At 36.3% G+C, this 144179-nt stretch overlaps 7 protein-coding genes across 14 annotated transcripts in view; 3 read left to right on the top strand and 4 right to left on the bottom strand.

The window, feature by feature from the left end:
* Positions 1-45138: 45138 nt before the first annotated feature.
* LOC133851431 (myosin-11) lies at positions 45139-70797 on the top strand. The gene is made up of 38 exons (XM_062287859.1): positions 45139-45684; positions 48798-48926; positions 55042-55185; positions 55305-55450; positions 55529-55685; positions 55788-55846; positions 56419-56578; positions 56690-56839; positions 56928-57064; positions 57157-57303; positions 57446-57547; positions 58201-58258; positions 58341-58442; positions 60491-60528; positions 60925-61051; positions 61138-61308; positions 61480-61611; positions 61741-61850; positions 61981-62041; positions 62390-62567; positions 62774-62979; positions 63073-63192; positions 64245-64343; positions 64624-64845; positions 65994-66133; positions 67407-67518; positions 67607-67654; positions 67797-68051; positions 68151-68306; positions 68397-68603; positions 68744-68887; positions 69185-69255; positions 69359-69458; positions 69536-69592; positions 69694-69750; positions 69888-69968; positions 70068-70150; positions 70350-70797. Exons 1-38 carry the CDS (start codon positions 45682-45684, stop codon positions 70471-70473), a joined length of 4593 nt encoding a protein of 1530 aa, XP_062143843.1. The 5' UTR covers positions 45139-45681; the 3' UTR covers positions 70474-70797.
* A 1672-nt stretch (positions 70798-72469) lies between these two features.
* On the bottom strand, positions 72470-79408 carry LOC133851434 (proteasome subunit beta type-4-like). Its single transcript, XM_062287868.1, has 7 exons — positions 79287-79408; positions 79117-79190; positions 78935-79011; positions 77554-77683; positions 77202-77361; positions 76923-77108; positions 72470-72920 (listed from the first exon to the last, which is right to left on the bottom strand). The coding sequence occupies exons 1-7, from the start codon at positions 79290-79292 to the stop codon at positions 72807-72809; spliced, it is 747 nt and encodes a 248-aa protein (XP_062143852.1). The 5' UTR covers positions 79293-79408; the 3' UTR covers positions 72470-72806.
* A 2419-nt stretch (positions 79409-81827) lies between these two features.
* Positions 81828-89392, bottom strand: LOC133851433 (F-box protein At5g03970). Of its 7 annotated transcripts, none has more exons than XM_062287866.1 (4): positions 89207-89392; positions 89023-89094; positions 88733-88786; positions 81828-83249 (listed from the first exon to the last, which is right to left on the bottom strand). In XM_062287866.1, the coding sequence occupies exon 4, from the start codon at positions 83228-83230 to the stop codon at positions 82013-82015; it is 1218 nt and encodes a 405-aa protein (XP_062143850.1). In that variant the 5' UTR covers positions 83231-83249; positions 88733-88786; positions 89023-89094; positions 89207-89392; the 3' UTR covers positions 81828-82012. The 7 variants fall into 7 exon arrangements, with proteins under 7 accessions (XP_062143850.1, XP_062143846.1, XP_062143847.1 ...); XM_062287862.1 differs by having other exon boundaries at positions 81828-83246; XM_062287863.1 differs by lacking the exon at positions 89023-89094 and having other exon boundaries at positions 81828-83265.
* A 3567-nt stretch (positions 89393-92959) lies between these two features.
* On the top strand, positions 92960-102170 carry LOC133852485 (uncharacterized). The gene is made up of 10 exons (XM_062289250.1): positions 92960-93418; positions 94865-94906; positions 95023-95167; positions 96119-96348; positions 96736-96793; positions 99396-99473; positions 99633-99721; positions 100550-100631; positions 101535-101723; positions 101807-102170. Exons 1-10 carry the CDS (start codon positions 93249-93251, stop codon positions 101945-101947), a joined length of 1224 nt encoding a protein of 407 aa, XP_062145234.1. The 5' UTR covers positions 92960-93248; the 3' UTR covers positions 101948-102170.
* A 985-nt stretch (positions 102171-103155) lies between these two features.
* On the bottom strand, positions 103156-103740 carry LOC133852601 (B3 domain-containing protein At2g24670). Its single transcript, XM_062289372.1, has one exon. It carries the CDS (start codon positions 103738-103740, stop codon positions 103156-103158), a length of 585 nt encoding a protein of 194 aa, XP_062145356.1.
* A 1878-nt stretch (positions 103741-105618) lies between these two features.
* On the top strand, positions 105619-116775 carry LOC133851991 (bifunctional TH2 protein, mitochondrial-like). Its single transcript, XM_062288639.1, has 7 exons — positions 105619-106085; positions 107457-107568; positions 112517-112807; positions 112959-113373; positions 113827-114093; positions 115776-116381; positions 116507-116775. The coding sequence occupies exons 1-6, from the start codon at positions 105718-105720 to the stop codon at positions 116186-116188; spliced, it is 1866 nt and encodes a 621-aa protein (XP_062144623.1). The 5' UTR covers positions 105619-105717; the 3' UTR covers positions 116189-116381; positions 116507-116775.
* Positions 116776-138807: 22032 nt separating this feature from the next.
* Positions 138808-144179, bottom strand: part of LOC133852036 (inositol phosphorylceramide glucuronosyltransferase 1) — an 8243-nt gene continuing 2871 nt past the window's right edge. Inside the window, exons 5-10 of one of the 2 annotated variants that reach the window (XM_062288703.1) lie at positions 141378-141485; positions 140881-141018; positions 140635-140772; positions 140165-140432; positions 139919-140042; positions 138808-139142 (exon numbers count right to left, since the gene is read on the bottom strand). In XM_062288703.1, the coding sequence (XP_062144687.1) occupies positions 139001-139142; positions 139919-140042; positions 140165-140432; positions 140635-140772; positions 140881-141018; positions 141378-141485 (918 nt within the window). In that variant the 3' untranslated portion in view covers positions 138808-139000. Of the gene's footprint in view, positions 139143-139918; positions 140043-140164; positions 140451-140634; positions 140773-140880; positions 141019-141377; positions 141486-144179 lie in introns of both variants that reach the window. The other variant, XM_062288702.1, reaches the window with a different exon arrangement.

Raw genomic sequence — 144179 nt, 5'->3', positions numbered from 1 at the left:
AATGCAATATGGTCAATCATATGGTTTATCAATCATATTAATCGATCAAACCTTCATTGTGTGAAGTCTGATCAGTCGAACTCTATCACGATTGATCAAATGATCTATCGATCATATTGGTCTATCAAGATCATTCGATCATGATTGATCGGATGATTTATTGGTCATATTTATTGATTAGGATCGATCGGATGATTTATCGGTCCTATTGATCGATCACGATCGATTGGATGATCTATTGATCCTATTGGTCTATCAAAATCGGTCGAATGATTTATCGATCCTATTGGTCTATAAAGATGGACGCTAATAGCCGGCCAGCCAATGAAGGGTTTGGCTTTTTTGTTTTTTGTTTTGTTTTTTATTAAAAAAAAATGGGTAATTACCTTTTCCCCCCATGAACTACCGGCCTGTATCATTTTGTCCCCACGAACTACCACTTCGAATAAAAAAGAGCATCAAACTACCATCTTTACCAAAAAAGGCCGAAATATGTAAAGATAGTAGTTTGATGCTCTTTTTTGGTCGAAGTGGTAGTTCGTGGGGGCAAAATGACACAGACCGGTAGTTCATGGGGGGAAAAGGTAATTACCCCTAAAAAAAAGAAATATAAAATAAATGGTTTTTTTTAAAAAATATTTCATTTACCCCAATGTATAGCTATTCCTCTTATTTTTTAGAGGATATGCATTCATCTTCGTAAAGGAATAGGTATTCCAATGGGAATAACTATTTCAAGGAATAGACCCATATCAAACAAAAGAATGACTATTCTATAGGAATAGCCATTCCATTCCAGGGGTCTATTCCGCGAACCAAACGATGCCTAAGTCTCCTCCAAGTTTTTCCTATTATGTTTAGCTTGTGTCATGCATTGGAGAATACGGCATGAATTGTAGGCATCTGTTTGTTTCCATGTTTGATGATTTGTCTTGGCATTGAATTGACTTGATTGTTTCCATGTTGAGCATTTTGTTTTCCTTGAGCAGCACACATCACAGCAAGGTATGTGGCTATAGCTGACTAATTCTTCCTTGTATATGATGATACCTTCCTTGTGTGATTCTATCTTCATTGGAAATTATGCTGAGATCAGTTTCTGCAATATCTTCCAGATTGTGGCTGCTTGCTGACTTGTTCTCTTCAAATGTCACTACAAATTGCCACGTGCAGTTTGACACGTGTACAGTGTCGTACACGTGCCAAACAGTTTGACACGTGCATTTTGACACGCGTGAGACGCGTGTCAGATGTGCAAGTCATTAACTGCACAGTTTAACACGTGTATTGGCATACACGTGTCAGATTTGACACGTGTATGAAAATACACGTGTCAAACCGTTTTGACACGAATATTGCAAATACACGTGTCAAAACTGATTGACACGTGTATTCTCAATACACGTGTCAATCAGTTTAACACGTGTATTTGCAATATTCGTGTCAAAACGGTTTGACACGTGTATTTTCATACACGTGTCAAATCTGACACGTGTATCTCAATACACGTGTCAAATGGTTTGACATGTCTATTTGCATACACGTGTCAAACTGACAGGTACGTGTATTGAGATACATGTGTCAAACCGATTTTTTTAAAAAAAAAAAATTCCAAATTGAATTTTTAATTTAAATAAATTTTTTATTTAATTATTTAATTGTATTTTTAAATTAAATTAAAAATACAATTACATAATTAAATAAAGAATTTAATTAAATAAAAAAATTCAATTTGGAATTTTTTTTCAATTTAATTTTGTTATTGTTTTTTTTAAATTTATTTGGGTTAATTAATTTTATTTTATTTTTCAAATTTTATTATTTCCGACCACAAATAACGCAATATTTATTTTACCCAAAAACAGCACAAAATCATATTACACAAACCAATAGTTAATAACGTATTCGTTAACTACGCAAATATTTACGAACAAAAAATAATTACACAGAATATCTACAAATCTGAAGGGCGTCCCTGCGAATCACGAGGTACCGTCCCAGGCGTGTTCTCGCCAACCGGTGATTGCTGCGCAAGGAATGGTGTAGCGGGCGAAGGTGTAGCGACAGTGGAGTGCTGGCTCAGCCGTCGTTCAACAGGCGACAACGTACCAACCGTTGTCGAATTACCTGCAAATAATATAGACAATTAAAGTATATAATATTACTTGCAAAATTAAAGGGGTAATCAAAACAAATTGAAATTAATTTTGTCCTATACACAATATAAATCATACCTGCAGATGCACTACTAACAGACGACGTACTACCTACGTGTGTAGGTGAAGACTGAGTACCAAGACATGGTGCTGATACTCCCATGGATGACATGAAGACCTCAAACTGTCGCATGCGCTGCTCCATAGTGTCGAACTGTTGCATGCGCTGCTCCAACAGGTCATTCCTAACTCGCTCAGCCCGTAGCTCCGCTTGGATCTCTTCCATCTTCCGAGCGTGTTCGACCCAATCCCGAGACGTGCCCTGAGATGGTCCCCCCAGTGAGCGAGGCCTGTATGAGAAACATGTCCCCCGAACAGGTGTAACGTTCGGCCCAACCTGCCGAACCCTTCCCGCGAACTCAGGCCTCCCAACCGCCTGTTCGTAAGCGTCGTTCGGTGCCCAACGCACCGTGTCTGCTGAGACGCTTTGCGTGGCGGTTGGATTACTGGATAAACTCCGCGTCATCCTCTCCTGTACGTTGTCAACATGAAAAACTCATATATTGAATAATGAAATATCACACATAATTTAAAAATATTAGTAAATTAAATCAGTAGCATATGCATAGGACCCGTGTACGTTCGTTCACGTAAGTGCCGTCCTTCCTTGTGTGGGTCTTCACGAACGACGCGGCGCGAGTGGGGGGCGTGCCAGATATACATGTCTGTCGTCATGCAGTTGAAATATATAACAAACAGATAGCGATAAAAATAGTATAAAGAAAAAGAAAAACAATTAGCAACAAATATTAAAAACATAAACATATATTTTTTCATACCTCCTCGTGATTAAATCTGGCATAACTTTTAGATCCCGTACAATAAGAAAGGTCATTCTGCTCCCGCAGCCTCTTCATCCGTTCAGAGGTTGCCTACGCATTGAACATGAAAATAAAAATGTAAGCATTGACACACTTAAATTAAAACTAAAATTAAATGAACTGTTATTAAAAAACCACAACATTTTTTTGTCCTACATACCCTTTTATGCTCAGTGCACCAATCGCTCAGCAAGAACTCTACATCTGCTGCGTCATACTTCGCAAAAAAAATTGTCCGGCATTCTCACACGGATACTCTCGGGCATGTCACCGTCTCCAATACATAGTTTGGTTTTGAACCTCGACTTCCACGAGCGGTGCTTACGGCCAATATCATTGAACGCTTCCTGTTGTGCCTTGTGCTTGTCTACTGATACAGGTAGATAGAACTCCTCCTGCACATTCAATCAAAGCATTATAGGTTTAAAAACTTCAAGAAAAACATTAATCTTAAGTTTAATTCAAATAAATAAATAAATTATATTCATAAACATACCATCAGCGCGTCCCACATAGCCTGCTTAATCTGCTTATTTACCCTCGCCCATTCGTCCCGCATATGTATGTAGGACCCGCTCCTGATAAGCTTGCCCTCAGCCCGCCTAAAACGATTGCAGGCTCGTCCTACAGGTTGTAGAGCAGCATTGTACTGCAATACAACCTTCTTCCCCCTCGGGAGCACCCAGTTTCTCTCTGGGTCCTTAATCACCTCATAATATATGGTTCCGTCTGGGTTGTACCCTAATTAAAAAAAATATTCAACATTTAATTGGTTAACACTAAAAAACATATATATATATATATATAAACAAATTGTAAATTCAAGTTATTTTTCTTTCAAACAAAAAATTAAATTTTATGTAACATAACATGAGTTTTAAGTATGTTTAAATATGTACTTACCCATCAACCGAATATGGTCAATCTCTATGTGCTGAGTCGCTGGGTCGCCTGCAACCTCCTCGCCAACCCCTCCCGCTTGTGGAGGCTGCTGATCATCATCTGAATCCATATCCTGAGAGCTATCGGGGGCCAACTGATCGGTACCCAACATCGCAACGTCCTCCTCATGGGCACTCTGGCTCCCCCCCAAATCTGGCATCTGACTCTCACCGGAAAGTGGCACCTGGCTCTCACCAGATAAAGGCATCTGGCTCTCTACATGCCCCGGGCCCTGACTCGCCCCCTATGCTGGCATCTATCTCGCCCCCAAAATCTGGCCCTGCATCGCCGCCTGTGCCGGTATTTGTCCCAACCCCACAGTCGGCATCTGCATCTCCCCGGTCTGTGACAGTGGAAATCTACCATCCTGCGTCTCATTATCAGGGTTACACGTCATAGGTACACTATATGTATACGGAAAGTACAGCGCATAACCCTGTGACCCCATCCCCTCTCGCACCCACCATCGAGCCACGTTACCCGGTTGGGTGAACCCTATCTGAGATAATGTCGGGAGCTCTGACAATGGAGAACTGCAAGGTTCAGCTGTGTTGGTCTGCCCGTGATCTGACGTGGGCACGGCCACCGTACCCGGCAACAATGGTCTATAAGCCCCGTCTGGGTGGTGTGGCCACGCCGCAGTATATAATGTCGTCGAATCAGTGGGCGTGGTCATGGGGGGCACGGGTGGGCGAGGTGCCCGATATGCATAAGGAGGGGGTCTCTGGTCCATCAATACCTGCAAACAAATGTAGACAAATTAATTAGAATTTGTATTTTATATATTTTTAATGAATATGCAAATTATACAACGAAATTTATGCAAATAATAAATTTTTGTATTGAGTTCAAGCGAATTTTACAAACAATATATACTCACAACAAATATATCAATCATTGTATCACGGGAGCTTCAATCGGATCAATGTCGGGCCTGTCGTACTCGAATTCATCATTCGTATCGGGTAGGTCATCAGTGGCTAGTACGAGCGGCACACACTCATGGTAGGTTGTACCATCCTCATTATTCCCTTCGCCCTGGCCAACGTCGTACACGTTGCGCGGTTTGGTCCTAACCGCACAAACCCAATTGGGTTCTTTTCATCTTCGACATAGAATACTTGATCTACCTGAGATGTAAGCGCGTACGGCTCGTCCTGAACCAGTTCTCCCCTGTGGACGAGGTGATTGAAGTTGACAAACACTAGGCCATACTCGTCTATTGTGAATCCTTTGTCCATTGTTGGGTCTGCCCAATTGCACTTAAATTGGACGTACGTAGTCCTGTCATAGTACTCAACCTCAACTATATCGGTTAACTGCCCGTAGTACGTTTCGCCTTCAACGGTTGGAACACATACGCTGCTGTTTTGAATCCTCCTTCCCACATCATGAGCAAGCGTGCGAAACAATTTCCCATTTACCACGTACCTGTTGTATTTGACCGCTGTCTCCTTTAGCCCTCTACAACGCATAACCAAGTTGTGGCCTAATTCCTCCCTACGTTGATCGTCTAGGCCATCGACCTATGTTATAATTTCAAATATTAAACATCACATTGGTTAATTATATTGAACCCGCATAATTTTTTCCAATTTCAAAATTACCATTATTTCCTTACATATGCACAGTACCATTCGCAGAATTGCTCATGATATTGTGCTTCAATAAGAGCCTGCGACCCGTAGTGCATGATCGCCTAAGCGCGTCTTTGTGTATCCTACATTCAGCGTATACAATTATGTAATAATTGTTATTAATACTTTTATTCGAATTCCGTTAAATATATAAACACTACTTACGTCCGCAAATTGTGAAACTCTTCAGAGTTGAAGACAATATAACGATGAATCTAGTGCATCATCAACCGGTTCAGGGTAACACGCGTGCTTTTCCCCTTGGATCCATCAGTATTTCTCTGAGGTCTGTTGTGGAATGTTGGTGCGTTATTCAGATACCTTGAACAGAACGTTACCAGCTCGGTCGCTATGTACCCCTCCGCAATGCACCCCTCAAAAGCCGCTTTATTGCGCACATTAGACTTGAAATTCCCAAGGCTCCTGGTGTACACACATACATGACATTTGAATTGTCGTCAATTAGGGTTACCATTAAATCAAAAATATATATATATATATATATATATATATATATATATATTACGCCGAATTTTACCTCTCTGTCGGGTACATCCACCTATACTGCACGGGTCCGCCGAGTCTACACTTGCGCACAAGATGCACGACCAAGTGGACCATGCTGGTAAAAAACCCTGGAGGAAATATCTGTTCTAGCTTGCACAAAGTGATACAGACGTCACCCTGCAGTCGGTCCATATCTTCTTGTGATAGCTTGGTTGAGCATATGCCTCTAAAAAATGCTGAAATCTCCACAAGAGGTCTAACAACTTTATCTGGCAGTGACTTACGCAATGCAATTGGGAGAAGCTGTTGCATCAATAGTGGCTATCATGGCTCTTCAACCCGAAAATTGTACGGTCCTTGAGCCGATCACATCGTGAAATGTTCGAGGCGTATCCGTCCGGGACCCTTACATTTCGAAGAACCTTAAGAAAACTTTCTTTGTCCTTTCTAGACATGGTGTGACAGGCAGCGGGAATATACGTCTTACCATTTGTGGCCGTGAACGGATGCAACTTAGGTCTCAACCCCATTTCCTGCAAGTCCAGCCGAGCTGCCAAGTTGTCCTTCGTTTTCCCTTTAATATCCAAAATAGTGTCAAGTATATTGTCCATGACATTTTTCTCTATGTGCATAACATCAAGATTGTACCGAAGCAAATTATCTTTCCAATATGGCAATCCGAAAAATATACTTTTCTTCTTCCATATAACATCGGAACTCCCTGCACCCTTCTTCCGCTTCTTCCGTTTCTTCTTCTTACCCGCGATCTCATCCCCAAACGGGACTCCGTCCAACTGTTGGAGGACCTCGTCTCCGCATGGCACAATCGGCGTGCTGTCAAATTCTTCAGTACCGTCAAATGTTCTCCTGTTCAGCCGCCACAGATGTTCAGTTGGCAAGTATCTCCTGTGCCCCATATAGCAAAATTTACATCCGTTCTTTAAGCGTTTAGAACGTGTCGATTGCATACAGCAAGGACATACCTTCACACCCCTGTTAGGCCAACCAGATAAATCTGCATACGCTGACAAGTCGTTTATTATCCACATCAATTGGGATCGCATAATAAAATTTTCCTTCTTTGAAGCATCGAATGTTCGTACCCCTACATTCCACAGTTCCAGCAACTCATCAATCAATGGCTGAAGGTAAACATCAATATCCATACCTGGTGAGCTCGGTCCAGAAATAACAAGTGACAGGATAAACGACGTCTGTTTCATAGGTGGCAAATTGTACGGCACAAGCATTACGGGCCATGTGCTGTGAGATGTGCTCATGCTCCCAAAAGGATTAAATCCATCTGCTGTCAAACCAAGCCGGACGTTCCTACTTTCTGCCATAAAATCTGTATGTAATATGTCAAACGATCTCCATGCCTCACCGTCGGCCGGGTGCCTCAATACGCCATCCCTAGTGCGGCCTTCTGCATGCCATCTCATATGGGGCGTAGTATGCTCAGACATGAATAACCTATGTAACCGTGGGATGAGCAGAAACCACCTCAAGATCTTCACCGGGCGTTTTTTCCTCGCTGATATGACCTCACCATCCTCATCTATATGTGTATCAGCCCTCCACTTAGACTCTCCACATACGGTACATGAATCTAATTCTTTATTGTCTTTCCAGAATAACATACAGTCATTACGGCACGCCGGAATCTTCTCATACCCTAGACCCATGACACTTAGAAACTTTTTCGCCTCATACGTATTATCTGGCAATGTCTCATCGCAAGGAGGCAACAGCTGATTGATAAATTCCAGAATGTCTGAAAAAATCTTGTTACTAATACCTCCAACGCACTTCAAATTATACATGTGTATAGTAGCACTCAATTTACTATGCTTGGTACCAGGGTGAAGGGGCTTCTCGGCGGTCTTCAACAACTTGTTGCGGATCCGTACTGACAGCTTCATCAACATCGTGCAAGCCGAAGGCGTCACGCAACATGGCGTGCATGTCATCATCCTGTTCCACGGCCACACCCCCCTGTTCTGTGATTTCACCATGTTCAGTGCTACAGGCAGCGGTATCTGTGCCACTGTGATAACTCGAACATTGACCCCGAATAGCGGACCTAGTCGTTGTCTCACCGTGTATATACCACAATTTGTATCCCGGATTCATCCCCCTACCTCCAGTCAGGTGGGCAATAACGTAATCTGGAGTGTGACGCTGGTTATTTCGACAATACTTGCATGGACAGTAAATTTTGCCATCGACGGCCGTATAGTTACTAACGGCAAATGCCACAAATGCCCTACACCCGTCGTTATACCGTGTCGTACCCCTACGTGCTGACATCCAAGACTTGTCCATATTTCTCTGTATAGGGTTAAGAGACTGAGACAAATCATACGTCTTACAATATAAACTTGTAAAAAAATTGTGCATGTCACGCAACATGGCGTGTAGGAATTCATATTTTTTTTAAAGGGTTTAGGGTTTTAGTTTTTTTTTAGAAATTGTAGGAATTTTTTTTTTGTTTTTTTAAAGGGTTTAGGGTTAGGGTTTGTTAGGGTTTAGGGTTAGGGTTTTTTTTTAGAAAGTGTGGGAATTTTTTTTTTTTTTTAAGGGTTTAGGGTTTTATTTTTATTTTTTTTAATAAGGGTGTTAGGGTTTAGGGTTTGTTAGGGTTTAGGGTTAGGGTTTGTTAGGGTTTAGGGTTTAGGGTTAGGGTTTTTTTTTAGAAAGTATAGGATTTTTTTTTTTTTTTTTTTTTTAAGGGTTTAAGGTTTTATTTATTTATTCTTTTATAAGGGTGTTAGGGTTTAGGGTTTAGGGTTAGGGTTTGTTAGGGTTTAGGGTTTAGGGTTAGGGTTTTAGTTTTTCAGAAAGTGTAGGAATTTTTTTTTTTTTTTTTTTTTTTTTTTATTTTTATAAGGGTGTTAGGGTTTAGGGTTTAGGGTTAGGGTTTGTTAGGGTTTAGGGTTAGGGTTTTAGTTTTTTAGAAAGTGTAGGATTTTTATTTTTTTAAGGGTTTAGGGTTTTAGTTTTTTTTTTAAAAAAAAAAGTGTAGGAATTTTTTGTTTTTTTAAGGGTTTAGGGTTAGGGTTTGTTAGGGTTTAGGGTTAGGGTTTTAATTTTTTAGAAAGTGTAGGATTTTTGTTTTTTTAAGGGTTTAGGGTTGGGGTTTAGGGTTTTAGTTTTTTTTTTTTGAAAGTGTAGGAATTTTTTGTTTTTTTAAGGGGTTAGGGTTTAGGGTTTAGGGTTAGGGTTTGTTAAGGTTTAGGATTTAGGGTTAGGGTTTTAGTTTTTTAGAAAGTGTAGGATTTTTGTTTTTTTAAGGGTTTAGGGTTGGGGTTTAGGGTTTTAGTTTTCTTTTTTTTGAAAGTGTAGGAATTTTTTGTTTTTTTAAGGGTTTAGGGTTAGGGTTTGTTAGGGTTTAGGGTTTAGGGTTAGGGTTTTAGTTTTTTAGAAAGTGTAGGATTTTTTTTTTTTTAAGGGTTTAGGTTTGGGGTTTAGGGTTTTAGTTTTTTTTTTTTTTGAAAGTGTAGGAATTTTTTGTTTTTTTAAGGGTTTAGGGTTTAGGGTTTAGGGTTAGGGTTTTAGTTTTTTAGAAAGTGTAGGATTTTTGTTTTTTTAAGGGTTTAGGGTTGGGGTTTAGGGTTTTAGTTTTCTTTTTTTTGAAAGTGTAGGAATTTTTTGTTTTTTTTAAGGGTTTAGGGTTAGGGTTTGTTAGGGTTTAGGGTTTAGGGTTAGGGTTTTAGTTTTTTAGAAAGTGTTGGTTTTGGTTGGGTTAGGGTGGGGTTGTGGGGGTTGGGTGGGGGGGGGTGGGGGTTTTGGTGTTGTTTGTTGGTTGGGTGGTTTTTGGGTTTTTAGGGTTGGGTTAGGGTTGGGTGTTAGGGGTTTTGGGTTTGGGGGGTGGGGTTTTAGTTTGTTAGAAGTGTAGATTTTTGTTTTTTTAAGGGTTTAGGATTTTTTTTTTTTTTTTTTTTTTTTTTTTTTTTTTTTTTTTTTTTTTAAGGGTTTAGGGTTTAGGGTTTGTTAGGGTTTAGGGTTTAGGGTTGGGTTTTTTTTTTAGAAAGTGTAGGATTTTTTTTTAAAAGGGTTTACGTGTTTCCTTTTTTAAGGGTTTAGGGTTAGGGTTAGGGTTTTGGATTGTTGTTTTTTTAGGGTTTAGGGTTAGGGTTTAGGTTTTTTTCTTAAGGATTTAAGTGTTTGATTGTTGTTTTTTAAGGGTTTAGGGTTTAGGGTTTAGGGTTTAGGGTTTAGGGCTTAAGATTTTTTTGTTTTTTTTTAGTGTTTAGGGTTTAGGGTTAGGGTACGATCATTTTATTATTAAATGAGGGAAAGTTTGTTTAAATATCATTTTTGTAAGAATTTGTCAAAAAGGATTATAGCAACACAAATGTATAATTAAACTATGTTATTATTTCTGTAGATAAAAAAAAATGCTGAAATAGAGTATACAGTATGGTTGTTGAAATTTGACTTTAAACAATACCACAATTTATTTTAAGGTGATTTGGTATATGTGAACCATTTTCAACTCATCATTTTTTAATATTTGGATTTTTTATGAATTTGTCTGTGTCGACCATATGTAAAATGCTTATATTTATTTTATGTTGCTTTTTTAAATTTTGTTGTTAAGGCGAATTGTAAAGAATGCTTAGGAAAAATATGTCTTCTCCTCACACCAACGTATAAAGTGGCAAAATGATATTGTAAATTTTATACTACGAGTAATATTGTAAAAAGTGGACAGTCAATTTGTAATCGTTGGTTTCCCATGCAAAACTATAGTCGTAGTACAGTAAAATATATCAAAAAAAAATCTGAAAAAAAAAATGTAACCATATTTCACATGCAAAACCACAAAAAAACTTAAAAAAACAACATAACAATCTATATACAAACCCAACCAAATCAGTAGCATTGCATGGGGAAAAAAAATTGTCCACTATTAAATGCTAAATCCACGTTTATTGTCTGAAAATATTAAAACAAATAGGAATATATTTTAAACAAATACATTTAAATATACCACATTTATTATAGCGAAAAAATAAATGACAAAAATAAGGGAAAATTACTCACAATTTATGCGGTATATATTTGTTGTGGATTTTGTACCTGCATTGTGGGAAAAAAAAAATTAATTAAACACACAAAAAAAAATTGAAACACAAGTCAGAGAGAGAGAGATGTAGAGAGAGAGAGATGCAGAAAGAGAGAGAGATGCAGAGAGATATTTAGAGAGAGAGAGATGCAGAGAGAGAGTGAGATGCAGAGAGATATTTAGAGAGAGAGAGAGAGGTCCGGACCTGAAGCTCACCGGAGTGTTCGGGGCCGGCCGGAGTTCAGAGAGAGAGAGAGAGAGAGAGAGAGAGAGACAGAGAGAGATAGAGAGAGAGAGACAGTGAGCTGGCCGGAGGAACGGCCGGACTCGCGTAGGTCGGTGAGGTGGCCGGTGACGTCGACGGAGAGGGAGAGGGAGAGAGAGAGAGAGAGCGAGCGAGCGTGAGAGAGAGACAATGAAAGTGAGGGTGAGAGAGATCGATGGGTAGCTTCTTCTAGAAGCTACACATTTTAAATTTTTTTTTTTTTTTAAAAAAAAAAAAAATCTTACAGAAATGGCCAGGTGGCGTGCGGGAATTGTCCCACGCTGTGCACCTGGCCAAAATTTGGCCACGAGGCAGGTGGCCACGTGGCCATTTAGGAACGTGTATAATATACACGTTCCTAATTGGAGACGTGTAATTTTATTACACGTTCCTAATTGGAGACGTGTAATTTTATTACACGTCTCCAATTGTAAAACTATTAATAATTTTTTAATAAAAATTAAAAATTATATGTATAAATATATAAACCCTAACCCGACCCTAAGTGTACGTATATACTATACTATATATGTACATAAACCCTAACCCTAGGTATATTTAATATATATGTACGTAAACCCTAACCCTAAGTGTGTGTACTATATATAGCTATAAACCATAACCGTAAGTGTATGTACTATATATGTACATAAACCCTAATCCTAGGTGTATGTATTATATATGTACATAAACCTTAACCCTAAGTGTATGTACTATATATAGCTATAAACTCTAACCGTAAGTGTATGTACTATATATGTACATAAGCCCTAACCCTAGGTGTATGTATTATATATGTACATAAACCCTAACCCTAGGTGTATGCATTATATATAACTATAAACCGTAAGTGTATGTACTATATATAACTATAAACCCTAACCCTAAGTGTATGTACTATAGATAGCTATAAACCATAACCGTTAAGTGTATGTACTATATATGTACATAAACCCTAACCCTAGGTGTATGTGTTATATATGTACATAAACCCTAACCCTAGGTGTATGTATTATATATAGCTATAAACCCTAAGTGTATGTACTATATATAACTATAAACCCTTACCCTAAGTATATATACTATATATAGCTATAAACCCTAACCGTAAGTGTATGTACTATATATGTACATAAACCCTAACCCTAGGTGTATGTATTATATATATGTACATAAACCCTAAATTTAAACCATGACACTAAGTATATATATACCTAAATTAAAATTAAACCCTAACCATAAAATTAAACCCTAAAACCACTAACCCTAAGTGTATATACTATATATAGTCATAAACCCTAATCTTAAGTGTATGTTCTATATATATATATATATATATATATATATATATATATATATATATATATATATAGAGCTAAAAACCCTAACCCTAAATGTATATACTATATATATCTATAAACCCTAACCCTATAATTAAACTCTAACACTAAGTATATATACTATATTAAACCCTTAATAAAAACTAAAACCTAACCAAAAAATTAAACTCTAACCCTAACCCTAAAAGTATATAATATATATATATATAAACTCTAACCCTAAGTATATGTACTATATATAGCTATAAACGCTAATTGTAAGTGTATGTACTATATATGTACATAAACCCTAATACTAGGTGTATGTATTATATATGTACATAAACCGTAAGTGTATGTACTATATATGTACATAAACCCTAAGCCAAAGTGTATGTACTATATATAGCTGTAAACCCTAACCGTAAGTGTATGTACTATATATGTACATAAACCATAACCCTATGTGTATGTATTATATATATGTACATAAACCCTAAGTGTATGTACTATATATAACTATAAACCCTAACCCTAAGTGTATGTACTATACATAGCTATAAACCCTAACTGTAAGTGTATTTAACATATATGTACATAAACCTTAACCCTAGGTGTATGTATTATATATGTACATAAACCCTAAGTGTATGTACTATATATAACTATAAACCCTAACCCTAAGTGTATGTACTATATATAGTTATAAACCCTAACCCAAAGTGTATGTACTATATATATCTATAAACCCTAACCATAAGTGTATGTACTATATATAGTCATAAACCCTAACCCTAACCCTAAGTGCATATACTTGATATAGCCATAAACTCTAATCCTAAGTGTATATATATATATATATATATATATATATATATATATATATATATATATATATATATATATATCGGAACAATTTAATTATAATCAATCTACGATTTAATGTTATATTTAAAAGTGTACAATAATGACACGTGAAAATATATTGACATTATTATTCATAAAATGTAAAATGAATTAAATTATAATCCATAGCCCTAAGTGTAAACATTAGATATACCTATAAACCCTAAAACCCCTAACCATAAGTGTTTATACTATATATAGCGATAAACCCTAACCATAATTATGTATATTATATATAGCTATAAACTCTAACCCTAAGTGTATATATTATATATATCGATAAACTCTAACCCTAAGTATATATATTATATATCTATATAGCTATAAATCATAACCCTAAGTGCATGTATATACTATATATAGCTATAAACCCTATGTGTAAATATTATATATAGTTATAAACCTTAATCCTAAGTGTATATATACTATATATATCGATAAACCATAATCCTAAGTATATATACTATATATAGGTATAAACCCTAGCCCTAAGTGTATATACTATATATAGCTATAAACCCTAATTCTAACCCTAACCCTAACCCTAAGTGTATGTACTATATATAGCCATAAACCCTAAATGTATGTACTATATAAGTGACTAAACCATAAGTATTTAATTCATTATGTAGCGCGGAACCCTTAAAATAATTGCATTTACTATATATAGCCATAAATAGCAAGGTTACTATATATAGTTTCTAAACCGTTTACATGCATGCATATCTATATATGTAGTATTAATTATAGGTTTTTTAACTTTGTTATGTTTTAATTTTTTTTTTTTTTTTTTTTTTTTTTTTTTTTTTTTTTTTTTTTCTAAACGTAGATGGTGTACAAAACTAAACCCTAATTTGAACTATTTGGTTTAATTATATATATAGCACGAAATTTGTTTAATTATGCGTATAGTACAATATGTAAATTAGGTTAGGGTTTACGTACTTATTAATATACCATATATATATATATAAATAAGGAACCTAAAAAGCATAAACTCCAAGTATAGAATTTACGTATAGCATATAGCTTTCAAACGTAATTTTATGTGTATAAGCTATGTACACCGTATTTTCACAGATTTATATGGTTAATAAGATAAGGAGTTTTTTAATTTTTTTTTCAAAAAATTAACACAACACAATTTTTTTTTTTTTAATATATTTTTGGGAAAAAACAACAGTTTGACACGTGTAATAATACACGTGTCCATTTAGACACGAGTATTAAATACACGCGTCCAATTGTGAAGATGGTACAATTAGACACGTGTCTCATAAGACACGTGTCAAATTGGACGCGTGTCTACAGTAACCGGTACTGTAGACACGCGTCCAATTGTAAGAATTTTTGTAGTGTGTTGTGGCTGCTACTTCATGGACATGCAGTGGTGAGGTAGCAACTGTAGGACATGGTTTAACATAAAAAGGTAATTACAAAAGTAACAACAATTCAAAGTGAGTAAGCGCCTACTTATTATCTTTCATTATTTATTTATTTTTTTTTTGTAAATATCTTGCATCTCTTCATTCATGCACTTGAATGTATGTCACTCTCTTTAATTCTCACCGTTGAGTTAAAGTCATTCTACAAAGAACAGCTAGAGTACTAATCCGTACTACGTACCTTTGTTCCTCCAAAAGAACCTTAAGAAGGAGAAAAAAACGTATCAATGTCAACATTAACCAAATCACATTTAAAAAACCTATTCTTAAGAAAAATACTGCCTCGCCAAGAGTTTGATTAGGGTTTAATTGTTTGGTAAACTTTCCTTTTAAAATTTTGTCTTTCAAACGCTGAATATTCTTTTTAAATATCAATTATTCAAATAGAGTTTACACCACCACCACACTTTTCAAAACCAACTTCGCGAAATTAGGAGGTTGAGCCCAAACCCTAAAAAAGGAAAGTACAAATCTTTTTAACACTCGTGTGAAGTGTTGATTTGAAATTATGTAAAACTGTAGATGAATTGAAGATGAGAGCCAAAGCCAATTCATAAATAATCCAAAGAAGGAAATTATAAAGGCACGACCTTCGCTCGAGCGAGATTGCGAGTACTAATTACATGACAAAAACTTTGCGCAATACTCGTACGAAGTTTTCTCGGGCGAGTTTACCATAGTTTTAAGTAAAGGCTATTTTTGTAATTAAACTGTGAGAGTTGAAACCCTAAACCTATTTAAGCATAATAAGAGTGGCTTGGCCAACGAGTTTTGTTTAATTAGTTAATGTTATTCTCTAATTTTATCAATAACAGCGAGAGTTTTCTAGGATTTATAGAAGAGTTTGTGAATTCTCATTTTTATAAATTATGCTTCCCACTACACCAAACTACATTGGGCTTTAGATTTAAAATCTTTATAAACTCGGGTGAGAATTTAATATCACAAACAGGAAAAGTACAAGGAGTTCAATCGATAATTTCCTCAAATTTAATTATGGGCTACATGCAATGGATTGATTCCCTAGATGACTAATACTAACTGGTTTCTGGACCGCATTAGATTCAAAGAAAAATGGAGGTGCATGTTGACTGTTGATCACGTGCATGTTTTGCCTAAGATTAATTTGGATATATATATCTAGCTAGATAGACAAATTAAACAGGTGAAAACAACATTAATAGTCACATGGTCTAAAAAAAGCTAGAATCTTCCTTTTGTTTGGATAGATAAGAAAAAGCTGGACTTTTCTGTACATGCTGCTGGTCGTTGAATATGTCAATATGACCCTTCTTGGCGTGTACACTACTGTACGTACGTAAGAGACCAAGACCATGACCTTTTTACGTGCCCTTCACAATTTCGAACCTTTTTCTTCAACAAATTTAAGGGTAATTGTACCGTTGGTCTCTGTGGTATATCATAATTATTTTTTACTCTTTATGGTTTAAAAAGTTCATGGAAGGTCCTCGTGATATGCAATAATTACAAATCGATCCCTAGCGTCAAATTCTGTTAAAATTTTTAACAGATTCTGTCAAATGCCATGTCAGCGACACGTGTCGCCAATAAGATGGCGACACGTGTCTACCGTAATAAAAATATATAAATTTATTAAAAAATAAATAAAAATACTTATTCTTTAAAAAAAAAAACAAAAAAAAATTCAATTCATCCCCGGCAAGGGTGGCCACCCCCAATGCCCGCAAGGGTGGCCGACCCCTTCAGCTTTTTTTTTTTGGTTTTTTTTTTTTGAATTTTTTTTTTTTTTTTAATAAATTTATATTTTTTTATTACGGTGGACACGTGTCGCCATCTTATTGGCGACACGTGTCGCTGACGTGGCATTTGACGGAATCTGTTAAAAATTTTAACAGAATTTGACGTCAGGGATCGATTTGTAATTATTGCATATCACGAGGACCTCCCATGAACTTTTTAAACCATAGGGAGTGAAAAATAATTATGGTATACCACAGGGACCAACGGTGCAATTATCCCACAAATTTATGCCAATCTCCACTTTTTGTTATAACACTTTTTTAATGACTTTAGGAAAAAAATGTTATGGGATGCTTCAGTACCATGTGGTCTGATCTTTAGATTTGCCTTCAGAGGTGATTTATGGGATGAAGACTAGTTATGTGTAAAGGGTTATCTCTCACGGCAGGTTTAAATAATTTTTTTAAGATATTAGTTACTCTTATCTTAGATCTAGTCTGCTCGAGACAGATCTGTTCTTTAAGAATTATTGTATATGTATTAAAGGAAGATGAAAGTCATAGATAATATTTTATATATTGTAAGAATTTTGTTTGTATCTATGACTATGTAACCTTATAGCATGTGGTTATGATTTTGCAAAACTTTATGCTTTATAATGTAAGAGCTTTATACTCGTGATCTTTGATCAATAAAATACTTAAATTTCTCGTTAAAAATAAAAATAAAAATGTTACTCGTTGAAATATAAAACGTAGGTGTATAGGGATGGGACTTCAAGGAAGGAGGACTTGAGAAAAGACAAAATTGGAAAAACGAGTGGTATTTAGCCACGTGTATAAGGGTCATCCACGTTGCTAACTGCTAGCCACGTGCAGTTAGCCGCATGGGTCCCGCGTGGTTGATCCGGTTGTTACTAAATGTGCAGTTAGCAACGTGTATTTTATACACATGATCACTTAGTAACGTGTATTTTAGCCACGTGGCTAAATGCATTTTATTTTTTTATTTTGTAATTTTTAAAAAGAAACGAAAAATAGGATATTTTAGCCACGCGGAATTAACCCACGTCGCTAACTACTTAATATTTTTTGAAAAAGAAGAAGATTCTGTTCTTCTTCTTCTTCTTCTTTTTCCCCCCAGTTTTTTCTTTCTAGCCCTCGCAGGAAATTTCTTTTTTTTTTTTTTTCCCTCGCCTGAAACTTCTTCAAGGCCGGCGAAATCTTCCCCTTCCTCTCCCCACGAAATCCATTCAAAAAAATCCCCCAAAAATCACCCAAATCCACCTCCGACCGCATTACCAAAAAACACCAACAATCATCAAAAATCACCAACAAAAACCAAGAATCAAAATGAATTCAAAAGTCTTTGAGGTATGCCAAAAGAACAATTTACTCTCTACAGTCAAATTTAGTCCACTGAATTAACATATGTTGTTAGTGTGACACTGACTTAAATAGACCACATGTCATAATTTTATTGGCTCTGACGTACGTGTCTCACTACTGTAATCTGTTAATTCAGTGGACAAAATTTGAGTGTAGGAATAAATTATTCTTTTGGTTTATCTCATAGGTCTTTGAGTTCATTTTGTTAACGTAGAAAGTTAATTGTAAATCAAAGTAAACCACACGGACAGACTGATTTTTAGGCGAATATATAACTACAGAAACACTTGAAAATACATCCATCGAGATCGAGCTGATGATTATTATACAATGACAGTGAGATGAGTATGATCATGATTTGCATACTTCATCAAAAGTGGAGTATAAAAATCCCAACAAGCTATCTGAAAAATCTGTCTGAAAGTGATCACCTTCTTCAAAGATGGAGTTCGAAACCCCAGTATTTTTCAGCTCTTGATGATCAGTAGGCATCGTCGAAGTTGGAGTGTTGTGATCATTAGGGAGAGCTAGGTGGCTTGGTGGTCCTTGTGTGAGCATGCTGTAGGTGCCATCGGCGGGACTAATAACGTTGGAGCTTTTGCCTGTGAGTAGCTGGACGATTCGTCGGAACTCAGCAACATTTCTAGCGTTCACCATTATTGGGCTGGAAATATACTTTATCTTCATTGGCTTTCTCTCTATTTTGATGGGATTTTTTTCTCTCTGATCAGGATGGTGCTGGTAATTGTGATGCCTATGAAGTTTCCCCTTCTCCACTGACATTTGAGAGAGCTATAGAGAGAGAGAGAGAGAGAGAGAGAGAGAGAGAGAGAGAGATTAGGGTTTGGAATGCATGCAGTTTGGCTTCCTTTTGTAGAGGGGCTTTGTAAAAGGGGCGGCGGAGTTTGAGTGAGCTTCCAAGAACAAACCGGATGAAACGTCAAAATTGCTTAGTCCAGGGAAAGGGAAAGAAATTAAAGAAAGAAAGAAAAAGATGTGGGAAAAACCTAAGGTCACCGATCAGGATCTGATAGCTAGCCTCGCCTCCAATCTTGACCAGCAATAAATTGCTTGATTTCCAATTAAGTTGATGCAGAAAGAAGAAAGTTAAATTTGTTAGTATTATTAATTTATATTTTGTAATCATTATTAGTATTTAATTTATGTTTTAAGAGTTTCAATGCAATAATAGGCTTGATCCAAAGCCAGTCAAATTAAGATTATAATTTATTTTCAGTCTCTATATATAAGAATATACAAGATCGAAAAGTTAATAATATGTTTCACGTAGGTTATAAATAAAATCTAGTTAAATTTTATTTATCCATTGTATTATATATTCAGCTGTTTTTCTTTAATTTCCATAACTTTATGTTTTGTTTCCCATTGAATAGAATGGAGTATATATTAATTGCCGACGTAGAATAATCAGCTTAATTTTCTAGGTTGACAGGTTAACTTAATTTCTGAAGGTTGAATAAATTAAATATTGTGGCGGAGTTGGATGCATGTGCCTCCATTAAAGTGCAGCTGTTACCAACCAGCAGATTGACCTCTCTTCTAGCTAGGTTTTTTTATTTAGACACAATTACAAAAGATGTATAGTTTGAAAATACGTTCTTCTTTTGTACAAAATTTTTTTTTTTAAAAAAAAATTAGTCATTAAATTTGTATTATCCATACAATTATTCATGTGATCCTAAAATAATAATAATAATAATAAAATTGAAAGGATTTAGGTGTTGATTAGGATTTAATGGAATTCGCAAAAATATCCACGCTTGAATCTTTATTTTTTTTTTAAAAAAACAAATATAAATATTTTGAAAATTTTGATAAATTTAACAGAAAATCTTAATGGATAAATAAAATTTGAAAAAAAAATTAAATTAAAAGATGAATACATTAAATTAAATTTTTTTGAAGTTTAAAAGAATAATTATAAAAGTAACAACAATTCAAAGTGAGTAAGTGTCTACTTAATAATCTTTCATTTTTTTTTTCTTTGTAAATATCTTGCATATATCTCTTCATTCATGCACTTGATTATATGTCACTCTCTTTAATTCCCACCGTTGAGTTAAAGACATCCAACAAGGAACAGCTAGGGTACTAATCCGTAGTACCTTTAATTTGTTCCTCCAAAAGAACCTATCCTTAAAAGAAAAATAGTACTGCCTCGCCAAGAGTTTGATTAGGGTTTGTTTGGTAAACTATCCTTAAGAAAAATAGTACTTCCTAGATATTTAATTTCTGGACCCCATTAGATTCAAAGAAGAAAAAGGAGGTACTGTTGACTGTTGATCACGTGGTCTAAAAAGGCTACCTTATTTATTGTTTCTAGTGAGGAAACATAGAAAGTATAAGAAAAAGCTGGACTTTTCTGTACATGCTGCTGGTCGTTGAATATGTCAGTCAATAAGACCCTTCTAGGTGTGTACGTACGTACGTAAGAGACCAAGACCATGAAGCCTAATATTTAATAATTTTTAATTAATGACCGGAAAAAATGCTATGTGATGCTTCGGTATATATCATCTGGCATGTTGTTTGCATGTGGTTCTAATATTATTTGTAATTCTTGATGTATTTATTTATTAGCGATTTGAAGCCTAATATTTAATAATTTTTGATAGATGATTCTTTTGACGTTTATCACGTCTATCAATTTAGACTTTCCGTCCAATTAATCCGTCAAAAGTGACGAAAAGGAGGTCATGAGCACTTTTAAAGTCTAACTTTCTAATTTTACCCCACTCCAATTCAACCCAAAAGAAAAGAAAAATCTGTCCACTTCCATCTCACGTGTCATCGTCTTCCTCACATGTTTCTGACCAGTTCACCAGAAATATAGGTGGCCATGACTCTCTCCATCCAGCCGAACAACTTGTAGCCGCCAGAAACTGCACCCGACCGTAGCAGAAAACCTCAAATGCAGCTAGCTGAACCAGTCTCCGCCAGTCCGCCGGACCTCCTGCTTTCCGGTGAATCTTTTCTTCTCCATCGATTCAAGGCACCACTGTCTACTCCAGCAACTACCCTGCGCGTATCACAAATCTAATAAGACACCTATAGAGACCATCAACCGATAGGTGTATGGATTGATTTTCAGTCAGCATCTTCTAGAATCAGCATCTTCTAGAAGGTCTCCAAGACGGTTATGATGAGCTGGATTGTATATTCATATTCTGCATTTTCTTGTTAGAGTGAGCTGTACATTGTAGATTCGTTTTGTTATTCTTCCGATCCGTTAGCCTTTTATTCCTTTGTAAAGTCTTTATATACTGTAAGCAACCTGTGCATGAAATAAATCGAGAATTCTTTTCTCTCCATCTTTTATGCTCTGTTTTTCCTTCTTCTGCAATTCTTGTTACGCGCGCCTCTAAAATGGGATCCTCTCTGTGAGGAACAACGCGTCGTTCTTGTAGATCACTCCCAGCATCCAAAGCAACAAGAAATGAATGGAAATGCTGTTAAAGGAAGAGGACGATGGACATGGCAAAGGCATGTGTCAGGCGACGTGGCAAGTGTACAACGTGGTAAGTGAATGAGGTAGCCATGGACCGCTTGATCGCCCTGCATGATCGATCATTGCCATGTAATTAATTAGAAAGCAGTTTGGATAATACTCACATCATGCTTATATGCTGCTATAGTGTATCCAATTGTGATTACAAAAAAGATTGAGATACTGAATAAACCCACATGCCTTGACCTTAGCTCCACCTGACAAAGATTAATTAAAGCATATATATATATATATATATCACTGGAAGATCCTCTCCACCTGATCGAATATATGTGAAATATATATACCAAGAATGGAGCGGACAGCGTCCATGTAAGTGTAGTTTCTCTTGCCGGAGACGGGGTCACCTGCGCGGTAACAATCTGCGAGCAATGAAGAAGTGTGGTAACTGACAAAGGAGAACATGAACATGACAGCTGGGCCGGCAATCCAACCCAGCTGAGCTATGGCCCAGGCTAAGGATAGCACCCTTGATCCTATCACTGCCGTTATTATGTGCGCACTTGCAGGCCATACACTCCCTGTTCCAAAAATGAATGGCTATGTGTAAGAAGGTTGTGGCAGTGATCCAGACTAGATTGTTCTCCAAGAAGATAAGATACCAAGCTCGAAAACTCAATGACCCATCAAGACAGAATGTGAGCTCTCCAGCCGTGTTGAGAAATGGTCCTCTGTTCACACACTATAAAACAGGGGAGAACAGAGGAAATTATGGGTGGTCTGGTCTCGGAACCAGAAGATTCACGATGGGTGTAAATCGAAACAATGAAACGCTGGCAAGATGTTCCAAGTTAAATATCATTCTAGGCCAAGAAGAAGGAAAAAACAGAAAAACTGTAATCCATATCTTCAAAATGGAAGCTGACCTTTAAAACAGCAACACCACCAGAAAGCTTCGCAAGCAGTTCCTCTAACTTTTCCTTGTCATAATCGGAAGTGCTCAGTTCCACCGATGATCTCAGCTGTCACAAAAATCCGTAGGCCAGGAATCAAGATATATAAAAACAAAATGCAAACCTTGAAAAAAAAAAGAAAAAAAAAAAGAAAGATGAAATTAAGGACTGCAAAAACGGAGCAACATAAACCTGCATGTTCACATCTTTCTACGATGGCTTTTTTGTCACCAGCTCCATCAAGAATGACAGTATCATCCTTTGATACTGTAACCGACAATTGCAACCCACAAAAGTTCACCATATAACAAATGCGAGGCCAATATTTCCCTCTTTCAACATAACATGTTTAAGTATGCAAAAGGAATCAGAAATATCTCTCACCTTTTTGCATGAACCGAACACTTCTGTTCCTTCCTTTTCAAGGTTGAGACCAAGCTCTTCAGTTATTATCTATAATTTAATGCAAAGAACAATGTTACGTGAATCTTAGATAACCTTGCTGGACCAGGTTCGGAACCAGAAGATTCACGATCTTGTTGCGAGGAGGAGACACTGATCTTGTTTCTTGGCTTTGGACGGAAGGTCCGTCATAAACGCTGTAGAATTCTCTGGTTATCGAGTTTTCCATCCCTGGAAGCATTAGCAGTGGGCTGGAAAGGAGGCAACAATGATTTTCAATTGCAAGTGATTGGAAGGATGAGCACGTCCCCGGAAGGCTGGGAACTGGCGGGTCTCCCGGCTGACGAAGTTGCTGCTCAACGTGACCATCGAGAGGAGCTTGGGGCCCGTGCAGGTGTTGATTTCGCCGGAGAAGACGACCGGTGATTTGATAAAGGCCGCGCTAGAAATCTACGCGAGGGAGAAGAGGAGGCCATTGTTGCCGGAGACTGACCCGCACCGTTTTGAGCTCCACTACTCACAGTTCAGCTTGGAGGGTATCTCTAGTATTGCTTTGTAGCCTTGAAACGACGCTGTTTAATGGAGGGCAATTTTGGATGTTAAATGGGTTAAAAGGTCATGTTCCGTCTAAAGTGACAGGCGTGTGGACGAAAGGTCCAAATTGACACACGTGGTAAATGTCAAAGGGGTCATCTACTAAAAATTGAACATTGGGTGTTATCGCCAATAGGTGGGTATATTAGGAGAGTAAAGTGTAATTTCTCCTATTTGTAATGGTTAAAAAAAAAAAAAAAAAAAAAAAAAAAAAAAGTTAGTTATATATGTGCTATTATCTAAAATGATTAGTCAATTTATAGCTTCTTTAAAATCATTTATAAAACTAAGTTTCATATAGTAACTAATCATTACTATTTTTATAAATCATCTAATTTAATTATATGAGCTATTCCTAGTCTTTTCAATGTAAGACAGAAATAATATTGGACATGTGCATGAAGTAATTATATGGAGCAGCTTGATGCAAGTACCATGGAGTACTTGCCAAAAATTGCATGTTGTCATTGGAGAGTAATTAAGATAGCTATTTTACATACCCATGCACAACATTTAAGAATGAATAATTAATTGGAAAAACTTCATTTACCATTCTTGATATTTTATCATTTATATATATATATATATTCTTAATTCAAAAAGTGTTAATTTAGTATATCAATATTTCAATTTTTTTTTTTCAATTTTACCATTTTGTTATGATCTTCGGTTAAATCCTGTCAAAATTCTCAAAATACTCCTTTTTTTTTTTTTTTAAATAATTATAAAAGTTTTCAAAGATTCAAATATGGGTATTTTTGCAAATTTCGTTAAATCATGTCCAACTTGTAATTTTTTTGTTTTTTTTTTTTTTTTTTAAAAAAAAGATGGGTATTTTAAGAATTTTGACACCCCTCCGTTAAGATTTAATGAAAAATTTTAACGGGGTTGAAATTGAAAAACTTGAAAAAATAGATACACTAATTAATTGGCACTTTTTAAAGTTTAAGGTCATGATTGCAAAAGTGACAAAAGATCAGCCGTGGTAAGTGAAGTTTTTATCCTAATTAATAAAGAAAAGAAAAACAAAGCGAAATTATACTTTTGATCCTCGAAAGAATAAGTTTTCCGCTTAATTTGTCCCTATACTTTGGGTTTCAACGAAGGTTCTTCCCTCTTTATGAGGCACCTTAATTAGAGTTCCTATCATATCTTCTAAATTGAAGAAGATCGAAGATTGAAATTAATGCCTTAATTAAGTTGAGAGGGTCACCTCTAGAATTTAGAGCTGGACTTACAATTTCGGATCAGGATCCCTTCAAATTCTTTGTCCGAATTTGATACAATTCGGGCAGGTTGTTGTGAGTAAGCATTTATGAGATTCACCTGACCGGATAAACAGTTGGGCAGCCCAACTTTTATTTGGTCAGTTGGGTCTCATAAATGCTCACTCACAACTACCTGCTCGAATTCTATCAAATTCGGGCAAAGAATTTGAGGGAATCTTAATTGTACAATTTCTCTCCTATGTTTGGAGATCGCTTAATTTGCTGATAAAATCTATCTTATTTGCCATTTAATTAGGTCGTCTATCGACTTTCCCTCTTCATTCTCCCTAAGGGGATCATCAAGAAAATCGAATAAGGCTTGAGAAACCCTTCCGCCCTGTACGCCTAAGAGTGATGGTAAGGTGCATGGCTAGGGATAGTGTTAATATATTACCTCCATTCCAATAAAAAGGGAGGCCTTTTGGGTACCCATGCATGCCTTAAATTCTCAAAGTGGTTGTATATATATGTATATATTAGGGTGACTACCAAAATGATAATTTTTAATTTTATTAGTATTAGTCGTCTTGGTTCACTCATATCTTTATGGGATTGGGTCAGACTATATATGGCTCGGTCAGACTTGCTGCTACAACTGGTCTCTCCCGCTGCCTTTTTAGCATAAAGAAAAAAAAGGAAGTTTTGGTTTCTTAGGACTCTTCGTTTTTGTTCTTGGACAGCGGAAAATCTTGAAACTTGAAAGATTTTGTATTGCAGCAAAGAAATTTCTTGATGCATATATAGCACCAATATATACATTACTAAGCGAAAGCAAACAAACTTGTAAAATGCCTACGTTTAACTTGGTATACAAGTGAGCGATTATTAACGGTCTAACCATACAATCGATTTTGTAAGCGGTTGAAAAAACCGCTAACCATTATATCATGGTGTTAGCCCTTTTTTGAGGGAAATTACGAAACTTTCGAAGGGCTTTAATTTTATTTTATTTTTTGTAAATATCTTGCATCTCTTCATTCATGCACTTGAATATATGTTACTCTCTTTAATTCCCACCGCTGAGTTAAAGACATTCAACAAAGAACAGCTAGAGTACTAATCCGTACTACCTTTGTTCCTCCAAAAGAACATTCAGAAGGAGAAAAAAACGTATAGTATCAATGTCAACATCAACCAAATCACATTTAGAAAACCTATCCTTAAGAAAAATAGTGCCTCACCAAGAGTTTGATTAGGGTTTGTTTGGTAAACTTTTCTTTTAAAATTTGTCTTTGGAACGCTAAATATTCTTTTTAAATATCAATTATCCAAATAGAGTTTACACCACCGCCATACTTTTCAAAACAAACTCCGCTCTTATCGAGCTAGAAGTTAGGAGGTTGAGCCCAAACCTTAAAAAAGAAAAGTACAAATCCATTAACACTCTCGTGGAGTGTTGATGTGACATTATGCAAAACTGTTGATGAATTGAAGATGGGAGCCAGAACCAATCAGAAATAATCCAAAGAAGGAAATTATAAAGGCACGACCTTCACTCGAGCGAGAGTGCGACTAATCGCAGGACAAAAATTTTGCTCAATACTCGCACGAAGTTCTCTCGGGCGAGTTTACCCTAGTTTTAAGTAAATGCTATGTTTGCAATTTAACTAAGAGTTGAAACCCTAAACCTGTTTAAAGCATAATAAGGATGGATTGGCCAACAAGTTTTGCTTAATTAGTTGATATTATTCTTCAATTAACAAACACTCTTGAGAGAGTTTTCTAAGATTTATAGTAGAGTTTGTGAATTCTAGCATTTCCAGATTTTGATTTTCACTGCACAAGGCTTTAGATTTAAAATCTTTATAAACTCGGGTGAGAATTTAATATCAAAAACAGGAAAAGTACAAGGAGTTCGATCGATATTTTCCTCAAATTTAATTATGGGCTACATGCAATGGATTGATTCCCTAGATGACTAATACTAACTAGTTTCTGGACCCCATTAGATTCAAAGAAAAAAGGAGATGCATGTTGACTGTTGATCACCTGCATGTTTTGCCTAAGATTAATTTGGATATATATATCTAGCTAGATAGACAAATTAAACAGGTGAAAACAACATTAATAGTCACATGGTCTAAAAAAGCCACCTTTATTTTTTTTGTTTCTAGTGAGGAAACGTAGAAAGTATAAGGAGCTGGACTTTTCGATCTGTACATACTGGTCGTCTGAACCTTCTAGGTGTGTACACTACGTACTGTACATACGTAAGAGACCAAGACCATGACTTTTCACGTGCCCTTCACAATTTCGAACCTTTTTCTGCAACAAATTTATGCTCGATCTCCGCTTTTTGTTTCAACACTTTCTTAATGTCTTCAAGGAAAAAAAGGTTATGTGATGCTTCAGTACCATTTGGTCTAATAACTAGGTGGTTGGCTTCGATATTATTTGTAATTGTTTAAAAAAAAAAGCGTTAATTACATCTGCGCTATTATCCAAAATGACTAGTCAATTTAGAACTTCTCTAGAATCCTTTATAAAGTCAAGTTTCATATAGTAACTAGCCAATATGAAATTTAGCTAGCTAACTAACATTTATGACTATCTTTATAAATCACTTAATTTATATGAGCTATTCCTCATCTTTTCAATGTGGGACAGAAATATTAGCCTTGTGCATCCAATAATTATATGGAGCTGCTTGATGCAAGTACCATGGAGTACTAGCCAAAAATTGGAGGTTGTTATTGGAGAGTAATTAAGATAGCCATTTTACAGACCCAATTAAGCACAACATGTAGGAATTGATAATTAATTGGAAAAACTTCAATTACTACTCTCGATCTTTTATTACTTTTGCAATCATATATATATTCTTAAACTTAAAAAAATGTCAGTTTATTATATCAATCTTTCATATTTTTTTTTTTTTAAAAAAAAAAAATTATAAAAGTTTTCAAAGATTCAGGCATGAATATTTTTGTAAATTCCATTAAATCATGTCCAACGCCTAATTCCTTGCAATTTTTTTGTTCTTATTTTTTCCTTAAAAAAAGAGAGGGGTATTTTAAGAATTTTGACTCTACTCCGTTAGGATTTAACGGAAAATTCTAACGGGGTTAAAATTTAAAAACTTGAAAAAATGGATACACTAAATTGACACTTTTTAAAGTTTAAGTATCTGATTGCAAAAGTGACAAAAGATCAGGAGTGGTAAATGAAGTTTTTATCCTAATTAATAAATAAAAGAAAAACAAAGCGAAATTATACTTTTGATCCTTGAAAGAATAAGTTTTCTACTTAATTTGTCCTTATACTTCGGGTTTCAACGAAGGTTCCCTCTTTATGAGGCACCTTAATTAATTAGAGTTCCTATCATATCTTCTAAATTGAAGAAGAAAGATTGATATTAATGCCTTAAGTGGAGAGGGTCAACTCTAGAATTAAGAACTGGACTTGCAATTTCTCTCCTATGTTGGGATCGATCGCTTTGCTGATAAAATATATCTTATTTGCCATTTAATTAGGTCGTCTATCCACAATTCCCTCTTCGATCATTCTCCCTAAGGGGATCATAAAGGAAATCGAATAAGGCTTGAGCTAGAACTTCCCTGTACGTCTAAGAGTGATGGTAAGGTGGCTAGGGATGGTGTACGTTTACGTACCTCGATTCCAATAAAAAGGAAGGCCTTTTGGGTAGCCATGGTTAAGCACATGCATAGAAAGTTTGGACCATAAGTGGTGGTATTCCAGCAGCCTTAAAGAAATTTTAAAAGAATCTTTAATTCTATTAATATTAGTCGTTTTGGGTTTCACTAATGTCCTTAATTATAGGGTTGGGTCATGCTATGTATATATGATTTAGTAGGACTTGCTACTACAGCTGGTCTCTCTCACCTGCTTGTTTTTGCATTAAATAAGAAAACAAAAGGAAATTTTGGTTTCTTAGGACTCTTTGTCTTTGTTCTTAGGCAGCGGAAAATCCTGAAACTTCAAAGATTTTGTATTGCAGTAAAGAAATTTCTTGATGCATAGCACTAATATATACAGTACTGAGCAAAAGCAAACAAATTTGTGAAATGCTTATAACGATTAACTTGGCGTACGTACAAGCGAGCGGTTAATAACCGTCTAACCATACAATCATTTTTGTAAGCGGTTGAAAAAACCGCTATATCGTGGTGTTAGGCTTTGTTGGCATAATGCCTTTTTTGAGACATGCATGAATCATAAGCAAATCCTAATTCTGATATATCTTTCTATAACTATATATAAAGACTAAAAGAAAACATCGATCGATCTGTCTGATTTTATAGAGACATGCATGCATGATTTTCCCCAGAAGTAACCTTCGATCTTCACGTACATGGAAGCAAACGGCATAAATATATAGCACTGCATGCATGCTGGATCGAAAGCCTGCCATCTCGATCTCATTGTGGGTTTCCATCTGTGACCGGCTTGGAGTTTTGGCCCGTGAGTTCTTGAACGATTGCTCGAAACTCATTAGCATTGCTAGCATTGACGAACACTGGACTGGAAATATACTTGATCTTTATAGGTTCGGCCGGTTCTCTTTCCACTTTGGTGGGAGTTTGTGTTTTAGATTGCTCGACAGAATGGTCGTAGCTTCCAAGCTGATCCCTCTTTTCCATTGATATGAGAAGCGGAAGGAGGCACAGGGCTTCCTCCTTCCAGGTGCACTTGTTCTTCCTTTTATAGGCTTTTTGGACTTTAGAGAAACAAGGACTGAGGAAAAGGCGAAACTTTGAAAAGCATGAAGATGGCTGAAGAAATTTATAGTTTATATAAAAATTAAACAACGTACGTACACACAACGACGAATGCTACTTAAGAATAAGAGAAATGCTGGACAACTTTTTCTTTAAAACTAATTTTTTTATTATAAAGGAAAAATGATAGGGATGAGGAGTGCATGTGTAGCAAAGTTCTTTACAATCATATTCATAACTTTTAAAAGTGTTAATTTAGTGTATCTATCTTTTAAATTTTTGTCAATTTAATTTCACCCATCTGTTAGAATTTTCCGTTAAATCCTAACAGAGTGATATCAAAATTCTTAAAATACTCGTCATTATTTCAGGAAAGAAAAAGACAAAAATTGTAAGGATTTAAGCATTGATTAGGATTTAATGGAATTTGTAAAAATATTAATGTCTGAATCTTCGAAATATATATATATATATATTAAAAAAAAATCATTAGTATTTTGAAAATTTTGACAATTAACATTTTTTAAAATTTAAAAGTATGATTGTAAAATTAAAAGACGAAAGATTAATTATGGTTGGTGAGTGAAATTTTTTCAATTGCTTTTAAAAGACCTTAACTAGTCAATGTTAAACAAATTAATGACAATGTTTTTCCCATTAATCAACTTCACGTGAATGGTACGCATTGAAGTATTCAAGTCCAACTGTCCAAGCAACCGCGCGCTCTTTTTAGAAAAGGCGTCGAATATATATATATATATGTCCAAATTGTAATTGACAATTTGACGGAAGACAAATCCAGGCAAAGATAAAAGAAGAAGAAAAAAAGGGGTCTAAAAAATCATGGGAGGTAGGTCACAAGGTCAAATTAATTTCAATTCTTTATATATATGTTTAAGTTTCATAAGATTCTTTTCTTCTGCTTTCTAGTGGAAGCTTCTAATACATGTTTATTCCTAAATTAATTACTTGATATAACAAATTTTGTAGTTTTTTTTTTTCCTAATAAAATGGGGAAAAGGTTAAATAGGGGGGGTCATTGCCACTCTAGATCTGTATGAAAGAGAGAATGAGGGAGCCCGTGAGAATGCTACCAAAAACATGATTGGTAATAGCCCATTTTGCTAAAACATGTGCCCTACAAATGGCATTATGAGACACTTTCAAATTAAAGCATTCCAACTTGAGACAACATTACAAAAATACCAAGAAAAGAAAATAGGAGGACTATAAAATATAGTTAAAATCACCAAAAGAGCATCTCCTTAAAGAGTAAATTTGTCAAAACCCACAAGGACAGCTAACCGAGTAGGAAGCAAAACCCAACTTCGCCAAGAAGAACATCTGAGGAAAACGGCTCTTGGGTAGCAACCATAATAATAGAACCTGAAGAATCAGAGATTGAAGGTGCAACAACTGCAAAAGAACTCCTAATAGCAATATCAAAATTTCCTTTAATAGAACCTAGTAAAGGAGGAGTCTAAAGAGAGGGCAACAGGCCAAAATATGTTTATCCATAGTGTACAAAATCTGATGCAAGACATTGGAGGGAGAAGGAACCAAAGCATCATGTATCCACCTATTTTTGAAAACCATATAAGATTCATAGTGAGAGTAGCAAATAATTGAAATCTTCTAACTTCTTTTTTAGGAATGACTAACTTTTCCAATGGAAAAAATATAGCAAACACCCGATCCGAAATAGGTCTAGAAGAAAAACTATTAGTACAATTCGGCCAAGAAGAAAAATTCCCAAAAAAAAACTGCTAAATCACGTTCTAAACAAATATGACTTAAAGTTTCTAACGGACCTTTACAAAAAGGACACCCCAACACTTCCATCTTCCAGAGAAACCACAATATGCCCAATATTAGCCCGAGAAGGAAGCATATTCCATGCAATCTTTCAAAGAAATGCTTTAATCTTGCTTGAAGCTTTAAATCCTAAAGTTTATGTCAAACTTCCGCAAAAAAGGAGAAGCTCGACCCAACGAAGAACTAGCAATTGCCAAAAAACTGATTTAACCGAAAAAATACACGAGGAAGAAGGTGCCCAAAACCAATTATCAAAATACCTAGAAAGAGGTAAATGAATACCGATAATGCATTGAACTGTAAAAGGATCGAAAAGATCCTGCAGAAACAATATGTCCCAAACTTTTTAACTAGGAATAATTAAATCAACAACACAATAGTCAGGCAAGCCAATCAGATTCACATTAGGTCTAGGTTTAAACCACAGCATCAAAGGAATCCAATAGGAGAATCCCATACATCCACATGAGCTCTATTAGAGATAGAAATACATGCGCTTTTGTTAATAATCTCTTTATTTTTCAGCAAACCCTTCCAAAGCCAAGAGGAGGAAGAAGGAGAGGCCTCCAAAAAGGGCACGCTTGCTTAAAATAACACTTCTCCCTTGTGTTCAAAAAGCGCAACTGACTCAACATGCATGGATCAAGAACATGAACGATCGATAAAAAGAAATTTGCGTCTCACCAAACAGAAGAGTTGACGTCACACTAATTAAGGAGAATGGTGTGTCTTACCACAAGAGAAAAGATTAATTACAACTCTTAAAAAAAAAACATTTAAATTGACAAAATCCTAACTCTAATTTAACTAACTTTGGGATGATAATTGGATTACAATATTCACTAACTCTTAAAATATAAAATTAAATACTAATAACCTAAATAAATCTAAAGATTAAATATTATTTTCTAATCCTACATCAGCGAGCAGCAGTTTGTATTATTATTATTATTTTAATGAGCAAAAGCAGCCGTTTATAGATTAAAATACAAGAAACTTTTCATCCCATTCATTAGGATCGTCCCTAAGGTAAGGGACCAACCTGGAAAACTTGCAGCTTATCCATTCTCACCGACAAGCCAGCCACATTGTAGATGTCAATTTTTATTTTTATTTTTTTTTAAATATAAAAAAAAAAAAAAAAAAAAAAAAAAAAAAAAAACAAATAAATAAACAAAACAAAACTTGCATCATATCAACTCAATAGGATAGGACAGAAAGGAGGTAAGGAAAATGGGCACAGGCCTTAAAAGTAACTTAAAAAGATTATTGTGATAAGCTATCTATCTAAAATGTCATTTGTCATAAGTTGTTTGACAAAAACCATTAAATTCACATGTGAACCTACGTTACCACCGATCGTCGATTGACACGTGTAACATAGTTAATAACTTCACCTGTTGTAAAATTATAATTCTACTCTCAAATAAAATAAAATAAATAAAACAGAAGGCCTGGCTGGCCCTCACTAATTGAGGGGCAACCAGATGAGGGGTGACCTTCCCTCGTAGGGGCACATTATGACTATCAAATGGCATTGCTCTTGGGAATCTCAAGTAAGCCAAGGATCTAGATGATTTCAAAACTTTGATCAGTTCTTTTTTCTAATAATTGGTTTTGTACCCATTTTTCCTACCCTTATGAAGAAGAAGAAAATTAATCTACGAATGAAAGTTCCATTACCAAGCCCTAATTCCCATTGTCCAATCAAAGTTTGAACAGCAAGCAAACCTAAGAATATTCGTGGAGCCCTCTCATCTTTCCGTTGAAGGCTTGTTTGAGATTGCATTAGGGAGTTTAAAAAAGTACTTTTAGTACCTAAAAGGCTATGCTAAACAAAAAGTTGGTATGTTTTGATAAAAAATTCCAAAAGTACTTTCTTAACTTTTTTACTCTAAAAATGTCAAAACACACATTTGAGAAAAGCTTAAAAATGAATATTTTTTCTTTTCTTCTCTTTTCTGTCTAAAAGGCTCTTCTAGAATCTCCAAGAGGTAGCTTAATCGGTTGAAGATCACGCCTCATGAAACGAATGTCACTAGTTCGATTCCTCCATTCCCCTTTTGTGTGAACATATTCAAAAAAAAAAAAAAAAAAAAAAAAGCCCTAATAGCTAATTGCCGTGAATATCAATCCTAAACAACTAACACTAGCCAATCCTAAACAACTAACACCAGCTAGTAGGCGCAAAACTCTTACAGTCGAGAAGATGGTAATGAGTCTTCAATTTTGACTGTTGGAATAATGAGGAAGACATGAGACATGGAAGAATGGAATGAAAATTCAAATTTGATAATTGACCAATTAAATAAAACAAATTAAGTATATATATATATATATATATATATATATATATATATATATATATATATATATGACAAATTAAGAATGGAATATTGAAGCTACCCTATGCATTTTCTGTAGGAATCTAGGATAGATTTGTTGTTTTAAGTCTAATGTTCAATAAACAATAAATATCACTTGATGTGTTTTTGACTGTCGACCTTTGAATTGGTCTTTGACTTTGAGGAGGATGATGACCTTTGAAAGTTGAAACTCTACCCGGCCTTTGAGTTTCACGAGCTATTTAATTAATTTAAATGATACATTTTTTCAAACACTCGGGGTGCTAATCTAAATTATCATAAAATATTTTTTTCAAATTAAATTATCATACAAAAGTAATCTGAAATTATAGTTATTGATCAAATTGGTTAGATAATAGGAAATACCAACAAAAATAGAAACACCAGCCTCTAGGATAGAGTATCGATCATTTCTAAAAATATGAGATAAATCTCTAAAATTTCTTGAACCTCTAAGGAGATAGATGTAATTTTATTATTATTATTATTATTATTATTATGTGTAGGGGACAAGTGAGCAAGGTTCCACACCCACCGAGAGTTGAACCCAACACCATCAGTTACTAAGAGAACAAATAATAAATCATCAGTGTATTCATAAAAATAAAAATAAAAATACAAAATTAAATTAAATTAAAAAAATTAAAAAAAAAAAAATCAGTGTAAAAATTAATGTAAAACATAAAATAGGATTAATTACGCTTAACCCTCTTAACTATTACTCATTTATATGTTGCCTCTTGAACTATTACATTTCACACTCAACCTCCTAATTACCGATCGTTGGTCAAAAACTCCCATTTGTTAGTCCATGTATCGTTAACATGTGTCATGCAAATGCATTTTTTAGACCTAATCTCAAACTTTTCACCTCAAATAAAAAAAAAAAAAAAAAACAAAACAAAATAATAATAATAATAAATCATAGAGCAAGTGGTGATCATCAAATTAAACCACTCTTACAGGGTTACAGAGTCATACCAAAGTACTTTAGAGTGGATCAGCCACCCCTAATCACATGGGACTGACTGAGCCACTCCAAAAGTGTTTAGAGGTGGTTTGACCACTCTTGAAACACATGGAAGGTGATTGAGCCATCTAAGTGCGTTTCGCCACCCCCAAATCATGCTTGGTGTCTGAGCCACCCCATGTGAATAGGGCGTGATTCAACCACCGATACCCCACCGGTGACTCTATAAAACTCCAAATTTTCAACTCTTTCTTTTTTTCACATCCATAAATACCATGAGATGCTACCCCTATTTCTTGGCATTAAAACTCTAAGCTGAAAATAACTAAACCATAAACTTTAAAGATAATACCATAGCACTAGCTAACTATAACATAATCACATTTATATTACATACAATTTTGTTCCACACATACAACTTACCATTATATTTACATTGTTCATATCTTATTGAACTATACACGTAATAAAAAAGATATCATTGTCTACTAAACCCAAATGTGATCGGTCTTCAACCAAAAGTCTCATTTGGGTCACTAAAATACTAAGTTTCCACATCTCTTGCCTTTATAGCTATAAACTTTGACAATTTTACGGGTTGAACTGTGAGTTCACAACACAATAAGTAAATACTATTAGTCATACTGGGTGTGTAACGTGAGCCCTCTTTGTATCTTTAAAATTTCTCTCCCTTTTGTTTGACTAAATATATTAAATTCAAGTTTGGCTTACAAAATTCAATGCAATAATATGTTTTTGCGGAAATGTTTGTATTAAAATCTAGTTTTTCCTAGAAATCAAAAGGTGAGAGAGACTTTTCTATCAACTTTAATACTATTATACTCAAAATTTCTAGAACATGTAGATACTATTATTTTCAAATGATTTTTGGGAAAATGCTAATGAAGAAAAATATTAAACAAAACATGCTTTTAAACACAATTCATATACATAATCTGAATATTGGAAAACTATGATGTTATTAAACTAAACTATGATATTATTAAACTAGTCATTTCAATTGGCCTGTGTTTGACTTACTACCATGTTCGACCTAAGGGTGTTGAGCATACCACCCTGCTCAACCAGGGCTCTAATGATTAATTTTATACTGTTTGGGTTTGTCGAGTGTAATACCCTGCTCAACCTAAGGCTCCAATGATTAACTATATACGGATTGGGCTTGTAAAGTGTTTACAATTCGCTCAACCTTGGCCATCAAATGTTTAACCCTATTTGAATTCGGCACGTCGAGCGTAACACCCCACTCGACCTTGGGCTTCAAACATACCTGGTATAGCTCGGGACTCGCCGGCTACACGTGGATTTTAAATTTATAAGTTTACCACTCGCAATAGTACGTATCGATTGTACTATAGTAAGGGTGATCGAACCACAGAGATTATTGGTTGTTTTGCGTAATGGAATATGGAAAGAAACGTATTTAACTTAACTTAAAAACAAAAATAAAAGTAAAGGTTGTAGAATTGAAGCTACAACACGTGAGTAAAGAATGAAAGCGGAAATGAAATTAACTTAAAAGAAAACTTAGGGTGTTGATCTTATCCAATCCTCCACTAATGCAATGCTTAAAGTCTATATGGACCTTCCTAACATGCTTGATATGAGCGCGTAATGGGCGTCAACCATTACGACGACCTCGACACGAAAATACTTTCGTTAAGACGTAGTTATAAAGCACCTAGTTTTACATTAATCTACTCCACGTAAAGATTAAACTATAATTGAAAAATATTTACTCTACCAAAGGTGTGGAGTGACTAATGCTCCCTAGCTTACTACTCTAAAACACATCCCAATAAAGCATACAAGATATATGAAAACTCTAACTAGGCCACAATGATAAGGTATCTAGTTTCACACCAATCTATTCCATGTAAAGATTAAACTACAATGGAAAGACATTCTATACTACCAAAGGTATGAAATGATCGGTGTTCCCTAGCATACCCTATAAGGTGACTCTAATAGGTAGTCATACATCAAGTCATATAGAACCATTGCAAAAGATATCATTCTTGTTTCCAAGAATGTTGGTTTTACTCAAGACTTCAAGAAAAACTCATAGACAAGTTAATCTATTTTTCATGAATAATTGGATTGGAATATTGATATCAAAATCTTTTAGCATGAGTTTTGATATCCTCTAGCCCTCAACAATCATCAAACATCTAAAGAAAATCCTAAGAACCTCAAGAACACTACATGGTTTTGGATAGGATTAGGATCAAACCCTAAGAACTAAATTAGCTAGACATGAATTTAAACTAATCTAGGCATGGAAATAAATGAAAACAGTAAAGAAATCAAGAAGAAAATGAACTAAAACAATAAATTAAAACTTCTACAATTCGGATACAAGAAAAGGAAGAAGAAAACTAACTAGAATATGAAGAACAAAGGAAGAACAACAAGGAAACAAACTCTCTGGATTTCGGTCCAGAGAGTAGCATCTAAGTAAATGAAAATACAAGAAATTGAAGTGATACACCTGAGCAAATCCGAATAAACCCCAAAAGATGCATATTCTAACCTAAAACCCTCATCTCATATATATAGAAAATTGGATTTACAAAAGACCATCAAGAGTTAATTCTAGCCGCACAAACAGAGCTGGTCGGCGTCCATTTCTGTCCACAAAATCCAACTTATGATTTGAATTGTATAAAGAATGCAAAGATCTGGAAATATCTGATTTTCTGGAAGACGGAGAATTCGATCGATCGACTTTTATTTCGATCGATCTAACTTTCGATCGATCCAATTTTCTTTCGATCGATCGAACTGCCTTGGCCAATTCTTCAACTTGCAGGAAAATGACTAAAGTACTCTTGATGTATTTTCAGGTCTAATTCAAGTGTTTTGAATTAGATTTCAACTAAGACCTGAAAATAAGACATAAAATAAAACTACAACAAAACGTTATCTATACAATACGAACTAGGTCTAACAAATGCAATTTAAGGGGTCTTGAATCGAATAATTCAAGACTTATCAATACCATCCCTGTTCGACATGGGCATGCCTTGGGTTAACATTCGTACAAAGAAAAACTTTATATCTTTCCTTACTCATAAAATTGTTCTTTGAAAATTAGCCTTTAAAACTTACTCTATATTACGTATACTTTTCTTAAAAACTTATGGTGAAAACAGTTTTTCTTTGATTCCTTTCACAATAGTCATGTAAATCGCTTTGCAAACATGTATTGATACACTTGAAATACCTAAGTTGTGGGCATATATTCACATATAAACTCATGCATGCATTTCTACTTACTTGTATATATATGATAACTTATGTAAAAATATATTTAACGCATATGTTGGTAAAAAGATTTACTAACATGTAAAAACATATTTAATAATCCCATATGGTAAGAATTTATTTACTTATATGCAAAAACATATTTAATACCATTGCACGTAAAGAGATTTACTTGTTCCACTTCAATCCTTGCTAACAGGTTTAATCCCGTATCACATATATGTTTGCAACATATTATACTTATGAGTTAAGATTTTGCTTCTTTAAAAATAATCCTAGTACACTTATCTAAACCTTAACGGTCTCTCTCTCTCTCTCTCTCTCTTCTTCGAGAAAACCCTACTTCTCATCTCTAGGCTATCTCATTCGAACGACTTGCAACCGTGACTTTGGACGAAACATTCTGTGACTATCTTGTTTGAATTGCCTTCGAACAAGGACAATCTCATTAGAATGAAAACTCTCTATCTCAAACTTTTCAACGTAAAAACTACTCTAAACCCTAAATTTTCTTGTCACCAACCTCTTCCTCCATACAATACAATCTTAATCATCCAAACATGCATTCCAAAATACGAAATGTACTATCAAATTTACTCATTTGAATCAAAATCCTAATTTCTTTTTTTATTCCTTTTTCAATAACCCTAATGTAAATAACCATCATTACTTCCAATGTGCTAACACAACCAACATTCTATCAACAAAACTTAACTATAACCCAAGATAAATGGAGAGATTGAAAGGACTGGAATCCTACCCCCATAAAACACAAGCACAATAAAACAAAAATATAAAAAACAAATTGCTGCAATAAAAAAACCACAAGGATAATCACACCCAACAATTAACATAATGATTTTGGTTATGAAATAGAAACCCTTTGAGCACTTCAAAGGTAAAACCACTCAAGGGCAGCTCAACCCACCTTCGGTCATTACTCAGGTTTGTTTGATCTTTCTCTAGGCATAAATCTAAGACTCCAAAATGGTCCAACCCTTAACCCCATGCATCTAGCACGTTCCAATGCCCAAACATACTTCCTAACACAATTTTATGTATAAACCAGACCTCAAAACGAAAACTTAACACCAAAGTTTAAATCTTTCTCACAAAAAGTCCAAAATTTATTCCAAAACACAAAGCTTCTTAAAAATAAAAAAAAAATAAAAAACTCTAAAACACGAGGATCTATTTGTTAAGACATTAAACAGTAAGATACGAAGCAAGGTACACGAAATGGTCCAAGTCTCCTCAAAGTCTCAAACTTTCTAACCCTATAATCATCATCAAACCATAAAAAAATCACTCTAAGGCACTCTAACAACAACTACGCACACACACTCACACGAAAACACACACTAAATAGAAACTAAATAAAGGTTAAACAATCATAACACACGAAAAGATTTAAGCTTTGGGTGTAGGGTTTACCTTTCTTGAAAGTAGAGACCACAAACCCTCCAAAATCCTTCATTTTCATCTTCTCTCTCTCTCTCTCTCTCTCTCTCTCTCCCTCTGTCTAGGGTTTGATGATTGAAGAGTGACAAAATGGGGTCTAGGGTCCAACTTAGATCATTAAATAGGCTTTCTCTCATTAACTTATGCTGAAATTGTCAACTCATGTAGATTGTCATCGTTCGATCATTTTAAAGCAATGATTGATTGTTTTGCTTAGGGTTGAACGTACTAATCGTTCAAGTTGAGCAGCATAGTTCAATCGTTTTCTGCACAAGAAATTTCCAAAGTGTCCAAAAATCTCATTTTCTCCTCCTTTTGGGACTTGAGAATAACCCAAATATACTCAATCAAGATTAATGCGTCATTAACCTTAATATTTACATAGATGGCCGGATTGAGGGTGACATAACAACCTCTTTTAAAAAAAATTGGCCAAGAGAGTGGTTCAGCGACCTCTAAGGCCTGGTTTGGGGTGTCCAAACTGCTCCCTTGGCCATGTGAGTTGTTTGACCACTCCTAAATGGTGGATTTGGAGGTGGTCGAACTACCCATTTTTTGCCAAGGGGGTGATTCAGTGTTACGCCATTAGATTTAATTAGTTAGAATAATCAATCTAGAGAGCTACTTGCAGTACTTTCCAAATTAATCAACTTGTTATTAACTGGAAAAAAAAAAAACAAAAAACAAAAAAAAAAACCCTACACTAAAAACATATCAAAGTGAATAAAATAGTGAAAAATGGAAAATACGATCTGAATTACAATTAATACCTCAAAAATATATCTTAAATAAATTACAACCCAAAATCAATAAAAGATAACAACTAAATATCACCAAAACATCGTTGGATTTCCTAAATACTGAAACACAATAGAACTACCTACTGTTCTCGCCCCACATCCTAAGCATGACGAAAGACTCTAAGCTCCAACTCGATTTAGTACCTACTAAACTGTGAAATAAATAAATGTTTCACATGTGGAAATGATAGCAACTGCATAAGTCTACGACTTAATAAGTAAGCATCATACGGAAGTAAACCATGAATTAAGTCATTTTGTTAGACTCAAAATGACTTTTCATAATATCATGCCCTTTATAAGGTTTTTCACAAAAAATTTTAAAAAATGTTTGATTGTGAATGACGAGTGTCAATTTTTTAAAACGGGTCATGATTCATAATAATTTCACTTTGAGACATAAAAACATTTGAATTTAAAATATAACATTTTGCACATTTCATTTACATTGCAACCATAACCTCATTTCATCACATCATATCCTTATTCTATAACATCATCATATCCGTATATTAACTCTCATACGGTGAAGATTAACTTATCATATCGAAACTTTATTGCAGGTGATCCGTAACATACCAGTACACAAACCACCGTAATATACCTATACATTAAACCTTGTACAATTGAGGTTAACATAACATACTAGATCCATGTATAGGTAATCTGTAACATATCGATACCCCCACCATAAGATAACATATACATATTGGCATCCCATTACAAGATAACTGTGCTTATATCGAAAACCCGTCATCGAGTAACCGTAATGTATACCGACACCACATTACAAGGTAGCCTTACTCATATTGAAAAACTCATCACCAAGTAATTTGTAACGTATATCGACTCACTTCAGAGTAATCGTAACTCATACCAGAACCCTCATTGGGTAATCGTAAATTTCATACCGACTCCCTATTAAGGGTAATCATAAATCTCTTTCACATACCTTTTAATAATTTCATAACTTCCATCGTCTTTCATTTTTAAATCATGCTTGATAAATAAAACATAATTTAGGTTTAAAAATATAATTATGCAAATGAAATATCGTTAGGGCTCGCATCATATCAAAAAATCATGTCAGTTCATGCTTTAAGAAAAATCTTTAGTTTTCATTTCCAATCTCATGCAGAAATATTTTTATCTACTTCCATAATAAGTTTACTTACCTCAAACACTTAGATACAATCCTTGACATGCTGAAATACATAACTTCATGTTCTGCAAATTCAAACTCTAATATTAGCCAAACAACTAAACACAAACCCTAAAATACGCTTAGAAACATAAAACGTACTTCAAAAACCCTAATTTAGGCATTCTAGTCAATCTGGATCAATCCTGGAGTCAAAGGATTGATCATGGCTAGCTATGATTGATCATGCATGTGCAAGGATCAATCCTAGCCCGATCCAGCTCCTATTTCGAATATTCCAAGCCCCAAGCATGCAATCCAACCAAAACCAAACATCCCTAAGGGTTCTACAACTCACAAAAACATTCAATAATTTATTTAGTTGTTAAGGTTATATACTCTTGATACGAAATCATCAAGAGTTTACCTTGATTACCATAAAGCTTTTAAATCGTAAATAAATGGTATGTGTGCGCATTGTAAAATGATGTTTGAACACGTAATTGAAATACTAGTCTTATAAAATCATACACACGTTCATATAAAACTATAACATTTATTTTGAAAACACATAAAATATAAATATCTTTCTTTGAAAATCATCATATAAAAACGTTTTTCTTTTTAAATATATGACTCATCCCAATCCGAGGACATAACCGAGACAATCAATTGCCATGTTTAGGAATTAATATAAAAGAAATAACAAGGTTACATAATTTGTAGGCTTTAGCTTAAGAAAGAGGGTTGAAGAAACAAGATTCTGCCTTTGGGAATGATAGAAACTACTAGTTTCGGAATCCTCTCTCTTTTATCCTTCACTCTCACACCCTTGGAGACTCGGACATCGTGAAACTGAAGTTCTATATAGCTTTTAGGGTTAAAAGGGTTGGAAGTCGAGTTTTTAGGGTTTTGGGCACTTAAAATTGTGTTTCCGCTGCATCAGGATCGATCCTCTAAATGATAGGATCAATCCTCCTCTCCAAGATCGATCCTCTCCTAAAAAAAAAGTCATTGCTGAAAATATGCTTTGTTTTGAAATCCATGTATTTTTTAAAAAAGCATTTCTATTTTAAAAATGATTTTATTTTTTGGGTGTTACATTCAGCCACCCTAGGACCCGTTTTGGGTGGCCGAACCACTCATTTGGCCAAAAGTATGGTGCAATTGGTTCTTTCTAAAGGCCTAAATCGTGCAAGTAAAACAAAATTAAAAAGTGTGGCTTGGGGTATTGCATAGTGGGACGGTAAAAACGCATTTTAAGGGTGGCCTAACCACCCAAAGGGGTGGCAAATATTTCTTTCTATTTTTGTCTTGCTGGTAAGATCTTGATGGTTAGAAAAAACCTATTACATCCTAAGAAATACCTTAAATATTGCATGAGATCTAAATTCCAAATTGAGACATATTGTGTGAAGTTTGCACATATAAAGTAGTGTCACTCACCTCGAGAGTAATCTTGTGTGCATGAAAGAACCAAATTGCGTTGGAAGTTGAATCCTAAGCTCTAAACATTTCATTCTTTCTCGATCAGGACGGCCAAGTCCCCTCTATACATCCTTTTTAGCTTTTTTTATCTAAGGACCAACCATAAATTTGATTTCTAGAATTATTTAATAGATATTCTTAGCAATTTTGTTGTCTGAATTGTTAGCAATTCGGACAATAAATGTGAGAAAGCTAATATGTGGCCCATCTGTCTAAGCAAATTTTGGATTGTCCATTCACCTGTTTAGGCAGGTGGGTCCAATAAAAACTATCTCACATTTGCTGTCAAGATTGCTAGCAATTTGGACAGTAAATTGCTGAAATTAGGATCCTGATTTTTGTTTTTATTTTTTTGATAGTTTTGTTGTTGAATTTAATATTCAATCATGTCTTTTCTTTTACAATATCTTTCTTTGTTTTTCCCCCCTAAGATTATAAACAGGGAATTGGAGAAGAGACGTAAATTATAGAAAAATGTCTAGGTAACCCAACCAGAATAATGCTACAAAGCATCACTTTTACGAGATGAATTCCAAAAAAAGTGATGGTTGTAATTTCTGATGTAGCATTTACTTCTTTATATATTACAAATGTAGCATCCACATCACTTTTTCCTGAATAAATTCCGAAAAAGTGATGCTTTGTTGCATTATTGACCAACAATAAGCCCCAATATATTAGAGTTGTCAAATTTGTACTTCATTTTGAACTAGAGATGGCACATTGTAAAGAGATCGTCTATCTGTGAGACGAGGGTCCGACCCCTCGTTCGACCCTCGTCCCACGTGGCATTTTTTTACTTAATTTTATTAAAAAAATATTTAAAAAAAATTAATTAGAAACTCGTTTAAACATACCTGCGTAACATTCTTTCCCAAATTTCAAAATTCCCAAAAATCCTTCCCTCCATCTCCACCTTCTCCCTCCCCCACCGACCACCACCCATCGGTGCATCACCGATCGCAGTTTACCGCCAACCGCCGACCAAGAGAGCTAACCACCGTTATTCCCTCTCTAAGGCCAGTTTCTCTCTCTCTCTCTCTCTCTCTCTCTCTCTCTCTCTCTCTAACTTATTATTCATTGGTTTTTGAAGTTATCGATGCTTGGGATTTGGATTTGTTCTTGAAGGTTAGATTTTTTTTATTTTTGGTTTATGGGGTGGTGGGTTTTTTTTTTAAAGAAACAACATATTTTTTTTCCTTTGATTGGTGTTACTTGCTCTAAACATGTGTTATTTTAGTGACCACGATCTAAGAATTACACATATATGTTTATATATTTTTCTTAATTTCTCTCTATGTGATTTATCTATGGGTTGTTCTTGATTTCTCAATATGGGTAGGTGTTAATTTGAGTTTTGAATGAATATTGACAGTAGGTTTTGAAGGAAAATGAGCTAATAAAATTAAATTGAAGATTTTGTTTTGTTATCGGAAGTCTTGGATTTTTCGAGAACCTTCATGATAATCAAGTATATATTTTTGTTGTAGAATATGAATTCTTATATTAATTTTAGATGAATCATGGTGATAGAGTTTGTTTCATTTGAATTTTTTGAACTTTTTCACACTGAAATTATTGTTTTTATACAAAATCATGCAATCTTGATATTATATCCTGTCACATTTCTATTTGTTGATATGACAATGTAATCGGTCTTCGATTCAACCTTCGTTAAGAAAAAAGAAAAGAAAAATACTAGTATTTTATTATGCAGGGGTATGATATTGTCAATTTATTATTGATTTTTTGTTTTTTATTCTTTTAATAAGAATTGATCTAAAAATAAATTGACAATATCATAACAACACAGTAAAATAAATTGGTCGTGTTCTCTTGTATTATATACCATATTACTATCTCATTATATTAATGTGACATTTTAATTTATAATTGAATGTATTTATATATAATAAAAATTGATTTGAGGGCGAATTGACAATAGGATGATGGATGGGATTTGATAAGTACCATCACATCAGCCCACAATAAGATTGGGTGTAGATGTCCGTCCGATGGTAGATCATGATTGCAAAAGGATGGGCAATTGGTGAGGGCGTAGATGTCCGTTAGATGGTAGACCATGATTGTAAAAGGATGGGGAATAGGGTGAGTTGTATAAGTGAAAGGTACAACCCAGTTACACAGCGCTGAGGCATTCAACAGAAACACAACATACACAGAGATGACTTGGTTGGTAGCCACGAATTGGCGCGAAACAAAAGGGAATCAAACCGAAGTTAGAGGTCCGCTTGAAGAATGTCACTCCCAACAAACCTTTTCGGATCCCACCTTTCACTTCCCACGCACGTACACACATTCTTCTTCTTTTTCTCTTTCCTTTTTCGTTCTCTCACTTTCTCGCCAAATTTTCCCAGAAAATGGCATTTTCCGTCGTTCTTTTCGACCGTACTTGACTCCATTTTGGTTTTTCTTGATTATCGGCAAAAGGGTCGTTGTCTTTTTGCAGAGTTTGTGATGAAGAATGTGAAATGTTGAGCTAAAGGGTCACTTCCCCACCAAAATTTCCCAGGAAAAAAAAAACGGCATTTTCCCGGCGATTGCTTTGACAGTGTTTTGACTCCATTGTGGTTTATTTCGGTTTTTGACAAAAAGGTTCGGCCTTTATGATTAAGAAAGTGCAATCTTGAGCTGCAGAGTTGAAGGGTATCAGAGCTTTGAATCCGTCGGATGTAGTTTATGAAGCAAGAGTTTATGCGTAGCTGAGCATTGATCGAAATCTTAAAAATGGTATGTGTCTTTGTATTAATTGGTCGAATTTGTTTTAGTTAATTTGGTGTCGCTTACACTGTTTAATTCTTCCTATTTTTTTAATTTTTTTTTTTTTTTTAAATATAGTTATCTTTTTTTCATTCAAGATTTTGCTATAGGTTGAGAATTGAACATAATGAGAATGCATAGTTAGGAAACTGAGCGACTGCTTAATTTGATTATCAATTATAAAACCCTAGCATGTGGGATTAGAACAAATGTGTGTATTTACTTAAGAATGGTCACAAAAATGAGAGCAGTTACGCGAACTAGCTTAATCAGCCACAAAGCCGGGTCAGATTTAGAAGAACATACCAGATAATAAGTTTCAATGGGTCCATTCTTGTGCCACATATAGAAGATAGGGAAACAATACCAGCGGCTAAAGATATAATGATAAAGAATTTAACATCAGGGAGAACACTAAATGTATGTACCTTGTGGAAAAACATTGTGAATAATCATGCTGATGAGGATGCTATATATTGTGCTTTGTTAGGGAAATCTAATGCTGTATAAAACATTTTCACGATTGGAAGCGGTGACGGAACCAAGATTTTTTTCTTATGAGGGATGGGGTGGGGGGGGTTGGACTAATAATTTTTTTTTTTTTGTCATTAAATTATTTTACCTCATGCAACTGATATAACCTATTCTACAGGTAAGTTGATAGAAGTCTGTACACAAGTTAGGCGAAAATATGCGATCTTACTTAAACATCATAATTTGTTGTTTTAACAAACAACTGAACAAGAAGCTGATTATCTATTTTGTTTTGTCCAAAAATAATTGAACAAGTAACTAGAAATAGGACAGAAAAAGCAACAAAACCATTGCATCAACAATCAACATCATGTTGCCTGCAGACCAAGTCTCCTCTGGGCTTTTTTTTTTTTTCCTAATTAAATATGGGAAAAGAGTTACAATGGTGGATCTTTCCTGCTTATTATCCTAATGGAAGAAAAAATAGGAGACCCTATGGAAATGCTTCCAAAAACATGATAGGAAGCGGCCCACTTAGCTAAACAATGTGCACGAAAGTTGGCGCTACGAGACATTTTCAAAGCATTCTAGCTATGAAAGGAAGATAAAAGTAAACTAACATCTGAAATACAATTAGCAAAAGACCAAGAAGAGAAGAGAGGAGGATTGTTGATGGCAAGAATAACAAGTAGAGCATCCCCCTCCAAAAATAAATTTCCACAACTAGAAGATGTAGCCAACTTAGAAGTCAAAAGAGCAGCAGAAGCTTCTCCAAGAAGTGCATTAGTAGAAGTTAGCTTTTGAGTAATAGATAGAATAATATTACCTTTTTCATCACTAATAACTGCTGCAGCAACAACAAAATCACCATGGATAGCAGCATCAAAGTTTCCTTTGATACATCCAGCAAAAGGTGGAGTCCATAGAGAAGGTAATTAGAATCAGACCAAGCCTCACAATGCAAACCGAAAGTTTATGAAATCTACTTGATTGCTTTCTTAGGAGAAGGTTGAATTCCATCATGAATTAGTTTATTTCTGGCCATCCAGATGAAGTCTAAAGTGAGAGAAGCAAACAATTGGAATTTCCTAACTTCAGATTTAGGAATAGCAAGCATCAACAGAGGAGAAATAATAGCAAGAATCCAATCTGATATGTGTCTAGAGGCGAAATCGAGGGAAGAATAGGCCAACTAGAGCTCCTCAATAAAATTCTAGCTAAATCACATTCCAAGAAAATGTGAGATAAGGTTTCAAGAGAGTTCTTACAAAAGGGACAAACCCAAGTATCCATATCCTCAGGGAGATAAGGTCTCCTCTAGGCTTTAGTCCTCTATAATCTTTATCTTTTGGGTTTTGGTATTCCCTACTTGTCGAGAAGAGAAAGAAAGAAAGAAAGGGAAGAAAGTGGGGGGCACGAGAAGAGAAACTAAAAAGAAAGGGAAGAGCCGAATTGTTGAAGAGGGAAGGAAGATCTGAATATGGTAATGAGAGGGAATAAAAATATTGAAAACTTTTCATGTTTTGAGAGGTCATTCTATACAATTTTTCCTTTTCTTTTTTTTCCTTAATTTTCGGTGGCTAGCCTAGGAGCTTTTGGGTTTGGACTTATAACATCTATAAGCTTTTTTTATTTCAAGAATTATATTGTGAGAGACTTTACATATATATATATATATATATATATATATATATATATATATATATATATATATATATATATATATATATATATATATATATATGTATATATATTTGTGTGTGTGTGTGTCTTTGGGGCAGCCAGCTTGGGTTTGGGCTGAAGAAGTCCATATAAGTATTTTTTTTGGGGGGCTTGGTGGGGCCATGGCCCCCCAGCCCTTGTCTCTGCCACTGATTTTTCAGCCTTGACCTTTGGGGCCATGTGATAAGTAGATTGACCACAGTTATTTCTCAATGAAGATGTGTCTATAATGATTCCCCATGTTTCCAGAACTCTAGATAATCTCACTTACAAATCAATTTATATGATAAGAGGAGGAAAAGAGGTTTAAGAAAAGAAAGAGGTGAGGGGAAACAATGCTGCTCTTTCGGTGTAATAATTCATGATGAAATCAGATAGTGAGGGAAATCGTAATGAACAATGGATTTACTTTCTAATGAGCTGGCTACTTTCTGTACTATTTTGCCTTCTGGTATACTACTGCTTTAGCTATCATGTCCATATAGGCAAGCAGGAAACAAATCAAGTAGAATTTTAATGAAAAATTACGATCTAGATGAAAATGATATACCGTTAAGGTGCTGGTGATACTTGTCCCAAATTTCATAGAGAAATTTGCAGCAATATGAGGGAAGGTGTACAAGAGGTCACATGTTAGGTTTTGAAGAAAATATTGTGTTGGGGTAGTTTGAAAAATTATTTTAAATTTTTTTTTTTATGCATGACTGTAGGGTTGAACTTAAATGTAAAGTTTCTATTAGCTTAAAGTCAGAATACTCATAATTATATTGAGAGCTGTGCATAACACTAATTATGACTGAAAGCAGTATATCTTTTTGTGTCTATAACTAAATTGAAAATAAACTTATCTATGAAATAATTTCATGCTCTGGTATCTGCATCTGTAGGGAACAACAGTGAATATCATTGTAGGTTCTCATGTCTGGGTTGAAGACCCAGAATTAGCTTGGGTTGATGGACAGGTGTCAAAGATTAATGGAGAGGAAGTTGAGATCCAGAGTACTAATGGAAAAAAGGTATTCATTGGTGTACAATTTAAATAAACTGCTTTATCCTTTGGATTAAACTCTGTGTATTCTTTCAATAAAATTTTAAGCAGAAACAAGTTGTCAGTGGTTTTTCTGTCAAATATTATATTTGCGCCTTGATGTTTGGTTTCCCTATGGTGACTAATCACATTTGCACTCAGAACTCACATAATGAGGTGAGATGATCGAACAAGCAGCCTTTGTTGCTACCATTTTGTACACCATTTAAACTTAGTATAAAAAGAACTATCTCCTAGTTCCTTCTACTCATTCGTCTGTTATTCAGTGAGACTTATATTGATGACAACGCAATTTTCTAGTCATATCCATTAGCTTTTCCTAAATATCTTTTTCGGAATGATCATGAATAGATCTCTGTTATAGGCCTGGGTTTGGGATCGTGTGATGGGTTTGTGGATGGGTAAAGCTGCAGGATTTGATTTCCTGAGTTTCCCTATGGTGGAAGGTGAAAGATGGTGAATGGATATGAGGTATTCGAGGTACCTCTGCCTCCTGATTTCAACTACAAGAGTTGTGATTTTTTGATAAATTTCAGCATGTCTTCTTCTTATTCAGAATCAATACTTATAGAATACAATATCAATACTGTTTTGGCTAATGCCTTATTTTTAGGAATCCTTCCCTTATTTCTCTCCCTAAAAATCCTGCTATCAATCCCTTAATTATTGGAATACATAATTCCTTATTTATAGGACTTTCCCTCCCACAAGTCTTGCCCCCCACGCACAGATTGTGCCTTACGTCTTTCCTAAAATACCTCAGCCGCCACTTGGATTAGGTTTAGAGTGTGCAGCAGTTAGGGTTTCATCATGTTGCTGTACTCGTTTGGGCCTCCTAACATAGGTCCGTAACACTCCTCCGCCCTTAGAATGACCCTTGTCCTCAAGGGTAAAGGTGGGAAAACGCAGCTGGAAGTCTGTGAGAGGCTCCCATGTGGCATCTGCAGGTGATAACTCCTTCCAATGCACTAACACTTCAGTACTGCCCTGCTGAACTCGTTGATCGAGAATGGTTTGAGGGGTCAGCCTGCTATCTTGAGAAAGAATGGGAAGATCCTCCTGAACTGGTATGCCAACACCCACCCATTTTTTTAGGACCGATACATGAAAAACGTTATGAATTTTAGCCTTTGGAGGCAAGGCTAGTTGGTACGCCACAGGGCCTATTTTCTTGATGATTCTGTAGGGTCCATAGAACTTAGGAGCTAGTTTCTGGTGCTGCCTCTTCTGTACAGAATGCTGCCGGTACCCTTGGAGCCTCAAGTAAACCCATTCTCCCTCCGAAAAACTGCGTTCCGTATGATCTTTATCATAGACTTGCTTCATTCGATTCTGGGCTGCAAGCAAGTGTTGACGTACCTCCTTAAGAACTTCATCCCGGGTCTTCAGGGTGTCCTCAACAGCGGCGGACTTGGTTGTTCCCGGAACATAAGGTAGCAAGGATGGCGGTGGTCGACCGTAAACGATCTCGAAGGGAGTCCGCTTAGTAGCTGAGTGGAAGCTGGTGTTGTAGCAAAATTCCACCCACGGCAGCCACTTGGCCCATAGTTTAGGTGAAGAACTGGTGAAGCATCGTAAGTACATTTCAATGGTGCGGTTCACAACCTCTGTTTGACCATCCGTTTGGGGGTGATAAGCGGAACTGAAATTGAGTTTGGTCCCATGGAGGCGAAAGAGTTCCTTCCAAAAAATTCCGGTGAATACCGGGTCTCGATCACAAACAATTGAAGAGGGAATGCCATGTAAGCGGAAAATTACCTCAAAGAAGGTTTTCGCTACTTGGGCTGCTGTGTAAGGGTGCTTGAGAGGAGTAAAATGCCCATATTTGGAGAGGCGATCAACAACGACCAGGATAGTAGTTCTACCATACAAAGTGGGCAATCCATCTATGAAATCCATTGATATATCGGTCCAAACTTGCTCTGGAATGGACAGGGGCTGCAGCAGCCCGGCAGGCTTGGTGTTGTCAACCTTGTGGCGTTGGCAAGTATCACAATTTTTAATTAATTCGCGGAGTTGCTGCTTCATTTGCGACCAATAGAAAACTGATTTGAGACGTTTGAGTCCCTTTTGATACCCCTCGTGTGTGCTGTTATGGAATTCAGCAATGATGGTGGCTGTGATAGGTGAGGCAGAGTTGAGGTAGATCCGATTTTTGAAATAGATGAGGCCCCCCTGTAAACTCCAAGGACCTGTGATATTTCCCTGCTTGATCTTCTCTGTTAGGACTATAAGGTCAGGATCTTGTTGGAGTTCCTGCTGAATGGGCATGATCCAGTGAGGAATTGGGGCCGATACAGCCAAAAGAGTGCCCTCCATTTGTCGAGAAAGAGCGTCTGCTGCACGGTTCTCATAACCCTTCTTGTATTCAATGCTGAAGTCGTACCCCATGAGCTTGAGCAGCCACTTCTGATGTGCCTCCGTGGCTATGGTTTGGTCCCATAAGAACTTAAGGCTGCGGTGGTCAGTCCGCACAACAAATCGGTGGCCTAGGAGGTATGGCCGCCACTTACGGACAGCTGTGACCAAGGCAAGCATTTCCTTGTCGTAGGTAGAAAGAGCAAGATTACGACCATGGAGAGCTTGGCTGAAATACGCAATGGGCCGGTGTGATTGCATTAAGACTGCCCCTATGCCGAGGCCGGATGCATCACACTCTATTACAAACTGTTGAGAAAAGTCCGGTAGAGCTAGCACCGGTGCATCAGTCATGGCCTTCTTGAGCCGAAGGAAGGAGTCTTCAGCCTCTTTGTTCCACCCCCAGGCATCTTTTTTTAGGAGCTGCGTCAACGGTCGAGCAATGCTGCCATAATGCTCGATAAATTTACGGTAGTAACCCGTGGGGCCGAGAAAGCCTCGAAGTGCCTTAAGGGAGTGGGGTTTTGGCCATGCCAACATTGCCTGAATTTTATCGGGGTCTACGGCCACACCCTCCCTGTCAATTACATGGCCCAAATACTTCACCCGCTGCTGCCCAAAACTGCATTTTTCCTTCCTTACATACAAGTGGTTAGTTCTCAAAAGCCCAAAAACAGCAGAGAGGTGTTGTAAGTGTTCTGTCCAATTCTTGCTATATATTAGGATGTCATCAAAAAAGACAAGAACAAACTTACGCAAGAGGCTGCTGAAAATATCGTTCATCAACGATTGGAATGTTGAAGGGGCATTCGTGAGGCCAAATGGCATGACTAGAAACTCAAAGTGTCCATGATGCGTTCGAAAAGCCGTCTTCTCTATATCTTGCTGCTGCATTCTTATTTGGTGATACCCGGAACGGAGGTCAAGTTTGGAGAAATACTTGGCCCCTTGTAGCTCATCCAGCAGCTCGTCTACCACAGGAATGGGGAACTTGTCTTTAATTGTAACTCGATTAAGGGCTCGGTAATCTATACACAGTCGCCACGAACCATCGTGCTTCTTGACCAGCAGCACAGGGGAGGAATAAGGGCTGGTACTAGGCCGAATTTCCCCTGTATTGAGTAATCCCACCACGATCTTTTCGATCTCATTCTTTTGGTAATGAGGGTACCTATAGGGTCTCACATTGACAGGAGGAGAACCCTGTATGAGGGGGATTCTGTGGTCATGTGGACGCGCGGGAGGAAGACCATGCGGTTCCTCAAAGAGCCCCTGGAATTCCTGCAACAGCTGCAGCAAGTCCGGGTTGCTAATGCTCGGACAATGTTGCTCCACCCCCAACTCCACCGCCAGTAGTTGTAGTAGAATACCCTCGGAACTACGGCGAAGTTCCCTTTGCATTTTTGACCCGTCCAACACTCTGTTGCTGGGGCCGTTAATACCAGTCAGAGTCACCCTTCTTCCTTGCCACGTGAAACTCATGAGCAGGGAGGCAAAATCCCAAAGAATGGGACCCAATGTCTTGAGCCATTGTGCTCCGAGAACAGAATCATACCCCTGAAGATCAATGAGGAAAAACTCAAGCATAAAACAAGTACCTTCTAGAAAAACGGGTACGGCTGAACACTTCCCCTTGCTCAATAGCCTCTCCCCATTTGCCACAATTACTTCAAAAGCCGTGTGCTTGTCGGGCACCAACCCCAATCTTTCCGCCAACCTTGTATTAAGGAAGTTATGCGTGCTTCCCGTATCTGCTAACAAAATTACCCGCGCCTTCCTGATGGTACCAGAGATACGCATGGTTTGAGGGTTGGGTACTCCGGAAATGGCGTGAAGGGAAATCTCTGGAATTTCAAATTCCTCCTCCTCCCCTGCTTCCTCGTTTTCTGTCGGGTCTGTGCTTTCAGCTTCCTCATAAATACCTTCAATCAGGAATAGCTTCTTACATCTATGGCCGGGTGAGAACTTATCATCGCAATTGAAGCAAAGGCCCCTTTCTCTTCGGTCTTTTAATTCTGCGGGGCTCAATTTCCGGATTACTGGCGCCCGATTCCGCACCAGATTGGCTGATGGTAAGGGTGGTACACTCGGCTGACCAGCACTCCTCCGTGGTTCGAAGAGTTGGGGACCCCTTCGTTGAGACATCAGCCGTCCTTCATACAGCCTGGCAAGCCCAACTGCCGCGGTCAGGCTGGTTGGTCGGGAAGCTTGGACCTCCGGCCTAATGCTCTCCTTGAGGCCGCTTATAAATCCCCCTACTTGTTGTGCGACCGAAAGTCGACCCGCCCTGCTCAACAAGCGTTCATACTGCCCTTGATATTCTCGCACAGTCCCGGTTTGGCGTAGTTTTGTAAGATCCCCAAAGAAATCTTCGAACTGGGTCGGTCCGTACCTCACATGCAGGCCGTCCTTCAAACTTTCCCATGAGGTCGCTTCCTCTGTTTCCTTGAAGAGCTGGTACCAGAGTTGCGCTTCGCCCTCAAGGTGGTAAGCCGCCAGACTTACCCTGTCTTCTTCAGCAGTATTTTGAAATTCAAAAAACTGTTCTGCGCGGCACACCCAACTGGTTGGGTCTTCGGTGCCGTCATATTTGGGGAAATTCAGCTTTGCAACCTTCGGGAAGGAACTTCCTGATTCAGCCCGATTGGAATCCTTGCCTGCTCGGCCCCTGGATGAACTCGCCGCATTGGTCTGCTCTTCCTCTCGAGGACTCTGACTTTTGGAGAGCAATGCACTCAACATCTCCTCCATACGTTTCTGAGTACCGAGCATCATCTCCATCTCCTTCTGCATCCGAACGTCCATGGCTCCTATCTCCTTCTCTACTCGCTCAATCCTTTGCTCCATCTCTTCGGAACTTAGCTCTGATACCAAGTTGTTATAGGCCTGGGTTTGGGATCGTGTGATGGGTTTGTGGATGGGTAAAGCTGCAGGATTTGATTTCCTGAGTTTCCCTATGGTGGAAGGTGAAAGATGGTGAATGGATATGAGGTATTCGAGGTACCTCTGCCTCCTGATTTCAACTACAAGAGTTGTGATTTTTTGATAAATTTCAGCATGTCTTCTTCTTATTCAGAATCAATACTTATAGAATACAATATCAATACTGTTTTGGCTAATGCCTTATTTTTAGGAATCCTTCCCTTATTTCTCTCCCTAAAAATCCTGCTATCAATCCCTTAATTATTGGAATACATAATTCCTTATTTATAGGACTTTCCCTCCCACAAGTCTTGCCCCCCACGCACAGATTGTGCCTTACGTCTTTCCTAAAATACCTCAGCCGCCACTTGGATTAGGTTTAGAGTGTGCAGCAGTTAGGGTTTCATCATGTTGCTGTACTCGTTTGGGCCTCCTAACATAGGTCCGTAACAATCTCTCTGTCTCTCTCTCTCTCACATGTAATTCTGCTTGACTGTGCTTTTAAATAGTTTTTGCAGCTTTAAGAAAATTATAGGCATTCCTTCTTTTTCTTTTTCTTTTTCAACTGCTGAAAGTAAACGTTGGTTGCGATAGTAGTAAATGTTTCTCTTTTTCTACAATTAAAACTGAGAAAACCTCGCAGGTCATAGTTATCCTCTAGTTATGTTTATTGATTATAGTAGTAACTAGAAAACAGAGTGCAGCCTCACAATAATCCTTTTAAACAAAATTATATTACATCTATATTTTATTTTGGGCTGTTTTAAATACTGAAATTCTTGTTTCAATTTGGTACTTCTAAGGCTGTTACAAAGCTATCAAAAATCTATCCAAAAGATATGGAAGCTCCTGCTGGTGGAGTTGATGACATGACAAAGCTGTCCTATTTGCATGAGCCTGGAGTCCTGCAGAACTTAAAAATTAGATACGAACTGAATGAAATCTATGTAAGCTTTCCTTCCCTTCATATTGGTAAATCTAATAAAATTCATTGTTCTAATGGATTATTCTTATTTCTGCAACCATGGTCTCTACAACAATATGTACCTCTCTTATATTGGGGCAGACATATACTGGAAATATTCTAATTGCCATAAATCCATTCCAAAGACTGCCTCATCTTTATGATGCTCACATGATGCAACAATACAAGGGAGCACCATTTGGAGAACTAAGCCCTCATGTTTTTGCAGTTGCTGATGTTGCATACAGGTTATTCATATTCTCCATTTTGCCAGCTATGTATTGCTTTATCAGTGAACCAACTCTCAAAATGCTTATTCTAATCAGGGCAATGATCAATGAGGGGAAAAGCAATGCTATTCTGGTCAGTGGTGAAAGTGGAGCTGGTAAAACTGAGACCACGAAAATGCTTATGCGGTACCTTGCCTTTTTAGGAGGTCGGGTTGCTACAGAAGGACGGACAGTTGAGCAACAAGTTCTTGAAGTATGTTCAATAACCTAGATCTCATTTTACAATTAGATGAAATTCCCATTATATTTTATTGATTACATTCCTTTCATTTTGCTGTAATTGGTCTGAATGCAGTCAAATCCAGTGCTTGAAGCATTTGGCAATGCTAAAACTGTAAGGAATAACAATTCCAGGTAAGACACTCTTCCACCCAGGCAATAAAGTAGGGCATTGACTTTATTCCCCTTCACATCGAATTTGTCAGTTGACTTTGACTTTAGAAGTTTTAACCCAGACATGATTCGTACACTGAATGGAATATAATACTGAGTTGATGTGATGGAAAAAAATATTTTACTAAATAGCTGCATACTGTCAAATTTCACTTATCTCGAAATCTTAAGTTGATAGGAAATAGTAAATTTAATCATTTAATTATATTCTTACACTCCCCCTCATGTGTGGGCTTAAACTTCCCATAAACAAGTGAGGACCTGTATTTAACTGAAATGAGGGTAAGCTGTAGAGTCATGATTTAAACTTAAGATCTCACTCTGATACCATGTTAAATTACCACTTATCCCAAAAGTTTAAACTAATAGAAAATGGTAAATTTAATTATTTAATTATATTTCACTAATGAAGTAATCATTGTGCTGACATGAGCTACCTTTGATTATTTCATATATAACAAATCAAAAGTAGCTGAATTCGTGGAATTTTATGGTGGTTTGACACTAATCTCCTTAAATAAATAATGCTGCAGCCGTTTCGGTAAATTTGTGGTGATCCAGTTCGACAAGCATGGAAGAATCTCAGGAGCAGCCATCAGAACTTACCTTTTAGAGACGTCTCGTGTTTGCCAAATTTCTGATCCTGAACGGAACTACCACTGCTTCTACCTTCTTTGTGCTGCACCACAGGAGGTATCCTGCTGTTGGAATTGCTGCTTTTATCTTTGATCTCCTGATTATTTATCGGATATTCAATTATTTCACTTTAATACAACATTTATCTAAAGTTGTTAATGTTAACAGGAAATTGAGAAGTACAAGTTGGGAAACCCTAAATCATTTCACTATCTTAACCAGTCAAATTGCTATGAACTGGTTGGTGTAAGTGATGCACATGATTATCTTGCCACAAGGAGAGCCATGGACATTGTTGGCATAAGTGAAAAGGAACAGGTTCAGCCTTTTCAAAGGAATGTTTGAACTGCTTTATTACAAAGAAATAACAAACACTATCTTTTGACATTCTCTCTCTCTCTCTCAGGAAGCTATTTTCAGAGTTGTTGCTGCAATACTTCATCTTGGCAATATTGTTTTTGCTAAGGGAAAGGAAATTGATTCGTCGGTTCCAAAAGATGACCAAGCCAAATTCCATCTTAGAATGACCGCAGATCTTCTCATGTATGAATTCTCTACTAATGATACCACCATGATTCATATTCTGATATGTTCCCATTCATTTGGTTGAAATGATTGAATTTTGCTTATTTCAGGTGTGATGCTGAGGCCTTGGAAGATGCATTATGTAAGCGTGTTATGATCACCCCGGAAGAAGTTATAAAACGGAGCCTTGATCCTCAAAGTGCAGCAGTTAGCCGTGATGGTTTAGCTAAGACAATATATTCTCGACTGTTTGACTGGTAGGATGGTATCTATACTAGTAATATGATCAGATTTATCACCTGGTTTCTAATGTTTCCCTAATTACCACGTGAAACATTAAGAAAGCTGGGAACTTAGATGCTCACCTAATCCTAAGTGAGTGTTTCTGATTATATGCAGGTTGGTGGATAAAATTAATGTCTCAATAGGACAAGATCCTAATTCGAAGTCTTTAATTGGGGTTCTTGACATCTATGGTTTTGAAAGCTTTAAGAATAACAGGTAACAATTAATAAGCAGATAAGTACATATTCTACATTTAAATGCATGCATGCATGCATATATATATATATATATATATATATTGTAACATCTCGGTCCCATATTGGGAAGATGATAGCTTATATAGGGAGTGAGTGGTTTATAAAGACACTCATTGGTGCTAAGTCTTACATTGCTTACTTACTAGGTGAAACTGAGCTTTATAAGTGATTATAGGTAAGCTCCAAATTGACGTAGTCATTTTGGGATGATAGCACAGATGCGGCTAGTAATTTTTCCCGAGTCGTTACAAATAATATCAGAACCACCTAGTACTGTCATGTGGTACTATCAGCACCGCATGACGTAGCCCTGACGAGGACGTCAAGGGTTTAAGGGGAGAGTTTGTAATACCCCTGTCCCATATTGGGAAAATGAGTAACCCACATAGAGAGTGGATTGTTTATAAAGACACTCATGGGTAATAAGTCTCACATTGCTTACTTAATAGATGAAACTAAGCTTTATAAGTGATTTCAAATAAGCTCTAAATTGACTAGTCTTTTTGGGGTAATAGCGCATATAAGCACAAAAATTTATTATTAAAGATATTCAAGCAACCAGTTTTAACGTTTTAGGCACATCATTCTGATTTGATTTTAGCATTAATGCAGTTTTGAGCAGTTCTGCATTAATTTCACAAATGAGAAGTTGCAGCAACATTTCAACCAGGTAATGTCTTAGATCATATTGAAATCTTCCGCTTTATTTTAATCAGTCTTATAACGTAAGACTATGTGATGATGACTTTCAGCATGTCTTCAAGATGGAACAAGAAGAATACACAAAAGAGGAGATTGATTGGAGCTACATTGAATTTGTTGATAACCAAGATGTCTTGGATCTTATTGAAAAGGTTATTCCTTTTTCCTTCACGTGAACTGTGATTGTTTGGTTTGTTATCAGATCCAAACTGGACATGATATAATTCTGGGAACCTAGTCTCCCCTTCATTTTTCTAGTCACAATGTTTGTCACACTCCAAACCTAGCAAGGGCATGGTTCGTGCTAAAATACTAACATTAAACATGTTTGAAATTTTTTTCTACAATTCTATTTCTTCAAAGAGTAAACTATTCACACTACTAAAATTCTTCCATAATATCATTTAGAACTCTATAGATAACTCCAACAAAACTTAGTTATGAAGACATATCTCTCCATTAAAATACTCATAAATGTTAAATACAAATTAATCTAAGATTCCAAATTATCTCTAAGATATATTCTCCCAGCAGCATAATTTGGGCCCAACGCACTTAAAAACTACAGACTCCAAATCCCAACTTTCAGCAAAAACAATTACCTAGCATGACGAAATTGAAAAACAAAAATCTCTAATACTAACATATATCTAACCAATCTCCAAAGATTAGCTCCCAACAACCAATTAATTGTATATCTCAACTCGAGGGGTTCACTTGCTAACTCTGAAAAATCATAGTTGAAAATAAGAATAAGCTAATGCCCAATTGGTTGCATAGATAATGGGGTTAAGAAAAATGTATGTTTTATTATTAGAACCATTTAAATTGCATTTTTTATAGTGTAAGAGTTGTCAAGCAGGGAATAGAAAAATCCTTGTTAATGTGATAGCATAACATATAAAATTAAAAAGATGCAATGTCTCTCAAACTATACAACATATACTATTAGTCAATGTCCAACCAAAACTAAAATAGAATCACACCCAAGGCCAACGACAAGCCACACAGGCTAGTACGCCACATAGATGTCAAATGAGCATCACACATACATAAAGTCACATAGATCGGTAACCACCCATGTTGCAAAGACATTAAACAGACATCATACAGACTTTAAGCCACACATCCTAGAAATCACCAAGGTCACATAAACCAAACACCAGGGGCACATGGTTATAATTACAAAAAAAATAAAGCACGAAGGTCGCAAAGGTGGTCAAGCTTAGCCCCATAAAAACCAAAAGTATCATCCGCAAACAACAGGTGTGAAATGTTAACCACACCTGAAAGCCTAGACTCCACAGAAAAGACTGAGAGAACCCCTATTCACAAAGGCAGATAGCACTCTACTTAAGGCCTCCATCACAATAACAAAGAGATAAGGCGAAAGAGGATCACCATGTCTCAAACCATGGGAGCTAATGAAAAAACCAGAAGGGTTGCCATTCACCAAGACTAGAAAGTGCACTGAAGAAATACAATGTGCTATCCAAGAGCACAATTTTTCTCCAAAACCACACCTCCTCAGCAAATAAAGTAAGCAGTCCCAATTGACGTGATCATAAGCCTTCTCAATATCTAGTTTGCATGTCACCCCTGGTTCACCAATTGATGTGTGGAGAAAATTACCAAGGAAAGATTTGCAAGAGACAGATGGTGTGTACCCGATAGGTGTGAGATCGTTATATGACAAACTTGATTCAACTTTCAGTTCTCTTTAATACTTCTTGAGGATCAAAAGGCTTCTATATGACAAACTTTTGATGGTAACAAGGATTTGAGTGTAGAACTGTATTTTGGGTATCATGATTTCAGTGGTGAGCATTTATCAGGTCCCTGTCCCAAAAAAAATAAAAAATAAAAACAGGCAGGTCAAGTGGCAATTTGCAGGGTTGAAGATAAAGCTGTTCTGTGTTTAAACTAAATCACTAGAGAGATGGATGACCGGTGAACCATCATGGCCATGTGTTTATTGTAACAGTGCCTCCTACTCATATCATTTAATCTGTTATGGAAGTGATTCTTTGTTCCCATTTGTACCTTTATTATTAGACATATTTTAAACATGGCAGCTTGTGTTCCCTTCCACTAGTTTTGAGTAGCTTGTTGGGTCCATTTTGTAATTTTATATTTGAATATCTGCTTCAGGGCTAGTATTTCAAGCATGTCTTTCACTTATAGTGTTTATTTTTTGCAGAAACCTGGTGGAATCGTTGCTCTCCTTGATGAAGCTTGGTAAAATATTGTTCTTTCGCTTCTGCTATGAATTTTTGGTTTTTCTTCTGAAAGGAAGATGGTCCTAGTTCAGTTGAACTTTTTATTTATCTTTTTTGGAGGAAAAATCTGAGAAAGTGAAATGATTCTTTTCCTCCCCGGTCCTCCCCCCGTCCAACTCCTTTGCAAATCCACCATTGGATTTGTGGGATCCACATGAACCCACAAATCCATCCAATGATGGATTTGCAAGAGTTGGACAGGGGGAGGACCAGGGGGAAGGACGTGAAGCATGTCTCATCTGAGAAATGCTTAAGTTTTGTCAGATTATGTTGAACTTCCAGATTAAAATCCTTGTTGGACAACAAATAGATCTTTCGTTTCGTTCTTGCTAACTAGTCTCTTTTTCTTTTTCAGCATGTTTCCAAAGTCAACTCATGAAACATTTGCGAACAAGCTCTATCAGACATTTAAAAATCACAAGCGGTTTATAAAACCAAAACTGTCCCGCACAGATTTCGCCATTGCTCATTATGCTGGAGAGGTATGGTTGATTGCTAAAGGATCAATTGCTGAAATTATGGGCTGCTGTTGCATCTTGATTTTTATTCTCATTATACTTCTGTTCAGGTCTTATATCAATCTGCCCAATTTTTGGACAAAAACAAGGATTATGTGGTTCCAGAACATCAAGACTTGTTGGCTGCTTCTAAATGCCCTTTTGTAGCAGGCCTTTTCCCTCCACTTCCGGAAGAGACAACTAAATCATCTAAGTTTGCTTCAATTGGTTCTCGTTTTAAGGTACTTTGCTTCTGTTATCTTGGTGGCTGTAGTTGATTTTACCTGAAAATAAACAACAGTTCATTTTATGCATCTACAAGTATCAGCTCTTCTCACTTCCCTTAAAAACTTCAGAACCTTTTTATGCTGCAAGAACTTGACAACTAAAGTTTTATGATCTCACTGTTGCAGCTACAACTACAGCAATTGATGGAAACATTAAATTCTACAGAACCTCACTACATAAGATGTGTGAAGCCAAACAACTTTCTAAAACCTGCCGTATTTGAGAATGTCAACATCATGCAACAACTTCGCTGTGGTGTGAGTAAAATTGATCTCTCTCTCTCAAGCTGGTTTTTATGAAAATATATACTTCTCATTTATTTTTATTTTTTCATCTTTATTCTTTTCTCTCCTGTATTCTGCTATGACTTAAGTTTGTCCTCGTAGGGTGTTCTAGAGGCAATCAGAATCAGTTGTGCTGGATACCCAACTCGGCGCCCTTTCTTTGAATTCATAAATAGATTTGGTCTTCTTGCCCCCGAGTTATTGGAAAGAATGTAAGTATTCTCTGTTAGCATATATTTCCATTCATGTGGTAAAAATGTTCTGAACTGCAACTGTTGAAAGTTATTTCAAATACCTAAATGAATGAGGGTATTCTAGCTTAATGTGTTTTATTATGAGCAGCAGCGATGAAAAGGTTGCCTGCAAAAAGATTCTGGAAAAGAAGAAGCTTACAGGGTTTCAGGTAATATAAGGAGTTCTTTGCTGCTTTTAGAAATGGCTGATAATCCTTAAATTATTATTTCTGCTTTTTCATTCAATCTCCTACAAGCTTCCATTAATTTCTTAAGCTTTAACCAGCTCTTACATAGACCCATGTGCATTGCAGCATGTGTAGTATATTGTATAGATGTATGCATATATTTATATAAATCTTTCTAGTACAATTATAAGGTTACTAGGCAGTAGATATGGATTAAGTCACGCATGTGTGGATGTTATATCTCTTTTAAGTATAATGAATGTCCATTCATCCAATCCCATATCGTGGTTAAAGGCATTTGCTTGAATGGGGCGCAAAATGGTTTTGCAGATAGGTAAAACGAAAGTGTTCCTAAGAGCTGGTCAGATGGCTGAATTAGATGCGTGGAGAGCTGAGGTACTGAGTAGTGCGGCAAAAACTATTCAGCGGCGCATACGAACCCATATTGCTCGTAAACAGTTTATTGCACTAAGGAAGGCTACCATAATTGTGCAATCTATATGTAGAGGTGGGCCATCTGATATTTATGATAGCATAAATCAGTTCTACAACTACATGCAATGCTGTTCTTGGAGACTCGTGTAGTCCCTTAATGGAATAATATCACTATGGTTTTCGCTACCTTGCATGGCAAAGCTCTTTAGGGCATCAGTTGACTGGTCAATCAATTTCTGTCTGTCATTTATATGCTGATATATTTGGTATGAATTGTAGGAAGACTGGCTTACAAACGTTTTGAGCTCTTGAAAAGGGAGGCAGCTGCTCTGAAAATTCAGAAGAATGTACGCAGACACCAAGCCAGAAAAACCTACCGCAAACTCCATCTATCTGTGCTTGTCTTGCAAACAGGTTTAAGGTCAATGGCTGCTCATAAAGAATTCAGATTTAGGAAACAAACTAAAGCTGCTATCCTCATTCAGGTCATACCCTTTAAAACTTGTATCACCTGGAAAGCTACTTTTCTACTATTGTCAGTTTTCAAAAATGAATACTCACTTTCTACAAAAATGCAGGCAAGATGGCGTTGTCATAAAGCTGCCTCATACTATAAGAAGCTTAAGAGAGGTACAATAGTGACCCAATGCAGATGGAGAGGACGAATTGCGAGGAGAGAACTAAGAAATCTCAAAATGGTTAGTATTGAAGAAGTATTCCCTAAAATATCTTATATAAATGTATATATGGGAAGATTATGCATAGTGTATGCATGGCAATATCCTAGCAAAATAATTAAAAATTATAAAGAAAGAAAGAATACATGGCACTGCACAGATGCTTTGTTAATGATTGAAGGTAATAGTCAGCTTTGTATGTCTGACTCGTTGGGTCGAGGGGACTAGCACCATTTGGTAATGGGATTTAATGCACCAATTGTTGATTGGAATTAACACTGATAAAAGAGGAATATGTTTATAACAAAGTCATGTTATGGTTTAAGCAATTCGGGATTTATCAATGGACAAATCATTAACTTAGTCGATATTCAGAAAAGAAATGAAAATAAAATAAAATAAAGGTATGGGATTTGGAACTAAAGGCTTAGATGCAGAGATTTGCATTAAATCTCTGGGAAATGCCACGAGAGACAACAATGAACAGTTAGCTGTCAAAATACGAGACCTTCAGAAATAATGTCTGTATTTTATTACATCTGAATGTAAGAGATCACTCCGTAAAAAGCATCAAGGATTTGAATAAATAGTGCAGTATATTGAGTGCATTTATAATACCACTATTAAGTAAACATTTTATAGCACGTGTGTATTTGTGCGCATGTAAGACAGGCACACATATCCATTTGCATGGCAGGCACGAATGTGGACCTGGGGAGAGTATGCTATACAGCATAATACATATACTAAGACTCTTTTCTAAAATTGAAATATGTGTAATAAAGATTGTTTAAAAAAGATAATCTTTCTATTTTAGTAGTCATTGAAACAAGTCAAGTAATGTCAAATTTTTAAAGGATATAGTCAAGTAGCGACTTAACATGGGTGATGGAATGGAGACTGGAGAGTCACGTCCTGTTTCTATGTCATTCTATTTTATTCAGTCCATATTGATATAACAGAATATTGAGTCTACTATTAGCATGAATAGTATGTGAAGCAATATGATAAATTTTTAAGTCCTGCTAATTATTTCTTTTTTAATTATGGCATCCATCTACAATCTTTTGAAGGCTGCAAGGGAAACAGGTGCACTTAAAGAAGCAAAGGATAAGCTTGAAAAACGAGTGGAGGAGCTCACTTGGCGTTTACAGCTGGAAAAACGTTTAAGGGTAATACTGATGTTCTGCTGATAGGTAGTCTTAGGTATACAACATATTGCTAAGATCTGATATATGCAGCATACACTATGAAAGAGAAGCTTGCACTATGACACCTTGCAAAGAAGCACTATCCTAATGCACCATTTCCTTTGCTATAAATTAAAATACACTATGAGACTTTGAAATCATTCAGTTATATTTGTTTGATCTTTCACTATCTGAAGAACCAAGAGATTCCCATTTCTGTTTTTTATGTTAATTTTCTCATGCCCTAAAATCACATATGCAGACTGACCTAGAGGAAGCAAAAGCACAGGAGGTAGTAAAATTGCAGAATTCGTTGCAAGAACTGCAGAACAAAGCTGATGAAACAAATGCATTACTTGTCAAGGAACGAGAGTCTGCAAAGAAGGCTATCAAAGAAGCACCTCCTGTTATTAAAGAAACCCAAGTTCTTGTCCAAGATACTCAAAAAATTGACTCTCTAACAGCAGAAGTGACAAGCCTAAAGGTTAGAAGCTTCAACTGATAAACTGCACCTAATGTCTTCTGTTGAATCAAATGTGTTGTATGTAATGTTCATTTTCCCACCAAATAAAAGAGCATTTTTTTTGTTTCATGGTGCTTGGAATAGAAAATAAAACCTTCTTCTATTGTTAGTGCATTTATCAAAAAACAATCTGTATGCCACATAACAGTACTTCGTTTTTTACTTGTCAACTACAACACACTATCAAGCATTAAAGAAGTTTAATTTTCAATTTGGCTTGTAAGTGTTAGGCTCAGAATGCATTGTTCAAAGTGTTTATTTGATAATGTCAGCTATGTTTTTGCATTGACATTTGACAATTTTTAAGTTTCTGCCAATGAAAGACAGACATGGATCAAATATCACTACTGCATGGTGACTGCAGGTGTCTCAAGATAATTGGAACTCTTCTGGGTGACATGGATTGTTGGTTGAATGCTTGGTGTAAAATTACCGTGCATCTGGCAATTAAGTAGAGCAAGCAATTAGACTTCACCCTTTTTTTTTTGTATAATGTAAAGATCAATACTTAAATAGAACCATTTGATATCTTATGAGCCAAATGAAATGAGACTGATAATTTACAAGACTAGGCATAACTTCAGAAACTCTTGCAGGTAGGATAGCTTTAAAACCTTTAACTGGAATAAAGGTAAAAGATTCAAGTACAAGCTTTACACCATTTTCATTGAAATGGATTAGGCAACCAAAGTAACAAGATGTGGTACAAAGGTTGCTAGATTAAATTCAAACCATTGCAGTCAATATATGGCAACATCTTGTCAGATTTATAATCCATCTCCCACTGGACTCGTTTGAGTTTGCAAAATTTTATGTTCCGCAGTTTAGATGGCTTTGTCAATGAAATGGCTTAGCTTAACCTAAGCAACAAGGTGTGGTACAAAATTTTGCGTGTTGCAATTTGATTATTACACTCATTATTTGGCATCACCATGTCAGATGTGTGATCCATCTATGACTGGGTACATTTGACTTTTCCAAAGGTTCAACATGTTCTTTCAGCTTCTTGTATGCATGTATGGAAATATGCAATATGTTATTTTCCTATTTGTAACCTACATCTTGGCCGTTTCAGTAGTTATATCAATGTTGGGTTCATTCTAATGCAGTCATCATTGGAGTCAGAGAGACAAAGAGCCGATGACTCTGAAAGAAAGTACAATGAAACCCAAGAATCTAGTGAAGACCGACGTAAAAAATTAGAAGAAACAGAGAAGAAAGTCCATCAGCTCCAGGAATCTTTGACCAGGTAATATGATCCTTCAAGAATGACATACTCTCATATAGTTAATTTACATGTTAAGCATTTTCACTCGTAAATGTTTTACAAATTGTTTTTGGCTTACTTATCATGACTCTCAAATTAGATGAGGTGTTGCATGATCCTGCTATATAATTGGAAATTAGCTGATTGTCATTTTCATGTGTAGCCCATAGGACTCCTTTTTTCTTTCATTGTAGTCGTCTAAACAAATTTTCCAGATAGGAAGCCCATTGGACTTCTTTTTCAATTTACCAATATTGATAATAACAATAACATGTCCTCCTTGCATTACTCTAGCTTCAACTGACTTATGCATATCATATGTATGACGCTATTGATAAAATATAGAACCTTTGAAGAATTAAATGTAATATGCGCAAAGGAAAGATGATCAAGATTCGAAGATTTAAATATTTAATACAAAGGTAGATGAATAACATGAATATCAGACATCTCAAGCACCATAATGCTTACTTCTTGGCGACTTTATTTGGTGGCAATTAAAATTAGTGTGATCATCTGAGTGTTACTGTTTACTGCTCCATTGGCTTTTCCACATTTGAGTTGAGCAGTTACCGCAATGTCATTTGCGGTTATTCTGATTACTGTTTCTTGAATGTAAGGGTGGTTATTTTTCTTCGTAAGTTATTTTATAGAGTTGCAAACAAATTAACATTGATTGTGTACATTTTCTGTTTAGATTATGCAGACGAAAATTCAAGCACATATTCAATCTTTTTTGCATAATTAAGTATACATCAATTATATATTGTAAAGGCAGATTTCAATATTAGATTAAGTGCCATCCAAGAATAATTTAGGTTTTTACTGATTAAATTATTTTTCTCAAGAGATAAACCAAAAAATTAAATGGAAATGCAGGTTTTTAATTTCTCTCTGTTGCAAACTGATTTCAAGTACAAAGTCAATGGTCATCTTTCTCCTGCTGTTTTCTTTTTATTTTATTTTTTTGTTTCCCCATGTTTAATTTTTTATTTTGATAGGCTTTAATCATCTCTCGTCATTATATCTGTTGGAGTTTCAAAGTATAAATTATCTTCTTGCATGTATGAAAGTATTGGAGCGTATTAAACTGTATAGATTGATTTCTGTCACCAATTCACATGTTTATGATTTTTATCTTATTCATGGCCTGCATATAATGGGAGTTCAACTCACAGAGTTTTATTTAGAGAAACTCATCACTAGTTTTAGTTTTTCTTACCTGGTTACTTGGCATTTGATCTTCTTTGATTAGGCTTGAAGAGAAGCTTACAAATTTAGAATCAGAGAATCAAGTCTTACGTCAACAAGCTGTATCCATGGCACCTAATAAGTTCCTTTCAGGACGGTCCAGATCAATTATGCAGGTAATTTCAGAAATCATCAACATATGAGAATGACAATTGTTTAATGCCCCAAGTAGTTTAGAGATTTTCCTTCTCTGATGAATGGCAGAGAGGTGCTGAAAGCGGTCATACTGTAGTGGATGCAAAGACAGGTTTGGTAAGTAAAGCTCTCCTATTCTTATAGTTCTATTAACACTCTTAAGAGAAAAGAAATATATAGAAGGAAGCTCATAGTATGAGCTACTCGAATGTTCCTTCTTGATTTGTCTCTTTTGTTGATCATCTGGTAAATAAATCAGGATCTGCATATTCCTTCAACAAACCAAAAGGATCTTTCTGAAGTAGAGGAGAAGCCTCAAAAATCCCTAAATGAGAAGCAGCAGGAGAACCAAGAGTTGCTCATACGATGTATTGCACAGCACCTAGGCTTTGCAGGGAATAGGCCTATTGCTGCTTGTGTCATATATAAATGTCTTTTGCAGTGGAGATCATTTGAAGTTGAGCGCACTAGTGTTTTTGATCGGATCATTCAGACCGTTGGCAATGCTATTGAGGTTTTAAATACCCAACTCTATATGCTGCTTAACATTTTTTTTTTCTCTTCCTGTCATCAGAAGCCTGTTTTAACTTGGATAATTCCATTTGGATTTCAGACCCAGGATAACAATGATATCTTGGCCTATTGGTTATCCAATGCCTCAACACTTCTCTTACTACTCCAGCGCACATTGAAAGCAAGTGGTGCTGCTGGAATGGCTCCACAACGCCGTCGTTCATCATCCGCTACTCTGTTTGGGAGGATGACACAAGTAAAAATAAGTTTCTCTTTAATGTCAAATTCTGTTCGGAAGATTTCAATTTTTCAGTTAATTGATGTTTTTTCTGTTATTTTTGTTTAGAGTTTCCGTGGTGCTCCACAAGGAGTCAATCTTTCTTTAATCAATGGTAGCATGAGTGGTGGAGTGGATACATTACGGCAAGTTGAAGCCAAGTACCCAGCTTTGCTTTTTAAGCAGCAGCTTACCGCATATGTGGAAAAGATTTATGGAATGATTCGAGATAATTTGAAGAAAGAAATTTCTCCACTGCTTGGATTGTGCATCCAGGTTATCGATTTGAATTTTGCAGACTTGCTAAACCTTATAGATTAATGAACCAAATTCATGTTTCAATATGGTTATTGTTTACTCGTTCTAATTACAACTTATTCAAACTGTAACTTTATTGTTTGAATATGATGAAACAGGCACCAAGAACATCCAGAGCAAGCTTGGTTAAGGGATCATCGCGTTCAGTGGCAAATACTGAGGCCCAGAGAGCTTTGATTGCACATTGGCAAGGGATTGTAAAAAGCCTTGGAAACTTCTTAAACACTTTGAAAGCAAATCATGTTAGTGGAGTTTCTTTTGGTTCTGTTCCTTCTTTCTATATCTTCTGTTTTCTCCTGTACTAATATGATAGAAAGTAATTGTCAGTAGCTGTACTACTTGACATAGCTCAGGACCTCATGTTCCAAGCCAACTCTGGCTTTCCTGACCGTGACTAGCAGATTAACTAAGCCCTGGTTGGATCTTTTTGGGTAGATTGTGAATGTTATTGATTTGATTTTTCTGCATTTCATTTTGCAAGTGTGCTTCCAGTGCAATATATTTTGGTTAATCTTATATGTGTTTTTTTTTCCTCCTAGGTACCCCCATTTTTAGTTCGTAAGGTGTTCACACAAATATTTTCTTTCATCAATGTTCAACTATTCAACAGGTATTGAGTCTATGCTACAATTTCGGATTGCTTTTGAGTTGGTAAGTAAAATGCAAGGGGAAATTTTCCCTCATCGTCTCGCATATACCATTTTTTATTGCAGTCTTCTATTAAGGCGAGAGTGCTGTTCTTTTAGTAATGGTGAATATGTGAAAGCTGGTTTGGCTGAATTGGAACATTGGTGTTATAAGGCAACAGATGAGGTACCTTGAATTCACTGCCACGTTACTCTGATTTTGTGATATATCACTATTAGATAACCAAAAAAAAAAAATTGCAGTATGCAGGTTCATCTTGGGATGAGCTCAAGCATATTAGACAGGCTATTGGGTTTCTGGTATCCTTTCATTCTTTGTTATTTTCTATTTCTACTACTGTTGCTTGTTAGTGAAGTAGCAACAAATAGTGTTGTTCTGAAATATTCTATTTCTTATTCAGGTCATACATCAAAAACCAAAGAAAACACTGGATGAAATAAGCCATGATCTTTGCCCGGTGGGTAATGCATATCTAGCATTAACAAGTGAAATACTTTATTCTACTTTGACCTTAATAGCAGAAGAAAATAAAAATAAAAATTTGACATTCACCTCTTTCCAGGATCTCAGTCAACCTAATTTTTCCATTTACAGGTCCTCAGTATACAGCAGCTATATCGGATCAGTACAATGTACTGGGATGACAAGTACGGCACGCATAGTGTGTCCTCGGATGTAAGTTCTTATGGATGCCATTTCAGTTTTCATAAGATTACATCCATGTAACAGAAAACTGAGCAATATTTACTTTACCATCTTAATGTTTCTGTCTAGGTAATTTCCAATATGAGGGTACTGATGACAGAAGATTCTAACAATGCAGTTAGTAATTCATTCCTGTTGGATGATGATTCAAGGTCAGTAACAATATTCAATTATATGATGTTGTCTTCAGCATTTCCATTTTGACCAACACAATTAACACACTTTGCGGGGGGCATAAGGGGATTTGCTTAGTTGCTTGATATGCTTCCATAACATTAACCTGTGGCTGACTTGCTTCCATAACATAATTTTGTGACCATCACTGACTGGTCAGAATCATCTGTGATGCAGCATTCCATTTTCAGTTGATGACTTATCAAAGTCTATGGAACAAATAGACATCTCTGATATTGAACCTCCACCACTTATTCGTGAGAACACAGGCTTTAGTTTCTTGTTGCCTCGATCAGACTAATCACTTTCACAGCAGAAATGGATCGGTTTTCTCCCTGCCGATCTACACGGTCAAGATGTAGATTTATAATGCAACCCGTATGGTGGATATCGTTATGCGGTTGTAAATTGTTGATTATTCTTTACATCAGCAACATTTTTTGAAACTATCTTCCTATATATAGTTCATTTTGTTCAAGCAGGGATGCCTTTGCTCCCAATCTATAGTTCATTGTTTCAAGCAGGGATGCCTTTGCTCCCCTTCCAATGTAATATCATTTTTTTATTTATTTAACTCTTATTTTGTACAACTAGTTTTTGGTTAAGAAAAAAAAAATTAGCAGCATACAGCATTTTATAAAGGTGCACTCTCTCCTTTTTAATTTCTTAGCTTCTATTTGTATTTACTTCATCAAGGTTTAATTCCTTCCCATCGCTAATCTAGTTGATATACCCATCATCTTGATAGCATTTAACTCCATGTTTCTTCTGTGTTTGTTACATTGATGAAAGAAACCAGACAAAACAAAATGTTTTAAAGTATTACTATATTTGTAACTGATCTCATCAAGGTTCTGCCAAAAAAAAAAAAAAACCCAATGCAGATTAGCCCAGACCGAATTACAAGTAGTCAAACCCCAAATTTTGTAATATATAGTGGTCTGATCTCATCCTGAAATGGTCTCACTTATTGATATATTTCCCTTCTTTTGATTGGTTTAATTTAAGCTTAGAGACATTAAGGGCCCGTTTGGTATGTGAAATAGACCATTAGAATGGAATAGTTATTCCGTTGTTTGGTTAGTTTTTTATTCTTGTGAATAGCTAGGAGATGTCCCTTTGTGGTTACAACTAGGAGTTTTTAATTGTAAGTTGTATTATATTAGGAGTCTTATTGTTGGATTTAAGTCTATTTAAATATTGTTTCAGTGCGACAGTGCTAATAAACTCATATAGACAAGTTTATTCCCATTTGAAGGAGGTCCAGGTTCCCTCTAAAAACTTCCCCAAATTATTCCATTACAGACTCGATATTCACAGGTTTGTAACAACTTGGTATCAAAGCCAGTAATGGCTTCACCATCTTCCAACTCCGATCGGAGGCTTAATTGTTTGGAAGCAAAGTTCGATTCTACAATGCATGAGATGCAGGAGTTAATTACGACCATGAACTCCAAATTTGATCATTTAATTGCTCCTCCAACAGTGCCGTCTCTGCACCATAACATTGCTGCCCCACCACCACTGACACCGAATTTTCCACAAAAATTAGTAGCACCACTATTTTTTACCAAAAATGTACCAATCTTGCCGATTTCAAGGGGTTACAATGACTAGAGGCAATTTCGTGTGTCCAAGTTTTATCGGGGATGGAGTGAAATCCAAGGCAAAGCTTACTACAAGTGGGACACTTGTTGATAGGACCGTAAACAAACAAGTTTGTTTAACAATTCGTTCATTTAAACTCTAGTTCATTTAAACTCTATTCGTGACTACAAAAATCTGATCGTGACTATAAAAACCCATTTGATTATTAAGTGACACATACTTGACTCGCTTAATAAAACTCAATTAAGGCTCGTGAACCTATCTCGTATAAAGCTCAACCTAACTCGATTAAGGTTTGCGAGACTAACTAACTCGCATACACACATGTTTATATTTGTGTATAAATATACTCTTAACTTAATATTAACCAACATATTAAGTTATTAACTAGTTGTTTAATATATACTAACTTAATATTACTAAGCAACTAACTAGCTACGTAAGCATAGTCAAGTAGTTAACTATAGTCTATAGATCACTTTTTTTAAAAAAAAAAAAAAAAAAATGAAACTAAACACGAAGTTCAGCCAGCCTCAGAAAACAAATATTTTGGGAGATTCAATAATTGACCATTTTCATCTCCTTGTTAATGCAAAAGAAGAGCATCTTGAGCCTTGTATTGTAACAGGGCATGGTCTCTAGATCCAGGCAAACCAAATTGAAATCCATATTCACCAAAAGACCATTCAAGCAAACCAAATTGAAATCCATAATTATTGATTACAGCAATATCCCACGAGCTGTATCATAATTTTCTGTAAAATGCATTACCTGAGAATTTCCAAGTGTAACAAGAATTTATATTGCCATACATAGATAAGACAAGATATGAGAAACATAATTGCGGGGGACATCCTGCTCAAGCTAAATTCTTGTCAAATAATCAGTCCGGGCATGTGTGAATTTAGACAATCAATCTATTAATGACAACCATGATGTTGTTTAACTTGGAAATCCACCAATCACAGACAAATTAACTCAAGCACAGTTCTAGTAGAGCCAGCCAGCTCTATCTAGCTAGTGTAGCTACCACGATCCCTCCGCACCCGCCGTTGGGTTCCCGAAAGCAGAAAATCCCCAAAATGTCTTCAATGCGTATGGTGGTGAAATAGTTACGCCTTCTTCAGTGATCTTTGCTATCTGCAGGTTGCAAGATTCACATATGTTAGTTAAGAATAATTAAAAGAAAACTACCAAATTAAATTACAATCTGAAAAACTTCTCTTAATTGGTTAGTGCCGTATACCCAATGGGTCTGGTGCTCCTAACCTCATCCTCCACCTTATTCTTACAAAGGGGCCAATAATCATTTGAGTAAAAGAATAATGCTATTTAGTAGACTGTTATACAACTGCCATATAATTTGATGATATGCAGTGGAAATAAGCCATTCGATCAGCACTTGCAAAACTAAATAAATAAAGGCTGATTTTCATTGCCACGTCATTCCAATTGTAATGGCAATTGTATAATAGCCTACTAAATAGCATTACTCTTGACATAAAGCTCATTGGCCAAATTAGATTACAATTTGAAATCATATTCCAAAAGACAGTTCCAATTAGACTACAATTTGAAATCATATTCTAAAAAGGAAGATGGTAGATGGTTGTCCATAATCGAATGCCTGAACACTTCACCATAAGAAGCAGATTGGATTTGCTGTCTTGGCCTAATCATAAACCATAAGAAACACAATGAACCTCCTCAAGCACCAAGGCCATTCTAGAGAGAGAGTGTGGTGGAAAGTTACGGGAAGGCATAGAATACTGAATCTGGGAACTAAGTGCCCACTTTGAACACGTTTAACCTTTACTTTGTAAAATGCATGGATAGATAATGGGAGTGAGCATTTTTTTTTTTTTTAATAAGCAAAGAAGTTTATAAAAAGCGTAAAGATCAATCGCTACCCCGAGAGGACCACCAATCTCTTCAAAACCACTTCCCCCCGAAGATTCACACACCTCTGAAAAAGACAACAGAGGAGAGCACCCAAGCATAGACTGGACCAAAGAGATAGGAGACCCACCCACTTCTGATGGAGGAAGGATCGTGCCACTTGGGAGAAGGAAGCCACGCCAAAGAAGAAGATGGCATACCTCGTCTCGAAAAGGCGTAAGGCGCAGACACTACACCATCCCCCGCTGGTGTTAACAAGGGCTTGGCAACAACCCCAAATAACGGACATAGAAGGAGCCATGAGAGCACTGAAAGCCTCTAAAGCCTCGGCAAGCAAATGCTCATCCAATCTGCCAACCTTATGCTTCCGAGAGAATCTAAGCACCGACTTGGATTCCGACAGAAAAATAGGCGCTCCAGACTCCCAACATCACAGGGAGAGAATAACATAGCCTTTCACCCAATGCATCCACACCTGAAGAGCAGTCATCGGAAACATCCAGGAACATTGGGCCAAACCCAACAAGAGCCAAAGACGAAGCCAGCTCGGGTGAGGCAAATTGGTCATGCTAACCAGCTCCAGCGGACCTGGAGCTGGCCTCAAACAAAGACGGAAAAGGACGATCCCCACTGGTAGACCTCGCTGAGGTAGCCGTCACAGGCCCACCAACGTCAAGATCTGAACAAATCGGTGAAACAGCTAGATCCAGACCCACCGTAGAGGACACCGTCGAACCCACAGCGAGATCCAGAACCGGAGCAGACAACACCTTCAAAGCTGCCGGCACTCCTCCAACACGCGTGAAAGTTGCCAGACCCAAATCTCCAACTGACCCGAGAGCAGGGTTAGAAGGCTTAGAAGAGGCCTTGGAGCCCAAACGCCTAGAGCCAACCCGAGACTGGACCCTTCTTAAAACTGCTTTAGCCCTCTTAAACGTCAAACCCACCACTAAACAACTCGCCTTGGGTTTAAGCCCAAAATGCTTGAGGCCCAACCTCAGCGGGAGCTTGCTTGCCCAGACAATCCACTCCCCAAAAAGCTCGAGAAGGTTCCTGAAAACACTTGCCTTCTCCTTCTCTGAAAGGTCACCATCACTCTCTGAATCCCTGCAACACGCCAGAGCACTCCTGGAGCCATCAATAGCACAAGGGGTATTGTAATGCCTAAAGGCTAAAGCAAATGCTTCTCCAAAGCATAACAATCCACTGGATGTCGTTCCACCGCCGAGCACTCCATCCCCACTGGAATATGCTTCTCCGAATCACCACAAGCCACTGCCTGCCACATTCTACCAACTTTGACACAACGTATGCAGCACTGCGCTGCTTCCCGTTGCCCTTGACAAAGACGGGAGCCACCATACGCACCACTTCCACGAACAACAGAGACCTAGCTGCCTTACCCATCGTCTTCCCAGCATCTTCAAAAAAGGCATAGACTTTAGACAACTCGCCTAAGTCATGGCTCCAACCCCACCCATCACGACCTTTGGGAAACAAAACCAAACCTTTCTGGCCACCCACGTCATAGACTGCCACCTCCAAGAAACGGCCAGAATTGTGCGAAGAGGCTCTTTGCACGATGGTCGCCTTAGACCCCTCCCTATTAGACTTGACGAAATCTTCAAATCCAGGATTACGCAAAGCCTCTTCCAACATCGACAACAGCCACACAATGCAACGAGATCCCAAAAGGACCACCCCTACCAAAGCTTTCCGCTTTTTCACTACTTTGAGCTTCGCAGTCCCAAGCCCCACTGAGAACACAAACAATTTAGCCTCCATATAGAACCAGTTCTCCATATCCTCGAAGGGGAGCGAACCCAACATGCCACCACAAACCACTCACAAGACCACTCTCCAAGGTGACGCCAACATCTTGTGGGTTTGTTTGGTGGGTTTCTTTCTTTCTTTTTTTGGGCTTTTTTTTTTTTTTTTTTTTTTTTTTTTTTTGGTTTTCCAGCTTTGCGTTTTCTCTTGTATACTGCCGGTGTACTAAGGGGCGCCTGACGCTTTTAATAAAACCAGGTTATTACTTATCAAAAAAAAAAAAAAAAAAAAGAGGAAGGTGACGAAGGAGAGCGTAACAGTTCAGATTGAGAGCAATGAACGTAGCATTTAGGCTCCTTTCACAGTCAGTAAGAATAATGAAAATCTTGACCTACTATTATAAATTCTATGAATAGTACAAATAAAACTGAAAGTTCCAAAATCTTGTCACCCTTTTCTTGTTTAAATATATTTTGCTAAAATGTTGGCTACCTCATCAATGCTTGGTAGTCAAGATTCATGATAGCAAAACCTTTCTTTTTTAGCCCTTCTTTAGCTTTTTGCAAGAGTAAAATTCCAAAGGAAAACCGCCACAAGTTGAGCCAGCAAAAATAATTAGTCCTTAGTCAGTAATTCAGAAACCATGTCCCTAAGGAGATTTCTACCAGAATGAGATCTAAACTATTATGACAGTGAAATCTAGAAGAGAGAGTGAGAGAAGAGAGTTCACACATTTGAAACAGGATTTCATGAAGTTCTCTAATTCTTCAATAAGAACATTTTGAGGATATCTCATTTTAAAATTTTATATAAAAATACAATGTAATATGAGAATGAAAATACTCTCTTTCAAAAAAAAGTCTTGGTTTGAAATGACATGACTATTGATGAATGTGGCAAAAAATAGTGATATTTCTAATTACGGCATATCAGAAGTGACATGAATTTTAAATAAGAATCTTGTTTGCTTTTTGAAAAATGTGAGCAATATAGGAAATTGAGGAAGTAGAACTTCCACTTTTAAAGAGTGGATATATTTTGGTGCATTTTAAAAAGAAAAGTAAGAAATTTAAATTGGTATGGAGGGAGTAATAAAATTCACACCACAATTTCGCAGAAATTACAAAAGCAATTAATAGTTCGATTTTAATTTGTTGCAATCCTTACTGATATTCCAAACACAACCAAAATTTGGTATATGCAAAATATTAGAGACATAGTACACCAAAAATTGAACATTAAATCTCTTGTTAAAATTTTGATATGGAAATAGAGACTAAAAAAGAAAAAGATATGGATAAAATGATATACAGAAATTAAAAACATCCAGAGAAGTTGCAGAATTTCGTCCAACAACTAGAACAAAGTTTAACTGTTTCCCAGTAATATCATTGTACAGCTATAACTTATTTATTAAGGGTTTTACAAATTAAAGGACATCTTGAAGCCAAATTATATAAGGAAACAACAAACCTGAAGCTTGTTGATAGCAGACCGGTCACGATATAGAAGTACACGCATACATTTCTCCAGTAACTTGACACCATCTTCATAACTCAAGTTCTCATGCCACTCATCACGAAGAATAGGTCGGGCGAGGTGATTTCCAAACCCTGTTGTTACATGGTTATCCTCAAAATTTACACCAATCATGCTAACCTGGATAAGAATCACGATTACACGTCTGAGTAATATTCTTAGATGCACATAGGTAAATGCAAAACATCAAATAAAATGATCGGTTATGTCTACCATGCCAAGGTACTTCTGCCCATTTTTCACTCCACCAAGAACAAGTGCATTCCACAGTGGGTCAAACTTGTTACGCCTATTATACATCACACGAGTTAAATAGCTGTGCACCTCTTTAGGCCCAAAAGAATTCCCATCATCCCACATGTTGTCATACAGGCTGCAAACACCAAACCACAGAATTAAGAATCTCTCAGTAAAAACAGTAAAAAGAGGTACAAACCTTGCCACCACCCCCAACAGAAAAAAACATTCATTTTCACATGACACGTAAAAATAAAAAAGAACAAAGGTATAAAAGGTGCAAAGTTTCAGCTCCATTCATATCTCTTACAAAACAATCAGTACTTACATAAGCTCATCAAGATAACGTAAAATCTCCTGAAAGTCACTTATTTCCCCGCTTGCGCCAAGAAGAGAATGTTTTCCAACAGGCTTCACTCGCTCCACACTCTTGTATCGTAGGGTAGACCCATAGGAGCCTGTAAGTTAATACATTATTAACATGATACATATATAATCATATTAAGTTTTCAAAATGTTATTAAAAAAAGTGAACCAGTTAGTCTAAAGGCATAAATCATGTGAGATATGTACCAAAAACATATATTCTAAAATGGATCTAAAGACTCAATGAAAAAAATAGTCTAAAGATATCCACAATGAGGGGTCAGGTGAAACAAAAATTTTCTGAAATAAAGATGCACTCTAGAATTTTTTTTTTTTTTTTACAGAACAAAAGAATGGAAGGAATATGATGGGCACCTATTACTGTTAGATATTTATATGGACATAATCGTTACGGAAAGTACACAATGTGTCCCATGCATGCCTGGGGTAAGAGGAAGCAGGCTTACAAACAAAGTTTCAGTATAGACAAAAGCAAGTAACCAAATAAAAATTGATTTAGACTACTAAAAGGAGGTCAGAGCTCTTAAAACCAATAAGGCGCTACTTAAAACCATGACTAGTGATCCCTACTCACCCACTGAAGTGCAAGAGTACAAGGTCAGACAAGAAATTACTTGCTGAATCATTAAGAACGTAGAACGTAGGAAGATGACATAACAAAGTTGAAAGGAATAGTCTTAAACAGACAGTACATAGAGAGTTTTGACAGGAATAGCCTTTTTCCCCTAAAGAAATAAACAATTGATCAAAATACTGAAAACAAGATAAATAGAATACTTCCTCCCCAAATGATATTAATAAAAAAACATAAGTGTACATGAACAAAGCTCTTTCCTTCTTTCTTTCTTTTTTTCCTTTTCAAATCATGACCAAAAAATCATAATTTATTAAAGTTCCATCGTTACCAGACAGGCGGACACTGTCATGGCTAAATTTGATCTCATTTATTTCTATCTAGCAATTAAAAATAAAACTCCAATAGAACAAGTATTATTCAAACTGAAAACCGTATTCACACATCTCAATTGCAATTTGACAAATTCAAGCGGGAAAACAATTAAATGGACTCAGTTTTTTTGTTTTTCCCCAATTAAATTCATAAGTCCATCAATTCACATATATATACATAGATATACCGTATGCAGGCAGATAGATATATATACATTCATACACACACACACGCATACATACAGCCATTGTTTCCTCAGCAGCCAAACGAGGGTTTATCATCAAGAACAACGATAATTTAATCGAAAATACTTTAGAAAAAAACAGAATTATATGAAAATTGCAATAGAGGATGAGTGAGTTTAGCATTTAACCTCCCATATCAGCAGCCATAAGAATTCCATCTTTGTATTTGAGAGCAACTACGGATGACCCAGTAACATATGGGTACCTAAACCAACCCAAAAAAGCATTAAAAAAATTACAAGACACCAATTCCAAAGAATACCCAAATCCCAACAACCTAAACCCTAAATCCACATGCACATATACATACAGAGTTCTTTCAGAGGCAGCTTCAGATCCCATTAGACTGTGCTGCTTGGCAGCTTGGTTTGAATCCATCATCAACTACGTAGACAACAATGAAGTAGCGCTCGGTGAGAGGGATCTGACTTAAGAAAAATAAATAAACAAATAAAATGGTTACATTTCAGAAATACTTACATTCATATTCTTCCAGTTAATCGGCTATGGAGTTCTTCTTTGGGATTGATGATTTGGGGGAAGAGGGGAATCATCCTTCTCCTTATTAACCTTTGCCTTTTCCTGCCCTTTGCTCAAGAAATCTTTAGATGGGCTGCTCCGAGTTGTACCCGGCCCAACTAATACAACTCATGGGCTAGGCTCAACAAGATGTCCAAAAGGTGGAAAAAAAAAAAAAGTTTGTTAAAAGCGGCTTCCTCTTCAAGTCGTACGTGAAGAACACGAGGTTGGGACACAAATTTTTTACAAACCGATTCTTAGAAAAAAAATTACAAACCAGCATCTTAAAAGGACGTGTCTTTTAACATGTGAAAAACACATAATTTTTAATAATATGTACTTCTCACGTGTTTTTTTAATAGCTTAAAGGAGACGTGTCACTTTTAGAGATTGGTTTGTAAGAGTTTTCTACAAACCATATTTTAGAAAATTTATATCCGTGATTTTGAGGGTTTTTTTTTTTTTTTTTTTTTTTGTAGAAATTAAAGTTATCACCGCCAAACTGAGAACCTCATTAGGGTCTGAGTGGGTCAGGCCTAGAGTGGATCTAGACGGCTTCGGTTATATCAATTAGGCAAAGCTTGAAGCAGATTAAGACCCGAGGTCTAGGCTCATAAGATAGAAAGCCCAGCTTGGCTAGAAGACAAAAATATATGAGAATTTTAATTGACAACTTTTGGAGTACATGTTATTTTATAGAATCGAGTGCAATTGAAAAAATGTTTTTTACCGTTGAAATTTTATTTTATTATATATAATAGTATATGAATGATGTCACTCTATGAATTTATTAGCACTAAAATAATATTTAAATAAACTTACATCCAACAATAAGACTCCTATTTGTGACCACACGGGGACATCTCAAAATAATCCTATTTACAACCAAAGACTCATTTTTTATGATCAAAACATGGGTGCTCTTGATGGCTCTTCGGAAGTTGATTTTGTAAGTTTCTAAAGTGGCGTAAGCTAGGGCATCATATATAAGATTCATCTTGACGAGATTGATTCAGAAGAACTACTGAGAGCACCATCAGTAAATCGTCTTGATGCGATGCGTTCCAAGAACCTACTCGAGAGTATCTTTAACTAGGCATCCTGAAGCCTATGTTGTTTGGCTACCGATACTACTAAAACCCTAAAATCACCATGACAGGACTGCTAATGTGTCTTGACGCCGCTCAATAACCTGCATATGTTTGAACATTTTTCACATGTAGATTAGGGTTTTTATCTTTTTCTCTATATAAGGATGTTTTTGGCTGATGATGCTGCTAAAATTCTTTTGCTCCCTCTCAAGGGTGAGGTTGATGTGCTTGAGCCTTCTCTAAACTGGATGGAGAAATTTAGAAACCTGTATTTTCTTTCATCATTATAGTGAAAATATTGAGACAACTCATGGACGTAGCCCTAGTTTGGGTGAACCAAGTAAATCTGGTGTTCCTTGTTCTTATATGTGTGATTATTGTTATACGTGTTCTTGTAATCTTTTTTTTCTTTTATATATATATATATATGAGATGAAACAAGTACAACAAGAAATTAAAGAAAACAAGTACATAAAATACCAACAAAAGATTTTGTCCTTAACAGCAATCCAAAGTATATCCTTTCCACAATATGAGGAGAAATCCTCTTAATGGAACAAGTGAGTGGGAATGGTGGTAACAAAACTGGTTGTTGCGGCCAATAATAAGATGTTGTGAGTGTAGCTGAAGGCACTCATATTTATCTTAGTTTCTAACCAGCTTCTGAAGGAGTTGAGCAGACCAATAGATAATATAACTAACAGTAATGAAGTCCCCTTCAAGAATTGAGTGGCAAATATATTTGGATTCTCTCCAGTTCAAATGAACTAGACAGGAGCCGATTAGTTTAAGTGGAATGGCAAAATTGTCCAAAAAATTATGAAAAGACAATTTTATCCTTATTTTAATATTAACTGGCTTCTCTCCAGTTCAATTATTGTCCGTGGCAAATAACATAAAAGACAATATTAAGTGTGGCCCACATGAGAACAAAAAGGGCATCAACAAGTGCAGCCCATACGCAAAAGTGGGGGCCGGCCGGCCGGCGAAGGTGAGGAAAGGTGATCTCAAAACTGCACATTAGATTATAAAGTTGATCTAAAAACTTCATCGTTATGAGATATTGAAGAAAATCAAATAGATGATTGTTATATTGCTCTTGTGGTGACAATGTTATTTGTCTCTAACAATCAGGCATTCTGATTTGATGAACTGAGTGTTTGATAATAATAATAATAAATTCAAAGGTACAGACCAGAAATTTTTATGCCATCAGCAGCAATATCTACCAAATTCTCTGTAGTCAACCAACAAGTCTACTTTGAATTTGAGTGACTAATCATCAGATTTTCTGAATATCCCAAGACCTGATATATTTTCATAGTGTTGGCTCTTCTTGAAATCTAGTACATTCAAAGTTTTAATGAACAAAAAACTGATCAAGTTGATTGTCTCTTATGTACTCAAATAATTAGTTAAGAAGCTTGTTACTTTCAATTCTCTTTTAATTAGTACATAGGGGTGTGAGTGTCATAAGGATTGACCAACAAGTAACAAAGACGTATGAACATCTAAAGAATTTGACCACAATTACAAACTTCTGCGGAAAAACATTTCTTGAACCACAATTACAAACTTCTCCAGGAAAGTTCCCAATCATGTAAAACTGTTGATGTCTTGACATAAAGAGGAACGAGGCCAAGATGGCATGAAGTATGGTGCTACTTTACTGGAATCCCACGAAATTGAAGAGCCACGGCCATGATAACGGACCACATCCAGTGTTTTGCTCTCAATCTGATAAAGAAATATGTTCGATCCGGATCGAATGAAGAAGGATTCAGAGTTCCGAGGAAGGAACGACAATATGTGGGTTTCTTTAGAATGATCAGCGTAAGTCAGATTCCGTTTCCACATTACTCTGAAATTCAGTTTGTATCTTAAATTCCACCTGCTCTTATTGTTCTGGTATACGGATGAGTTACCGCCTTGTTCTTTCTCCAGGACCCATATCTCAATACCCAGCTTACTGCTCTGACCATACTGCAAATGACCATCAGAGGACTCCCCAAGTACAGACTCTTCATAATCATATGTTAACTCGCCAGCTGGTAGTTTAACCAAAGATAGACGCCTCACTCCAAGATTTGGGTCATAAATAGCTACATTTTTCTGTACTGCAAACCAGTAAACAACGCCTCTGATCACAGTAGCGACAGTTCGAGGACACAATGCAAAACCTGTAGAGTAAGTGAGAGTGGATTGTTTCCATGCACCAGTCTTTGACGAGAAGGTCTCAATGGAGACAGTGTTGACTTCAATGGGTTTGCATACACATTTAGCGCGAATGACCTTATAGCAGATGACATTATCATGCGACTCCTCAACGATGAACGCCATGCACAAAGTTCGATAGAACTGATTAGGTTGAGGAAGCTGGTATGGTTGCTTGGTTATGGGACTCCATACATAATAAGTCATCGGGTGGCGGCCACAAAGAAGAAGGCCGTTGGAAGAGTCAATGAAGTAACCAAGCTGCTTGAGGACCCCAGAAAACTTTAAATCATCACCTTCTTTACAAGTTGACAAAAAGGGAAGTGCAGGCTCCCAATGGGGCCGACGGAAGCCATCTCGAGGTCTTCCAAGGTATAGAAAATTGCACACAAGGAAGCCCAATAGACGAGAACTTTCCCGCCATCGAGTGTAGTAACTAGAACGAAAAGAATAGCTACATATCAAGTGAAGCCACTTCCTCGAGACAAGAATAAGTCTGAAAAGAGTTTTTTCTGGTACTCGAAGCAGGATCTCACATAGGATATCGCCAGAGTTTAATGCAGCATGAACACTATCGTGGGCCATCCTCTTAGACTTCATTCAACAAGAAAATATCCTGCTAAAGGACATTCGCACTACATCATCGCAACAACTGAGAAAGGTTCTTGAGTATAACAAACAAAAAATAATCTGTTTATGCACTTCAGTTGACATTAAGAGATACAGATATGACCACCAATTAAATTTCCAAAACAGAGAAATCGAGAGCTTAAACAAAAGTTCATGTCGAATTGATTTTTATAAAAGTATAAACCATCTTACATATTCCCCAAATTTGGTGATACTTGGCATGAATCAGTTAAATGTCTGCTCCATAATAGTCGTGCCACACTAGGGCCATGGGGTAAGTTTGCAGATCTGACAATGATAGATAGAAAGAAGGATCTTGACAATGGAGAAGATGGTTAAATGGTGTTCCATGGAGTCACTCTTATTTTACATGTAGGCTCTCCCTTTTAGATTTTCTCTTGAGATTTTTTTTTTTTTTACTAAGTAAATCAATCCCAATAGAAAGAGCAAAGGGACACAATCCAAGTACACACGATGTATACTAGAAAGACCCCCAATTAAGGAGAGAAAAAACAAGAACACAAGTCCAAAAAATCAATAAAAACTAGGAAAGTGAGGACTATTGTACGCCAGCATCCAAAAATACAGGGATTTGAACATAACAGTCTTTAGCCCTGCCACCGAAATCTCACAATTTTCAAAGTACCTTGCATCCCGCTCTCTCCAGATGCACCATATTAAGCACAAAAGATCGAACAAGTCCACCCTTCTAAAACATTACGACTTCCCAACTAACCTCTCAAACTAGCCAACAACTCCATCCTTCTAGACATTACCCACTCCACACCAAAAAAGAACAGAAAATTGAACCTCATAATTCTCTTGCCACTTCACAATGTAAAAGATCTATGCTCTCCCCACTCCTCTTGCACATACAACACCAATCCACTACTATAGTACTATTACGTTCCTCTTCCTCAAATTACCTAAAATTAAGATTTTCCTCAGTGCCGCTGTCCACACAAAGAACGCCACTCTCGAAAGAGCCTTAAACCTACAAATGCTCTTCGAAGGAAATGGGGAGCCTTTCTTAATTCAAACATCCGCCTTTTGGAGGAGATCCAACAAATTTTATACTTGCTGCCTTGTCACAACATGAGAGAATATAAAAGATTAACGAACAAAGTGACCAAGTCCACCTCCCAATAAAGCAATGATTTGGTAAATAATATATTCCACTGAACATTCCTATTAGAAAACTGCACATGATCAGCCATCTAAGCCTCTTACAGTGAGTAATACTTAACAATTCCGGAAAAGAAACCTCTAGGGGATTGTCCCCACGCCACAAATCGTGCCAAACCTGATCTTAGACATGTCTACCACCTTTTCGCACCCCTACTCCAAAGGGCCCCACTACCTCATTAACAAACCTCCATTCAAGCTCTCATATTTGGTTTCCACCACCGATTTCCATGAAGCCTCCATCTCCATACCATAACGCTATAATCATTTCCCAAAAGATAATCATTTCCCAAAAGGGCTCAGTTGAACTGAATTAGATTTCTAACCCCCAAACCACTAGAACACATCGGAGAGCAAATCTTCGACCAACTGACTAAATGGAACTTGAACTCGTCTCGAACTCCACCCCACAAAAAAAATCCCTCTGAAGGTTCTCAATCCGGCTAGCAACACTAACAAGGATGGGAAAAAGGACAAAGAATTAGGCAAATTGGAAAGAGTGCTTTTAATCAAGGTCAACCTACCACCCTTAGACAAATAAAACATCTTCCAACCAGCCAATAGGCAATCCATCTTTTCAACTATACCATCCCAAATTGATTTAGCCTCATACGAAGCTCCCAAAGGAAGACCCAAGTACTTCATTGGCAAAGAGGTCACCTTACAACCAAGGATACGAGCCAAACCTCCTACATCATCCACATCGCCAACGGGGACTAACTTTGATTTAGATAAGTTAATTTTCAACCCCTAAACCACTTTAGAACATAAGGGACATTGCATATGACAAAGATGATCATGATCTGCCTCACAAAAGATCAAGGTATCATCTGCAAATAAAAGATGAGACACTAGAAGCTCATCAATATTCCTCGACCCCACCAAAAAACCTGATAAGAGCCCTATATCCACTGTGGCAAACAACATCCTACTCAAAGCCTACATGACAACTACAAACTATAAAGGAGATAAAGGATCCCTTGCCTTAAACTACAAGAACTACTAAAGAAACCCGAAAGGGATCCATTAACAAGAATGGAGAAAAGCATCGTAAAATTATAGTGACCTATCCAAGCCCTCCCTTTCTCCCCAAAGCCACATCTCCTCAAGAAATACAACAAGAACTCCCAATTAACATAATCGTAGGCCTTCTCTAGGTCCAATTTACAAAGCACACCAAGTTCCCCTAATCTAATACGGCTATCAAGATATTCATTAGCTACCATAACTAAATCTAAAATTTGTCTCCCAAGATGATTTTATAAGCACCACTCACAAGACTAATAAGACAAAAGTCCTTAATATCCACGGTCATGGCTTTCTTGGGGATAAGGGAAATAAAGGTTGCATTGAAGCTCTTTCCAAACTTCTCTCGAAGATGAAACTCCTTGAAAACATCCATGATATCGTCTTTAATAACCCCCAACAAGTCTCAAAAAAAGCCATGGAGAAACCATCAAGACTCAAGGCCTTATCCCCATCCAAGGTTCTCACCACCTCCAAAACCTCACTCCTCAAAAGCTCTTTCCAACCAAGAAACCTCCTCAGCACTAATGGAATTGAAAGAGCGACCATCCAACTTTGGCCGCCAACTAAATTGTTCTTAATAAAGCTGATTGTAAAATTGCACATATGCTCCCTAATTTCAGAACAATCTGAGGACATGGACCCATTAACAACTATAAAGGAATCAAAGATGTTATTACTTCTGTTTGAATTTCCACTCAATGAAAGAATTTAGTATTCTTGTCTCCCTCTCTTTCAACAAAAGAGCCCTTGAATTCTAGCTCCAACTCATTTCTTGGAGGAGAGTAAACCTCTCCAGTCCCTCGCAATTTCTTCCTTTCTCAACCTTTCATCATTAGATAAGGATCTTCCTTATGCAATAATATCAAGTTCACAGAGTTCATCCAAAAGATCATTTTTCTTCTTCCCCACATTGTCAAAAACCTCTTCATTCCATTTTTTCAAATCCGTTTTCAAGGCTTTCAATTTGCACGCCAGAATAAAGCTAGGGGAGCCTTGAAAACTATAGGACATCCACCATTGTTTCACCTATTCCACAAATCTCTCAGACTTCAACCACATATTATCAAACTTAAAATACCAACTACTCCAAACCACAATGCCACAATCAAACAACAAAGGGAAGCGATCCTATAAAATTCTGAGTCTCTTCCGAGAAACATTAGGAAACAAATATTCCCAATCAAGAGAGAGAAGAAACCTATCAATTCTAAACCATGTTAGAGAATCACAATTATTGGACCACATGAAGTTCCCACCTACAAGAGGGATGTTCATGAGACCCTGGTCAAAGATAAATTCAAAAAAAAAAAAATCCAGCATAGCTCGATGGTGAGCGATATTAAAATCACCCCCAATACACCACAACAACTTCCACTAGCTAAGAAGCCTAGCCAATTTGTCCCAAAGTACTTTCTTGTCATTTGGGCCATAAACACCCACTATAGCCCACTCAAAATTATGACTGACACTTCTAAAGGAGCATGCAACAAAAAATGTCCCCACGCAAGCCTCAATCTTTTCCACCACTCTCATATCCCACGTTAACAAAATCCCTCCTGAAGCCCCTCTCAACTCCAAAAAAACCAGTCCACATGATGACAACCTCATAAATTGCGCACCACATCCCTAGAAATTAACTCCAATTTAGTTTCTTGTAAAAATACTATATCAGCCTTCTAATCCCTAAGAAGACTTTTGATTATCAACCTTTTATCCCTCCCATTCAGCTTTCTCACATTCCAGGAAAGAATCTTAGGCTTCATAAAGAACAAATGGAACCCCTCCCCTTTCCTTTACTTCTAATAGAGTGGCCTTCCTTAAGGTCATAGTTGATGGAACAGGCCAATCTCTTTCGTTCACGCTGCTCCTTGTTAGTTGACTTAGAAAGGGAACTTGGAGAACTAGCAGAACCATGCTGGTGTCAACTTGATTCAATGGCAGCAAACAAAGCCATCATCTAATCCTCAAACGCTCACAAGACAACCCCACGACATGACATAAACTTTTCATTTTCTGAACCACCCAATTTGAAGACACCGAATCAGACAACATAGTTTCTTCATTGCAACAATGGGATGTACAATCAAAGCCTCACAATCCCTCATCTCCTCCCCAGGATAAGGCACCACTTTCGTAGAAGAGGGTTTCTCATCCCCACAGCAGGACAACAAACTTGTTCCAGCCTCAAAACCTCTCACAGGGGTTGCTTGCACCAACAGGAGTTCCTGATCTCCTTTGCTACCTTCCCCTAAACCATTCTCCAAAGGAGCAAGGAGGGTCCCAGAAACACAAACAAAGGGAGAAAATATTTCCCCTACTCCGAAGTCAAGCGTCCATTTCAGTGCATTAGGAACACCCACCATATTTGACACAACCGTTGGAACACCCACTTCCAGAGACTCCTTCACTCTACTCCTTTCGACAAAATGCAAGCCTTTGGTCCCCTCTGCAATCGAAAGTTTGAAAGTTCTTTTTTTCTGGGCGTAAAAATAACTCGCAAAAACCCATATCAAACCACCAAAGACAAAAAGTTGAGACAACACCGATGCCGGAAAACAGAATACAGTGGTGAGAGACGCCGGAACGCGCCTTCACGCGCCAACGAGAGAGAGGTAGGGTCAAGTAAGAAATAACTCTCTAGGTATCACCTCCCTTTTCATCAACTCAAGCACTTTTTTCTTTGAGATGTCATCAAACGAGAAATTTTATGAAATCATACAAAGTTGAAAAAGAGTAAAATGATACATAGTCTCAGATTATATGTTCCTTGATTAGGTTGAACCAGCAATTATCCTCTCATGGTACATACCCACAGATTAGATAATCTTTATTTCTTTTCCAAAAGATAGGAACCCACAATGTCCAAGCAATTTCGTAACCAGAATTATATGTATTTCACGCTCCTCATAACAAAAACTTTCCTAAATCCTCCAGCATTCACTTTAAGGGGTGTCTGTGCGTTTCATTTACTTTTTCCATCATATAGTTAGATTTGCAATCAATATTTTCCATTTTAAGAAACTAACTGTAAAATGTATGTAAAAACTAAAAACTGTCTCATTTTTTACCATATTAAGTAAAAAAAAAAAAAAAAAGACTTGTCACGCTTAGTGGAAAACAGGGTTCATACGAATGGGTCAGAGCAAGAATAAACATAAATGATCCCCTCTATAAGCAATGACATACTGTATAAGACAGAGACAACCTATAGAAAACTTTCAGAGAAACAATTTAAAAGCAAAAGAAACAGACAATTACCGAGTTTCACAATCACAGAGTGCACTGATTATGTGTTGTTTGGTTCCCCAGAAACTGCAGGAAAGAAAAAGAAAAATTGAAGTTTGAAACTCTTTCTTTTCATTATTTGGAACCCATAGAAACAACAAAGCCACTTGACCTAGTACATAGGACCCAAAATACCAATTTCCATTATTCTATTTTCCTAGCAAGCAAATGCACGGATGAAGCAAAGCCCAAGTAAATAAAAATGAATTATAAATAAATTATTAAATAAAAAAGGAAAAGCAAATTTCTATCAGCTAAACTACCAGTAAAACGAGTAGATTTACACTCCTTCCCCCATCGATGAACTCCGACCAAAGAAAGTATGAAAAAGAGCTCTGCATGCAACAAAAGCACGAATACACATACACAAAACATATGTAGACATAAGAGAGAGAGAGAGAGAGAGAGAGAGAGAGAGAGAGAGAGAGAGAGAGAGAGAGAGAGAACCTCAAATTGCTGTCGGCTAAACAAACTGTAACCCAACAAAGGGAAAGGCACATTGTAGCTTGGGATTTGGGAAGCATTGCATTTCTAGCAGGAAGAAGCGCGGAGGAAAAGAGCTCCACCATCATCAGCAGTGGCCCGTCGCCCCGTCTTATCGACCCAACGCTTCTGAACCGTGGGCTTTTTTTTTTTTTTTTTTTTTGATCTTCCGAACCGTGGGCTTCTAGGACAATACTTTGGGCCTCCTTCGAACGTCAAATATTTCTTCAAGATTTTTTTTTTTTTTCCCCTGATATTTATTATTATTATTATTAATTTTTTTTTTAATAAGTACTTCAACTAAATTACAATAAATAAAAACATAAGGCTGGGCAACCTAACAAAGAACCCCAAAATAACCATATCAATGACCAAAAAATAAAAGGGAATATAACAAATAAATGATGCGGTCCTGTATTTCCTTGGTATAAAGACCAAGAAAAGTGGTTGCTACTAAAGGTAATTTGATAAGATACACCACGAATGGTACATCCAAGAGCCGTAAGAAAGGCCTCAGACCTCGAAAGGTCAAAAAACTCAAACCATAGCCGAGCAAAGAAACAACTGCAATAGCACACCCAAAGGTAAATCACCATAGCAGATAAAACATTAATAGAAGTTAAAATGAAACTTAAGGTGAATATGTATTTAACAGCAAAAAAAAAAACTAGATAAAACAAATAAAAATAATGAGCAAAACATTGGCATCTGTCGTGGCGGAGTAGGGAGGAGAGTCACGGCAATGACCAATGAAGAGGAGGAAACAAGAGGCAACATGATCTGTGGACGGCGATCCACGAGACGAAGCGTGTAGAACATGTGCCAATGAGTGAGATCCACTCGCAGGTGCGTGCAAGCCACGCTCCGGTGAGAGGAGGTCTGATGGAGGCACGACTGGTGTTGGCGGAAGGCAACGGGAAACACTAAGGCGACGAGCGTGTCAAGCAAGAACTACCGAATAAAGTAGATCTAACTTCAAAAATTAGATCAAAAATCATTGACGAATTTGACTAGAGACACGTTGAAGGAGGGAGATAACCAGTGATGGTAAGAAGAAAAATATAAACAAAGCTTCCAAGTATGTAAACAGTACCTTTGAAATGGCAAATAAGGCCTCCAAATAGGTAAATAAAGGTAGAGAAAACTCTAGCTGGATAGGTGCCTCAAAGGAGGTGTTTGCAGAGGGAAAATTGATGAATAAAGGAGAAAAAATGAAGAAAGAAAGGGGGGGAGGGGAGGGGGGGGGGGGGGGGGGGGGAGAGAAGTTTTGAGCTTCCCTCCGCCCATTGCGTTTGTTGCAGAGAGCTTATTAGGAGAGGATAGATAACAAAGGTTTTTTGTTGTCTCAGAATAAACCTGGTATTTATTATTTAGTTCAAGGGACAATTGATTTAAAATATATATATAGACATACACCGACATTATTGGAAAAACAGTATTCCATATATGCAATTGTTTCAACATCTTCATACTATTGTGCACACGCGCTTGCACATGGCTTCCAGTTGGCTGTGCGTGGCCCTCTGTCAATGCTGTTATCTAGAGAGGGGTCTCAAAGGAGGCGTTTGCAGAGGGGAAATGTAGGAATAGAGGGGAAGAAAGAGAGGGGGAGAGGGGGTGGGGGGGGAGAAGCTTTGAGCTTCCCTCCGCCCACGGCGTTTGTTGCAGAGAGCTTATCAAGAGAAGAGAGAGAACAAAAGTTTTTGGTTGTCTCATATTAAACCTGGTATTTATTATTTAGTACAAGGGACGATTGATTTAAAATATATATATACACACACACACGAATGTTATAGGAAAAATGGTATTCCATATATGCAATTGTTTCAACATCTTCATACTATCATGCACACGTGCCTGAGCGTGGCTTCCAGTTGGCTGCGCGTGGCCCACTGTTGATGTTGTTGTTGTGCTGTGTTTGTTTTTACACTTTTGTATTTATAGGCTTTGTATTTCCTGTCTCTTCTTTGTGCTCCTTGTAACCGTTACCAAATTGTTTGAGTCATTTGAACTCTTAATACACTTTTAACCATCTTTATTAGTGGTCCAGGTTTTTGGCATCCGCGCCACGAATCAATAGGCCTGCGTCATCACACATTGCCTCAAAGTACTTGCTTTCTTAGGTTTATTTGTTTGGGTTGCCAAACTCTAATTTGTTGTAATTTTATTTTATGTTATCTGTAGTTCTTTTTCGTGTATCTATAAAATAAAATAAAATAAAAATGGGGCTAATCCTGTAGTAGAGGGGGCATAAGAGTTTAACAAGGTGATCCAAATCTAATCTATTTTATTTGTAGCAAAGAATTCATTTTATGGTTATATTATCTCATCATATGAAATTAGTAATATTTATTTTATGGTTATGATTTAAAGTTGATATATTTAACTATATACACGATGTTATATTATTTAAATATTTTAAAAGACGTGTTAATATTAATATTATGTGCGGATCATGATTCACTGCATTTCGTTTTTGAAATTGTAGACTTATGTGAATCCAGGTCGTTCTTTGCATCGAACGAATTGAAAAATGCTATTTATTAAAAATGTAGTATGTTATCGAGCAAAAAAACAAAAAAAAAAAAATCATTTTAGAATGCTTTTTCTTTACTTTTGAGAGATGTTTTTATTTAGTAAACCAAAAGACATTTTTTGAATTAAAACTTTTCTACGACATAAAGCGCAGGAACCTGATAAAAATGTGTTCAATTTCATTTGTAACATATAACTTTTTTAACAAACAACATTTTTTTCAAGTCGTTTGATGTAATAAACGATTTAAATTCGTATAATTTGGAAATCTACAATTTCAAAAAATTGTAAAAGATCGTTATCGGATCATGTACACATTTAGAGTCAACAACTTTAATCTTACCAAATCCATTTCATTTAAAATTGAGAGGATGCTATTTCTTCGAGGTAATTACATTTTTTCCCATGAATTACCGGCCATTATCAATATGCCACCACGAATTCGCACACTCACCAAAAGAGAGCATTGAATTACCATTTATATACCAAAACTTCAATTCTGTTAGAGAATCTCGTTAAATCAGGCGGAATATTATATTTTTAGATGTTAAATTTTGTTTAAAGACAGAAATGCCCTCTATCAATAATTTAATATAAAATATTATATATATATAAAAAGAAAGAAAGTGAAAAAAGAAAGGAGATGGATGCCAATAGTAGCCACCCCCTTAGAGGGAAGGGGGTGGCTGCGCGGCGTGGGGTGGCTCGCGGCCACCCCCAGGCTTGAATGTGGCTGTGAGCCACCTATAAGGTTGGCTCGAAAGGCTACCCTGGCCTATGGGGTGGCCGCACGCCACCCCAGGTCTCGGGATGGCTCGTAGGCTATCCCCTCCCCCTCCCGCTACTCCTGGTGGTCACTTACTTTTTTTTTTCCTTTTTCTTTTGTATTTTTTTTATTTGTTTAATTTTAAGAGTATTATATGTAAATTTTGATTTTAAATTAAGATATTTAAGTATTTTCATGAATTTGACGGACGGAACGATGATTTTGATATGTAAATAATAATTCAATGCTCTCTTTTGATAAATGTGTCAATTTATCGTGACATATTGATAATGATGAGTGGTTAGGGGGAAAATGTAATTACTCATTTTTCTTTTTTAAGTTTTCAACTAAAAGTATTGGTTACAATCTCAATATTTTCTGAAAGCCCTTCAAAAAAAAAAAAAAAAATTTCTGAAAGGATCTCTAGTTACCATTTGCGTAATTTTGTGAAAACTTGTAAAACTCTCCAAAATTCCAAATAGGCCAATCTGCATCCGAGGTTGCCTTCGAGCTTCAAATCAAACCAAATTGGCTCAGGGAAAAAAAAAAAGAAAAAAAGAAGAAGAAACAATCAATCCAAATTGAACCGATTGCTTGCCGGGTCTACACATTTCCTTTGATAATTTTTTACTTTGAGGAACCAAGCAAATCAATCTCAGGCCCGTAAAACGAAGAAGAAAGGAAAGTTTTTGACGAACAGCTGAGATGAAGAGAATGCGATTCAAGATGTACGGTTCGTTCGGGTCCAGAGTGGTGGTGCTGCTTTTGTTTCTGCTTCTGGGTATAAGCAATTGCGTAGCACAAGCTTCTTCTTCTTCTGAGTCTACTATGCACACTAACAACTGGGCTGTTTTGGTCTGCACTTCTCGCTTCTGGTAACTCAAGCTTCATATGTTGCTTGTAAGCTTTTAGATTATGATTTTGTATATTTTGAAGCATACCCACATCATTTTTGGAGAAAATAAATCATACCCATTGTATATTTTCTTGTGATTATCTCTACCATGTTGTGTATTTTTAATATTTTCTTTATATTTTTATTTAATTGCTTGATAAGCTGTTAATAGAGCTACATCATAATCAGTATACTTCTTTTGATTTCGTTTCTGTACTGGGTTTTTTTTTTTTTTTTTTTTTTTTTTTTTTTTTTGTGTGTGTGTGTGGTTTTAGGTTGTAAATGGACAGGGAAATTGGAGAACATTGCCAATATTCCAAAAGGTTCCATTAATTTCCATGTTAAAGTGCTTCTGTCGCATTATTGGCAACATTACTTGTGAGAGGAAATGGTATTCATGATTCATCCAAAAAGGAAATGGTATTCATGGGTCATATGCCTCTTTTCTGTTCTAACGTGTCTTTGCGTGTGTTACAATCAAGGTGAAATTAAACTTTTGTGCCGATTGATTCATAGCCATGCTTTAATTATGGGGTATCCATATCATGTACTTTGTTCTTGATCAATTTGATATTTAGACGTTGGGGGATGCATCTTTAAAAACTTTGGAAACAAGAGCAAAATGGGAAATATGGATCAATGAGCCACGCCCATGTTATGGGTTTAGAAGAAAAACAATACCTTGTTTTATAAGTTATGATATTTGAATTTCCTTAACAAGTTAATTATTATCTACCCCTTCAGGCACTATAAATGACAGACAATAAGACTTACTAGTGAAATAGATATTATGTCCATGTTATTGTTTCAGATAATGGGCAAACACTTATTTTCATTTAAAGAAATATAACTTCATAATTTCCTGAATTACAAGAAAAAGAAGAATCGTATTTCCTGTTTAATTGCAGCTGATGCATCACTTCCATACTATTATGGAGAGAAACTTGAGACCTCAAAGGATGTTGGGTCTTGACTGATGTGACACCACAATAATCTAAAAAGTACCAATTTGTTTTGCCAACTTGGGCTTGAGTCCTGCACCTAATGGTTTCCAATAAAGAGGTCTTCCTTCTTGGTCATCTAGAACCTTGTATAGTTTTTTTTGATAAGTAAGAATCCAATAAAAAGCGTAGAGGGGCGCAACCCTTGTATACAGAAAGTATACAAAAGTGCCCATAATCAGAGGAAAGAAACGAAAAAGAAAGTAAAAAATCAGCGAACGACATAATACCCGGGCTATGTGCCGGCACAAACCTTGAATAGTTATTCAGAGAAGGATTTCTGGCGTGCATTTACTACTAGAAAGTAGCTTCCCTCTAGAAAGTAGCTTGATTTGCTGACCTCTAGAGCCATAGCACATTTGAAACCTTTTGTTGTTATGAGAATTTTCCAGTTGAATGAATTTTGCATCTGTGTCCTTGTCCAGGTTTAATTATCGACACATGGCTAATACTTTATCCTTGTATAGGTAAGCAAAGAGCTTCCTTTGTCACTTTTTTGTTTCTTTTATTTTTATTATTTTTTTGGGGGTCCATCTTGTGTGGTAATCATTGATAGAAAAATTTTCAATCCTTTGTCCTCCAGGACAGTTAAGCGGCTAGGAATACCTGATGAGAGGATAATACTCATGCTGGCAGATGACATGGCTTGCAATGCCAGAAATAAATACCCTGCCCAAGTTTTTAACAATGAGAACCACAAACTTAACTTGTATGGAGATAATGTTGAGGTGAGTCTTGCGTCTCCAATTAGGCTTTTGACTTTTTGAAAAGCACATGAATTGATATGGTTACTTTTTGGCTCTCGTCACATTAGACACCTAAGAATGGTGGCATTCATTAAGGGGCTGTTTAGTTGTTCCTTAGAATTTGAATGGTACAGTTGATATTACATTTAGTATCCAAGCCACAGACATTATCTTAAATGGGACTGTGGAGAGCTTGGAATGATCGCCATGTCTAATCAATTTGAGATATTCATAGAATTCCTTTTGTCAGATTTCTTATTATGATGGCTGCCACTTTTGAATTCCCCATTATCTATAGATTTTAGAGACATTCAAATAGCCCTTCCACAAAGGGAAGTTTTAAATTAATGTTCATTTCACAAATTATGGGAGGCAACGTGCTTGATAACTCAGACTGGTGTAACTCTCACATTTGCCATTGTGATTTCGGTCAATGGAATATGTCTATGGTGGGCTTCCAACTTGTTTTACCTTCTAGGTAGCTGACAATCTTGAATACTGACTACCAAGTTAAACGTAATGTATTAGAATTACTAGGCAACTTCTCTTTCAAAACCACATTATTGTGCCGGATGAATTCATCACTGGTCTTCTCATCCCCCCTCCCCTTTTTATGGTTAAATATATTTAATAACCTATAAACTTTCAGAAGTCTTCTGGTATTTTAGCTATGTGCAAAAGTTCTAGTTATCTTATTCATTCATATTATATTCTGTTATTTAGCAATATGCATTTTTTTTTTTTAAAAAAAATTATTATTATTAACTTTCAGAGGCTATATTTTCTAACAAGTCAAACATACCATGCAATGAGTGAATGAAAAGACTGCCCCCGCCACACACCTTTCTTCTCTTAATTTTTGTAGAAATTTTGGTGTGTAAAACCGTCTAGCATATGTAAGAATCTTGAAAGGAACATTTCTTGCTTCCTCAGGTAGATTATCGAGGTTACGAAGTGACAGTTGAAAATTTTCTACGGGTATTATCTGGGCGTCATGAGAATGGGGTTCCAAGATCTAAGCGTCTTTTAAGTGATGAAGGAAGCCATATTTTGTTGTATATGACAGGACATGGGGGAGATGAATTTTTGAAATTTCAGGACTCAGAAGAGCTCCAGAGTCATGATTTAGCTGATGCTGTGAAACAAATGAAAGAAAAACGTAGGTGGGAATCTTCTACTATCATGCCTGTTTCCTGTTATATTGGTAGTTGAATTTTTTTTATTTCAATACAAGTGAAGAAAATTGCTTGTGGAGACAGTGATGACATCTAGCCCTGCCATTGGTTGGAATTATGCAGTAATAGCTTCCTTTACAAAAAATGAAAAAGAAAAAAGCCTACCAAGCAAACATGCTAAGAATTAACCTCTGTAGAGAGAAATTTCTGTGTGTATGTGCTGTAATGTGCATGTGTATTAATAACATTTGGTTTATTATCTGCTCTTTTTTTTTTCTTTTTCTTTTTCTTTTGTGGTAATCTTGCTCACTATCAATATTGATGATCACTGCTGGATGATGAGCTGATATCTTGTTGGTAATGTTCAAAATCTAGATTCAAGGAGCTGCTTATAATGGTGGACACTTGCCAAGCTGCAACTCTCTTCTCTCAGGTCTGTGATCTGCACCTAAATGGGGTGATGTTCTTAGAAATATCACTAACTCAGATCATTCCTAATCAATTCGTGTTAGTTTTTTAAAGAATTTTACTTATCGATTTAGAAGAACATCCACATTTTAATTAGAACCTTAATTTTCCGAATTGATAGTTTAAATTGGAAACATTGCATTACTGATTCTTCATAGTTTTGGAGTTGGTTTGATCGCTATAATTCCTGAATCACATTTCATTATAACCACTAACAAGATTGAAAGTGCTGTGGTTGTTAAACCAGTACAAGGCTTAACCGGAATCAGCCTACCCAAGCATACAGGCTAAGATGCTATAAAATCATCCCTTAACTCATGTCTCACTTCATACTGAAGGAGAATACATGATGAATTTGTATCTTGCTTGCACAGGGTACTCCTTTTAGTTACAATAAGTTTTACTAGGGGCCAGACTCAAGGCAGGCCAAGCATAGAAATGAGGGCCAATATGCTTCTCTAGAGTCTGATAATGAGCCAAAGTATGGTCCTGTGAACATAAAATCCTATAGAATTTTTAGAAGAGAAGAAGCAAGCCCACGCAGCTTCTATTTTACATGTCTCTGCAGATCCAGTAGAAGAGAAGAAGTCTGCTGAAGATCCTAGTCGAATTTCAGAGTTATCCACTGATTCGACTTTGGGAGAGAAAGTCCGAGATGCAATCCATTGGTGGAGGAAGGAGGTATCAAAGCTTCAAGAGAAGAAGGATCAGCCTATTGTTTGCGATCAGAATTGGGAGAGGGATTGTTGGAGAATCGAGGCAGAGCTCTGGGGAAAGATCTCTGAGGCGTATCCGTTGGTGACTAAAGAATAGAGACAGAAGCATCGAGTGATTTGGGGTGAGATGATTGAGAACAAGAAACGCGAGAGTAAGAAGGAGCTTCGGAATCTACAAAGTTCCGTAAATTACGGAGACATCAAAGCTTCTTCGAGGTGTAGGAGAGACAAGGCCAATAGGTCGTAGGGTTGGTTGCTTTGAGGGTTTTTTGGTGGGTTGTTCTCAGGTTTTCTTGGTTTTTTGGGTGTTGTTTGGTTTCTTTTGCAGATAGTATTTTAGTTGGTTTTTTGTTTTCTAGGTTTTGACTTGGGGGCTGTTTCCTGGGTTTTTTTTGGGTTTTTCGAGTCAGCTGTGGTTCTCCTGTGTATACTTCCTGTGTACGTAGGGGCGCCTTACGCTTTCTTTTCAATAAAATCTTCTTACTTATTAAAAAAAAAAAAGTTAACCATATGTGCAGATATTTTTTTTTTTTTGATAAGTAATAATTCATAAAAAAGCGCAAAGGGGCGCAACCCAAGTACACAGGAAGTATACAAAAGAGCCCCTAGTCAGAGGAAATAAATGAACATGAAAGTAAAAAATCAGCAAACGACATACGACCCGGGCTATGCGCAGACACCTACAAATATAACATCTGAAGCACATTTCTACAATATGTGCAGATAATTAGAGTAAAATTAGTATACAAGGGATCCATACAAACACATTAGCAAAGCATCATTAAACTTCGATACGCTTTCTGGGCTTGATTTTATGAGGCCTGATATCAACTAAGATACTCGAACAGGTTAAGTTGGTTGGTGCTCAAAATTTTTGTAAAACTTCCATGTCACCGTATGCAATCTACAGACCATACTATAGTTACAAAATCTCCTCCCTGCATATCAGTCATAATTATTTATATTAATAACCATTCATTCTTCAAGACCAAGGTGGTGAATTTGGCTTGATAACTCTTCTAAAAGGAAGTTCATTAGAAATTTAAGCATGTATGCTACAAATGGTTCTTGTGCAGACCTCATATTGATAATGGCTAATATTCCCAACTTGTTATTGGTCTGCGATTGCAAATGTCCAAATTTTGATTAACAAACCTGAGAGACGTTAACCTCCCATGCTTTATGTTAATTAAAAAACAAACGGGATTTAGCAATATCCAGTGTAGAGAGTCTTCACTCTTAGCATTCATCATGCCTAAAAGATAAATGAGGTTGGCAAATGAAAAAGAAATCAATCCCAGGGTGTACTGCTTTATGTATTCTGTTATATGTGAATTCCAGCCTTACTTTATCCGTCTTAAATATTAGACATATGTTTAGTACTGTTCTTAAATAATCCTTCAGCTGTTGCATTCTGGAATGGATACCCTTACATAGATTCTGTGATTCAAGTATTATTTACATCTATCTTCAGTTTGTGTCACCTATCGTGGTTAGCTTTTTTAAGATGATGTGGTAGCGGTAACCCAGTTTGCTGTGTGAACAACCTAGCCTACCTGCCCCCTCGGCCCTCCCAGTGCTGGCCATGTTTGGGCTACTATCTTTACAGTGAGAGTTATATATCATCATGACATTTTTCTGAGTATGATGTGTCTCTACTCCCAGTGCTGGCCATGTCATCTGACCACTGCTATATATGTTTGAAATTGTTTTATGCACTTCGGATTGTGTTTGTCACAAATGAGCATCACATTCTGAGATTTCTAATCTAGTTATTGAGGCATATAAAACATGACCTTTGTAAGAATTGATTTTGATATGGAATTGAAGGTAATTTCTTGACTTTTGCAGCTTCAATCACCAGGTGCTTTGGCCATTGGAAGCAGCATGAAAGGAGAGAACTCGTACTCACATCACTTGGATTCGGACGTAAGTGTAGTTTTTACAGTATTTTCCATCTGTGAACCATTTAATAATGTATATGTGATATAGGATGCTATGAGGTTCTATTTAACATTTTTTGGCTTTTATTTTTCAAGGTCTTAGGGTAACACATATTTAGATTTGTTCTCTGTTTATCTGATACAGGTTGGTGTTTCAGTTGTGGATCGTTTCACATTTTACACCCTTGGATTCTTTGAGAGGCTAAATATGTACAATAATGCCTCCTTAATCAGGTATGTTAAAGTATAAGTAGATGAATAACTGTGGGTTTCAAAGCTGTTGGAGCTATGAAAGTCTTGATTTTGCACAAATCCTATTGTAATTGTAGTGTCATTTATGTCAGTCAAAGTTTTATTGTCTTGATCTGTTTAGAGTGACTTTACCTTTCTTTCATTCTAAAATAGGTAAACATCAAAAAAAGGAAGAAAAAAAAAGTATGCTTTTTTCTAATTTTATGATTGGAGTGTAAAAAAAAAAAAAAAAAAAAACCTCAGGATGGATTGGTTTGGCAGCAAAGTAGCTGTTTTCTTGGAAGAGATCTGTTTTATTATTCTTAGCAGTAGAATATTGTGTCAGTACTTCGCTTTCTTCTAAATGTTATGCAGTATAAAAGTATTTTTGAAATGGTGATTAGTCAATAAACTGTGATTGGTCTTTTGGAATGTTTACTCCGGGTTTATTTTGCTGATTACTTGTAACAATTCTTAAATTCTTGTTTCTTTTTGTAAAAATAGTTAGTGCAACTACTACGTCTCTGGATGGAATTAACGAAAAAGATTGTTCAGTCCATCCAAACATGGACAGCCTATTGAAACTAACAAACATATTTTCTAAACCTTCTTTCTCAACCGTGTAGCTTGAGAAAGATTAAATGACTGCCTATAGATGTTCTTTTAGTCAGTTCCATTTAAAGAATATGTACTTTGAATCATCTTTCGCTCCATCAGTTTTTATATTGGCCTTGTATGGGTAGATCTAATATATTCTGCAGATATATGAATTAAGCATCATATTTCTTCAAATTAAGATCTGCATTAAGGATGTTTGTGGTTATTTTGCAGTCTTTTCAGTTCTTATGATCCTAGTTTGTTGATGTCAAATGCATATTACCGAACAGATCTCTACCAACGTCGCTTGGAGGAGGTATGGAAGTTGTAGACTTATCTAATCCTAAATGTGTTGAAGTTGCTTTCTCCTAATAATTTATGATGTAATTTGAATTTTATTATGTGACCCTTTTGAAATTCATCTATGGAAAAACAAATGGGGGCGTCCATAGGACCATAGCCTATAGCTGGGTTCTAGTTTTGCATGAATCTTTGCTACCTATCTGTGTGCCTGAAATTGTATTTTGTATTGCAATTGGGAACCAGCTGATTGAACTTGGATTTCTGACTTAAATGGATATTGAAAAGTCTCCCAATATGTTTTGAACATTCTTTTGCAAAATTACTGTGGTTTTTTATTATACTGCTTTTTAGTTTCTCGAAAGGCCTTTTCAGTTCTTTCCCATTTTCTTAATTAAAGCTCCTGAAGCTTATGCCATCTCATCTAATTTAGGCCCAGAACAAATAGGTTTTCTTTCTTCTCATTCATGGTTCTATCTGATGTATTATTGAGGGCACTGGCAATGGATAGTTTGTCTTCAATATACTTTTTTTTCTGGGCTGAACTATAAAGGAGGGCTTAGGTTTATGTTTGGGCGTAGCCTTAAACCTACATTGATTTGCCTCTGTCGGTCAAGTATTTTGTTAAGCCTGAAGCAGCCTCTGCTGCGTTAAATCACATATTTCTTCTGATTAAAGCAACTTCTAATAGTTTGCATCTGTGTATTGCCACTCTGCAAAGGGATTTTGTTAAGATTAAGGCAACCGTTAGTGATTTTCGTGGTGACGAGTTTTCTGTTATGATTGTAGCAACCATTACTATTTTAAGTGGTATTTTCTTCAGATTGCCGACCAATATACGGTGTGAAAATCTTTTCTGCTTGTAATAAAGTGTAAATTGTTTCTCTCTCTCTCTCTCTCTCTCTCAAACTATCTCTAGGTACCTGTGACAAACTTCTTTGGCTCAGTCATGGAAACAATACATACTGATTCAGCTTACAGTGTCCTGTCAAGAAAAGAGTCCGGCGGGGTTGAAATCAGAAAGTCTACAGATAAATCAGTCCATGACAAGAAAAGATTATTGTTTAATTCCAATGAGTCGGATCAAATTAGCGGGCTAAACACGGCGGTAAAATCCTGTTGTATACACAACTGTTTTTCAATCTAATCTATACACAATTGTACTAAAGAGTGAAGGTACATATGATGCAGGATCAACAAGGCGATTCTAAATGTATATGGAGTACTTTTCAGAAGGAGGTGGAAAAAGTGAAGGATGTTGATGCCTTTGTGAACTATGGCTTGGTTCTGATAGTTCCACTGTTGACGGTTTCGATGTGGCTGACACGGTGAGACGTTGAGGCGAAATCTTTGATTTAGTTTCTCTTTCGTGCGTAACGACATATTTGCCAACAATCTTAAATTCGATGCCTGTGTATGGTAGGGATTAATTGAAGTTCAGTATGTGCAAAACCTCACCTCCCAACATTCCCCTCAGTGTCTGCTGTTTTGTGTGTGAGAGAGATGAATAGTTTCTGTTTGCTCTCTTATATTATGAAATTTCTGGTTACTAGCATGATTTACTCTATCTATGCTTTAGATTTATCATTGTGACTTTGAGCCCAATTATTCTTTTGGCTGACGTGATAAGTGCCACGTGGGACTACTAACGAGTTCGTCTTTTACAATTAAAATGCATAAAAGGAAGGAGAAACTTTACTTAACTTTCATTCTTTTTGCAATCTCTCTCCCAAAGTTTAAAAACTTTCAATTTAGTGTATTGATAGTTCAATTGTTTGCAATCTCACCCTTCCCGTTAAGGTTTGAGGTTAAATCAGATGGTCAAAGGTTAAAATGACATTTATACTTTTCTAAACTTTAGAAAATTACAAAATTACCTTTAAATTACAATTAATTTTCTTTAAAAAAATTAGGGTATTTTGAAAAAAATTTCACCCCTGCCTTATGATTTAACAAAAAATCTTAACAGATAGGTGAAATTATAAATTTTTTAAAATTTGATATATTAAATTAAGAATTTTTGAACTTTAGAATGAAGAAGGCATAAACGATGATTTTTTTATTTTTAGTTTATTTTTTTTAAATACACTAAAAATAGCAAAAATGTAATTTATAGGAGACCTGATACACAGGGGACGGGAGACCGTCCCCCAGCAATCTCTTTTCAATAAAAAAAATTGATTTTAATACAAAGAGTTGTTAGAAATCATTTCCCAATTTATTGTTACCAATTCTAAAATCAAGACAGAGTCTACTAATCTAGGGGTGGTTAGGAGTTAGGAGTTGAGCGGAAACTTTAATTACAATTAAGAGATTGCAAATCAATGACAGTAGAAGATCACAAATCAAAGATTTTCCATTAGAAGATCACATGATGTGTTGACCTCAACGTTGAAAGATCACAAATCTTTACAATCAAAGACGATTACAATTCAAAGATTTACAAACAAACAAAGATTGCTTATTGTTCTTCATCATAGATCGACTCCAACCAATCTAGAAACTCTTGAAGCAATTCATGATCTTCGATCTCCATGCAGCTAATTGAGCTTAACAAGCGCAAAACAGAGTGTTTCCTTGATCCGAAAGGACCAGAGCTGCACCGTCGTACCGATCACAACTCCGTTCAAAGCGAACACGTACAAATCGCCGCTCTCAGTGTTTTGCTTCTTCAGCCATGCCTTCGACTCCTCGAGACACGGCTCAATCAGTAAAACCTCGATACCTTCGTCGCAAACTTGTAATTCTTTCTTCTCCATCCCGTTGAGAAAATCCAGTCGGGTTTCGGTCTCCGGTATCGAAAGGCAGCTTAAACCAGTTTTACGCGGATATTGCTTCTGTATCACCAACACGACGTCGGTTCCTTCCATCTCACTGATACGCTTCTTGAACTCCCTTGGCATTTCCTTTTCTTCTTCGTTGTTTTCTCTCTTGATCAAGCGCTTTGCGGCTTTTCTGGCGTGGAATTCAACCAAATCCCTCACGATCCTTTCCTTCAGCAGCCTTTCTTCCTCTTCCTTAGAACTCGCAACCGCTCTAACCTCTTCCAGAATCTTCTCAAAAGATGCACATTTTTTGCGCTTCAAATCTTCCAATCTTTTTTTCTTTCTTTCTTCCGGCGTCATCGTGTTATTGTTCATGCGAATTGCAAAGACTTCAGAATCCTTGTTTGGAGGGAACTGAGAAGCGAGAGCTAATACAAAAAAAAATTATGTATATATATATATATATATATATATATATATATATATATATATATATATATATATATATATATATATATATATATAGCGTGGGTTAATTCCTGATTTATTTTATGTAAACCTGTTGCGAAGAAAGAAAGAAAAATGATTTAAAGAAAGACAATTTAGAAAGTGAAAATTTGATAATTAATTATCCTACAATTAATTAACAACGATGACGCAGCACTTCTACCATATAATACTTAGAGGTTGCGTTTGGCATTGCAATTTTATAGACAAAAATTACAATTTTAAACCGAATCGTAGAAAATAATTTGTTTGAGATTGCGTTTTGAAAAAAATTGAGATTTGAAAATATAGAAAATCTTTGTTTTCAAATCGCAGGTAATGATATGTTTTTTTGAGGCCGCACAATTTTAAAGGCTAAATTGCGATTTTAAATATCAAACTGCGTTTTTTAAAATTATGTTTTGAAATTCGCACATTTTAAAATTGCACTTTTTGAAATCACAAACGCAGAGAAAATAATAAAATAATATATTGAAAAATTATCACAAAAGGGGAGAGCCGACATGTAAGGGAGAGTGTTGGAATATAAATTAAATAATTAAATTCATTCATTGGAACAGAAATTAGCTATAAAACTAGTCTAATAAAGTGGTACGTGTCCATTAGCATGTGAGAAACATATGTTTTTTAATAGCCTGCTTAAAATTTTAGGAAAAATGATTATTTAACAAAAAGAAATTCTAGACTGTTTTACTACCCATATTTAGTTAAGATTTTATTTTAGGGGAGTGATTCTTACACTCTTTGTGCACAACAATGGTACAACATCAAGGCACATTAGGGTGGGACCCAATGTTTAACTCGTAGGTTAGCTCATAATAATGGGCTTAGATGTACAGACCCGATTAGTTGGGCCTAAGAAAACTTAGTAATATTAATAAAAACCCATAAACGAGTTAATAAAGATTTTTAATTTTAACATTTTAGTTTCAATGAAACATATAATTTAGGATATAAATTTTCTACAGACTAATTTGTAAGAAACTTTTTACAAATTAATTTATAATAATGTTATGTATCCATTGCATATAAAAAATACATGTTTTTGCTTTTTCAATAGCTCAAAATATACATGTTCCTTTTAGAGACCGGGTGGCTCGCGGGTCACCTTAGAGATAGAGGGGGAATGACCAGAACAACCACCCCCAAATCTCGAGATGGCTGTTCGAGCCACCTCCACCTCCACCTCCACCTCCACCTCCAGGGTGGCGGCCAACCAGGGGTGATCGATAGCCACACATTCATTTTTTTAAAATAATTTATTTTTTTAGTTTTATATTTTTATTAAAGAGGGACATGTGTCACAATTTAATTGGGTTTAACGTGGCAATCAGATGGATTATGTTAAGTTGTGAACGAAAATTAACTCAAGGAAATAAATTATCATTTTCGCCTACTATAATGACTTATAAATTATTTTTAATACCACATTATTGATTTGTAAATTAAGCCGATCAAGAGACCAATTTTACTTTTTTTCCCAAGAAATGTAGCATCTAACCATCTGTCTATGGAAAAAGTCAGCAAAAACTTAAAAGAAGGAAAGAAAAAAAAAAAAAAAAAATCAGTTTTAAGCTTTCCTTTTAAAAAAAAAGTCAAAAAGTGTTTTTTATTTTTTATTTTTTTTATTTTTTTTAAGATTAACCTTGGATTAATAGACAAAAACCAATAATTAATTTAATTAAAGTTAACACTTAATAGTTTAGTTGAGTTAATTTATTACCTGAATTTTTTCATTTTTCAGTATTCGCTGGCACTCCGAGACTCTGGCAGACTGGCAGTGTTCGCATTTCTCTTTCTCTTTCTGTGTCTCTCCTCGTGCTTTGTGTGATGCGCTTCCTCTTCTCCCTAAAAAACCCAATCAAACCTGCTCTCTGCCTCTCCACCCTCCTCTCCTCCACCCCCGTTCCGCCACGACTCGCCCGATTCAGCTTGCTCCGATCCCACTCCGGCTCGTTCGATTCCACTCAGAGATCGCCAATCTCAATGGCAATCCCGCCTCCTCCGACCATGTCAGTGGCCGCCGTGGATTCCGAAGTGGGCCTCTCTGAACGTTTCTGGATCAAGCTCCGCAGGGAATCGGTGCTCGCTCTCTACACCCCCTTCGTCCTCTGTTTGGCTTCCGGGAATCTCAGGATCGAAACTTTCCGCCATTACATCGCCCAAGATGTCCACTTTCTCCGCGCCTTCGCGCAAGCGTGAGTTTATTTTTTATTTTTTTTATTTATTATTTCGATTGTTTGATTTGTTTGGTGCGTTGCTTGTGTTTTTTTCTTTGTATGGGTCTGTTTGGTTGATGGGAAAATGTGAGAGTGGAATTGGGTTTACTGGGTTCTGAAATTGTGTGTATTGGCTGCTAAGAAAATATGGTAAATAAGAAAAGAACAAAAAAAAAATAAAAATGATTGATATTAAATTGTGAATTTTGCCTTTATTTATTATTGATAAGTATTGTGCTTTGTAACTTAACAACCCCAAAAGAAAAGGAAAGAAGAAGACCGAAACAATTGGTGAACTTGCTGTTGTAGTTTAGTTGGAATTTTGCCAGCTTTGCTCTTTCTTAGCGTGCTTGGTTTCTGAGAAAAAGTGGGAAAGGAAAACGCGAGTTACCTAACTCTACCACTGGGTTAAGGGCCAATTTGATTCTATAACTTAATAAGCCATTGACTACAATGAGGCTATTGCATGTATATGTTCTGTTGGCATAGTTGTTAGTGCAGGAACGAGAAATCTAATTTTCCTAGTAGGTGTATGGTAACAAGGAAATTAAGATTGTGAATATATATTCTAAATAGAAAGCGAAGAAAGATATACGGGTTGATAAAATTCCTTCTTTGCCATGTAAATGTCTTTCCTTTGGCCTGAGCATCTGATTATTTATTTCTTGGGATTCCTTTTTTTGGGTCTGTCTGATTGCTAACAAAATGTATGAAAAAACAAAGAATTCAGGGTATCAATCTTGGATGTCTTTCATCGTTTAGAGAACCTGTGTTTGGCTTTGAAGAAAAATGTGGTTTCAAAATTCCATTCACCGTTGCCCATGCCTGAGTATTTGATTTTCCATTTTAGATTATTGGGCAACTTTTTTTTTTTCCCCTTAGTTTGGTTGCTGAGAATGTGTAGGAAAAGTTGATCATAAGATTTTGAATTTTATGGTTTGTTACGTTTTGGAGGAAAGGTGGGAAATTAAAGAAATTAAGGATTCAATTAATAGATTATTCATTGTTTGAGGATGGAGATAGTTAATGGTAAACCTTAACCAATGAATTCAACTAATAGGTTATGTGGGTGAGTTTAGAATTGTTTTAGATGAAGTTGGCTTAACTCATAAGATTTTAAGTTTTCTTCTCTCCGTTCTTTTTGTCAGTTTTTCTCAGCAACCGTGTGTAGGGTGTGAAATATGTACCTACTCTGATTGAGGTGAGTTTAGCATTTGAAATCAAAGTCTACACAACAATTTTTTTTTTCTTTTCTTTTTTGGCCTCAGTTTTATTGAGAACTAGAGGGTGGGCTATTTGTTTGTGGGAAATTTATGTCTATTTTATTTTGTGTTTTTCATTGGATTACAGGTATGAGTTGGCTGAAGAGTGTGCGGATGATGATGATGATGCAAAGATTTCAATCTCCAACTTGAGGAAGGCAGTTCTGGAGGAGCTGAAAATGCATGATTCATTTGTACAGGTACAGTGTTCTCATGCTTTCTGTTATCTGCTCAATTGCCAAGAAAATGTTGGTAAACAAAATAAACTTGAAGATGAAATCTTATTTATTATGTTTTGATTTGTTTCGGTTTGTAAAATATGACAAACCCAAGTGGCCAGATAACTGAATTAGGTTATAGTTTGCAAGTGTGGGAAATTTAGAGGAGATGTAAATAATTGTTCTAGATTTTTTGTTGAATTTAAGTTCTTGGAAATCTTATGGAGGGTTTTTTTTGGTCTAGATGGCATGAACAAAGCTGCCATTTTCATATCCTGGCATTTCAAATGGGAGATTTAGAAGGCTTTATTCTTAGGATAGAGGAGAACCCCCCCCCCCCCCCCCCCCCCCCCCCCCCCCAAAAAAAAAAAAAAAAAAAAAGGAAAAAAGAAAAAGAATCACGATGAAGAGCAACATATGTGAGCGTTACTCTCAGTACTTGTGATTATTAATTGGTAGCTGATTTTACACATTGGGGGCCTTATTTTTGGACTTCTGGCAGTGGTAATTTTTTTTTTGGATAAGTAATGATAGTATTATTGAAAGCGTAAGACGCCCCTACGTACACTAGAAGTATACAATAGGAAACACCTAACTAGAAAGCGAAAAAGAAGTAAGAAATTCAGCAAAGCTGATAGATAAAGGGTACAAATAAGCCATCGACCAAACATACAAAGTATGGAGAAACAACTCTAGCACCTCCTCAAGGGAGCTTTCTAGATTCTCAAAACACCTAAGGTTTCTTTCTCTCCAAATACACCAAAAAAGGCAAATAGGCACCATCTTCCAAGAAGTAGCGCTCCCAGATCTCCCAGACTTCCACCAACAAGCAACTAAGTCAAGCACACTCCTAGGCATGACCCACGCAATCCCAAAGCGTGAGAAAATGTTGTTCCAAAGAGCTGAGGCCAGATCGCAATGCAGAAGAATATGGTCCACTGATTCTCCATCCCGCTTGCAAAGACAGCATCTATCCACAATAATAAAGTTCCTCTTCCTAAGATTGTCCAAGGTCAAAATTCTGCCTAGAGCTGCAGACCAAGTGAAGAAAGCTGCCCTCGGAGGAGCCTGAGACTGCCACACACACTTCCATGGGAACCGAGTACCTCCAGCACACATCATAGAACCAAAAAATGACTTCACCCTGAACACACCTTTCTTGGATGGGACCCATTTAAGACAATCTGCCCTCTCCATATTCACCTTGGTGGAGCCCAGCATCTGGAAGAAAGAGGCAAAAACATCGACTTCCCAATCATGAGCCTCTCTAATAAAGCTCACGTTCCATTGAATGGACCCGCCCAAACTCTCCAAATTATCAGCCACTGACGCATCCTTCACCCGAGCAATGCCAAAGAGATCAGGGAACACTTCTTTCAGAATCGAATCTCCGCACCACAAGTCATGCCAAAATCTGATCCTACTCCCTTCCCCCACCTCAAATCTAAGGAGTTTGGAGAATTTCTCCCAACCTTTCCTTATAAACTTCCACAACCCTACTCCAAACGCCCCAGCAACCTCTCGGGAGCACCACCCACCCCACAAACTTCCATACTTGGAGTCCACCGCGACTCTCCACCAAGCATCCCTATCCATGCCATATCGCCATAACCATTTGCCTAGCAATGCGCGATTAAACTGAACCAACTTCCTAATGCCAAGCCCCCCATTCGAAATTGGAGTACAAACCTTCTCCCAACTCACCAAGTGGTATTTAAAAGCTTCACCCATGCCACCCCAAAGAAAATCTCGTTGCAACTTCTCAATGCGAGAAGCTACACTCACCGGAATAGGGAGCAGAGACATGTAGTACGTAGGTAAGTTAGAGAGCGTACTCTTGATAAGGGTCACTCTCCCTCCCTTAGAGAGGTATAACCTTTTCCAACTAGCCAACCGTTTTTCAACCTTCTCAATAACTCCATCCCAAATACGAGTAGACTTGTAAGGAGCCCCCAATGGAAGACCCAAATACATCACAGGCAAATAAGCAACTTCACACTCTAAAATGTCGGCTAACCTACCCACATTATCGACATTCCCCATTGGAATAATGCTGGATTTGGCCAAATTAACCTTAAGCCCCGAGACAGCCTCGAATAAGAGCAAGAGAACTCGCAAAGACCGAATCTTTGAGGAGCTAGCATCACAGAAAATCAATGTGTCATCAGCGAACAAAAGATGGGAAAAAGAAGCATCACCCACTCTGAAACCATCCAACACACCCCCACTCACTGCCGCAGTAATCATGCGACTCAGCGCCTCCATAACAAACACAAACAAAAGGGGAGACAAAGGATCTCCTTGCCTTAGGCCTCGAGAGCTGCTGAAAAAGCCGTATGGAGAGCCATTAACAAGCACCGAGAACTTAGCAGAAGAAATGCACCGAGCTATCCACGAACACCATTTACCCCCAAAGCCGCATCTCCTCAACATATACAACAGAAAATCCCAATTAACGTGATCATAAGCTTTTTCTAAATCCATTTTGCAAATGACTCCCGGCTCCCTTGATATAATACGACTATCAAGGCATTCATTCGCAATAAGGATTGGGTCAAGAATCTGCCTTCCTTTGATGAAAGCACTCTGGGATTTGGAGATAACCTTGTCCATAACCGTCTTCAATCTGTTGGCCAAGACTTTAGCAATGATCTTGTAGATACCTCCTACAAGGCTAATGGGACGGAAATCTTTGAGAGACAAAGCTCTGGAGTCTTAGGAATAAGAGAAATAAAAGAAGCATTCAAACTCTTCTCAAAAACTTCTCTAGCATGAAACTCAGAAAAAACCTCCATAATGTCCAAGCGCAGCACCTCCCAACAAGCTTGGAAAAAAGCCATAGAGAAGCCATCCGGACCCGGCGCTTTATCACCATTAAACGCAAACACAACCTTTCTAACTTCCTCCTCCTCAAAGGCTCTCTCCAACCACCTTGCTTCTGACTCTAATATTGCATCAAAGGAGAGATCATCCAACCGAGGCCTCCAACTATGCTTCTCAGAGAAGAGATTTTGATAGAACTGAACCACATGCTCCCCTATCTCTGCCGGATTAGAAGAAATGGAATCTCCAATCAACAAGGAATCAATAGAGTTATTCCTTCTGTTTGAGTTGGCAATAGAATGGAAGAATTTTGTGCATTTATCTCCTTCTTTCAACCACGTCACCCTGGACTTTTGCCTCCAGCAGACCTCCTCCAACAGAGAACATCTCTCTAACTCATTGACAACCTCCAGCTTTTTTTGAATTTCCCCTCAACCAAAGCCCTACTACCTTCCACTATATCAATCGGCTGGCAGTGGTAATTAACTTGTGGCTAATTTAATTTGGCATATTGATCAACCTGGTTTGACAAAAATGCTATCTCTTGTTACTCAATTGTTATTGTAACGACTCAGGGAAAACACTAGCCACATCTGCTCTATCACTCCAAAAGGAGTAATCAAGTTTCAATTGGAGCTCCCAAAAGTTGAGTATAAAGTCCAATCTCACCTAGTAAGGAACCCAATGTGGGACTTAGCACCCATGAACTTCTTTATAATCCACTCATTCTATGTGAGCTATAAATCTTCACAATATGGGACTAGGGTGTTACAATTATAGTTGAAACTATATAGTTATGTCAAACTAAGAAGTAGTCATGTCCAAGTTTGATGGGGACAACCAATTTGTAAAGGTATGACTAACCAAAACGCTATTTAGGAAAACTTAAAGTGTCATTGTTGTGTTATCATTGCTAGATCAATCCATATGATTCAATGGAGAATGTGCAAATAATGGGATTTTGTTTTTCTATAAAGACATGGAAATGCTTGTGGGTGGAAATGAACTGCTGTTTCCTTCATTATTTTAGCAGAAGTTCCTGTGGCACGCATAAGGAGTGATCCCATTTCTTTTCATTGGGTCTGGTCTCTAACCAAGACCCTAGCATCACAATTCCACTTTTGTTTAAATTGCGAGAGGTAGGTGGGCATTGAGATGTAATATTTCATTAGTGATTCTTTTAGGGTCGGATTTAGGGACCCACATTTGATCATATCCTTGTTGGCTCTTCGCATGCTGAGGCTATAGTATGTTCCAAGGGTTGTGGGCTGTTCAATACGTGAGCTGGGTTCAGAATTTTGATGATGCAATTAACGAATAAATTAAAACTTAATTATTCCATGCCAAGATCTATACAATTTTGAGAAGGATTGGAGAATGCTTGAGCTCAACTTGATTTTTTTTTTTTTTTTTTTTATTGCACATCTTTTAGTACTTCCATAAATTGGCATTTTATTTATAGAGCTAAAGTTTTTTCTTGGTAGATCAAAGGAGTAGCACGTTAGCTCATCCGTTTACTTGCTGAGGGAGAAAATTAACAATTAGTAGATCAGCGCAGAAACTAAAACCTTAATATAGATTTCTCATGGACTGGTTCCTCATTTGCATATTGACTATAAAACCTTTTTTGATAAGTTGACCATAAAACCTTGAATATGATAGAAGCTTTTTTTGTTTCTCTTGTTTACTTCCCGTGAAATGGGGTTGTGCCCCTTTCTTGTTCTTTTGAAAGAATATCTTCTTATGAAAGAATCACAAAGATGGAAGCACTGGAATGTGTTTTAAAACAGAAAGATTCTTCCCAAACTGGAGATTTCTGATTAAAGTTGCACCATGCCAATCTGACGTTTCTCATGTCACTGGTGCTGTGATCCAACACTATGCAGTTATTCAAAGATCTCAGTTTATACAAGAGTTATTGGTTCTGCTACCGTTTGGATCTTCTTCCAAATGATGAATTTTGCCATCAAATGTTACAGAAATTGTAATGGAGTTTCAAATTCTTTCCTACAAAGTAATTTAAATCATAAATTTTGATTTTATATGCATATAAATCTCTCTCTCTCTCTCTCCCTCCCTTCATGGTCTGAATGTATGACTTATGCAGGAATGGGGTTCAGACCTTGCGAAGGAGGGCACTGTCAACTCTGCAACAGTGAAGTACACGGATTTCTTGTTGGCAACAGCCTCTGGGAAAGGCGAAGGAGTAAAAGGTCCTGGTAAACTTGCAACTCCTTTTGAAAGAACAAAACTTGCTGCATACAGTCTGGGTGCCATGACACCTTGTATGAGGCTGTATGCCTTTTTGGGTAAGGAGTTAAAGGCACTTGTAGATGTTCATGAGGGCAGTCACCCTTACAGGAAGTGGATTGAAAATTACTCATCTGAAAGTTTTCAGGTCTGTCATCCTATTGAGCTGGGAGTGTTTTCATTTAATTTCTTATGTCAATCTGATTATGCTTTGTTGATTTCAGTTTCAGAGGAAAATTCATTACATAAATGACCTCCTTTAGTTCAACAGCTCAACCTATTGTTATCTTTGAATTTAGGCATCAGCTTTGCAAACTGAAGACTTGCTCGATAAACTAAGTGTCTCTTTGACAGGAGAAGAGCTTGACATCATTGAAAAACTCTATCACCAAGCTATGAAACTTGAAATAGAGTTCTTCTCTGCTCAGCCAGTTGTTCAGCCAACTGTAGCTCCTCTGACCAAAGAGCATAACCCTGTGGAGGATCGTCTTATAATATTTTCTGATTTTGATTTGACATGCACTGTTGTTGATTCTTCTGCCATTTTGGCGGAAATTGCAATAGTAACAGCACCAAAATCTGATAAGATTGAACCTGAAAATCAACTTACTCGGATGTTATCAGCTGATCTTAGGAACACGTGGGGACTTCTTTCCCAGCAGTACACAGAAGAGTATGAGCAATGCATAGAAAGCATTATGCCCCCTGAGAAAGGTTTAATTATTTAGTGCATTTATTGTAGGAAACTTTAAGGCTGTCTTTGTTTCAATGGAAATTATTTCATGGAAGTCTTAGATCCATTGAAAATCACTTGTTACTTAAATATTTGTTCTGCCAAATGTCTAGTCATTTGGGGATGACGTAGTTTTGAAAAAATATAGGAGAGAGAAAGAGATTGATGCTTTGCACACATAAATCAGGGTTTACATAAACATTCTCTGGATTTACATGGTGACCGAACCTTCCTTTTGTGCACGATGAAAGATAATCTCCCCAATAGAATCCATGATATAGTTTACATTTTGTTCCAATATAAGACTTCTGCGGTTTTCCATAAAACAAAACAAACTGAAGTATTAAGTTAAAAGTTTTGAAAACTTTCTTGAAAGTATTTGCATAAATTTACTTTCTCATGCATGTTTTGTTTTCACATCTGTGGCTTTGCAGTTGATGGGCTCAAGTATGAAGCTCTATGTAAAGCACTTGAGCAACTTTCGGATTTTGAGAAAAGGGCAAATAGTAGAGTGATTGAGTCTGGGGTACTTAAGGGTCTAAATCTTGAAGACATAAAACGAGCTGGCGAACGTCTAATTCTTCAAGATGGTTGTACTACCTTCTTTCAGAAAATTGTAAAGAATGTAAATTTGAATGCAAATGTCTATGTACTTTCATACTGTTGGTGCGGTGATCTCATTAGATCTGCCTTTTCGTCAGGTATGTTCCTTACCAATTGAACTGTGGAATGTGATATTCTTAACATATATTTCCTAATTTAGGTTTATAATTATTGCTTTACTCAAATTGTAGTCTCTTGTGCCCTTTCTTTTTCCATTTCCCATTTGGACTAGATAAAGTGCACTTTTCTTCATGTAATCATTTGTTCACAGTTTGATTCCTCTGTTGCTTATACTTGATGTCTAAAGAATAGCTGAGTTGCTCACTTTATCCCTGTTGATTTGAGAGCATTCTTTGACTCCTATATGGTGTTGCATGTGCTAAACATATTAATTATTTTTCTTCGATATAGGTTCTAGTATGTAATGTTTAGTTTATTTGGCTTTGCAAGAGCCAATCATTTTACTCTATCCATGTCAAAGGAGGATTATCTTGTCCATGTTTTAAAATTTTATTTCACGGGTATCTATCAGTGAAAAATTGCAAAAGTTTTGTCGATTTTCTGAAAACAAAATGTAATGTAATTTTATAGAGGTTGGAAGGACATGAAACACTTGCTTAGGTACTGAGATAAAATCAAAATTAAAAGTCCTCTGCCTTGTTGAAGCTGGAAGAAGAATAACTTGATAGATTGATGTTACGTCTGGTATGTGGAATGACTATTTTATTAGAAAAATGAATAATTTTTTTTAGGAATGGAAGAATATGAAATAGTGGCTTAGGTCGGTAAGTTAGATTGATGGAAGGAGAGATCATTAGTCTAGTGGCTTTGTGGTGCTTTTTCAGCCATGCACTAGAACTTTTAATTTGTTAAATGATTAATTGCACTAGAACTTTGGTCATTGATGTTTGTGCTTGTTGGTTCCAAGGATTGATGCCTAGCTAGCTAGTTATGGAGGTGCTTATATATTGGAAAGGGGTTTGGTAGATATAAAAAGCTAGGCTTGGAATGTCGTACAGCTTTTTCCTATGTGGTGGATGTGGTGGGAAAGGAATAGTTGATCTTTTGATGGTGTTGAGCTCCTCTTTGATAAACTTAAGCTTATGAGTCTAAAATTTCTTTTTTGATTGGATATAATTGTTCAACAGTTTACATTTGTTCTATTCTTGGACTTCTCTGACCCTTTAAAATTTTGATTTTTCATAGCTGAGGTGTTTATGTGTGTGTGTGTGTGGGTGGGTGTGTATAGAGCTCTGTCCATTTGTCTAGTTTTGCAAACTCTCACATTTGATACCTTGTGCCGATTTCTGAACATTACACTTCTGTTTGTTTCCACAAGCCATTGGTTTTCAAATACCTGATAAGACATGACACAACATGATGAGTACCGAGGTTGTGAATAGTAAAGGCTTAAGAACCATTTACCTATCATTTGAAGATATGGATTCCGGTCTTATTTTTAATGTTTCTTCTTATTCTCTATTGCTGTTGTTCTGGTGGTGGTTTTTTTTTTAATCCTTTTATTTCAATCTATTGGATCACATAATAACTTGTTGAGATATGAGTGCAAGTAGGACCCTCTGGTTGAATATCATTCCCTCTTTTTTATACCCAATTTAGTGGTTCAAGCTTCTTCCCGCATATAATTTCCTGTGCTCCCCAACCCATCCTTTTATTTTAAATATGTCATCTTATCTGTTGCTTGCCTAGTCTCAATGGAAATTTTTCTACCTTTTTCTCTATCAATTTATGTAATAATTTTCATTGTTTCATGAAGCAGGGGATTTACATGAGCTGAACATACACGCAAATGAATTCACTTTTAAGGAATCCATTTCTACGGGTGAGATTGTTAAGAAGGTGGAGTCTCCACTCGACAAACTTCAAGCTTTTAAGAATATATCTAATGATTGCAGCAATGACCGGAAGAACTTGACTGTTTACATAGGAGACTCAGTGGGTGACTTACTTTGTCTGCTTGAGGCAGATATAGGAATTGTGATTGGGTCAAGTTCAAGCCTTAGAAGAGTGGGGAATCAGTTTGGTGTTTCTTTTGTGCCATTGTTCCCTGGCTTAGTCAAGAAACAGAAAGAATACGTTGATGGAAGGTTTTCTAGTTGGAAGGGGCTTTCTGGCACTCTTTACACAGTCTCTAGTTGGGCTGAAATACATGCCTTCATTTTTGGGTGTTAGAATCACATTTTTCATTCTCTTGGCAAATGAAGGACTCATTCATATATAATACAATAGAAAATACAAGTTGGTGGCTAGTTTTATTAGGGGCCACCCATTTGCTGCTGTCTTCTTCCCTTCTCTGTTTCTTCTGCTGGGTCGTCTTGTTCAAAGATTTGATGTCGGTCTATTGGTTGCATGTGGTGTAAACATGGTATGTGGGCTTCCCTGTATTTCTCTCATTGTTATCTCCTGTCATTACTTTGCTCATTTTTTTTTTAATCTCTTATAATAGGTCTGAATTAAACTAATATTTTAAGAGGCATGTGCACCTTTCAGGGTACTCACAGGTTGCTGGAAGCAATGATTCAGAACAAAGATTCTTACATATATATTTGTCCATATAAACATTTCAAGTGCTGGATCCCTATCTTCATAGGTTATTGCTATTCTATATTTGAGAGGAATGGCAGTTAAAAGAATATATGTATTTTCATTTAAATTCCTGGCTATTATTAGATCAGATGCAAATGAATGATTATGTTCTGATGTTGCGTATTTATCTATGAATTTAAGGAGAATTTGGAGCACGTTTTGCCCCATAATTGATCGAGTAATGCTTGTTGTACACAAAGTGCACACACTGTACAACAAGCATTAATCTAATTGATCAGCATCTTCAGCAAGGTTGGGTAAAATACCTAACCAAAAGGTAGGTATAATTCTCTCCTTTAGTTACTCCTCTTTCAATATACACTCTTTAACATTTTATTTTTTGAGAGACTCTTTAACAAATTCTTTATTCTCTTTTGTGCTTTCTTTAAATATTATTTCTCATTTTTTTTTTTTTAAAAATAAATTATATTCTTGCTAATTCTTCTCAACTTCCTCTCAAAAGTTCACCCCCTGAAAATTATGGCTAAGAAGAGGAACCGGGATAGACCCTACCATGACCACAAATTCCACAATCCTTCAATGTTAAATGCTCCACCGCATCAAAAAACACCATCCCTTTCTCTCCAACACAATCAGAAACCCTCTCTACTTAGCGCCCAACCTCCCTCCCAATGTAAAGCTCTTATGTGGAATCGTCGCCACTATCGACTCCCTCTCCGTCGATGAGGCCTTCCAATACACCGGCCGGAGACCTTCCAATACACCGGCCTCCACGTCACCCAAGTTGACGTTGAGCACGCCCACAAGCTCTCCTAAGCTTTCCTCGGTTTCGCCTTCAAGTTCTTTCGTTGGTCCGGCCAACAGCTCAATGACAACCATAGCCCCCTACGCCTTCAATGTTAAAATGCCTCGTATTGACTAAATGTGGGAGTTTTAGAGCATCTACCTGAGATGCACCAAGAAAGGAGATTCGAGTTCAATGTTAAAATGAATCCTTAGCATAAAATTCATTTGCTTACCTAAAAAAGGGCACACACTTTATCAGATTCAAAGATTGACATGATATTGTGAGAAGAGCCCACTAAAACATAAGTACATAACTGAAGAAGCAGGCTAGTGCAGAATCAATATCAAATCATTAAGTGTACATAGCAAATGCACTAAAACTAGGAAATAAAATAGTAAATAAATTAATGGATAAATTGGAAAGCATGGCATGTTGACCACAACTTTTGTGCATTCCTTTAGACATAGATTTCTAAGTGAGAGGCCCCACATTATGTCAATGGTGTTTAATAAAATGAGCACAGGTGAAGCTTTTCTCAAATATCATTTTTAAAACAAGTACAATTCCTACTTTCAAACTTTTTATATATAGATATAGTGCTTTGCTGTGCATTAAAGTGGCCTGCCTCGGAACAATTTCTTGACAAAATTGTTAGTATTAGGTGTCAAAGAAAATCTCTTTGGTGGAAACCATGATATGGTGGACAACCTTTGTACATATTTGTCTGAGACCCATATGATTTTTTTTCAGAGTTTAAGGAGCACATATGTTGTTATTTACCATCCATGATTTTTTTTTATTTTTTATTTTTTTTATAAATATATTTTTGAATCATTATTATAAGCACTATACTATACTTTTTTTAATGGGGTTTAGAGCATTCACATCTGGCTCAACCGGCTTAACAAATTTACTCTCTATTTTAGCTACTCACTTTTTCAAACCATCTGGATCTGGCTCTTTATTTTAGCTGTCCTATTTTTTCAAAGCACCTTGATCCATCTCTCCATTTTAGCTATCTATTTTCACTATTCCATTTCAATTTTTTTTCTTAATTTATTCTTTATTGAGAGGAGAGAAAATTTTAGAGATTAAAAAATGCTTTGTTTTTATACATCGTGAGTGAATAGTGCTCAATAAATTTGGTAAGCACCGTAACCGCTCACCAAATTTTTTTCAAATTGTAGTGCCGAATATAACTCATTTTGCTCTCATTTTAGCATTTGGACCGGCCAAAATAACATTTAGGGGTAATTACCTTTTTCCCCCATGAACTACCAAAAAATGCGCAATGCCCCAATGAACTACCAACTCGACCAAAATAGAGCATTCAACTACCAAAGACAACCATTTTCCCCCCTTCCGTCAGTCAAAGGGGTTAAAAACAAACGGTCAACGGGTCATGTGCCGTTTTATATGGGGGCATGTTGGAAGATGATGGTAGTTCATGGGGGGAAAAGAGGAAGATGGTGGTAGTTCATAGGGGAAAAAAGGAAGAAAATGAGGGTAAAACGGCATGTGACTGACGGAAGGGGGGAAAATGGTTATCTTTGGTAGTTGAATGCTCTATTTTGGTCGAGTTGGTAGTTCATGGGGGCATCGCGCATTTTTTGATAGTTCATGGGAGAAAAGGTAATTACCCCTAACATTTAAATAGTTGGAATGAGAATACTCTTCTGGCTATGATGTGTTCAATCTCATATTAAGTGGGAAGTACGGAACAGAATCATGTTTAGGAGGAACTTCGAGCTGCCTGTTTCCAGTTTTTGCTGCAGTGAATTGTACTTTGAAGTGTTTGGCTATATAATGCCTTAATTCATCCTAAAAAAGAAAAAAAAAATGATTAATTATCTGTCACGAATAAATTAAATTTCTTAAACAAAAAATATTTTCAATTATGTGAGACTCCAGTACTATAAAAACTCCTCATCTACATATAAATTTCTCATGTATAATTTTCTAATGTCCTTTTTTAATTATTTTATATATATATATATATATATTTCTAATTGAATGAGGGTCAAGAAAATCAATCTGTCAACCGTACGGCATTTGTGAAAAAAGCGATTTTACTGTAGCATCCCATTTAGAAAAAAAAAAATAAAAAAAAAAAAAATTGGAAAAACCCCTATTATTTATGTCTTTTCCACTTTATTCGTACGGAACCTTCTTTATCCGAACGTGATAATAATTAAGCAACTTTTTCAGTGGGGTTAAAAGACTTAGAAATATATATGCAGCTACTTTCTGAAACATGAGCTAATTTAAGAGGAAAAATCATTTATATATATATATATATAATTGTTGAGAGGAAAATAAAATGGCATTTTTCAAATGATTAGTAAATAAGATATAAATAGAATCAAGTATGGAAGTGAAGGATAGTGTGATAATTTAATTAGTTAATTGGGGATTTATATTAATTAATAATTAATTACAGAGATGGAGTAGGGGTGGACCTGAGCCTAAATTAGGCCAAATTGATTCCATCGATCCACTTACATTTATTATAACCAATATTACGCTTCTCAAAGGGGGGGCTATATAGGACACATCAAATTGGATCAAAAATCAACCCTAACAACTTCAAAAAAAAAAAAAAAAAAAAAAAATCAACCCTAACCTCAGTGGCATCACTTTCATCATCAACTATTTAATTCTATCCATAGCCCCCACTCCTATTTTTCTACTTTATTTACCAAAATGGCGTGCCCATGCACTACTATAATAACATATATATATCTTAGATACCTAGGACAAAAAAAAAAAAAAAAAAAACAAAACAAAGCTGAGTAACACTTTATCTGAGTAGATTTCAGCTAGATTCTACCATCGAATATATCCATCCACCTATGAGCGGACAACGGATGATTTGAGTTATTAAGTTGTGAACCTAATATACACAGTCGACTCACATAGCAAACTAACTATAGTAGTAATATCACCGGCCACCACCGACATCCATTCTCAAATATACCACTAACAAGAGGAATACTAAACAAACCTAACAATTAACAAGGCAATAGAAGCAACAATACAGATTTTCACAAAAACCCTAGCTGAAATCAAGATAAATAGAGGCAAAGAGAGGACGGTTGGCGAGAGGGAAAGAGATTAAGAGAGGCTGAGAGCAGCGGTTGGCGAAAAACGATAGGCTGAGAGGTGAGAGGGACAAGAGAGACAAAAAAAAAAAATCCATAAACAAAATGAAATCGATGAAATATTTTGGCAAGGGAAAGGGATTCTAGAAAATCCTTTTCATTAATTTCCACAAATACTTCTTTTGTTTGTTTGTTTGTTTGTTTTTTTTTTTTTTTTTTTAAATAGAATAAAGCGTTATATTTATTATTAAAATTTATTGTGGATTACTATTTTTGTTAGTTTACTTATGAGACCTATATAAATATGATTTTTTTTTTTCAATATATATCCTATTATCTTTAACGTGGATTTATCTCATATGAGTACTATATATATTGAGATATGTTAACTGCACAACAATTGCACAACAATGTTGATATATCCAACATTTTAATTTTTTTTAAAATAACATATCAGCAATATTGTTGTACAATTATTGTATAAAAGTGGTGTACTAAAATCAACGTGTAATTTTACTTTCCCTGTGTTTCTTATATTGATTAAAAAAAAAAAAAACTTGTAAAACATGGCGACTCGATATTACAACTTTTTAAACTTTGAAGGTACGACTACAAAAATGTTGAAACATCGAGAAAGTTAAGTGAAGTTTGTTCGAAAGAAAATGACAGCTACTTTAGGGTCGCTGATCAAGGTAGGGTATCAAATAATTAATATAAGTGATAAATAATTGAGATTTGAAAACGATAAATTTTCAAGATTATATTAGAATATATTATGTAATGTACGTACGTGTAGCACTAAAAGAAAAATGGTTAAATACAGTTTTGGTCCCTGAGTTTTGAAAATTTTATTTTTAAATACCTGAGTTTCAATTCGCATCATAAATGGTACATCTGTTTTGAGAAAAGACTAAATTAGTACTTCAGTCAAGTTTTCCATCCAAAAACTAACGGCCGATCATGAGGGTTGACACGTGTTTTAATATAAAAAATAAAAAATCTTTAAAAAACTAATTAAAAAATTAAAAAAATATTAAAAACTTAAAAAAAATTGAAAAAAGAAAAAGAAAAAGAAGAAGCCACCCCTTGACCGGTCGGGGGTGGCCGAACCACCCGATGTGCAACCAATGATACCTCAATTTACATGAAATTACAGAAGTCGAACTCCCTCAGCCTATACAAATGAAAAACAAGTTCTTGTTCTACTCTTTTTCATAGCAAATGAAGTGTAATTAACCCAAAGAAAAAAAGAGAAGCTAGCCTTTACCTTTGTGATAGTTTGTCAGCGTCCCCCCATTACCCTGTAAACTATTGCGATCTGGTAGCCATAGTACGTAGTGGAGCACGCATACGAGCATATATATATATATATATATATTATGTGGGTTGGAGTACGTTAAGATCTCAAATCATTATCATTTTCAATTTTTCATCATCATTGGCGTCATCAATATCGTTGATGATTGAGACGACGACCATCTATGGATTCTTTTTCTCTTTTCTGCTCCTGCTAGAATCTTTCAATTCATTATATATATATATATATATATATCTCTTCATTTGGATTCCAACCATATTAATTATCATGCCTAGCTATATTCAACCAATGACCTCTCCATCATTATTCCTTTCAACTTTCTTTAATTCTTTCTTAATTTTTTTTTTTTGTTTAAATTTCCTCCTTAATTCTTTCTTATTAATTATTTTCTGTTCATTATCCATTTATATAAAATAACTTCAAATAAGGGTATTAAAGCATCTGCCGTTTTAATTTAGGGATACTGAACTTAATTAATTCCAAACGTTTCAAACAAAAATATCTAATTTTTCAAACGTCTCAATTACAAGTATTTCGTTAGGATTTTCTGTTAAATCCTGTTAAAATTTTTAAAACACCCCTTATTTTTTTAAGGAAAAGAAAATTACTACGATTTAAGTATCAGTTATAATTTAACGAAATTTATAAAAGTATCTATCCCTGAATCTTTGAAAATTTTTATAATTTTTTTTTTTTTAATTTCCTCCTTAATTCTTTCTTAGTAATTATTTCCTGTTCATTTTTAAATTTTCGCGGAACACCATAATTCAAACGTACTGGCTAGGGTTGCCAGTAGGCCAGTACTAGGTTACCACGTGTACATGGGTCGAGTCACCAGATGGAGCCATCGTGTTACAGAAGCCTTTTTGTTTTCCTTTGGTGGATAAGTTTGGAGTTAGACGCCAATCAAGTCGATAGCTAGTGCTGATTTCTAGCCACGCGTACAATAATTGAGCCCTAATGGACCCCCTAATCACCCTTTTTTTTTTTTTTTTTTTTTTTTTTTTTTTTTTTTTTCTATTTTCTTTGTTGTTTTATTCTAAATGGTTCACCTCAGATTCCCACTGCGATGAATATATAAGAGCTAATTAATCTATTTTTTTAATATTTGGAAATTCCCTTTTCTACATACAAACATGTGGTCCATGTGGAGTAGGCCCTCCACATGTACGTGGCCTACTTATTTTTATCATATCCCTCTTGTTTCATCCGTCTAATTAATCTATCTCCTAATTAGACCAACAACAAACAGATTAATTAATTAATCCCCACCCTCGATCTTATTATAAATATCACCAACAACTCCAAACTGTTTTGCATCGTTTTCCTCTCGATCGATCGATCTGCGCGCCTGCTCTTTCTAGCTGCTGCTTCTTCTTCTTCCATCATGCCATGCCAAAAATCAAGAGGAAGATCATCATCAACTGCAGGTATATTTCTTTCTTCCATGTTCGAAAGTTCCTTTGGTGGATATGGGTTCGATTCCGAGCGGCCATGGCCTAGTTGACAGCAACGAAGAACGTGAACTTGAGGAAATGTAACCTCTAGGCAAGTCTAATGCTTGGCTTTCAGCACTCTGCTCATCTTTCTTTCTTGTTTTCTTCTTTTTCTTTCTTTTTTGGGTGTACTTGCCGAGATAATAGGAGGAACAGGTACTCCATTATGTCTGATTCCAGAATATTATCTTGTGTGCAACATCTTTGGAGTTTCCTTTGTGTTTTTCATCAACACTGTAACAAAGACAGCTACGTACTCTTTTGTTTTTCTTGTTGGTTTTCATTTATAAATATATCATGATTATCATCATCATCATCCAATTAATTAAGAGCTTGGCAATTTGTTTCACTTTGTTGAATGTAAGAACAGCAAGATCGACGAGCAAAGCTGGTTTCATTTGAGGGGAGGATATATTACAGCTAGCTAGCGCATTAGGACAGAAAATTTGAACAATAAAGTATACTTTGTTTAAGAATTTGTCCTAGCTAGACACAAAATATTGCCTGTTCTTCACAATTTATATATGTAAATGTGGGTTAATTAGCTGTACTTCATGATATTGTCATGCCAATCGCTATCTACTATACGTTGAATGACAGGTGCAATTGATTGATCAAATTAACTTTCTTTGTTTTTGGAATGATATGTCGGCTAAGTCCGTTAACTAAAATGATATATATGTAACGCCCTCATACTGTTACGGTTAAGTTGGTTAACGAAATAGCTTTAAGAGCGCAAAGGAATTGTAACGCCCCCAGACTGTTACAGTTAAGTTGGTTAACGAAATAGCTTTAGGAGCGCAAAGAAATTACAATTAAGAAACCTAGAGCCACATAATAAATAAATACTAGTACTAAGTACTTCAAATTAAACAACCTCTTATTAATTATTACTGTTGATACTTAAGGTCAACATATATGGTACTAAAATTTGAAGTCTAATTAAAGCAACATAAATAATATCATAAACCTTTTCATTGTACGTACGTACCCCATGGCACTTGTTTCCAAAACATAATAAAAACATAAATCAATGACCCCCCTCTCCCTCAAGCATCTTGGCCGTCTAATCCATTAATTTGCTTCAAAATGTGAGAGGGAATTGAAAACAAAAGTGAGTGATAACCGAGAAAGCTAGTATTCAAACGATTACATTTTATAACAAGAAAATAATATAAGTTCAGAAAATGTTTTGCAATGTAATCTCTTTCCATCATCAACGTAACATAAAAAATTTCCTACTAAATCCATAATTTTTTCCTTTTCTTTTATTACTTATGGCCTCACATACAATCACGCTTCATATGCATGAGGTTTTATATAATCCCATAGGACCCGTTTTGTACAATCATGCCTCATATGCATGAGGTTTTGTATAATCCCATAGGACCCGTTTTGTACGATCATGCCTCATATGCATGAGGTTTTGTATAATCCCATAGGACCCGTTTTCTGTAATCACGTCTTTGCTACCAACTTGAAGGTGCCATATATACCACACCATCTGGTTGTCAGTCTAGTTCATAACCTCCATCTGCCTTTGCCAATTCTCGACCACTATGGCATCAGGCTGTCCTTCAAAAGTATGGGGTGTTGTTGGTTGAATTGCTCGAATGTGTAGCCGCGTTCTCCGCCATTGTGGCTAGCATCCCAGTTAGCGTTAGCACCTAAGGGGAGTAGGTCTACTAGTTGAGATTCCAATTAAGGACGTTAGCCTCCGAGTTCTGAGCTTGGTTTTGATGCTAGTTCCATGCAGTCCAAACACTGGAACCCTTAGCTTTGTCACATGCAATGTCCCTTACCCTTAGCTTTGTCACATGCAATGTTATTGTTATGAGTTTGAGGTGCCATCTATGGACGGAATATTCAAGTTAAAGTTAGATTAATAATAATAAGTATTAACTTATGGACCCTAAACAAGGGTGGAATGCTACTCCCTTGCCTCAACATAACTATAACTTATAAATGCTCTGGCTTCTACAACTACCTAATCCAAACATGCAAATAGAGCTATCTGTCATAATATGAGAGAAAACTTCGTTCCATACCCTCTCTTTTTGAATATAGCACCTTGCAACCAAATGTGCCTTATACCTAACATCCTCAACCCTTGAAATTCATTCATTTCTCTTGAAGACCTATTTGTAACCAACAATCTTTGCACCCTTAGGTAATTTTACCAATTTCCAAGTCTAGTTCTTATGAAGAGATTTAATCTATTCTTTTATGGCGACAATCCACTTTGCTGACTCATTACTTGTGATAACTTCTAAATAAGTGGACTGCTTTAGAACTCCAGCTTCCTCTGCAAAGTAAATACATACGTTACTAAATCCATGTAGCCATATATCTGAAGTGACCTAATTATCTACCTCTTTTTTCTATCAATAATAATATTTTACTCTTGATCTTCTTCTAAATCATTATTAACAGAACTTGAACTAGGCACATTTGTAATAGGCTAATCTCAAGTGCCATTTTGCACCATCTTTTAAGCTTCCATATGAAACTCCACCTACTTGCTATAACCTCAATCTTTTCCTACAAAATCAACAGACTCCTTCAACAAGTGAATTAAGTGTGGCAGATTGGTCTATTACAACATCCCTACTAATTACTAACTATAAACTTAAGTGATTTATTATGGGAGCACCACAATCTATATTCTTTCATCCCATCAACATATCTTAAAAATATATATATTTCTTTCTCTTAGGGTCAAGCTTGCCATCATTCACATAACAATAAATGAGACAATCAAAAGTTTTTAAATTTAAATAATAAGCAAGAGTACTAAACCATACCTCATAAAGAGTTTTACACTCAATCACAATTAATGGAGAACAATTGACCAAATAGCAATCTGTATTCACTACAAAAAACACTGAAAATTGCCGCGTGTCTACAGTACCGGTTACTGTAGACACGCGGCCAGATGGTAGCGTGTTTTTCTGGCCACATGGCCATATGCGGCGTAGAAACAATTGGCCGCGTGTATAAATTACACATGGCATTCTGTTGGACACGTGTATAAAAATACACGTGGCCAACTGGTGTTTTTCGAAAAAATATTTTTGGAATTCTTTTTTTTTTTTTAAAAAAAAAAAAAAAAAACAAACAAATAGTATGTACATGATAATATTACTATGTACCCTATACCAAATTAGAGTTTATAAACTAATTAGTTTTGTACAGTACTTGTATTTAAATTTTTTTGAATTTATTTATATAAAAAATTCTTATTATATACCCCAACAATAAATTTGTGCTATATTTAGTATGTATTGTACTTATGGTTATGTTTTAGGGTTTACATGCAGGTTGAGTTTCTTGAATATGGTTTATGCGTTAGGACTTAATTTATTGTATGTGTAGTACATACTCTTAGGGTTAGGGTTCGTAGAACATCCATCTGAATGTGTTGGCCTTGTGGTCCCGATCATTATAGCATACCTTACAAAAGTATAAAATTGCATGCCTCTATCATTTGATCCAGTTCAATGTTCAAAACTTGGTCGAACTATCATTTGATCCTAGAGTTAGGGTTTATAACTATATATATAGTATATATATATTTAGGGTTAGGGTTTATAGCTATATATAGTACATACACTTAAGATTAGGGTTAAGGTTAGGGTTTATGGCTTACATATAGTACATACACTTAAGATTAGGGTTAAGATTATGGGTTTTAGGGTTCAATTTTATGGTCAGGGTTTAGTATAGTATATATATATATATATACTTAGGGTTAGGATTTAGTTTTAATTTATAGTTTACGGTTTAGTTTTATGACTTAGGGTTTAGCAATTTGTACAGTACATACACTTAGGGTTGCATGTGTTTGTGTTTGTATTTGTATTTCAAAACTATCTTGTCATATTTGTATATACATATATATAATATATGCATGCATGCATGTAAACGGCGTGCCGAAACTATATACCTTTATAGTTACTTGTATATACCCTAACTTTGGGGTTTATGGCTATATATATATATATAGTATACTTATATAGCTATTTACAGTATAGCTATATATAGTATATACACTTAAGATTATGGTTTATAGATATATATAATAGGTATATACACTTAGTGTTAAGGTTTATGTTTATATAGAGTACTAAATGCATAATTAAACCAAATTTATGATATATATATATATATATATATATATGCATAATTATACGGTAAGGAACAAAAAAAAAAATGCAACATAACAAAGTACATACACTTAGGGTTAGGGTTTATGGCTATATATAGTATATAGACATAGGGTTAGGGGTTATGGGCTACATGCAATATGTTTATAGTATATTTACGTTTTACGTGTTGAGTACTTTACATATATATGGTATACTTATAAGTAAACCCTAACTCTAATTAGGATTTGCGTTAATGGAATACTAATCTAATAAAACCCTAACCCTATATATATATATATGAACCTTAACACAGACTTAGGGTTTAAGAATTAGTTTTAGAGTTATTGTTTAGGGTTTAGTTTTATGGGTTAGAGTTTACGTAAACCTTAACACTATATATATTACATACACTTAGGGTCGGATTAGGGTTTGTGTTTGTGTTTGTGTTTACAAATACAAATATATATATTTATATATATATATATAATTTTTCGTTTTTCAAAAAAAAAAAAATTAAAAAAAAAAAAAAAACAGATAGAGACTTGTATTAGTATACACGTCTCTAATTGGCCGCGTGGCATTACGCCACGCAGCCAATTTTTGGCCAGGTGACCTGCGTGGGACAATTCCTGCGCGCCACCTGGCCTATTTTTTAAATAAAAAAAATTTAATAATAAAAAAAGGGTAGCTTCCAGAGGAAGCTACCCTCGATCCACTCATCTCTCTCACTCAGCTCTCTCTCTCTCTCTCTCTCTCTCTCTCTCTCTCTCTCCCTCTCCTTCTCCGTCGATCACGGACGTCCGCACCGACCACCGACCACCGCCCTCCGCTGTCTTCTCCGGCCAGCTCCCTCTCCGGCCGTCACTGCACCACGCATGCACCAACCTATAGGTGCATGCTCTCTCTCTCTCTCTCTCTCTCTCTCTCTCTCTCTCTCTCTATCTCTATCTCTATCTCTAACCGAACCAGGAACCCTAACCCTAGGTCCGGACCTCTCTCTCTCTACATCCGTCTTTCTGTCTCTATCTCTCTCTACATCTCCCTCTCTCTCTCTCTCTGTCTCTCTCTCTATCTCTCTGTCTCTCTCTCTAGCTCTGTCTCTCTCTCTCTCTCTCTCTCTCTCTCTCTCTCTCTCTAACCGAACCACAGTAGGAACCCTAACCCTAGGTCCGAACCTCTCTCTCTCTACATCCATCTCTCTGTCTCTCTCTCTCTCTCTCTCTCTCTCTCTCTCTCTCTCTCTCTCTCTCTGCCTTGTACGTGATTGCTATTTTGAGACTTGTTTTGGGATATTATTTTGGGACTAATATGTTTTAATGCAGGTACATTTTGGCTAAGGAGCATAAAATACACCCAAAAAAAATATTTGTGAGTAATTTTAGCATTAATTTTTTTTCTTTATTTTTGGCTATAATAAACTTGGTGCATTTAAATTAATTTGTTTAAAATCTGCTTCTAATTGTTTTAATAGTTTCATATAATAATTGTGGATTTAGCAATTAATAATGGTCTATGCAATGCTGTTAATTTTGTTGGGTTTGAATATCTATTGTTGTGTAATTTTATGTGTTTTGATGTGGTTGGTCGTTATGCATGGAAAATATTCGTACAGTTGTGTTATTTTTCTTTTTTGTAATATGTTTTACTGTATTACGAATTGGTGTGTGGATTATTATTTGTGGCAATTTATGCTAAAACATTTTAACAGATTAAACAATCTCACCATTATTTTATTAACTTCATCATAAAATCAATGATGCAAACCAATAAAATATAAATAAGTATGCGGTACTATTTCAACAATTTTTGGGTTTTTTAAGAACAAAAAAAAAGGTTTAATTGTTCATTTTCAGGTAATTTTTTTACAAACAAAAAAAAAAACATTTCAAAGTAAACTCGCCATCATTTTATAATAAAATGATCGTATCCAACAATTATTGGATAGATACAGAAAATTAAATTTGGCCACCGTCTACCATTTATAATAATTTCTTTTATTATTCAATTTATAACAAAGGTCTAAACAATAAACCCTAAACTCTAAATCAAAACCAATATAAAAATCCCTATACTCTAATCTCAAAACCAAACCCCTAAGCTTTATACTCTAAAAAACAAGCAAAAACCATAAATCCTAAACCCTAACCCAAAATACCGTACACCCTAAAAACCCTAAACCCTACAAAAGAGTGAGATTTTTTTATTTTTTTATTATTTTTTTATTTTAGTTAAACCCTAAACCCTAACCTTAAAACCCTAACCCTAAAAACTAAACCCTAAAAAGCTAAACCCTAACCTTAAAACCCTAAAACCTAAACCCTAAACCCTAAACCCTAAACCCTAACCTTAAAACCCTAACCCTAAAAATTAAACCGTAAAAACTAAACCCTAAAAACCTAAACCCTAACCTTAAAACCCTAAAACCTAAACCCTAAACCCTAACCTTAAAACCCTAACCCTAAAAACCTAAACCCTAACCCTAAAAACTAAACCTTCAAAACCTAAACCCTAACCTTTTTAACCCTAACCCTAAAAACTAAACCCTAACAACCTAAACCCTAAACCCTAAAACCTAAACCCTACCCTTAAAACCCTAACCCTTAAAACCCTAACCCTAACCTTAAAACCTAAACCCTAAACCCTAAACCCTAACCTTAAAACCCTAACCCTAAAAACCTAAACCCTAACCTTTTTAACTCTAACCCTAAAAACTAAACCTTCAAAACCTAAACCCTAACATTTTTAACCCTAACCCTAAAAACTAAACCCTAACAACCTAAACCCTAACCTTAAAACCCTAACCCTAAAAACCTAAACCCTAACCTTAAAACCCTAAACCCTAAAAATAGAAAGAAGAATATTAAAAAACATAAAAGACAAAAGAGACAGATCTTTTTTTTTTTTTTTTTTTTTTTTTTTTTTTTTATAACTTTTTTATGGTGAGGTAAACCCTAAACCCTAACCTTAAAACCCTAACCTTAAAAACTAAACCCTAACAACCTAAACCCTAACCTTAAAACCCTAAACCCTAAAAATAGAAAGAAGAATATTAAAAAACATAAAAGAAAAAAGAGACAGATCTTTCTTTTTTTTTTTTTTTTTTTTTTTTTTTTTTATAACTTTTTTATGGTGAGGTAAACCCTAAACCCTAACCTTAAAACCCTAACTTTTTTATGCCAGCCAACCCTGATAGTGAGACTCAGGATGACAGATTACAGCTGTCACAGCGGGGGGGGATGCCTATGCCGGCTATGCGGTCGGGACAGATGTCGGCACCGGCAGGGGGCCAGGGCCCGACACCTGGGGAGAGTCAGGTGCCTGTTTATGGACATAGTCAGTTGCCGCTTTCTAGGGAGAGTCAGGACCCAGATGTGGGGGACAGCCAGATGCCCCATGAGGGGGACGATGTGATGTTGGGTCTTGATCAGTTGGCCCATGATGTCCCCCAGGATATATCTTCGGATGACGATCAGCATGATGAGCCTCACCCGGCAGATGAGGTAGGCGAGGAGCATGCTGGCGACCCAGCGACCGAGCTCATAGCGACCGACCATATTCGGCTGATGGGTAAGTACATTTTTATACATCATTATATCTTAATTTAGTGAGTTCGTATAATATTTAAATTGAATTTTTAATTTATTAATATATTAATATAATTAAGTTATTTAGTGTTAATATATTAACGTTTTATATTTATTGACTAGGGTATAACCCAGACGGGAGCATCTATTTTGAGGTGATTAAGGACCCAGAGAGAAATTGGGTGCTCCCCAGGGGGAAGAAAGTTGTGTTGCAGTACAATGCTGCAACACAACCCGTGGGACGAGCATGCAATCGTTATAGACGGGCTACGGGCAAGCTTTTACGGAGCGGGTCCCACATTCACTTGCGGGACGAATGGGCAAAGGTAGATAAGCAGATTAAGCGGGCAATGTGGGATGCCATAATGGTATGTGTATGAAACTAATATATGTATTTAGTGAAATTAAAGTTAAGATTAAGTTTTTGTTGAACTGCTAAAATTAATCCTTAAATTGAATGTGCAGCAAGAATTTTTTGTACCCGTATCCGTCGACCAGCGTCTCGCACAGAACGAATTCTGGGGTGATATGGGCCGTAAGCACCGTTCGTGGAAGTCGAAGTTGAGGACCCAGCTAAATATTCGAGACGGTGACACGCCATTGACAATACGTGCGAGAATGCCAGATACGTTTTTTGATAAGTATGACCGAACGGATGTGGAGGACGTACTGCACGAGTGGTGCACATAAAGAAATCAGGTATGTAGGTCTTTGAATGTATTACTATAATGTTGTGTTTTTTTAATAAACAGTTCATTTAATCATAGCACATAAGTAATTAAGTGTGTCAATTCTTACATTTTTTTTTCGGAATGTTCAATGCAAAGGCGAGGTCTGAACGAATGAAGCGGTTGCGGGAGCAGAATGACATCCCCCATAGTCTGGGGTCCAAAAGTTATGCAAGATTTAATCACGATGAGGTATGAAACATTATGTAAATGTTTTAATTCTTATTTGTGCGTAATTGTTCTTTCTTAACATTAAATGAATATCCAATGTTTGTTATATATTTATACTGTATGGCGACAGGCATCTACATCTGACACGCCCCCCACTCGCGCCGAGTCGTTTGTGAAGACGCACACAAGGAAATACGGCACTTATCTGAACGAGCGGACGGGACCTATGCGTATGCTACTGTTCTATGTTATTAATATTTATTAGTTATGCGTGTAATAAAGTATTTATTAATTACCAGTGTATTGTATGTTGACGACGTACAGGAGCGGATGACACAGAGTTTGGCCACTAATCCTGCTGCCACGGATTCCGTTTCATCAGATACGGTGCGTTGGGCACCTGGCGACGCGTACGAGCAGGCACTTGGGCGACCCGAGTATGGGGGTAGGGTTCGGCAGGTTGGGCCGAACGTTACTCCTGTTCGCGGGACTTGGTTCTCGTATAGGGCCCACACACGGGGGGGACCGGCCGAGGGCACGTCTCCGGATTGGGCTGCCCACAAAATTGCGGAGATGGATATCATGTTACGGGCCGAGAGAGAGAGGAATGACGGGTTGGAGGGCATAGTGCGGGCCGAGAGAGAGCGGGCTGACAGCATGGAGCAGTGCCTACGACAGTTTGATGCTATGGAGCAGCGCATGCGACAGGTTGAGGCCTTTATGTCCTCTACAGGATTATCATTCGTATGCCCTGGTGCTCAGCAGTCTTCACCTGCACACGTAGGTAGTACGTCGTCTGTTAGTAGTGCGCCTGCAGGTATGGTTCATATTATGTATACACTTAGGTTTATTTTTAATTTGTTCTCATCACTTGTTTAAATTTGCATATAATATTATATAGGTTAATTATTTTTATTACTTGCAGGTAATGCGACAACGATTGGTCCGGTGTCGCCTGTTGGACAATTGCTGAGCCAACAATCCCCTCTCGGGACTCCATCACCCGTTACACCATCTCTTGCGGGACAATCGCCGGTTGGCGAGTTCACGCCCGGGACTGCACCTCGTGATCCGCAGCGACGTCCTCCAGATTTGTAGATATTTTGTGTATTTTTTTTTTTGTTAGTAACGAATAACTTTATTAGATCAAGATTTTCAAATTTGTTAATATTGTTGTGTAAGTATTTGTTGTTAGTAACGAATACATTTATTAGTACATGGTATTCAAATTATTAATTATTGTTGTTTTGATTAATTTGTGTAATTTGATTTTGTGATATTTTTAGATAAAATAATTTTGGAGAATTTTAGTAAATATATATATATATATATATATATTGTGCAATTAGTGTCACCCGGATTCACCACGTGTATTTACGTGGCGACTTGCATGTGGCTAACAGTTCGCCACGTGTACAGTGACCGTACACGTGGCGAATTGCAAGTGGCAAAAAACATTTTTTTTTGTAGTGATTGAACGTCTCAACCTAGAAGTTCTTAGACAACCCAACATTCGAAAGCATGCAACGCGCTCAGTCCAAGAGAGAGTATTGTTTATCCATTCAACGATCCCATTCTATTGTGAAATTTGTCTCATTGTATAGCTTCTAGCGATGCCTTCGTCCTTGCTTAATTTATCAAAGTCCCCATAAAAAATACTATGTCTTTGTCTATTCTAGGTCGCTTAATTTTATCCCTAGTCCGATTCTCAATTAAAGCCTTTTATTACTTGAAATTAAGTGACGAACACTTCATTCTTCAGCTTCAGAAAATATAGGCAACCCTTTCTTGAATAATCATGAAATACTGAGCACCACTCTTAGATGAAACTTGAGACCCAAATATCTAAATGGATATAGTCCATTGTACTCTTTGTTATGTGGATACTTGTACTGAACTTAATTCTACATTGTTTCCCGAAATCACAGTGCTCACAAAATTCAAGCTTTCCTATTTTCTGGTCACCAAGAAACCTTGTTTTCTCAAGATTGTCATACCCCTCCCGCATATGCCACAGCTAAATAGTGCCTGAATCTTGATCATTTCAAGAAAACGTATAGTTGTTCAACCTGTCATCATACTGCCTAGAAAAAAGTAAACGTCACCAACCTTATTCTGCTAAACATTTAAGTTAAAGAAAAAATTAAACGGTAGGGAGTGATTGAAAGGGATCGAAATATCAAAACCCACTTCGCAAATTTTTTAAATTTTTAGAAGTGAACATGAAAAATGCTTAATAATTTAAAAGGAAGCAAGTGAAGTTTCTCCAACATTAACGTATTATTTGGGAAAAATGCAAAATCAGTCCATCTGATTTACCTGATTTATAATTTGTTCTCTGTAGTATTAAAACGAACTCAGAGACCCTTGGGTATGCAAAAAAAAAAAAAAAAAAAAAAAAAACCACAATTTCAAGGAACGTGGTGAAATGCATGAACAGAATGTGGTGAAGAAGATGAAGAAGAATGGTGTGGCGTGCGTGAAGATGAAGAAGAACAGGGATTGAGACACATCGTCCGTTAGATTTTTCACCACATATGAATGAGCTGCCTGTTATATTTTGGTAGAGTTAAGTTTTAAAATTACTTGTTGTGTTGACGTGGAGTGAAGGCTGAGGTGGGAGTATTAGTACGTTGGCATAGTATGTAATATGATGTGGAAAAAATTTAAGGAGTGCTTTTTAAGAGTTAGAAATAAAATATAGCACGTGCACAATTTTAGTGGGTGTGACGTGGCACACTAACGAAATCCGTTAAGTTAGCGGATGAAATTTGACTGCATGGAGTAATTTTTTTTTTTTTGACATACATCAAGGACTTTTAAGTTCATTTTGATGCAACAAGAAATAAATTATAAATCAAGTAAATCACATGAATTGATTGTACATTTTTTTTCCTCGTTTGTAATACTGAAACCCTAAGCCCCTCACCCAAAGAAATGCCTGTTGTAGAGCCGATGATAATAATACTTCCATGGGAGCATGGATTCACTTTAATTCCAATCTAAAGTGTTGGACCCTTAAGAAAGTCACAGCCAAAGTTATTTTTTCTTCTTTTTTGCTTATCCTTGAATTCTTTATCTTTCTTAATTGCTTTTCCCGACCCTTTTTCTTTCTTCAAAATTATGACAGATGGGGTGACCGGACCACTCTTAGGATTCGCATACAATTTAATTTTTTCATTTTTGTTTAAGATTTGATTTGATTGATTCGAATTACAGATTGAGTTTTTGTTTGAAATTAGTAAATCAAACTTCGTAAAAAGTTTAAATTAATTTGGATTTGTTATAAATATCAACAGTAAATAGTTATAGTAGTATATATTGATCTGCATGTTTAATATCATTGTTTATAGTGTATCTATATCTATACATGAACACCTTTTCAAAAGTCTTGAAAACCTTCAGACAACTTATCGATCAATGATGTTCTACCGCAGTGGCCGTGCATGGCAAGAGAAAAAGAAGTATTAAATCAATATCTGAATCCGTTGACAAGGAGCTTCGTATTAATGTTCCACAGGAGAGGTGCCCAAAAGTCATTGTTTATTCTCTCTCCATAACAAAATAACCAAAAATCTACAGCTCCCGATCGGGTACGTGGTGAGGGGGGATGGCAAGGAGGCACGTGAGGTCCTTCAGTAAGGGACGAGCTGTGACTCTGTGAGGAGAGGCTGGGGAGGAAGACAAGAGGATCGAGAGCGCGCCGGAGATGGAGGTTAAAGATTTATGGCAGATTTGTGTTTGAAAAACCCAAATCTGTTGTCCAAATTAAGGAGGCATGTGGGTCTCACTCTTTCAGGTAAAGGTTCGGAGGAGCAAAAAGAGGCCGGTGAAAACGGAAAAGGTGATGGAGAAGAAGGCAGACCATAGAACATTGAACATTGAACATTGAACATTGTGTTGTATGCATGCAGCATGGCTAAAAATTACATTTTTATTTTTTATTTTTTATTTATTTATTATTATTTTTGCTTGAAATAGAAGATCCATATATACATGAACCTTGGATGGGACAGTACTGGAATATTTTCTCCAATTTCTCTCTCAACGTACGTGAAAGCCACAATAAAAGTTAATTACTGAGATACATCATTAATCTCTCTCTCTCTCTCTCTCTCTCTCTCTCTCTCTCTATATATATATATATATATATACGTCCATGAAAAAACACATAAATTAATTAGGTGTAATCAACATTCAACCCCACTTGAGGATAAGGATGAAGAAGATCTACTAAAGTCTAATTAATTTCATCATCGATCTCCTTTTCCTCTTTATTAATTAATTAATTTGAATTAATCGACTATCTCTGTCGCTTTTGTGGAATATGACGCCCATCTAGTCCATGATTTACCAATTTTTCAATGGGTTTGTGACAATTAACCTAATTAATATAATTAATCTTATAATTAAGAATGTGGTCGATTGCATCAATGACAGTTAAACTCTCTAAGTTGGAGAAGATTCAGAATCTCAGAAGCAAATACGAATTCAGAAACGTACCTCCACTGTCTTTTAATAATATTAATTATAATTAGTCTTGGAATCTTCGTTTTAAGTGGGCTTAATTGGACTCTGAATCTTCTTTTGCTGCCATGCTTGTACGACTTCAAAGAAAAAAGCTTGTTAATTAGTTGAGCATATATTTGAGGTGGGGTTTTAGAGATTTTCCTAATTATAATTAAGTGATTTCAATAGGAAGGCCATCTACACAAGCTCCACTTTTGCCAAGTAAACCTTTTTAATTTGTCGAGAGTGACAATTCAGGTTCAGGTCATGGTGGCAGAACAAAGATTTTAGTTTAGAAAAAGCAAAATTAAAAGAAAGAGCATAATCAAATTAAAGTATTAAATATTATTTTTTATTGTTTAAAATATATATATGTAACTTGTAATTTATATAGAATATATATATTTTTTTTTGACAATTTATCATATTTTGAAATGGCTATATATATATTCATCAACACATTAACTTATAAGAACAATTCAAAGATAATTTAATTATTTAAGAGTAAATCGAGAAAATAAATCCATGTGAAAATAAATTACATTCAGTGGTGAACTTTATAAGTCATGGTATCCCCTTATCTCTTAATGCGTCTTTTGAGAGTGTGAACGGGCCCATGGACTTTTTACATAGTATCAGAGCCACGGGTTTTTTGCGATGATGGGCCTTTCTCTCCCGTTGTTATCCACGAGTTTGGCCATTAGTTGCCACGCGTGAGGGGGCGTATTAAAGTATTACACATCACTAAGATTTTCTTCACCTGGGTATTTTATAAGTCATGGTGTCCTCTCCTCTCTCTCTCAAGACATTTTTTGAGAGTCTCAATTATTTTTTTGTCTTAACATTACAAAAATGAACAAAACATGCAATACAGCCCAATAAGACAATATTAAAAAAAAAAAAAAAATGAAGAAAAAATGGAGTTGTTAATATGATATCTTCAAGAAAAAATGGTATGACTTTGGTTTGGAGTTGTCGAGTGAGTGCAGAAACTTTTGATTATCTTTGGTTACAATATATGTTTGCCCACATTTCTGAAAGCATTTCATCTTATTGGAAGAAGCACGCAACAAAATGGGGGCAATTTTTTTATTAGGGTTCATGGGCTAAAAAGTCAACAATGACTTTTATTTCGTCCAAAAATATGGAAAACTTAACGGATGGATTAATTTGTCACCGTTTGATACTTTGTAAGGGTCGAATGTCGAATGTCACTTTTTATATTAAATTTTTAAAAAAATATCCTTATAAATTGGTTTTCCTTCCTTCTTTTTTTTTTTTCCTTATATTTTTAGTTTTTAAATTTTTTTTTTAAAATTTGAATAAATTTTTTTAAAATGTATAAGGGTATGTTTGTCTTTAGGGAGGATATTGACATAATTGGTTGTTTGCCAAAGATATTGATAATGTAATGATAGTTTGAGCGGGAAGTGTACTTTTTTTCCTTTCTTTTTTCGGTGGTTGATTTTGTTTGAAATATTTGGGTGGTTGTTTTGTCGATTTTCAACAAAACGACACAAATAGGAGGGAGAGAAAGACAAGGCTTTCTGGAGAAGAAGAGACTCTTCTTGAGCTCTCTGGAAAAAGTTGGAATTTCTTTTATGAAAGTCTCTAGAAAAAGTTATTGCCTTTAACTATGATAGGATTGTTTGTCCCGTGGAAAGGTTAAAAAGTGAAAATAGGTTTGTTTTGTGTATAGATCCGGTGTTCTCATTTACATTGTATTTTCATTTTTAACTGACGTGTCAATTATTTATTGGATGCTGTAAAACATGAGTTTTACTCCACATCTATCACGGAAGGCATTCTCAAACTAGTAAGGAAAATGTTAGATTTACAACACCAATACAACAACTGTACAACAATCCCTCTCATGAGGGTAGACCCCACATACTGGGGCCCACCCTCATGTGAGGGATTGTTGTACAGTTGTTGTATTGGTGTTGTACAAGAATCAAATCCCAACTAGTAATACATTTTTTTAGGGAAAATGTTAAATTTACAACACCAACACAACAACCACTCACATGAGGGTGAACCCCACACACTGAAGCCCACCCTTATGTGAGGGGTTGTTGTGATGGTGTTGTGTATGAATCAAATCCCTTTTTTTAGATGGGGTTAAGTGTATTTTCCCTAGTTATCCATATGGAATAAAAAACAATAAAAAAAAAAAATTAAAAAACCTAGGGATTAATTAAAATTGTACAAAACCCAAGATGTTAAATGTTATCAACCAAGGCCCAAGGGGCAATATATTATTAATTACTTTCCAAGCAAGGTGGCTTCAAGAAAGCTATCAAAAGACTGTCAAATCAAATAATAATTTTACATAATTTTTAGATGGGCATGAATATGACATCTAAAATTACTCGAATATATAATGGTATAATATTTTTCAGTTGATCAAAATCTCCTTTCATAAATTCAAAATTAAACACTAGCAAAATTAAGACTAACCTGTTTCCAAAAGAATATTACAAACAGGAACCTTGAGGACAAAAGGCATTTTTGGAAGACAAATTTCAGCAGAATTGTACAAATCAATCGTTAATAAATTACAATTAATAGTTTACATCTCTTTTAAGTCACTAATCAACATAAGAAACAAAAGCTCCTATTTCGTGACGTGTCCCGGTCTCCGAGGCCTGTCAAGAATGATCTAATTGCAAGGTGCTCTGATGCGTAAGTCATGAAAGATGCCAAAATTAGTCCTCCCACAACCATCAACCCCAACCTGTTGAAGGATGACAAAGCCGTTTCTTGATCACTCTTTATTTTCAGACAATCATATCAGAAGAAAAATATGTTCACAACCATCAACTTGCCTTAACACAAGGAGAGGATAACATATTTCCAAGAACATCAAAAGAGCACAAGATGGGGAGGGACACAAGCAGGGAGGGGAGGGGAGGGGAGGGGTTATATATGCACAAAAGGAAAGAGAACGCGATTGATGACTACTATAAACAGGCGGGGCAAGATATAATGAACTATAAGCACCGATAGATTATACAATTAATCAGTATATAAATTTAATGATCTTTTCAATTTCTTGCTTCTCTTTTGTGGTTCATAGGACTGATAGGTCATAGCAGCAACAATAGAGCATTCACACGGTACCCGGCTAGCTAAAGATTCATTTGGCTAGTTGGGACACAAATTTGGGTGAAAATGTAGCTACATATGGTTAGCTACTTTAGCCCAAAAATTGGTGAGCTACTACAGACTAGAGTGCTCACCAAACATAACTCCATTACTGATCCTATCTTTCCTAGTGTAATCACATATCCATCTCAAAATCCTCAACTCCACTAAACTCCCTTTATGGATAGAAATATAATATGACCATTAAGTAAATTCACTGCAGTTTTCTACATTTTGTTGCTTATGTTTTAAGTGCCACTATTCAAAAAAAAAAAACGTTATATATGCATGAATTTTTCAAGATTTCAAAAAATAGAAGCAAGAAATAATTATGTCAAGATACTGCACTGCAGTCAAGCAAATTACCTTAAAAATAAAGCAGTAACCCCTAAAAGACATGGCAAAGATGGGGCAGCAACAGCCAAAAATGCCATCCCTAACCCATAATACAATGCGGCAACATTGCAGGACAGTTCTTGCCGTTGATGACCTGCAATACAGACAAGAACCATCGACCAATTTCAAAAATATGTATAAATTAAGGAACTAATAGGCAGAAGTCACAGATAATAATGTAAATTAGATAGAAATTTGTACTCCAAGCTGACAAACCTTTTCCAGAATCATAATCAAAAGATTCAGGATTAAAAGAACCGGATCCTGCTTGTTTTGCTGTTGTCTTTCCCCACTGATAAGCCAAGTGCAGATAACCTCCAAACAATAGAATGAACAATGTGAAGGTCCACTCATACATCAAGAGCAAACCAGTCCATGGCATCACTTGCCGAGGCACAATTACCAGAGCAAGTGCAAGGGACACAGCAGCAGCCATAAAACAGAAGACGACAGATATTCCACCCAAATAAATAGGCACCTTGTGCTGCGCACCATTACAGAACTGTTTAACATCACAAAAAAACATAGATGGAACATTTACACATCTAATGGTGAAAGGTAGGACCATCCAATATTGCAAAATTTGAAATTTCAAGAGGATAACAGCATATTATATAAGAAGAAACTCTTAAATATGCAAGTGATCTTGCAGCTCCAAGTCAGAAGAAATAGAGGATGAAACTAACATGAGGGTTGGAACCAATGGTAGATGATGTAGAAACACCAGAATAAGTAAGTGATCCAATAGATCTAATTTTGTGGTACAGGTATCTGATGCCATCGCATAATGAACTTCTACGTAATGATCCAAAGTACTTCAGTGTCTGCATAAAATAATATAATATGAGATCCAAAAAGAATAACGTATTTGCTTAATGCTAGATTTAAATAAATAAATAAATAAAGGAAAAAAAAAAACTGCAAACACTGACCTGAAGAAAAGACCGATGGTAACAGAAGAGTAAAGCACATAAAGGTAATAGAAAGAGAAATTTGACAAGAAGATGATCATTAGGATTTCTGCCGCCTCCAGTTCCAGGAAGGGTTTCCTCAAGCTGTTCCCTAACATTCTGTAGCACAAGCAAACAAAATAGAGATATATTAATAAGCACAAATTCATTGACTTAATCCTCTTCCGCTGGAAAAGACAAAATGTTACACCTTATTGTCAAATTCTCTTGACTAATAATACATGATCAATACCCACTCTCTCTCCCTCCTATGCCACCCACCAGCAACATGTAAAATAGCATGGCAATACAGTGGCATACAGGTCCCTCATAACAAGACAAAAATGGAAACCCCATCCCCTACCAAAAATATTAAAAACAAAATTAAAAAAAAAAAAATTGTAACAGAAAAGATTAAAAGTAAAAAAATACGAAAATTGCAAACAGATAATTTGCTGAAAGCGATTTGAAGGCAATACCTGCCAGACATCAACAGGTTTCAACAGCCAAGATGTCCACCAGTCCCAAGGCTTAAGTGGGCCAAGAGTATAGTGAATAACACGGAGTTCACTCTCATTTACCATCCACTGCATATATAATTCATAAACAAATTTAGACAACTTAATAGCCAAACTGTATGCATATCAGAGCCATTCCTTTGTCATGCATGAGTCATCACTCCATCAGTCAACAAACTTATAATCACTTTTCAAAGATAAAGGAATCAACATTAGTGAGAAAGAGAAGCACTACTCATATGGTACAAACTGCTCTACATGAAACCATCCTTTTATGAATCATGTTTGACATATCATCACATTTGGTAAGAACAATACAGATCCATTTAAATGCATCTAACTCTGAGTTTAACATTTAAACCTGACTCACAGCAGGTGGAGGAAGACCAAGGAAAGAGAGGAAGAAGAGGAAATACAAGGGGAACTTAGTAATCATATGTTCATTACTCCAATCACTTTGATCCACCAAAACCCCCCACAGCTGCCCAATGACTAACTCGAGTGGCCACAACCATTCCCTCTCTCTTTATCAAATGCTCCCAAACAAACTAAAAGTAGACCTCCCATTTAACAATGAACTCTGTTACAAATTTCCCAGCTAGAAATTGAAGCAGAACAGCAAGTGTAAATGGGTCCGTAATTTTCTTTAGGTTTTATTAGTTTAAATTTATGTTCACTTTAATTTTCAAGAGTCAATGTATTAAGTGTCGCCCTTAATTATTTTGGATAATCCAATAATGGGCATTGGCATGTTAGGTAAGTCAATAAATTATTTTAGGTAATTTAATAAATGGGCGTTGCCCTTGGGTTCAATAAGAATCTATTTAAGCACACATTGTACTCCAATGAAGTCAAACTTTGATGGAATAAAATTATGAGAGAGTGACTTTCTCTCTCCTCTTTCTCTTCTCCCCTATTCTCTCTCTTTCTATCCCCAACTTCTTCTCTCTTCTCTCTTTCCCTAGCTTTTTCTCTCCTAGCTTCTGTCTCTTCTTTCTATCTCCTCTCTTAGCTTTCTTTTGCCCTAATTTTGCTGTGTGAATTTTGTGATCATTTTTTCAAACATCAAATTGGTATCAAATCTAACCAATTGTTTCCCATAACAATAGTGCAATCCACGACCTTGCTACTCAATTGATCCAATGCCATGACCACCACGGCACCACCATTCCAACACAACCATTGTCTGCCATCCCAATCCTCTTTCCTGCCGGCCAAATCAAACCCCAAATTCCACCTACTTCCAAACACCCAATCCCATCCATCCGTCGCAAGCCACCACATCACCAGCCACCGGCATTCTGTCACATGGCATAACCGCACCACCGCCCAAACACCTACACACCCAAACGGTAACTGCCACAGCAATCCAATCCACCACTCAATCCAAAAAAAAAAAAAAAAAACCAAACCTGTCTAAAACCCCATCTTGCCAACGATAACAGCCCATCTTGCCAACACCGCCACCTTCAGTTGCATGCCGCAGCTCACTCGGATCGGCGACCCATTCTGATCGACAAACTACTGCACTGGCTAAACATTTGTTTTAAAGCTTTTAGTATTTCAAAACTCGGGGTCTAGTTTTTCCAACCAGGGGAGAATGATGTGGAACGACAACAGTTAATAGGGTCTGTAATTTTATTTAGGTTTTATTAGTTTTAATTTATGTTTATTTTAATTTTCAAGAGTCAATTAAATTATTTTAATTTAGTTAAGTCAATTAAATTATTTTAGGTAAGTTAATAAATGGGGTGTTGCCCAAGAGTTTAGCTGTGTCTCTTTAAGCAAGCATCATACTCCAATGAAGTCGGACTTTGATGGAATAAAATTATGAGAGAGTGATTTTCTCTCTCCTCTTTCTCTTCTCCCCAACTTCTTCTCTCTTCTCTCTCTTTCCCTAGCTCTTTCACTCTTTCTAGCTTCTGTTTCTTCTTTCTATCTCCTCTCTTAGCTTCCCCCCCCCCCCCCCCCCTAATTTTGCTGTGTCAATTTTGTGATTATTTTGTCCCGCATTAGAAATATTCTCATCCATCTAATTCTTCAAATCCCATTGGAACAAAGTGAATATCCTTTTTCTGTATAGAAACAACCATAATTGTTTGAGATAAGGTATCTGCACTGGAGACGCTTATCAGAAAACAGAAAGAGAACCACGTAGTCATTTATCTCTGCAAAATGAAACAGCACTTACCTAGAAAGCCCCATCCTGTAAGATATACTCCAAAAGGAGTAAAACTCTCTAAAATGCCACCCTCAGACAGCAGAATTTAGAAGTTCTTTTTTATTTTATTTTATTTTTTTAATAAATGAGCACCAAATTAAATAATCTTTCGATTTTTATATAAGACTTTTCTCTATGACTCCATTTCACTGATGGCAAACTGCTTAAAGGGATGTTTGGATAAGACCTTTTGTGTTGAGTGATATGTTATATATTTGCCCCTTCAAATTGAAAATTCACTCTAACAATACAAGCAGTCAGAGACGTGCAATATCGAAAAAATGAAATCACCCCGTAACAATCCTGGAAGACTAAAAACAATTCACCAACCCTCTTTAACTAAAAGTAATGACATGCATAACAGTAGATATTTCATACATGTAAAGCCATCACAAATAGTTCCCAAACTCAGCCAATTTAAGAGCACTATATCAAGTCAAGCAAAATAAAAGGAGATGAGGGTGGACAACAGGAAATAGAGAAGTGAGACCTTAAACTTCTCATAAGAATATGAATATTGTCTTATATAAATTAATCGTATG

This window comes from Alnus glutinosa, chromosome 12, assembly GCF_958979055.1.
Source record: "Alnus glutinosa chromosome 12, dhAlnGlut1.1, whole genome shotgun sequence".
NCBI classification, from domain to species: domain Eukaryota; kingdom Viridiplantae; phylum Streptophyta; class Magnoliopsida; order Fagales; family Betulaceae; genus Alnus; species Alnus glutinosa.
Note: the sequence above shows the minus strand (reverse complement) of the source record. Positions and strands in the feature narration are given on the sequence as shown.

What these genes read in the sequence shown, in the direction of transcription:
- LOC133851431 (XM_062287859.1), top strand. An exon ending in GCTCTCCTTGATGAAGCTTG is followed by an intron (nt 60,529 to 60,924) that starts GTAAAATATTGT and finishes TTTCTTTTTCAG; the next exon opens with CATGTTTCCAAAGTCAACTC. An exon ending in CCCGAGTTATTGGAAAGAAT is followed by an intron (nt 61,851 to 61,980) that starts GTAAGTATTCTC and finishes TATTATGAGCAG; the next exon opens with CAGCGATGAAAAGGTTGCCT.
- LOC133851434 (XM_062287868.1), bottom strand. An exon ending in GCTGCCTCTGAAAGAACTCT is followed by an intron (nt 79,012 to 79,116) that starts GTATGTATATGT and finishes GGGTTGGTTTAG; the next exon opens with GTACCCATATGTTACTGGGT. An exon ending in GGCAGAAGTACCTTGGCATG is followed by an intron (nt 77,109 to 77,201) that starts GTAGACATAACC and finishes ATTCTTATCCAG; the next exon opens with GTTAGCATGATTGGTGTAAA.
- LOC133851433 (XM_062287866.1), bottom strand. Translation starts at nt 83,230, where the DNA reads ATGAAGTCTAAGAGGATGGCCCACGATAGTGTTCATGCTGCATTAAAC.
- LOC133852485 (XM_062289250.1), top strand. Translation starts at nt 93,249, where the DNA reads ATGAAGAGAATGCGATTCAAGATGTACGGTTCGTTCGGGTCCAGAGTG. An exon ending in TGTATGGAGATAATGTTGAG is followed by an intron (nt 95,168 to 96,118) that starts GTGAGTCTTGCG and finishes TTGCTTCCTCAG; the next exon opens with GTAGATTATCGAGGTTACGA. An exon ending in TTAGCGGGCTAAACACGGCG is followed by an intron (nt 101,724 to 101,806) that starts GTAAAATCCTGT and finishes CATATGATGCAG; the next exon opens with GATCAACAAGGCGATTCTAA.
- LOC133852601 (XM_062289372.1), bottom strand. Translation starts at nt 103,740, where the DNA reads ATGACGCCGGAAGAAAGAAAGAAAAAAAGATTGGAAGATTTGAAGCGC.
- LOC133851991 (XM_062288639.1), top strand. Translation starts at nt 105,718, where the DNA reads ATGCGCTTCCTCTTCTCCCTAAAAAACCCAATCAAACCTGCTCTCTGC. An exon ending in CTCCGCGCCTTCGCGCAAGC is followed by an intron (nt 106,086 to 107,456) that starts GTGAGTTTATTT and finishes ATTGGATTACAG; the next exon opens with GTATGAGTTGGCTGAAGAGT. An exon ending in ACTCATCTGAAAGTTTTCAG is followed by an intron (nt 112,808 to 112,958) that starts GTCTGTCATCCT and finishes CTTTGAATTTAG; the next exon opens with GCATCAGCTTTGCAAACTGA.